Genomic DNA, 144,179 nt, shown 5'->3' on the forward strand with positions numbered 1-144,179 from the left:
GGATATTCCAGGAGTGGTATATGTGGTAGAGTGAGGGACATTCCAGGAGTGGTGTATGTGGTAGAGTGGGGGTTATTCCAGGAGTGGTATATGTGGTAGAGTGGGGGATATTCCAGGAGTGGTATATGTGGTAGAGTGAGGGATGTTCCAGGAGTGGTATATGTGGTAGAGTGGGGGATATTCCAGGAGTGGTATACATGTTAGAGTGAGGGATGTTCCAGGAGTGGTATATGTGGTAGAGTGGGGGATATTCCAGGAGTGGTATATGTGGTAGAGTGAGGGTTATTCCAGGAGTGGTATACGTGTTAGAGTGAGGGATGTTCCAGGAGTGGTATATGTGGTAGAGTAGGTGTTATTCCAGGGGTGGTATATGTGGTAGAGTGGTGGATATTCCAGGAGTGGTATGTGTGGTAGAGTGGGGGATATTCCAGGAGTGGTATATGAGGCAGAGTGGGGGACATTCCAGGAGTGGTATATGTGGTAGAGTGGGGGATATTCCAGGAGTGGTATATGTGGTAGAGTGGGGGTTATTCCAGGAGTGGTATATGTGGTAGAGTGGGGGATATTCCAGGAGTGGTATATGAGGCAGAGTGGGGGACATTCCAGGAGTGGTATATGTGGTAGAGTGGGGAACATTCCAGGAGTGGTATATGTGGTAGAGTGGGGGTTATTCCAGGAGTGGTATATGTGGTAGAGTGGGGGATATTCCAGGAGTGGTATATGTGGTAGAGTGAGGGATATTCCAGGAGTGGTATATGTAGCAGAGTGGGAGTATTCCAGGAGTGGTATATGATGCAAAGTGGGGGACATTCCAGGAGTGGTATATGTGGTAGAGTGAGGGATATTCCAGGAGTGGTATATGTGGTAGAGTGGGGGTTATTCCAGGAGTGGTATATGAGGCAGAGTGGGGTACATTCCAGGAGTGGTATATGTGGTAGAGTGGGGGTTATTCCAGGAGTGGTATATGTGGTAGAGTGGGGGATATTCCAGGAGTGGTATATGTGGTAGAGTGAGGGATATTCCAGGAGTGGTATATGAGGCAGAGTGGGGGACATTCCAGGAGTGGTATATGTGGTAGAGTGGGGGATATTCCAGGAGTGGTATATGTGGTAGAGTGGGCGACATTCCAGGAGTGGTATATGTGGTAGTGTGAGGGTTATTCCAGGAATGGTATATGTGGTAGAGTGGGGGTTATTTCTGGAGTGGTATATGTGGTAGAGTGTGGGATATTCCAGGAGTGGTGTATGTGGTAGTGTGAGGGTTATTCCAGGAATGGTATATGTGGTAGAGTGGGTGTTATTCCAGGAGTGGTATATGTGGTAGAGTGGGGGTTATTCCAGGAGTGGTATACGTGGTAGAGCGGGGGCTATTCCAGGAGTGGTATACGTGGTAGAGTGAGGGATATTCCAGGAGTGGTATATGTGGTAGAGTGGGGGTTATTCCAGGAGTGGTATACGTGGTAGAGCGGGGGCTATTCCAGGAGTGGTATACGTGGTAGAGTGAGGGATATTCCAGGAGTGGTATATGTGGTAGAGCGGGGGCTATTCCAGGAGTGGTATACGTGGTAGTGTGAGGGTTATTCCAGGAGTGGTATATGTGGTAGAATGGGGGTTATTCCAGGAGTGGTATACGTGGTAGAGTGGGAGTATTCCAGGAGTGGTATATGTGGTAGAATGGGGGTTATTCCAGGAGTGGTATATGTGGTAGAGTGAGGGATATTCAAGGAGTGGTATATGAGGCAGAGTGGGGGACATTCCAGGAGTGGTATATGAGGCAGAGTGAGGCATATTCCAGGAGTGGTATATGTGGTAGAGTGGGGGCTATTCCAGGAGTGGTATATGTGGTAGAGTGGGGGCTATTCCAGGAGTGGTACATGTGGTAGAATGGGGGATATTCCAGGACGGGTATATGAGGTAGAATGGGGGATATTATAGGCCATGAGCAGTTTCACTCGTAACATTCAAAATGGAACCAGAAAACTACTGGAAAAAGACAAATAAAGCCCAGAGCTGTGTGGAATTGGGATCGGCACAAGGGTGATGGGCAAAATGATCACCTGTGCTATAAAGCTCCGTGATTCTATCAAGTGCACTAGGCTTCCAATTCTAACTGCATTCCTGAAAAATAACCAACCAGACTGTCTCCCCGCACACAAACACACACATTAAAGTTCTCTCAGGGAGTTCAGCATTTAGACTCCCTCACGCACAACCCAATTGCAAGCTGACCGGGTGAGTGAGAATTGACACACCCCACAGTATCTCCTTAAAGAACGCATTCCGCCCCATTCTCCTGCAGGAACCCAGAAAAGCTCTCCAAAGCACTTCAGCATTGGTAGCAGTTTTGACATCCCTGCCCTGTAGTTCAGAGTGCTGCTGCTATAAGCTCCTGCGAGAGTAGTCACTCGGCTATACGGACATACGGATTAGTACCAGGAGGAGGCCACTCGGCCCCTCGATCCGGCTTCGCCATTCAATAAGGTCACCCCACATTCCTGCCGACCCCGTGATAACCTTTCACCCCCTTTGTTAATCAAGAATCTGCCGAACTCTGCCTTAAAAATATTCTGGACTCTGCCTAAACCAGCTTTTGAAGAAGAGAATTCCAAAGTCTCACGACCCTCTGAGAGAAAAAAAGTTTCCACCTTAAATGGGCGACCGCTTATTTTTCAACAGTGACCCCCTGGGTCTAGATTCTCCCACAAGAGGAAACATCCTCTCCACATCCACCCTGTCAATACCCCAATCTTATATGCTTCCATCAAGTTGCCTCTTACTCTTCTAAACTCCAGTCAATACAAACTTAGCCTGTCCAATCTTTCTTCATAAGATAACCCGCCCAATCCAGGTATGAGCCTGGTGAACCTTCTCAACGCATTTACATCCTTCCTTAACTAAGGAGACCAATACTGTGCACAATACTCGAGACGTGGTCACACCAGTGCACTGTACAACTGAAGCATAACCTCCCTACTTTTATAATTCATTCCCCTCACAATAAACAATAACATAATAACATTCTATTACCTTTCCTGATTACTTGCTGCACTAACTAACATTTTGCAATTCATGTACAAGGACACCCAGATCCCTCTGCATCTCCAAGCTCTGCAACCTCTCACCATTTAAATAATACAAGTGTGAGATCCAATTCCTGTGGAACCTGTATCCAATGAGAGTCAATGCCTGAGGAACCTGTATCCAATGAGAGTCAATATCTGAGGAACCTGTATCCAATGAGAGTCAATGTCTGAGGAACCTGTATCCAATGAGAGTCATTGCCTGAGGAACCTGTATCAAATGAGAGTCAATGTCTGAGGAACCTGTATCCAATGAGAGTCAATGCCGGAGGAACCTGTATCCAATGAGAGTCAATGCCTGAGGAACCTGTATCCAATGAGAGTCAATGCCTGAGGAACCTGTATCCAATGAGAGTCAATGTCTGAGGAACCTGTATCCAATGAGAGTCAATGCCTGAGGAACCTGTATCCAATGAGAGTCACTGTCCGAGGAACCTGTATCCAATGAGAGTCAATACCTGAGGAACCTGTATCCAATGAGAGTCAATAATTGAGGAACTTGTAACCAATGAGAGTCACTGTCTGAGGAACCTGTATCCAATGAGAGTCAATGGCTGAGGAACCTGTATCCAATGAGAGTCAATATCTGAGGAACCGGTATCCAATGAGAGTCAATGCCTGATGAATCTGTATCCAATGAGAGTCAATGCCTGAGGAACCTGGATCCAATGAGAGTCAATAACTGAGGAACCTGTATCCAATGAGAGTCAATGCCTGAGGAACTTGTATCCAATGAGAGTCAATGCCTGAGGAACTTGTATCCAATGAGAGTCAATACCTGAGGAACCTGTATCCAATGAGAGTCAATACCTGAGGAACCTGTATCCAATGAGAGTCAATACCTGAGGAACCTGTATCCAATGAGAGTCAATACCTGAGGAACCTGTATCCAATGAGAGTCAATACCTGAGGAACCTGTATCCAATGAGAGTCAATAATTGAGGAACTTGTAACCAATGAGAGTCAAGGCCTGAGGAACCTGTATCCAATGAGAGTCAACGCCTGAGGAACCTGTATCCAATGAGAATCGAGGCCTGAGGAACATGTATCCAATGAGAGTCAATACCTGAGGAACCTGTATCCAATGAGAGTCAATGTCTGAGGAACCTGTATCCAATGAGATCCAACGTCTGAGGAAACTATATCCAATGAGAGTCGATGCCTGAGGAACCTGTATCCAATAAAAGTCAATATCTGAGGAACCTGTAACCAATGAGAGTCAATGCCTGAGGAACCTGTATCCAATGACAGTCAACGTCTGAGGAACCTGTATCCAATGAGATACAATGTCTGAGGAACCTATATCCAATGAGAGTCAATGTCTGAGGAACCTGTATCCAATGAGAGTCACTGTCTGAGGATCCTGTATCCAATGAGAGTCAATGCCTGAGGATCCTGTATCCAATGAGAGTCAATGCCTGTGGAACCTGTATCCAATGAGAGTCAATGTCTGAGGAACCTGTATCCAATGAGAGTCAAAGGGGCATCATAGTTGCACAGTGGTTAGCACAGTTGCTTCACAGTTCTAGGGTCCTAGTATCATGTGAGAGTACCTTTAAGAAATTGATGGTTAAGCAATGTACCTTTAAGAAATGGAGCTGATCATATTACTGAAGTGATGTCAGAGGGTGCGGGGGGAGCTGAGCTCACTTCTGCTTTTTGAGTTTCAGTTTGAGAAGGCAGCTGGGAGTGTCTGTGTGTTTTGCTGTGAGCTGCATGAAGAAACACAGAGCTGGTCTGTTGATTTCTGCAATCCAAAGACTATAAAAATATTGAATGTAACCTAATGTGCTACTATTTTTTAAGGTTTGAAGTCTTTTGGATGTTTAAAGGAGCAGTTTGAAGGATTATTTAGTGTTGTAGTCTTTTGGGGTTATCTTTGAAGTAATGGGTGTTAAGATATTCAATGTTTGTTTTAAAAAGGTTAACTTGAGTTCATAGAATAAACATTGTTTTGTTTTAAAAACCACTTGTCCATTTCTGCTGTATCACACCTGGACAGTACGCTGTGTGCTTCCCACACCACAATCTATTAAAAGTTGAGGGTCGGTTGAACTCCATGAAACACTATGGGGTTCTGTAAACCCGGACCCATAACATTAGGTTCAATTCCTGGCTTGGGTCACTGTCTGTGCGGAGTCTGCACATTCTCCCCTTGTAGATGGTTTGGAGTTGGGGACCAAGTGCAATATGTCCAAGTTTGCAAACGACATTAAGGTGAGTGGTAAAGCAAAAAGTGCAGAGGATACCGGAAGTCTGCAGAGGGATTTGGATAGGTTAAGTGAATGGGCTAGGGTCTGGCAGATGGAATACAATGTTGACAAATGTGAGGTTATCCATTTTGGTAGGAATAATAGCAAAAGGGATTATTATTTAAGTGATAAAATATTAAAACATGCCGCTGTGCAGAGAGACCTGGGTGTGCTAGTGCATGAGTCGCAAAAGGTTGGTTTACAGGTGCAACAGGTGATTAAGAAGGCAAATGGAGTTTTGTCCTTCATTGCTAGAGGGATGGAGTTTAAGACTAGGGAGGTTATGCTGCAATTGTATAAGGTGTTAGTGAGGCCACACCTGGAGTATTGTGTTCAGTTTTGGTCTCCTTACCTGAGAAAGGACGTACTGGCGCTGGAGGGTGTGCAGAGGAGATTCACTAGGTTAATCCCAGAGCTAAAGGGGTTGGATTATGAGGAGAGGTTGAGTAGACTGGGACTGTCCTCGTTGGAATTTAGAAGGATGTGGGGGGGGGGGGATCTTATAGAAACATATAAAATTATGAAGGGAATAGATAGGATAGATGTGGGCAGGTTGTTTCCACTGGTGGGTGAAAGCAGGACTAGGGGGCATAGCCTCAAAATAAGGGGAAGTAGATTTAGGACTGAGCTTAGGAGGAACTCTTTCACCCAAAGAGTTGTGAATCTATGGAATTCCTTGCCCAGTGAAGTAGTTGAGGCTCCTTCATCAAATGTTTTTAAGATAAAGATAGATAGTTTTTTGAAGAAGAAAGGGATTAAGGGTTATGGTGTTCAGGCCAGAAAGTGGAGCTGAGTCCAAAAAAGATCAGCCATGATCTCATTGAATGGCGGAGCAGGCTCGAGGGGCCAGATGGCCTACTCCTGTTCCTAGATCTTATGTTCTTATGTCTGCGTGGGTTTCCTCTGGGTGCTCCAGTTTCCTCCCACAGTCCAAAGATGTGCGGGTTAGGTGGATTGGCCATGCCAAATTGCCCTTAGTGTCCAAAAAAGGTTAAGTGGGGTTACTGGGTTACGGGGATAGGGTGGAGACGTGGGCTTGAGTAGGGTGCTCTTTCCAAGGGCTGGTGCAGACTCGATGGGCCAAGTGGTCTCCTGCTGCACTGTAAATTCTATGATTCTATGTCTGAGAAACCTGTATGCAGTGAGAGTCAATGTCTGAGAAACCTGTATGCAATGAGAGTCAATGTCTGAGAAACCTGTATCCAATGAGAGTCAATGTCTGAGGAACCTGTATCCAATGAGAGTCAATGTCTGAGAAACCTGTATCCAATGAGAGTCAATGTCTGAGGAACCTGTATCCAATGAGAGTCAATGTCTGAGGAACTTGTATCCAATGAGAGTCAATGTCTGAGGAACTTGTATCCAATGAGAGTCAACGTCTGAGGAACCTGTACCAATGAGAGTCAATGTCTGAGGATCCTGTATCCAATGACAGTCAATGCCTGAGGAACTTGTATCCAATGAGAGTCAACGTCTGAGAAACCTCTATAAAATGAGAGTCAATGTCTGAGAAACCTGTATCCAATGAGAGTCAACGTCTAAGAAACCTTTATCCAATGTGAGTCCATGTCTGTGGAAACCATACTCCAGTGAAACACAATAAACCATGGAACTCATAACATAATGAGAGCCAACAACCAGAGAGAGAAAACTGGCAGATAGCTGAAATCTAAACAGGAAATACTGGAAATATTCAGCAGGACAGGCAGCATCTACGAAGAGAGAAACGAGAGATTAACATTTCAGGATAGTGTTGCTTTGTATGTTTGACATCAATGTCTGTTCCCAGCCGCAGCAACACCTTCCAGCCCGTTTGGAGAAATGAAGCCAATCTAAATCATTACAAAAATTCGGACTCTTGCTGTGCATCCCAGAATCAGCAGAAAATACGATCCGAGTGCAGATGGTGATTTAAGCAGAATATAATGACACCTTTGCATATTTCATTCAGCAACAAACACCAGTTTATTGGAATGAGTGTGGGTATGTTTGGCAGGGAGTTTGAGGTTAATGATTAAGTGGTAAGTGAGACAGTTCTTCAGCTCTGATAGATTATTAATTTGCTGCAAAGGGGTGTGCAGGTCTGGCCGCACACAGGTATTCAACTCTGTCTCGAGCACCACAGGACCTGAACTATGGCCGGGGCAAATGTTCTCTTTATTCATACACAGCATTGGCATTGATGGCAAGGCCAGCGTTTACTGCCCATATCTAATTGTCCTTGACAAGGTATTGATGAGCCACCTTTGCGAAGAGAGAGAAGAGTGGATTGCTCGGTCAGTTCAGAGTCAGCCATGTTGTTGTGAGTCTGGAGTCATAGTTAGGCCACACTTGGAGTATCGTGTTCAATTCTGGTCGCCACACTACCAGAAGGATGTGGAGGCTTTAGAGAGGGTGCAGAAGAGATTTACCAGGATGTTGCCTGGTATGGAGGGCATTAGCTATGAGGAGCGGTTGAATAAACTCGGTTTGTCCTCACTGGAACGAAGGAGGTTGAGGGGCGACCTGATAGAGGTCTACAAAATTATGAGGGGCATAGACAGAGTGGATAGTCAGAGGCTTTTCCCTGGGGTAGAGGGGTCAATTACTAGGGGGCATAGGTTTAAGGTGAGATGGGCAAGGTTTAGAGTAGATGTACGAGGCAAGTTTTTTACGCAGAGGGTAGTGGGTGCCTGGAACTCGCTACCGGAGGAGGTGGTGGAAGCAGGGACGATAGTGACATTTAAGGGGCATCTTGACAAATACATGAATAGGATGGGAATAGAGGGATACGGACCCAGGAAGTGTAGAAGATTGTAGTTTAGTCGGGCAACATGGTCGGCATGGGCTTGGAGGGCCGAAGGGCCTGTTCCTGTGCTGTACATTTCTTTGTTCTTTGTTCTTTGTTGTTATATGTAGGCCAGACCGGGTTAAGATATCTTCTCTGAAGGACGTTGATGAACCAGCTTGCCCTTTCCAACGATCTGGAAGTTTCATCATGACTAATACTGGCTTTATAATTCCAAATGTATTTACTGAATTGAATTTCCATCTGCAGATGCCATGGTGAGATTTGATCTCGTGCCCATCATTAGTCCAGGCCTCTGGATTACTCCAGAGGCCCAGGTTGATGCTCTGTTGGGTCCCGGCTTCAAATCCCACCACGGCAGCTGGTGGAATTTAAATAGCTCCTGGTTAGCACTGCTGCCTATGGCACTGAGGACCCGGGGTCGATCCCGGCCCCGGGTCACTAACCGTGTGGAGTTTGCACATTCTCCTCATGTTTGTGTGGGTTTCACCCCCACAACCCAAAGATGTGCAGGGTAGGTGGATTGGCCGCACTAAATTGCCCCTTACTTAAAAATAATTGGGTACTCTAAATTTGAAAAAGAAAGAAAAAGAAAGGAAATGAATTTAAATAGCTCCATTCTCTCCAAAAACATGCCGCCCGACCTGCTGTGATTGTCCAGCATTTTATGTTGTTGTTGTAATAAAATCTGGAATTGGAAACTAGTCTCAGGAATGGCGGCCATGGCAACTATCGTCGATTGTTGTAAAAACCCATCTGGTTCACTGATGTCCTTTAAGGAAGGAAATCTGCCGTCCTTACCCGGTCTGGCCTACATGTGACTCCAGGCCCACAGCAATGTGGTTGTCTCTTAACTGCCCCTCTGAAAACTGCAAAGTAAACATTACTCATCGTTAATAAATACTTCCTGTTGAGATACCTAAACCTGTGAATACTTTAATAAGACCTAGCAAACTATACCCAACACCTTCCAACAAAAAGGTCATGTGTGTGATCTCCCCGGGCTGAGGTACTGAAGGAGATTAATCTCCCGTCTCTCGCAACACTGGGAGATGCCAAATGTTCATCTTCCCCTTGGCTGTGTCCCTGGCTGTAGTCCACTGCCCAGACTTGACACCATTTAAATCACAGAATTCCATTCGGCCAATCTGCACTGACCCTTCGAATAAACACTCTACCCATATCCGCTCCCTTGACCACTCTGCCCTATCACCCTAACCTAACGGGCACATCTTTGGACACTAAGGGGAAATTTAGCATGGTCAATCCACCTAACCTGCACATCTTTGGACACTAAGGGGCAATTTAGCATGGCCAATCCACCTAACCTGCACATCTTTGGACTGTGGGAGGAAACGGGAGCAGCTGGAGGTAACCCACGCAGACATGCGGAGAACGTGCAAACTCCACACAGTCGCCCAAGACCGAAATCGAGCCAGGGTCCTTGGTGCTGTGAGGCAGCAGTGCTAACCACTGTGCCACCTTAAACTGGGGGGCATCAGGACCGGCGGCTGTGGCTGTGGCCAGACTCAGTGCAGACATTGCCAAGGAGAAATCAGGAACTTGTAAAACAATATATATAATTCCAGTTTGCTGCTAGACCCGCTCAATTACGTGATTGATCGCTCCTCAGTCGATTTTATTGCGGAAACAGCCTTGTTTTGGGAACAGGGAGGAAGCCATTGTTTCCAGAGGTGCAGGTGGGTCCCAGTAGATTGTGAATGAGCAGGTGTGTCGCTAAACCAGAGGTGCACATGTGTCGTTTTACACCAGGGATGCAAGGGATGCACAGGTGCCTCTTTATTGCAATGGATGCGGGGCTGGCCTGTTACACAATGAATGCGCAGCTGCCTCATTATACCAGGGAGGCACTGGTGTCCCTTATTTCGCTGTATGGCTCAAACTATCTAACATGTTCCATTTGTTGAGTATATGTGGGTGCTACAGGCACTTCAGCCCATTGCATCTGCTTGGGCAAAAACAGCCACCTAAGTATTCTATTCCCATTTTCCAGCACTTGGCCTATAGCTTTGTACGCCATGGCAACGCAGGTGCACTGTGAAGACTGATGCCTGAGGGAGGGGCGGGGGAGTGGGGGGGGGGGGGCTTCACACAATGATTCAAACTCAGAATGATTGCGGTGGGGGAACAAAACGAAGGCAAAAAGCACTGGGAGTTTGAAGCGATGGTTGGATTTTGTGATGGGGGGGATTGCACAACCCTGTCAAAGGACAAGGTAGATGGGCCAAATGTTCTCTTCTCACCTGAGCTTACCTTTGTGACCCTGATTGTAAAGGCAACGGAATATTCACCTGAGGTTAAAAAAAAAACACTAAGGGGGTTACGCCACCCCACCCGAGGTGTGATGTGCAGTGGCGGAAGCAGCCCACCATTGGTCGAAGTGGGATCTTCCAGTCTGCTGTCGCCAATGGATATTCCCGTTGTTCGGACACTCTGCCGCTGGGGGGCACGGGGGGGAAGGCGAGGATGGGGGTCCCTGTTAGTGGAACCAGAAGATCCCGTTGGCTGGTATGGCTGGAAAATCGTGGCCTAAATACTAATCACATTTTAGGATACCATCAAAGGCAGGGAAGGAAATGAGGCCCAATTTGGTCAAACATTTACATCCTATAGACCATACTTAGAACATGTTACCGGGGGATTGTGGCCTCTTTGTTGCTGCAGTTTGGAAGTACATCAATGATGCTCTCTCACTGTAGTTTACCTGTTGGTAAAGAATGTGATTGTTCTCCTGTCCTGGACTATGCACCACTGACTGTTTACGCTGGAGGGCATTGGCCATATTTCAAATTCTGCTCTGAGTTGACAGGTGGCTATTGTTCCTCCATGTTGGGGATTGTTTTATTTGGTCGTCACCAGGCTGTATTTCAGCCTGTGCCCCTGCGGTGACAGGCGGCCATTGTTCCCCGGTGCACCAGTGCCAAGGATTGTGATCACCAGCCTACCCCCACCCTTTGTGATCGAGCCCAATCCTATTGCTTTCTCCCTCGTTCATTCACCGAGCCTTCCTTTGAAGGCATCCACGCTGTTCACCTCGAGTTCCATATTCTCATCACTCCCCACAGGAACATTCTCACTGGCTGGGCTGGTAATCAGAAACAGATGGGAGGATGAGTAATGAAAGATTCTTTGCGCTGTTTATTGCCTTGGAGATCAAGGCACAGTACCTTTCATACAACGCAGAGAATTGAAAATGGAATGTTTTACCACACATGGCTATTGAGGAAGGAACGGCATGTGGTTAAAGAAAGATTTGGATAAGGATCTGAAGAATGTATACAGTGAGCAGGCAGGATAGAGTAGACAGCCTCAGTCGAAGAGCTAGCAGCAACTTGGATTCGATGGGCTGATTGGCCTTTCTTTGCGCTGTTCTTTCTACCATCCCATCAGTCGTCCCAGACAGAGGAAGTAAATTGGGAAGTTTTTTCCTTAACTGTTGTAGGCAATGGAATAAGATGCAGGAATGGGGTCACAAACCCTTCCTCTTCCATAGCACAGCAACGCTCCTCAGGCTATTCAACTGGGGCAGACAGCGCCTGGTCAATGTGGCTTCAGTTTTCCAACAAGATATGGGCCTAATGTCATTAACCGATTGATCAGGGCCAGTGGTGAGGTAATGGTATTGTCGGTAAATGGGTAATCCAGAGACCCAGTATAAAGCTCTGGGGGACCCAGGTTCGAATCCCACCATGGCAGATGGAGAAATTTGAATTCAATAAAAATCTGAAGTTGATGATTGTCGTAAAAACCTAATGCCCAAGGGAAGGAAATCTGCCATTGTCGTCTGGTCTGGCCCACACATGGATAACTTAAATGGTCAAGGGCAGTGAGGGATGGGCATTAAATGTTGGCCCAGTCAATGATGTGAATTAAGTTGTAAAAAATAACAATAGGCTGACAATTTGCCCCTGTAAGAAGGGCATTGTTTTGAACTTTTAGTGAGATCAAGGAACTACCATATCAACAGAGATGGCACAGGTACAGAATTCATGTAGAAGGACACTCCAGGTATCATGAATGCTCAGCTCAGTGAACCTTGCTTGCGGACTGTGGTGATATGCCTGTAGACAATATTATACATAGTTGGCAGTGCGACCTCCAACCAGCAGGTGGCAATACAGATTTACCATGTGGTCTTGAGACATCAGTCAGGTGACATCCGGCCACCACCGGAAGGTTGTAAGGCATACATGAGGACAGTCGCACACAAGGGTGTTTCCAGGAGAGTCTAATGTAACTCTATGATAACTTGGTCTGTATTGATTCTGATCGCTACCTTACCAATAAAACATCGATCTGGCTAAGTCACCAGCAGTTCTGTAGATTCATAGCAAGACAAAATCACAGAACATAACACGGACAATCTGTGGTCAGACGATTTGGTCCTTCTCTTAATGCTTTAGACTTCCAAACTTTGCTCAAGATTCAATTCGGTTCAAAAGGAGTCCCCCAGCAACTCTGTCAGACCTTCATCCAAGCTTTTGTAATCTCCAGTGTCATGTGAGCGTACCTTTAAGAAATGGGTGTTTGTAAAATAGCTGTAGTGGATGTACCTTTAAGAAATGGGTGTTTATCAGTGATGTCAGAGTGTGGGTGGAGCTGGGCGGTCTGTCTGCTTTTACTTTCCCTTTGGGTCGTTTGCGACGGGGTGTGTTTGGTTTTGTTTTAGATTTGGAGAAGCTGCACTCACAGCAAGATGTGTATGAATCTCTGCAAGCTAAAGAATGTTAATTTAGGGATTTCAAAGTGGTAACTGTTCTCAGTAGAGAAGTTAAACCTTATGTTTTTCTGTAAAAAGGGTTCTTTTTTGCCTTATGGGTGTTGCAAGGAAAGATTAAGAGTTACTTATAGAGTACTGTATTCTTTGGGGGAATATATTGGTGTTGATAGTTGTTAAGATGTTGATAAAGTGTTAACTGGTTTCATAAATAAACATTGTTTTAATTTAAAAGTACTTTAACTCTCTGTTGCACCACATCTGTAAGGTAGGCCCGTGTGCTCCCCACACCACAATCTATTAAAAGTTGTGGGTCAGGTGAACTCCATAATACACTTTGGGGTTCTCTAAACCCTGGCCCATAACACCAGATTCAGCTGCTCCAATCCTCTCTTACCCAGCTTCCTACTTGCTGCCTTGCAATAAATTTGAGCTAATCCAAGAATCTGTTGTCTAACTCTAGCTCGCATCGAGCTCCGCTGACAAAGTAGCCCCGTGCTCGCCGTTCCACACTGGCTCCCGGCTCACTGACACCTTAATTTTAAAATCCTCAACCTTGTTTTTCTTCACCCCACTCCATTTCTTCTGTAATCCTCACCTCACTAACCTTTTGCACTCCTCCAATCCCCGTGGCCCGTGCGTAGCACGATAGCACAGTGGTTGGCACAGTTGCCTCACCGCTCCAGGGTCCCAGGTTCGATTCCTGGCTTGGGGCACTGTCCATGCGGATTCTGCACGTTCTCCCCGTGTCTGCGTGGGTTTCCTCCGGGTGCTCCGGTTTCCTCCCACAGTCCAAAGACGTGCAGGTTAGGTGGATTGGCCATGATAAATTGCTCTTCGTGTCCAAAAAATGTTGTGTGGGGTTACTGGGATAAGGTGGAGGTGTGGGCGTAGGTGGGGTGCTCTTCCCAAGGGCCGGTGCTGATTCAATGGGCCAAATGGCCTCCTTCTGTACTGTAAATTCTATGTTTCTATGAATCCTTCCCCAAAGCAATTGGATAGAACCTGGGTTAGGTCACACCGAAGACCATAAGACCATAGGAGAGAGGAGGAGAATTAGGCCATCGGCCCATCGAATCTTCTCCACCATTCGATCATGGCTGATTGGTTCGTCACCCCATTCTCGTGCCTTCTCCCCATAACCCCTGACCCCCTTGTTAATCAAGAAATGCCCTTATTAATCAAGGACACCAGGAGTGGAATTTAATGGGAAGATTTCTAAGTTCATTAGTGGTGGTTTTTTCAGGGAGTTTTCCTTTCCCGCCGGCTCTGTCGGTGAGTTCTCCACTCCTATCATACGACACTTAGTCACTTTTTGGGCCCTGGGGTGTTTCTCACAGTCCACCCTGGGACCCTTGCCCTGCCACCTGGAGTACTGTGTGCAGTTTGGGTCCCTTTACCTCAGAAAGGATAGTATTGCCACAGAGGGAGTGCAACAGATTTGTTCCCGGGATGGTGGAACTGCCCGAAGAGGGATTGGGGAAACAGTATTCTCCAGAGCTTCGAAGAATGAGAGGCGATCTCACTGAAAGCATTAAAATTCTTAAAGGGATAGGCATGATGGATGCAGGTAAGATGTTTCCCCTGGTTGCGGAGTCTAGAAAACAGGAAATGCAATTTCAGAATAAGAGGGAAGCAATAAGATCATAAGGTATAGGAGCAGAATTTGACCATTCGGCCCATCGAGTCTGCTCTGCCATTCAATCATGGCATATATGTTTCTCATCTCCATTCTCCTGACTTCTCCCTGTAACACCAATCCAATCATTAATCAAGAACCTATCTATCTCTGTCTTAAAGACACTCAGTGATTTGGCCTCCACAGCCTTCTGCGGCAAAGAGTTCCACAGATTCACCACCCTCTGGCTGAAGAAATTCCTCTTTATCTCAGTTTTAAAGGATCGTCTCTTCAATCTGAGGCTGTGCCCTCGGGTGCTAGTCTCTCCTACAAGTGGAAACATCCTCTGCTCGCCCACTCTACCCAGGCCTCTCAATATTCTGTAAGTTTCAGTAAGATCCCCCCTCGTTCTTCCAAATTCCAATGAGTACAGACCTAAAGTCATCAACCGCTTCTCATATGACAAGCTCTTCATTCCAGGGATCATTCTTGTGAACCTCCTCTGGCGTCTCTCCAAGGCCAGCACATCCTTCCTTAGATACAGGGCCCAAAACTGCTCACAATACTCCAAATGGGGTCTGACCAGAGCCTTATACAGCCTCTGAGGTACATCTTCGCTCTTGTATTTTAGCCCTCTCGACATGTTAATATTGTATTTGCCTTCCTAACTGCTGACTGAACCTGCATGTTAACCTTAAGAGAATCCTGAACTCGGACTCCTAAGTCCCTTTTTGCTTCAGATTCCAGAAGCCTTTTTCCATTTAGAAAATAGTCTATGCCGCTATTCTTCCTACCAAAGTGCATAACCTCATTGTGTTCCATCTGCCACTTCTTTGCCCACATCCCGAGCCTGTCCAGGTCCTTCTGCAGCCCTCCTGCTTCCTCAACACTACCCGTAGCTAAACGATTGGCTGGGAGGTTCGATAATATTCTGTTTCCCACCCCCTACCCCCACTCCAACTTATCCTGAAACTTTCAGTCCCATTCCAAAGGCAATGCTCAATCCGTTTGTCTGACGGTGGTACAGAAGTCAGAAGGCCCTGAAATTGGTTACACGCCAGGGTGAACTTACAGCGGGATCTTCCGCTGGTGCCCCCTGTGGCGGCTGAGAAAAACACATGCTGAGGCCGGCGTGGAACTGATTCACAGCCTGTTCATGGGATGCAGATGAAAGCCCGCAACCCCTTGCCCCCTCCAGTCCACGCCGGATTCTCCGCAGTGGGAAAACACGCCGGCGCGATACATGTTCGGAACAACGCACCTGAACAATGCCTGAGGTGTTCAGGATGGAGGTCACTCACAACCCTGGACCCTGGAACACTACAGCCATGGGTCAGCGGGAAGGTGGGCCTTCCAGATTCGGTGTCCTGGAGGAGGTCCCGCTACCAGACTCGGAACGTTCCTGGAGATCCGTCTTCGTTTTCAGGCCGTCCACCTTCTTCCTTCAAGAGTGGGTCAGTGACGTTGGACGCCTGTTCAATATGACGCCCGGAAAATACAGTGGAAAACGCACCATCGGGCCTGTCCCGCAACGGAATACGGCACAAAACACCCGGCGGATAATTAACGAGGTCAGGGCCGGAAGATTTGGTGTGTTTTCCCGACGGCCTCCGGAGCGGGAAACACTCCATGTTCCCATCCCCGCCATGGGACTTTTAGTCTCGAAATGGGAGGATTTGGCCCGACATTCCTTACCCGTGCTGCGATCGGGGAATCCACAGCCGAGGGGGTTGACTTCGGCAGGAGAATTCTGCCCCTATGAGTTATTTTAAAAGGAAGGAATTGTTTGAAAAAGAGGGCTATTAAAAGGTGCAGAATATTTGAGGGTGAGGAGGACAGTGATTGGGTGGTGCTAAAGGGTATGGGGAGTGAGCGGGATTAGATTGGGTGGGATATTAAGGTTACTGTTATAACCCACATGAGGACCACAAGGAAACCCATTGCTGATCTCTCCGTAAGACTGGTGGAGTACGAGCTTCCCAGATTAGCAGCGGAGGTCGCCCAGCTGGAGCCCGTTACAAACAAACATAAACACCGGCCCAAAGCAGGGCCTGGTGTGGTTAGTTTCCCCAGCAAGGACTGTACTGGGAGCGAGTTGCTGCCTTGAGCAGAATATTGTATGTAGTTAAATAAACCTCTGACCTCCTACCGCTGGCTTCCTCAAGTTACTAAAGTTATAGGGCAGCACGGTGGTGCAGTGGCTAGCACTGCTGCCTCACTGCACCGAGGACCCTAGTTTGATCCCTGTCCCGGGTCACTGTCCGTGTGGAGTTTGCGCATTCTCCCCGTGTCTGTGGGTCTCACCCCCGCAACCCAAAGATGTGTAGAGTAGGGGGATTGGCCACGCTAAATTGCCCCTTAGTTTAAACAAAAAGTGACTAAAGTTACCCATGCTCACATCGTGTTCGAGATCCTAACCCTGGCTGACATACGGAGCTGGATATTCCGCCCCGCCACATTTCACCCCGCCGGCGGGATTCTCCGTTACGCTGGCCGGTCAATGGGATTTCCCATTGTGCGGCAGCCCCATGCCGTCAGGAAACCCCCCCGGGCCCGCGGCAAAACTGAGCATCCCGCCGGCGGAGAATCCCGCCCAGGGTTCTGGACATTAGAATTTAGACCCTTGCCAATGTGGCTCTAGACCCACACTAAAATAAGGTGCGAGACTCTGAGCCACAAACAGCCACGGTGTTCTCAATCGGAATCCTAACCAACGTCACTGGCGTTGCAGATCCTAAGATACAATAAAACCAGGTCCCAGATCCTCGACTACACTGAAATAGGATTATAAACGCTAACCCACCGATCAGAGCTCCGACCCAGTCTGGTTTCGATTCCGTGCACTGCTGTTTCCCCACACAGGTTGCGTGAGTATCTGGGATTATTCTGCAATTGTTTGCTAATGTTGTGGTTTGTGTTTGTGAACGAGCTACATCCTGGAGGTGTATCTATCTGACTGCTGTGTTCACATTTTCTTGGAAAGTTCTGACACCTGTATCCCTTCTGTTATAAACCCACTAAATCGTTTTACATTCAATGCTTTATTTTGCTCTCGTGATCTTTGGTTAACCTGCTCAAAGTATTTTTATGTTGGTCGAAACACCTCGATTCTGATCGGCACCTCAACTCCGTTAAGCGGTCTTTGCTTCACATCCTGTAGTGGCGGGGGTGATGGTGGCGTCACTAGACTAGTAATCCAGAGATTCTGGGGAACGTGGGTTTGAATCCCACCACGGCAGCTCGTGAAATTTAAATTCAATGAATAATATTCTGGACTTGAAAGCACGTCTCAGTAATGGCCACCATGGCAACCATCATCAATTGGCATAGAAACCCATCTGGTTCACTAATGCCCTTACCTGGTCTGGTCTACATGGGACTCCACCATTCAACGAGACCATGTCCGACCTGATCCTCATCTCCACTTTCCCGCCTGATCCTTATAACCCTCGATTCCCTCACTGATTAAGAATCTGTCTCAGCCTGGAACACACTTAACGACCCAGCCTCTACAGCTCTTTGCGGTAAAGAATTCCACAGATTCGCTCCCCTCTGAGAGAAGAAATTCCTCCTCATCTCTGTCTGAAATGGGCCACCCCTCACTCTGAGATTCTGCCCTCTGGTCCTAGACTCTCCCACAAGGGGAAACAACCTCTCAGCACCGACCCTGTCAAACCCCCTGAGAATCCGATACGTCTCAATAAGGTCGCCTCTCATTCGTCTAAACTCCAGTGAGCACAGGCCCAACCTACTCAACCCCTCCTCATCAGAAAATCCCTCCCGACCCGGGATCAACTGAGTGAACCTTCTCTGGAGTGTCTCCAATGCCAGTAAATCTTTCCTTGGGGGAACTGGCTGGACAGCTGGTTCGTGACACAGAATGAGGCCAGTAGAGCGGGTTCAATTCCAATTCCCGTACCAGTTGAGGTTATTCATGAAGGCCCGGCTTTCGCAACCCCTCGCCTGAGGTGTGGTGACCCTTGTGTTAAGTCGCCGCCAGTCAGCGCTCCCCCTCCTCGGTGGACTTCACTCCCTTTTGGGAATAAGGAAAATTGAAGTGGGATGTGATCATCGCTGGTAATGTACTGCCCTTCAGAAGGTGGTGGCAAGCCACATCCGTGACCATAACTGGTCGCTTGTTGAAGTCAACTCAGGGGTCAGTTAAGACTCAAGCAAACATAAGAAATAGGAGCAGGAGTTGGCCATTCGGCCCGTCGAGCCTGCTCCGCCATTCAACACGAACATGGCTCTTCTTTGGTTTCAACTCCATTTCCCCGCCCTCTCCCCAGATCCCACGATTCCCTGAGAGACCAGGAATCTGTGCATCCCACAGCCTTAAATACATTCAATGATGGAGCACCTCTGGAGTAGAAAATTCCAAAGATTCATCCCCAGCCAGGGTGGTAACAACCTCTCAGAGTCTATCCAGTTGAGCCCCTTCGGAATCTTGTACATCTCAATGAAATTACCCCTCATTTTCCCAGTCTGGTCAATCGCTCTGCTGTGGGCCTGGTGTCACCCATAGGCTGGCATGCCAGGTCACCTCCGCTAAAGGCCATCAGTGAGCCAAATGGATTTCGATCATAATCCAGCAGTTTCTTGATCACCATTACCGGTGTTAGCTTTTTAATTCTAGATTTACAGAACAAATTGAGCTTAAATTCCCCAATAGCCCACCAACTCGCCAATCCATGCCTCCAAAATGTGTGAGCCACTAATCGATCCTGTCAGGGCGGAGGATTCTGGCTGAATGGGTTTCTTCAGAGGCAGCGACGCAGGGGGTTGAGTCAAAGAGCTTGGCAATGCAAATTCTCCCGCGGACTTTGACCATGGCTGAAGCAGAGTCCCACAGGTCAAGCAGATGAGAGGAAAGTCAGCAATTGAGGGTGTAGAAAGTAAAAGGTGAGGCTGTATCGCCCTGTTAAAGTGGACGTTCAGGTTGGCAAGTAAACGTTGCTAAGGGAGTTAGCTCACCGTACTTCGGTTATGGCCCATTACACTTAACCAGCATAGATTGTTCAGCAGGAGTCAGCTGACTTACGGGAGTGTTATGGGGGGAGCAAAAGAGCTAGATATGGATCTAGCGGGGGCGGGGGGGGCGGGGTATAGGGTTGCTGCTGCATTGGCCAATGGGGAACTGGAAATAGGAGAGGTGGTCGGGGCGGGGGTCCGCCGTCTGGGGGACTGGAGAGTGCGGGAGGCGCGGGCACGTGACTGACCTAGAAAAGGAGATGGCTAGTCGGCAGGGGTGGGAAGCCCCCCAATCCGGCTGATAACTTGGAATGTGAGGGGCCTGAATGGGCCGGTTAAGAGGGCCCGAGTGTTTGCGCACTTAAAGGGACTGAAGGCAGACGTGGTCGTGCTTCAGGAGACACATCTGAAGGTGGCAGACCAGGTCAGGTTGAGAAAGGGATGGGTAGGACAGGTATTCCATTCGGGGCTGGATGCGAAGAACAGAGGGGTTGCAATACTGGTGGGGAAGCGGGTGTCGTTTGAGGCCAAGAATATTGTAGTGGATAATGGAGGTCGATACGTGATGGCGAGCGGTAGGTTGCAGGGGGTGTGGGTGCCACTGGTAAACGTATACGCCCCGAACTGGGATGATGCCGGATTTATGAAGCGCATGCTGGGTCGGATTCCGGACCTGGAGGCAGGAAGCTTGATAATGGGGGGGGGGGGTGGATTTCAACACGGTGCTGGATCCAGCATTAGATCGCTCCAGATCCAAGACGGGGAAGAGGCCGGCTGTGGCCAAGGTGCTCAGGGGGTTTATGGACCAGATGGGGGGAGTGGATCCGTGGAGGTTTGCCAGGCCCCTGGCCAGGGAATTCTCATTCTTTTCCCATGTACATAGAGCCTACTCCCGGATAGATTTTGTTGTTTTGAGTAGGGCGAGTTAGGAGAGGAGGGGGACCAGCGCCCGCTGTGGCGTCTTGATGTGGGATTATTGGCGGATGAGGAGGTGTGCGGGAGGGTGCGGGGGTGCATCGAGAGATATTTGGAGGCCAATGACAACGGAGAGGTGCAGGTGGGGGTAGTCTGGGAGGCGTTGAAGGCGGTGGTCAGGGGAGAGTTAATCTCCATTAGGGCCCATAGGGAGAAGGGAGAGGGGAGGGAGAGGGAGAGGTTGGTGGAGGAGGTCTTAAGGGTGGACAGGAGATATGCAGAGGCCCCCGAGGAGGGGCTACTTAGGGAGCGGCGAAGTCTCCAGACGGAGTTTGACCTGTTGACCACAGGGAAAGCAGAGGCACAGTGGAGGAAAGCACAGGGGGCGACGTACGAGTATGGGGAGAAGGCGAGCCGGATGCTGGCACATCAGCTCCGTAAGAGGGTAGCAGCGAGGGAGATAGGTGGAGTTAAGGATAGCAGGGGGAATACGGTGCGGAGTGCGGTGAGGGTAAATGAGGTATATAAGGACTTCTATGAGGAGCTGTACAGATCTGAGCTCCCAGCGGGGGAAGAGGGGATGCGACGATTTTTGGATCAACTGAGGTTCCCGAGGGTGGAGGAGCAGGAGGTGGCTGGTTTAGGGGCACCAATTGGGTTGGAGGAGCTGGTTAAAGGATTGGGGAACATGAAGGCCAGGAAGGCCCCGGGGCCAGATGGGTTCCCGGTCGGGTTTTATAGGAAATATGTGGACCTGCTAGGCCCGTTGTTAGTGAGGACTTTCAATGAGGCAAGGGAGAGGGGGACCCTGCCCCCGACAATGTCCGGGGCGCTGATCTCGCTGATTCTGAAGGGGGAGAAGGACCCACTGCAATGTGGGTCGTATAGACCGATCTCGCTCCTTAATGTGGATGCTAAGTTCTGGCAAAAGTGCTGGCTACGGGAATTGAGGACTGTGTCCCTGGGGTGATTCATGAGGACCAGACGGGATTTGTAAAGGACAGGCAGCTAAACACTAATGTGCGGAGGCTCCTAAACGTGATTGTGATGCCATCGGTGGAGGGAGAAGCGGAGGTAGTGGCAGCTATGGACGCGGAGAAGGCCTTCGACGGGGTGGAGTGGGAGTATCTGTGGGAAGTGTTGCGGAGGTTTGGGTTCGGGGAGGGGTTCATCAGTTGGGTCAGGCTCCTATATAGAGCCCCGGTGGCGAGTGTGGTTACGAATCGGCGAAGGTCGGAGTACTTTCGGCTGTACCGAGGGACGAGGCAGGGGTGCCCCCTGTCCCCCTTGTTGTTTGCATTGGCAATTGAGCCTTTGGCCATGGCACTAAGGGAGTCCAGGAAATGGAGGGGGTTGGTCTGAGGGGGAGAGGAACATCGGGTGTCGCTGTAAGCGGACGACTTGTTGCTGTATGTGTCAGATCCAGTGGAGGGGATGGTGGAAGTCAATCAGATCCTAAGGGAGTTTGGGGACTTCTCGGGCTATAAGCTCAACGTAGGGAAAAGTGAGCTCTTTGTGGTGCATCCAGGGGACCAGGGAAGGGGGATAGACGACCTACCGTTGAAGAGGGCGGAAAGGAACTTTCGGTACTTGGGGATCCAGGTGGCTGGGAGCTGGGGGGCCCTGCACAAGCTCAATTTGACGCGGTTGGTGGAGCAGATGGAGGAGGATTTCAAAAGATGGAATGTGCTGCCACTCTCGCTAGCGGGCAGGGTGCAGTCGGTCAAAATGTTGGTCCTCCCGAGGTTTCTCTTTGTGTTCCAGTGCCTTCCCATTATGATTCCCAAGGCCTTTTTCAAACGGGTAGGTAGGAGTATCATGGGTTTCGTATGGGCAAATAAGACCCCGAGGGTGAAGAGGGTGTTTCTGGAGCGTAGTAGGGACAGGGGAGGTCTGGCGCTGCCGAATCTGTGCGGCTGCTATTGGGCAGCCAACGTGGCGATGATCCGTAAGTGGGTAATAGAGGGAGAGGGAACGGCGTGGAAGAGGTTGGAGATGGCGTCCTGCAGGGGCACGAGCCTGAGGGCGCTGGTGACGGCACTGCTGCCGCTCTCGCCGACACGGTACACCACGAGTCCGGTGGTGGCGGCAACGTTGAAGATCTGGGGGCAGTGGAGACGGCACAGGGGCGAGATGGGAGCCTCGGTTTGGTCCCCGATTCGGGAGAATCATCGGTTCGTCCCGGGAGCGATGGATGGGTGGTTTCGGAGCTGGCATCGGGCAGGGATCAGAAGAATGGGGGACCTGTTTATAGATGGGACGTTTGCGAGCCTAGGGGCGCTGGAGGAGAAGTTTGGGCTACCCCCAGGGAATGCGTTCAGGTATATGCAAGTGAGGGCGTTTGTGAGGCGGCAGGTGAGGGGATTCCCGTTGCTCCTGGCACAGAGGATTCAGGACAGGGTGATTTCGGGTGTATGGGTCGGAGAAGGCAAGGTTTCGGCGATCTATCAAGAGATGAAAGATGAGGAGGAGATTTCGGTGGAGGAGCTGAAGAGCAAGTGGGAGGAGGAGCTTGGGGAGGAGATTGATGAGGGTCTGTGGGCTGACGCCCTGAGTAGGGTTAACTCCTCTTCCTCTTGCGCCAGGCTCAGCCTAATACAATTTAAGGTTACTCACAGAGTGCATATGACAGGGGCGAGGTTGAGTAGGTTCTTTGGGATGGAGGACAGGTGTGGGAGGTGCTCGGGAAGCCCGACGAATCACGTCCACATGTTCTGGTCGTGCCCGGCACTGGATAGGTTCTGGAGGGGTTTCGCGAGGACTATGTCCAAGGTGGTGAATGTCCAGGTCAAGCCGAGCTGGGGGTTGGCATTATTTGGGGTAACGGACGAACTGGGAGTGCAGGAGGCGGAAGAGGCCGGTATTCTGGCCTTTGCGTCCCTGGTAGACCGGCGGAGGATCTTGCTATTATGGAAAGACGCGAAGTGTGGAAACTTGGATAAATGACATGGCAGGGTTCATCAAGCTGGAGAGGATAAAGTTTGCCTTGAGAGGGTCTGTGCAGGGGTTCTCCAGGCGGTGGCAACCGTTCCTGGACTATCTCGCGGAGCGCTAGGAGGAGGTCAGCAGCAGCAGCAACCCGGGGGGGGGGGGGGGGTCTATTTCGGGGGGTATTTGGGTGGGTGGGGCGGGGGGTTCCCCAAGGGTACTTTTGAATGTCATTTGGGGGTGTTAATATATGTGGGAGAAACCCAATGTATAAGGAGTTTATTATTTTTGATTGTGGTGTTTGTGTTCTTCTTTTTGTTATGGGAAAATTTTTGTTGGAAAAATTTGAATATGCATATTTTTTTTTTTTTAAACCCAAAAAAACCAGCATAGATTGTGAAGGGATAACTAATTGTACAGTACCGTCTTTTAGATGGTAAAATGTGCAGTGGTGTCCAGGCAAGAATAGGATGAATTTGTTACCTGCCTGTTCTGGTCAGGTTATTGAAATTTTCCCATCACTGTTCTGAAGTTTGATCCTGGAGTGAGAGAGTTGGCTCTCGGTGTTGATCCTGGAGTGAGAGAGTTGGCTCTCGGTGTTGATCCTGGAGTGAGACAGTTGGCTCTCAGTGTTGATCCTGGAGTGAGAGAGTTGGCTCTCAGTGTTGATCCTGGAGTGAGAGAGTTGGTTCTCAGTATTGATCCTGGAGTGAGAGAGTTGGCTCTCAGTATTGATCCTGGAGTGAGAGAGTTGGGTCTCGGTTTTGATCCTGGAGTGAGAGAGTTGGCTCTCAGTGTTGATCCTGGAGTGAGAGAGTTGGCTCTCGGTGTTGATCTTGGAGTGAGAGAGTTGGCTCTCAGTGTTGATCCTGGAGTGAGAGAGTTGGCTCTCGGTGTTGATCCTGGAGTGAGAGAGTTGGGTCTCAGTGTTGATCCTGGAGTGAGAGAGTTGGCTCTCGGTGTTGATCCTGGAGTGAGAGAGTTGGGTCTCAGTATCGATCCTGGAGTGAGAGAGTTGGCTCTCAGTGTCGATCCTGGAGTGAGAAAGTTGGGTCTCAGTGTTGATCCTGGAGTGAGAGAGTTGGCTCTCGGTGTTGATCCTGGAGTGAGAGAGTTGGGTCTCGGTGTTGATCCTGGAGTGAGAGAGTTGGCTCTCAGTGTTGATCCTGGAGTGAGAGAGGTGGTTCTCAGTATTGATCCTGGAGTGAGAGAGTTGGCTCTCAGTGTTGATCCTGGAGTGAGAGAGTTGGCTCTCGGTGTTGATCCTGGAGTGAGAGAGTTGGGTCTCAGTGTTGATCCTGGAGTGAGAGAGTTGGCTCTCGGTGTTGATCCTGGAGTGAGAGAGTTGGGTCTCAGTATTGATCCTGGAGTGAGAGAGTTGGCTCTCAGTGTCGATTCTGGAGTGAGAGAGTTGTGTCTCAGTGTTGATCCTGGAGTGAGAGAGTTGGCTCTCGGTGTTGATCCTGGAGTGAGAGAGTTGGGTCTCGGTGTTGATCCTGGAGTGAGAGAGTTGGCTCTCAGTGTTGATCCTGGAGTGAGAGAGTTGGCTCTCGGTGTTGATCCTGGAGTGAGAGAGTTGGGTCTCAGTGTTGATCCTGGAGTGAGAGAGTTGGCTCTCGGTGTTGATCCTGGAGTGAGAGAGTTGGGTCTCAGTATTGATCCTGGAGTGAGAGAGTTGGCTCTCAGTGTCGATCCTGGAGTGAGAAAGTTGGGTCTCAGTGTTGATCCTGGAGTGAGAGAGTTGGCTCTCGGTGTTGATCCTGGAGTGAGAGAGTTGGGTCTCGGTGTTGATCCTGGAGTGAGAGAGTTGGCTCTCAGTGTTGATCCTGGAGTGAGAGAGTTGGGTCTCGGTGTTGATCCTGGAACGGGAGAGTTGGCTCACGGTGTTGATCCTGGAGTGAGAGAGTTGGCTCTCAGTGTTGATCCTGGAGTGAGAGAGTTGGGTCTCAGTGTTGATCCTGGAGTGAGAGAGTTGGCTCTCAGTGTTGATCCTGGAGTGAGAGAGTTGGCTCTCAGTATTGGTCCTGGAGTGAGAGAGTTGGCTCTCAGATTGATCCTGGAGTGAGAGAGTTGGCTCTCGGTGTTGATCCTAGAGTGAGAGAGTTGGCTCTCGGTGTTGATCCTGGAGTGAGAGAGTTGGGTCTCGGTGTTGATCCTGGAGTGAGAGAGTTGGGTCTCAGTGTTGATCCTGGAACGGGAGAGTTGGCTCACGGTGTTGATCCTGGAGTGAAAGAGTTGGCTCTCGGTGTTGATCCTGGAGTGAGAGAGTTGGGTCTCAGTGTTGATCCTGGAGTGAGAGAGTTGGCTCTCAGTGTTGATCCTGGAGTGAGAAAGTTGGCTCTCGGTGTTGATCCTGGAGTGAGAGAGATGGGTCTCGGTGTTGATCCTGGAGTGAGAGAGTTGGGTCTCGGTGTTGATCCTGGAGTGAGAGAGTTGGCTCTCAGTGTTGATCCTGGAGTGAGAGAGTTGGCTCTCAGTGTTGATCCTGGAGTGAGAGAGTTGGGTCTCGGTGTTGATCTTGGAACGGGAGAGTTGGCTCACGGTGTTGATCCTGGAGTGAGAGAGTTGGCTCTCAGATTGATCCTGGAGTGAGAGAGGTGGTTCTCAGTATTGATCCTGGAGTGAGAGAGTTGGCTCTCAGTGTTGATCCTGGAGTGAGAGAGTTGGCTCTCGGTGTTGATCCTGGAGTGAGAGAGTTGGGTCTCAGTGTTGATCCTGGAGTGAGATAGTTGGCTCTCGGGGTTGATCCTGGAGTGAGAGAGTTGGCTCTCGGTGTTGGTCCTGGAGTGAGAGAGTTGGGTCTCGGTGTTGATCCTGAAGTGAGAGCGTTGGCTCTCAGTGTTGATCCTGGAGTGAGAAAGGTGGTTCTCAGTATTGATCCTGGAGTGAGAGAGTTGGCTCTCAATGTTGATCCTGGAACGGGAGAGTTGGCTCACGGTGTTGATCCTGGAGTGAGAGCGTTGGCTCTCAGATTGATCCTGGAGTGAGAGAGTTGGCTCTCAGTGTTGATCCTGGAACGGGAGAGTTGGCTCACGGTGTTGATCCTGGAGTGAGAGAGTTGGCTCTCAGTGTTGATCCTGGAGTGAGAGAGTTGGGTCTCGGTATTGATCCTGGAGTGAGAGAGTTGGCTCTCGGTGTTGATCCTGGAATGAGAGAGTTGGCTCTCGGTGTTGATCCTGGAGTGAGAGAGTTGGGTCTCGGTGTTGATCCTGGAGTGAGAGAGTTGACTCTCGGTGTTGATCCTGGAGTGAGAGAGTTGGGTCTCGGTGTTGATCCTGGAACGGGAGAGTTGGCTCTCAGATTGATCCTGGAGTGAGAAAGGTGGTTCTCAGTATTGATCCTGGAGTGAGAGAGTTGGCTCTCAGTGTTGATCCTGGAGTGAGAGAGTTGGCTCTCAGTGTTGATCCTGGAGTGAGAGAGTTGGGTCTTGGTGTTGATCCTGGAACGGGAGAGTTGGCTGACGGTGTTGATCCTGGAGTGAGAGAGTTTAGTCTCAGTGTTGATCCTGGAGTGAGAGAGTTGGGTCTCAGTATTGATCGTGGAGTGAGAGAGTTGGCTCTCAGTGTTGATCCTGGAGTGAGAGAGTTGGGTCTCAGTGTTGATCCTGGAGTGAGAGAGTTGGCTCTCGGTGTTGATCCTGGAGTGAGAGAGTTGGGTCTCAGTGTTGATCCTGGAGTGAGAGAGTTGGGTCTCAGTGTTGATCCTGGAGTGAGAGAGTTGGCTCTCGGTGTTGATCCTGGAGTGAGAGAGTTGGGTCTCAGTGTTGATCCTGGAGTGAGAGAGTTGGGTCTCGGTATTGATCCTGGAGTGAGAGAGTTGACTCTGAGTGTTGATCCTGGAGTGAGAGAGTTGGGTCTCAGTGTTGATCCTGGAGTGAGAGAGTTGGCTCTCAGTGTTGATCCTGGAGTGAGAGAGTTGGCTCTCAGTGTTGATCCTGGAGTGAGAGAGTTGGGTCTCAGTGTTGATCCTGGAGTGAGAGAGATGGCTCTCGGTGTTGATCCTGGAGTGAGAGAGTTGGGTCTCGGTGTTGATCCTGGAGTGAGAGAGCTGGGTCTCAGTGTTGATCCTGGAGTGAGAGAGTTGGCTCTCGGTGTTGATCCTGGAGTGAGAGAGTTGGCTCTCGGTGTTGATCCGGGAGTGAGAGAGTTGGGTCTCGGTGTTGATCGTGGAGTGAGAGAGTTGGCTCTCGGTGTTGATCCTGGAGTGAGAGAGTTGGCTCTCGGTGTTGATCCTGGAGTGAGTGAGTTGGGTCTCGGTATTGATCCTGGAGTGAGAGAGTTGGCTCTCGGTGTTGATCCTGGAGTGAGAGAGTTGGGTCTCGGTGTTGATCCTGGAGTGAGAGAGTTGGCTCTCAGTGTTGATCCTGGAGTGAGAGAGTTGGGTCTCGGTGTTGATCCTGGAACGGGAGAGTTGGCTCACGGTGTTGATCCTGGAGTGAGAGCGTTGGCTCTCAGATTGATCCTGGAGTGAGAAAGGTGGTTCTCAGTATTGATCCTGGAGTGAGAGTGTTGGCTCTCAGTGTTGATCCTGGAGTGAGAGAGTTGGCTCCCGGTGTTGATCCTGGAGTGAGAGAGTTGGGTCTCGGTGTTGATCCTGGAATGGGAGAGTTGGGTCTCGGCGTTGATCGTGGAGTGAGAGAGTTGGCTCTCAGTGTTGATCCTGGAGTGAGAAAGGTGGTTCACAGTATTGATCCTGGAGTGAGAGAGTTGGCTCTCAGTGTTGATCCTGGAGTGAGAGCGTTGGCTCTCAGTGTTGATCCTGGAGTGAGAGAGTTGGGTCTCGGTGTTGATCCTGGAACGGGAGAGTTGGCTCACGGTGTTGATCCTGGAGTGAGAGCGTTGGCTCTCAGATTGATCCTGGAGTGAGAAAGGTGGTTCTCAGTATTGATCCTGGAGTGAGAGAGTTGGCTCTCAGTGTTGATCCTGGAGTGAGAGAGTTGGGTCTGAGTGTTGATCCTGGAGTGAGAGAGTTGGGTCTCAGTGTTGATCCTGGAGTGAGAGAGTTGGCTCTCAGTGTTGATCCTGGAGTGAGAGAGTTGGCTCTCAGTGTTGATCCTGGAGTGAGAGAGTTGGGTCTCAGTGTTGATCCTGGAGTGAGAGAGTTGGCTCTCGGTGTTGATCCTGGAGTGAGAGAGTTGGGTCTCGGTGTTGATCCTGGAGTGAGAGAGCTGGGTCTCAGTGTTGATCCTGGAGTGAGAGAGTTGGCTCTCGGTGTTGATCCTGGAGTGAGAGAGTTGGCTCTCGGTGTTGATCCTGGAGTGAGAGAGTTGGGTCTCGGTGTTGATCGTGGAGTGAGAGAGTTGGCTCTCAGTGTTGATCCTGGAGTGAGAGAGTTGCGTCTCGGTATTGATCCTGCAGTGAGAGAGTTGGCTCTCGGTGTTGATCCTGGAGTGAGAGAGTTGGCTCTCGGTGTTGATCCTGGAGTGAGTGAGTTGGGTCTCGGTATTGATCCTGGAGTGAGAGAGTTGGCTCTCGGTGTTGATCCTGGAGTGAGAGAGTTGGGTCTCGGTGTTGATCCTGGAGTGAGAGAGTTGGCTCTCAGTGTTGATCCTGGAGTGAGAGAGTTGGGTCTCGGTGTTGATCCTGGAACGGGAGAGTTGGCTCACGGTGTTGATCCTGGAGTGAGAGCGTTGGCTCTCAGATTGATCCTGGAGTGAGAAAGGTGGTTCTCAGTATTGATCCTGGAGTGAGAGTGTTGGCTCTCAGTGTTGATCCTGGAGTGAGAGAGTTGGCTCCCGGTGTTGATCCTGGAGTGAGAGAGTTGGGTCTCGGTGTTGATCCTGGAATGGGAGAGTTGGGTCTCGGTGTTGATCGTGGAGTGAGAGAGTTGGCTCTCAGTGTTGATCCTGGAGTGAGAAAGGTGGTTCTCAGTATTGATCCTGGAGTGAGAGAGTTGGCTCTCAGTGTTGATCCTGGAGTGAGAGCGTTGGCTCTCAGTGTTGATCCTGGAGTGAGAGAGTTGGGTCTCGGTGTTGATCCTGGAACGGGAGAGTTGGCTCACGGTGTTGATCCTGGAGTGAGAGCGTTGGCTCTCAGATTGATCCTGGAGTGAGAAAGGTGGTTCTCAGTATTGATCCTGGAGTGAGAGAGTTGGCTCTCAGTGTTGATCCTGGAGTGAGAGAGTTGGGTCTGAGTGTTGATCCTGGAGTGAGAGAGTTGGGTCTCAGTGTTGATCCTGGAGTGAGAGAGTTGGCTCTCAGTGTTGATCCTGGAGTGAGAGAGTTGGGTCTCAGTGTTGATCCTGGAGTGAGAGAGTTGGGTCTCAGTGTTGATCCTGGAGTGAGAGAGTTGGCTCTCGGTGTTGATCCTGGAGTGAGAGAGTTGGGTCTCGGTGTTGATCCTGGAGTGAGAGAGCTGGGTCTCAGTGTTGATCCTGGAGTGAGAGAGTTGGCTCTCGGTGTTGATCCTGGAGTGAGAGAGTTGGCTCTCGGTGTTGATCCTGGAGTGAGAGAGTTGGGTCTCGGTGTTGATCGTGGAGTGAGAGAGTTGGCTCTCAGTGTTGATCCTGGAGTGAGAGAGTTGCGTCTCGGTATTGATCCTGGAGTGAGAGAGTTGGCTCTCGGTGTTGATCCTGGAGTGAGAGAGTTGGCTCTCGGTGTTGATCCTGGAGTGAGTGAGTTGGGTCTCGGTATTGATCCTGGAGTGAGAGAGTTGGCTCTCGGTGTTGATCCTGGAGTGAGAGAGTTGGGTCTCGGTGTTGATCCTGGAGTGAGAGAGTTGGCTCTCAGTGTTGATCCTGGAGTGAGAGAGTTGGGTCTCGGTGTTGATCCTGGAACGGGAGAGTTGGCTCACGGTGTTGATCCTGGAGTGAGAGCGTTGGCTCTCAGATTGATCCTGGAGTGAGAAAGGTGGTTCTCAGTATTGATCCTGGAGTGAGAGTGTTGGCTCTCAGTGTTGATCCTGGAGTGAGAGAGTTGGCTCTCGGTGTTGATCCTGGAGTGAGAGAGTTGGGTCTCGGTGTTGATCCTGGAACGGGAGAGTTGGGTCTCAGTGTTGATCCTGGAGTGAGATAGTTGGCTCTCGGTGTTGATCCTGGAGTGAGAGAGTTGGGTTTCGGTGTTGATCCTGGAGTGAGAGAGTTGGGTCTCGGTGTTGATCCTGGAGTGAGAGAGTTGGCTCTCGGTGTTGATCCTGGAGTGAGACAGTTGGGTCTCAGTGTTGATCCTGGAGTGAGAGAGTTGGCTCTCGATATTGGTCCTGGAGTGAGAGAGTTGGCTCTTAGTGTTGATCCTGGAGTCAGAGAGTTGGCTCTCGGTGTTGATCCTGGAGTGAGAGAGTTGGCTCTCAGTGTTGATCCTGGAGTGAGAGAGTTGGCTCTCGATATTGGTCCTGGAGTGAGAGAGTTGGCTCTCAGTGTTGATCCTGAAGTGAGAGAGTTGGCTCTCGGTGTTGATCCTGGAGTGAGAGAGTTGGCTCTCAGTGTTGATCCTGGAGTGAGAGAGTTGGCTCTCGGTGTTGATCCTGGAGTGAGAGAGTTGGCTGTCAGTGTTGATCCTGGAGTGAGAGAGTTGGCTCTCGATATTGGTCCTGGATTGAGAGAGTTGGCACTCAGTGTTGATCCTGGAGTGGGGGAGTTGGCTCTCGATATTGATCCTGGAGTGAGAGAGTTGGCTCTCAGTGTTGATCCTGGAGTGAGAGAGTTGGCTCTCAGCATTGATCCTGGAGTGAGAGAGTTGGCTCTCAGTGTTGATCCTGGAGTGAGAGAGTTGGGTCTCAGTGTTGATCCTGGAGTGAGAGAGTTGGATCTCAGTGTTGATCCTGGAGTGAGAGAGTTGGCTCTCAGTGTTGATCCTGGAGTGAGAGAGTTGGGTCTCAGTGTTGATCCTGGAGTGAGAGAGTTGGCTCTCAGTGTTGATCCTGGAGTGAGAGAGTTGGCTCTCAGTGTTGATCCTGGAGTGAGAGAGTTGGCTCTCGATATTGGTCCTGGAGTGAGCGAGTTGGCTCTCAGTGTTGATCCTGGAGTGAGAGAGTTGGCTCTCAGTGTTGATCCTGGAGTGAGAGAGTTGGGTCTCAGTGTTGATCCTGGAGTGAGAGAGTTGGCTCTCGATATTGGTCCTGGAGTGAGAGAGTTGGGTCTCAGTGTTGATCCTGGAGTGAGAGAGTTGGCTCTCAGTGTTGATCCTGGAGTGAGAGAGTTGGCTCTCAGTGTTGATCCTGGAGTGAGAGAGTTGGCTCTCGGTGTTGATCCTGGAGTGAGAGAGTTGGCTCTCAGTGTTGATCCTGGAGTGAGAGAGTTGGCTCTCGGTGTTGATCCTGGAGTGAGAGAGTTGGGTCTCAGTGTTGATCCTGGAGTGAGAGAGTTGGCTGTCAGTATTGATCCTGGAGTGAGAGAGTTGGGTCTCAGTGTTGATCCTGGAGTGAGAGAGTTGGGTCTCAGTGCTGATCCTGGACTGAGAGAGTTGGTTCTCGGTGATGAACTCGGTTGACAAATAGTTTGGGACTTGCTGCCTGAAAGGGAGGTGGAGGCTGAGACCCTCATAACATTTAAGAAATATTTAGATGTGCGATTGCGATCCCAGGGCAGACAAGGCTATGGGTCAAGTACTGGGGAATGGGATTGAAATAGTTAGTCGGTTGTTTTTGTCCGGCGCAGACTTGATGGGCCGACGGGCATTTTTTGTGCGAGTAGTCTCGATGATGACCCTGGAGTGAGCGAAGATGCTCTCAGTGTCAGTGGTAAGGGTGAACAAACTCCCTCTACATGGCCCCTGTGTTTGACGTGTTTTCCATCTCTCTGTCGCTCCTGCTTTATCCACAGGGATTTATAGGGCAGACTCTGAAATTGTGCTGGGTTCAGTACTGCCTGGCACCATTCGCTGGTGAATTCTTCAACTGCTCCTGTGGCGGATATTCTTATAAAATTGGCACAAAACGAGTCGTGAGACACCCAAACAGACCAGTGAATAATTAACTGGCAGAGCCGAGCCAGCCCCCCCCCGTGAACAGATATGTGTGATTTAGTCAATAGGTCAGCACACTTTATACATGGTTCTGTGTAGTTTCATGAATACGTCTGTGTACTTTTTCAAATAAATTTAGAGCACCCAATTATTTTATTTTTCTCCCAATTAAGGGGCAATTTAGCGCGGCCAATCTACCTAATCTGCACATCTTTGGGTTGTGGGGGTGAAACCCACGCAGACACGGGGAGAATGTGCAAACTCCACACGGAGAGTGACCCAGGGTCGGTATCGAACCCGGGTCCTCAGTGCCGTAGTCCCAGTGCTAACCACTGCGCCACATGCCGTGTTAACCACTGCGCCACATGTCAACATCTGTACACTTTAACAAATGGGCTTGGATACATTGATAAATGGGTCTGTGTAATTTAGCGAATGGGTCTCTGTACATTAATACATTTTTTAATATCGGGTGATGTACTTTAATGAATGGGTCTGTGTACTTTAGTATGTGGGTCTATGTATTTTAATGAATGGGCCAGTGTACTTTAGTGTAATGGTCTGTGTATTTTAGTGAATGGGCCTGCATACTTTAATATATGGGTCTGTGTATTTTTAATGAATGGGTCTGCATACTTAAGTGATTGGGTCTGTGCATTTTCGTGAATGGGCCTGCAAACCTAAGTGATTGAGTCTATGTATTTTAGTGAATGAGTCTGCGTATTGAGTTGGTGCGTGTGTTACTGATGGATCCATGTGTCTAATGAATGGGTTTGTGTATCGATGAATGGGTTTTTGTGTGTTTTAGTGAATGGATTTTTTGTCTCCAAGAGGTTCTTGTTTGCTCTCACTTTCCCAACAGGAAGTTTTAGTTAATGATTGATGGACTGTGAGGTGCAGTAACAGGTGTGGGCCAAGGGCACACAGTGATACCGAGATAAGGCCGAGTGAGGCATTTGCACAGAAATTCATTCTGTGATAACCAATAGCCAGGAGATAGTCAGCGTCTTGCTACCTGTTGGATCTCTGCCAGCAAGCACACAATCAAATGTATCATTGCTACCAGGGGGTCAGGAACCCCAATCATTCTGCTAAAATACCACCTCAGATCCCTCAAAACAGCAAGAACAAAGAGAGAAAGACTGTGAGAGCCAAACGTACTGGGAGAAACTGCAGGGAAACAAGGCCGGAGATGAAATTCCTTTCTGTGAATGACCTCACACTGTAACACAATGGAGAAGTGTCAAAGGTACTTAAATGCAATCTTCTTATTGTTCACGGACTCGGTTATTCCAGAAACTTTGCATTGAGTACAAATATCCGGTTCTTAATCCTGGAACTGTCAAACTAAACAAACAGAACTGAAGGCTTCAGATTCCTGTATGAAAATGAGGGCTTGCCTCAGGAGGGAGTGTCGTGATGTGTCCGACAGGAATGAATCACTCAACAACACATTACAATGGGTTACGTTCATCCAGGGGTTCAGGCACATCCTGAAACATTAGCGCCAAATTTTCGTGTGGGCACAAACTCCACACGCAGAGCATGGGTCAGGAGGAGCTTGTACACATGACCACACACAACGACACGGACCTCACACCCAATCACACACAAGGAGACTGCTCACACACTATCACACACAGGGAGACTGTGCTCACACACTATCACACACAGACACTGTGCTCACACACTATCACACACAGGGACACTGTGCTCACACACTATCACACACAGGGACACTGTGCTCACACACTATCACACACACACAGACACTGTGCTCACACACTATCACACACACAGACACTGTGCTCACACACTATCACACACACACACAGTCACTGTGCTCACACACTATCACACACACAGACACTGTGCTCACACACTATCACACACAGACACTGTGCTCACACACTATCACACACACACAGACACTGTGCTCACACACTATCACACACACAGACACTGTGCTCACACACTATCACACACAGACACTGTGCTCACACACTATCACACACAGGGACACTGTGCTCACACACTATCACACACAGGGACACTGTGCTCACACACTATCACACACACACAGGCACTGTGCTCACACACTATCACACACACAGACACTGTGCTCACACACTATCACACACACACACAGTCACTGTGCTCACACACTATCACACACACACGAACACTGTGCTCACACATTATCACTCACAGGGACACTGTGCTCACACACTAGCACACACACGGACACTGTGCTCACACACTATCACACACAGACACTGTGCTCACACACTATCACACACAGGGACACTGTGCTCACACACTATCACACACAGGGACACTGTGCTCACACACTATCACACACACACGAACACTGTGCTCACACACTATCACAAACACAGACACTGTGCTCACACTATCATACACACAGGGGCACTGTTCTCACACACTATCACTCACGGGGACACTGTGCTCACACACTACCACACACACACAGACACTGTGCTCACACGCTATCACACACACACAGACACTGTGCTCACACACTATCACACACACAGACACTGTGCTAACACACTATAACACACAAAGGGACACTGTGCTCACACACTATCCCACACAGGGACACTGTGCTCACACACTATCACACACACACAGACACTGTGCTCACACACTATCACACACACAGACACTGTGCTCACACACTATCACACACACAGGGGCACTGTTCTCACACACTATCACTCACAGGGACACTGTGCTCACACACTATCACACACAGGGACACTGTGCTCACACACTATCACACACACACAGACACTGTGCTCACACACTATCACACACACACGAACACTGTGCTCACACACTATCACACACAGGGACACTGTGCTCACACACTATCACACACAGGGACACTGTGCTCACACACTATCACACACACACAGACACTGTGCTCACACACTATCACACACACACGAACACTGTGCTCACACACTATCACAAACACAGACACTGTGCTCACACTATCATACACACAGGGGCACTGTTCTCACACACTATCACTCACAGGGACACTGTGCTCACACACTATCACACACACACAGACACTGTGCTCACACGCTATCACACACACACAGACACTGTGCTCACACACTATCACACACACAGACACTGTGCTAACACACTATAACACACAAAGGGACACTGTGCTCACACACTATCACACACAGGGACACTGTGCTCACACACTATCACACACACACAGACACTGTGCTCACACACTATCACACACACAGACACTGTGCTCACACACTATCACACACACAGGGGCACTGTTCTCACACACTATCACTCACAGGGACACTGTGCTCACACACTATCACACACACAGACACTGTGCTCACACACTATAACACACCGGATTGCAAACCCGTCGCCACAAGGAGCAGACGGTACAGCGCCCAGGACCGAGCATTTATCCGGTCCGAAGTCCAGAGGCTGCTGAAGGAAGGCATCATCCAGGCTAGCAACAGTCCCTGGAGAGCCCAGGTGGTAGTTGTTAAGACCGGGGAGAAACAGAGGATGGTCATCGACTGTAGTCAGACCATCAACAGGTACACGCAGCTAGATGCGTACCCTCTCCCCCGCATATCCGACATGGTCAATCGGATTGCACAGTACAAGGTCCTTTCCACCGTGGACCTCACGTCCGCCTACCACCAGCTCCCCATCCGTCCCGGTGACCGCAACTATACTGCCTTCGAAGCAGACGGGCGGTTATACGACTTTTTAAGGGTTCCATTCGGCGTCACGAACGGAGTCTCGGTCTTCTAACGAGAGATGGACCGAATGGTTGACCAGCACGGTTTACGGGCCATGTTCCCGTATCTCGACAACGTCACCATCTGCGACCACGACCAGCAGGACCACGACGCCAACCTCCAAAAATTCCTCCAGACCGCTCACGCCCTGAACCTCACTTACAACAAAGAAAAATGCGTGTTCCGCACCGATCGTCTAGCCATCCTGGGCTACGTAGTGCGTAATGGAGTGATAGGCCCCGACCCCGAACGCATGCGCCCCCTCATGGAGTTCCCTCTCCCCCACTGTGCCAAAGCCCTGAAACGTTGCCTGGGCTTCTTTTCTTATTACGCCCAGTGGGTTCCACAATACGCCGACAAGGCCCGTGCACTAATCCAGTCCACTACTATTCCCCTGACGACAGAGGCATGCCAGGCCTTTAGCCGCATCAAAACGGATATCGCAAAGGCCACGATGCGCGCCATTGACGAGTCCCTCCCCTTCCAGGTCGAGAGCGACGCATCGGATGTAGCTCTGGCGGCCACCCTCAACCAAGCAGGCAGACCCGTGGCCTTCTTCTCCCGAACCCTCCACGCTTCAGAAATCCGCCACTCCTCAGTGGAAAAGGAGGCACAAGCAATAGTGGAAGCTGTGCGACACTGGAGGCATTACCTGGCCGGTAGGAGATTCACTCTCCTCACTGACCAACGGTCGATTGCCTTCATGTTCGATAATGCACAGCGGGGCAAGATCAAGAACGACAAGATCTTGCGGTGGAGGATCGAACTCTCCACCTTCAACTATGAGATCTTGTATCGTCCCGGAAAGCTGAACAAGCCATCCGATGCCCTATCTCGTGGCACATGTGCCAATGTACAAGTGGACTGTCTACAAGCCCTCCACGAGGACCTTTGCCACCCGGGGGTCACTCGTTTCTACCACTTCCTTAAGGCCCGCAACCTCCCTTACTCCATCGAGGACGTCCGAACAGTCACCAGAAACTGCAATATCTGCGCTGAGTGCAAACCGCACTTTTTCAGGCCAGATAGAGCGCACCTGGTTAAGGCCTCTCGACCCTTTGAACGCCTCAGTTTGGATTTCAAAGGCCCCCTCCCCTCCATCGATCGCAACGCGTACTTCCTGAACGTCGTTGACGAATACTCCCGTTTCCCTTTCGCCATCACCTGCCCCGACATGACAGCGTCCACGGTCATTAAAGCCCTCGGTACCATTTTTACACTGTTCGGTTTCCCCGACTATATCCATAGCGACAGGGGGTCCTCCTTTATGAGTGACGAACTGCGTCAATTCCTGCTCAGCAAGGGCATAGCCTCGAGCAGGAAGACCAGTTACAGCCCCCGGGGGAGGTAGAAAGGGAGAATGGAACGGTCTGGAAGGCCGTCCTGCTGGCCCTCCGGTCTAGGAGTCTCCCAATTTCCCGCTGGCAGGAAGTCCTCCTGGATGCCCTTTACTCGATCCGGTCCCTGCTGTGCACCACCATGAATCAACGCCTCACGAGCGCCTCCATCTCTTTCCTAGGAAGTCCTCCTCTGGAACGCCACTTCCGACCTGGCTAGCAGCTCGGGGACCCATTCTGCTCCGGAAACATGTGCGGGCGCACAAGTCAGATCCGTTGGTGGAACGGGTGCATCTCCTTCACGCCAACCCGCAATACGCCTATGTGGAGTACCCCGATGGCCGACAGGACACGGTCTCCCTGCGAGATCTGGCTCCCGCCGGAGCTACCCACACCCCCCCAACGCCAATCACCACCTCCTCACTGCCGCCGGCTCATCCTGCAGCCACCCCGTTCCCGGGGGGTTCGGTTCTCCTCCCAGACCCGCCCAGGAGAAAGGACACAGGGGACAGCGCTACGCTCCCAGAGTCGACGGGACTCGAGCCAGCGCCATCACCACCACGCCCGAGACAATCGGAAAGGACGACCAGGGCGCCCATCCGGCTCATTGAATCACTTTAATTCTCAACGTTTTCAGTTATTGTGTCTGGTTATAGTTATGGCATCATGCCGACCCTGTTTGGCCCGTTCGCCCAGTTGAAGCGATAATTTTGTGTTTTGTTCAAAGTTACGGCACAGTACCGACTCTGTAAACGCCTACCACCATGCGAACCACCATCCCGCCGGGCTCTTTTTCAACAAGGGGTGAAGGTGGTGGAATGTATTAGGGGTAATACGATACACCACGTGCCGACAGGTGGAGGGATGCCAGGTCCTGATAGGATCTGCCACCTACTGGACTCCACCCAGAAATGGCGGTATAAGAACCCAGCTTTTCCCTCCATTTCCCTCAGCAGCTGCCTTCTGTAACCACGCTGCTGGGGATAAAGTTCTGCTTAATAAAGCCTTCAATTGACATTACCTCAACCTGCCTTGCCTCATATTGACGGTACTACACACACTATCACACACACAGGGACACTGTGCTCACACATTATCACACACACACAGACACTGTGCTCACACACTATCACACACAAGGACACTGATCACACACTATCACACAAACAGACACTGTGCTCACACACTATCACACACGCACAGACACTGTGCTCACACACGATCACACACACAGACACTGTGCTCACACACGATCACACACACAGGGACACTGCTCACACACTATCACACAAACAGACACTGCTCACACACTATCACACACACACAGACACTGTGCTCACACAGTATCACACACACAGACACTGCTCACAAACTATCACACGCAGGGACACTGTGCTCACACACTGTCACACACACAGACACTGTGCTCACACACTATCACATACGCACAGACACTGTGCTCACACACTATCACACACACAGACACTGTGCACACACACTATCACACACAGACACTGTGCTCACACACTATCACACACACAGACATTGTGCACACACACTATCACACACAGACACTGTGCTCACACACTATCACACACACAGACACTGTGCTCTCACAGTCACACACTAAAGGACACTGTGCTCACACACTATCACACGCACAGGGACACTGTGCTCACACACTATCACTCACAGGGACACTGTGCTCACACACTATCACACACACAGGCACTGTGCTCACACACTATCACACACACAGACACTGTGCTCACACACTATCACTCACAGGGACACAGTGCTCACACACTATCACACACAGGGACACTGTGCTCACACACTATCACACACACAGACACTGTGCTCACACACTATCACACACACAGGCACTGTGCTCACACACTATCATACCCACAGGGACTCTGTTCTCAGACACTTTCACACACACATACACTGTGATCACACGCTATCACACACACAGACACTGTGCTCACAAACTATCACACACACAGAAACTGTGCTCACACACTATCACTCACACAGACACTGTGCTCACACACTATCACACACACAGACACTGTGCTCACACTCTATCACACACACAGGAACACTGTGCTCACTCCCTATGACACAAGGGACATTGTGCTCACACACTATCACACACAGGGACACTGTGCTCACACACTATCACACACACACAGACACTGTGCTCACACACTATCACACACACAGACACTGTGCTCACACACTATCACACAGACAGGCACTGTGCTCACACACTATCACACACACAGACACTGTGCTCACACACTATGACACACACAGGAACACTGTGCTCACACACTATCAGACACAGGGACACTATGCTCACAGACTATCACACACACAGACACTGTGCTCACACACTATCACACACAGGGACACTGTGCTCACACACTATCACACACAGGGAAACTGCTCACACGCTATCACACACACACAGACACTGTGTTCACACACTATCACACACACACCGACATTGTGCTCACACACTATCACACACACAGGGACACTGTGCTCACACACTATCACATAGAGGGACACTGTGCTTACACACTATCACACACACAGACACTGCTCACACACTATCACACACACAGACACTGCTAACACACTATCGCACAGACAGAGACACTGTGCTCACACACGATTACAAAGGGACACTGTGCTCACACACTTTCACACACACTGACACTGTGCTCACACACTATCATACATGGACACTGTGCTCACACACTATTACACAGACAGGCACTGTGCACACACACTATCACACACACAGACACTGTGCTCACACACTATGACACACACAGGAACATTGTGCTCACACACTATCAGACACAGGGACACTATGATCACAGACTATCACACACAGGGACACTGTGCTCACACAGTATCACACACACACACAGACACTATCACACACAGGGACACTGTGCTCACACACTATCACACACAGGGACACTGTGCTCACACACTATCACACACACACAGACACTGTGCTCACACACTATCACACACACACCGACACTGTGCTCACACACTATCACACACACAGGGACACTGTGCTCACACACTATCACACACAGGGACACTGTGCCCACACACTATCACACACACAGCTACTGTGCTCATCACTGTCACACACAGGGACACCGTGCTCACACACTATCACACAAACAGACACTGTGCTCACACAGACACACACACAAGGACACTGCTCACACACTATCACACACACAGACTCTGTGCTCACACACTATCGTACACACAGACACTGTGCTCACACACTATCACACACACAGGGACACTGTGCTCACACACTATCACTCACGGGGACACTGTGCTTTCACACACTATCACACACACAGGGACACTGAGCTCACACACTATCATAACCACAGGACTCTGTGCTCACACACTATCACACTCACAGACACTGTGCTCACACACTGTCACTCACGGGGACACTGTGCTCACACACTATCACACACACATGGACACTGTGCTCACACACTATCACTAACTCAGACACTGTGCTAACAGACTATCACACACACAGGGACACTGTGATCACACACTCACACACACACTGTGCTAACACCCTATCACACACACACAGGGACATTGTGCTCACACACTATCACACACACAGACACTGTGCTCACACACTATCACACACACAGACACTGTGCTCACACACTATCACACACACAGGGACACTGTGCTCACACACTATCACACACATACAGGGACACTGTGCTCACACACACAGACACTGTTCTCACACACTATCACACACACAGACACTGTGCTCACACACTATCACACACATAGACACTGCTCACACACTATTACACACACAGATTCTGTGCTCACACACTATCACACACACAAGCACACTGCTCACACACTATCACACAAACAGACACTGTGCTCACACACTATCACACACGCACAGACACTGTGCTCACACACGATCACACACAGGGACACTGTGCTCACACACTATCACACACACACAGGGCACTGTGCTCACACACACAGACACTGTGCTCACACACTATCACACACAAAGACACTGCTCACACACTATCACACACAGGGACACTGTGCTCACACACTATCACACACACACAGACACTGTGCTCACATACTATCACACACACAGACACTGTGCTCACACACTATCACACACACAGACACTGTGCTCACACACTATCACACACACAGACATTGTGCTCACACACTATCACACACAGGGACACTGTGCTCACACACTATCACACACACACAGACACTGTGCTCACACACTATCACAAACACAGACACTGTGCTCAAACACTATCACACACACAGACACTGTGCTCACACACTATCACACACACAGACATTGTGCTCACACACTATCACACACAGGGACACTGTGCTCACACACTATCACACACACAGCCACTGTGCTCATCACTGTCACACACAGGGACACTGTGCTCACACACTATCACACAAACAGACACTGTGCTCACACAGACACACACACAAGGACACTGCTCACACACTATCACACACACAGACTCTGTGCTCACACACTATCGTACACACAGACACTGTGCTCACACACTATCACACACACAGGGACACTGTGCTCACAAACTATCACTCACGGGGACACTCTGCTCACACACTATCACACACACAGGGACACTGTGCTCACACACTATCACAGACACAGACACTGAGCTCACACACTATCACTCTTGGGGACACTGTGCTCACACACTATCACACACACAGGGACACTGTGCTCACACACTATCATACCCACAAGGACTCTGTGCTCACACACTATCACACACACACCGACACTGTGCTCACACACTATCACACACACAGGGACACTGTGCTCACACACTATCACACACAGGGACACTGTGCCCACACACTATCACACACACAGCTACTGTGCTCATCACTGTCACACACAGGGACACCGAGCTCACACACTATCACACAAACAGACACTGTGCTCACACAGACACACACACAAGGACACTGCTCACACACTATCACACACACAGACTCTGTGCTCACACACTATCGTACACACAGACACTGTGCTCACACACTATCACACACACAGGGACACTGTGCTCACACACTATCACACACACACACACTGTGCTCACACACTATCACTCACGGGGACACTGTGCTCACACACTATCACACACACAGGGACACTGAGCTCACACACTATCATAACCACAGGGACTCTGTGCTCACACACTATCACACTCACAGACACTGTGCTCACACACTGTCACTCACGGGGACACTGTGCTCACACACTATCACACACACATGGACACTGTGCTCACACACTATCACTAACTCAGACACTGTGCTAACAGACTATCACACACACAGGGACACTGTGATCACACACTCACACACACACTGTGCTAACACCCTATCACACACACACAGGGACATTGTGCTCACACACTATCACACACACAGACACTGTGCTCACACACTATCACACACACAGACACTGTGCTCACACACTATCACACACACAGGGACACTGTGCTCACACACTATCACACACATACAGGGACACTGTGCTCACACACACAGACACTGTTCTCACACACTATCACACACACAGACACTGTGCTCACACACTATCACACACATAGACACTGCTCACACACTATTACACACACAGATTCTGTGCTCACACACTATCACACACACAAGCACACTGCTCACACACTATCACACAAACAGACACTGTGCTCACACACTATCACACACGCACAGACACTGTGCTCACACACGATCACACACAGGGACACTGTGCTCACACACTATCACACACACACAGGGCACTGTGCTCACACACACAGACACTGTGCTCACACACTATCACACACACAGACACTGCTCACACACTATCACACACAGGGACACTGTGCTCACACACTATCACACACACACAGACACTGTGCTCACATACTATCACACACACAGACACTGTGCTCACACACTATCACACACACAGACACTGTGCTCACACACTATCACACACACAGTCATTGTGCTCACACACTATCACACACAGGGACACTGTGCTCACACACTATCACACACACACAGACACTGTGCTCACACACTATCACAAACACAGACACTGTGCTCAAACACTATCACACACACAGACACTGTGCTCACACACTATCACACACACAGACATTGTGCTCACACACTATCACACACAGGGACACTGTGCTCACACACTATCACACACACAGCCACTGTGCTCATCACTGTCACACACAGGGACACTGTGCTCACACACTATCACACAAACAGACACTGTGCTCACACAGACACACACACAAGGACACTGCTCACACACTATCACACACACAGACTCTGTGCTCACACACTATCGTACACACAGACACTGTGCTCACACACTATCACACACACAGGGACACTGTGCTCACAAACTATCACTCACGGGGACACTCTGCTCACACACTATCACACACACAGGGACACTGTGCTCACACACTATCACAGACACAGACACTGAGCTCACACACTATCACTCTTGGGGACACTGTGCTCACACACTATCACACACACAGGGACACTGTGCTCACACACTATCATACCCACAAGGACTCTGTGCTCACACACTATCACACACACAGACACTGTGCTCACACACTATCACTCACGGGGACACTGTGCTCACACACTATCACACACACAGGGACACTGTGCTCACACACACAGATGCTGTGCTCACACACTATCACACACACAGACACTGTGCTCTCACACTATCACACACACAGACACTGCTCACACACTATTACACACACAGACTCTGTGCTCACACACTATCACACACACAGACACTGCTCACACACTATCACACACAGGGATACTGTGCTCACACACTATCACACACACACAGACACTGTGCTCACACACTATAACACACACAAGGACACTGCTCACACTCTATCACACAAACAGACACTTTGCTCACACACTATCACACACGCACAGACACTGTGCTCACACACGATCACACACAGGGACACTGTGCTCACACACTATCACACACACACAGGGCACTGTGCTCACACACACAGACACTGTGCTCACACACTATCACACACACAGACACTGCTCACACACTATCACACACAGGGACACTGTACTCACACACTATCACACACACACAGACACTGTGCTGACACACTATCACACACACAGACACTGTGCTGACACACTATCACACACACAGACATTGTGCTCGCACACTATCACACACAGGGACACTGTGCTCACACGCTATCACACACACAGACACTGTGATCACACACTATCACACACACAGACACTGTGCTCATCACAGTCACACACAGGGACTCTGTGCTCACACACTATCACACACGCACAGACACTGTGCTCACACACTATCACACACACAGACACTGTGCACACACACTATCACACACACAGACACTGCTCACCCACTATCACACACAGGGACACTGTGCTCACACACTATCACTCACGGGGACACTGTGCTCACACACTATCACACACACAGGGACACTGTGCTCACACACTATCACACACACAGACACTGTGCTCACACACTATCACTCACGGGGACACTGTGCTCACACACTATCACACACACAGGGACACTGTGCACACACACTATCATACCCACAGGGACTCTGTGCTCACACACTATCACACACATAGACACTGTGCTCACACACTATCACTCACGGGGACAGTGTGCTCACACACTATCACACACACAGGGACACTGTGCTCACACACTATCACTAACTCAGACACTGTGCTAACAGACTATCACACACACAGGGACACTGTGATCACACACTCACACACACAGGGACACTGTGCGCACAAACTATCACTCACGGGGACACTCTGCTCACACACTATCACACACACAGGGACACTGTGCTCACACACTATCACAGACACAGACACTGAGCTCACACACTATCACTCATGGGGACACTGTGCTCACACACTATCACACACACAGGGACACTGTGCTCACACACTATCATACCCACAGGGACTCTGTGCTCACACACTATCACACACACAGACACTGTGCTCACACACTATCACTCACGGGGACATTGTGCTCACACACTATCACACACACAGGGACACTGTGCTCACACACTATCACTAACTCAGACACTGCGCTAACAGACTATCACACGCACAGGGACACTGAGATCACACACTCACACACACACTGTGCTAACACCCTATCACACACACACAGGGACACTGTGCTCACACGCTATCACACACACAGACATTGTGCTCACACACTATCACACACACAGACACTGTGCTCACACACTATCACACACACAGGGACACTGTGCTCACACACTATCCCACACACACAGGGACACTGTGCTCACACACACAGATGCTGTGCTCACACACTATCACACACACAGACACTGTGCTCTCACACTATCACACACACAGACACTGCTCACACACTATTACACACACAGACTCTGTGCTCACACACTATCACACACACAGACACTGCTCACACACTATCACACACAGGGACACTGTGCTCACACACTATCACACACACACAGACACTGTGCTCACACACTATAACACACACAAGGACACTGCTCACACTCTATCACACAAACAGACACTTTGCTCACACACTATCACACACACACAGACACTGTGCTCACACACTATCACACACACAGACACTGCTCACACACTATCACACACAGGGACACTGTACTCACACACTATCACACACACACAGACACTGTGCTGACACACTATCACACACACAGACACTGTGCTGACACACTATCACACACACAGACATTGTGCTCGCACACTATCACACACAGGGACACTGTGCTCACACAGTATCACACACACAGACACTGTGATCACACACTATCACACACACAGACACTGTGCTCATCACAGTCACACACAGGGACTCTGTGCTCACACACTATCACACACGCACAGACACTGTGCTCACACACTATCACACACACAGACACTGTGCACACACACTATCACACACACAGACACTGCTCACGCACTATCACACACAGGGACACTGTGCTCACACACTATCACTCACGGGGACACTGTGCTCACACACTATCACACACACAGGGGCACTGTGCTCACACACTATCACACACTCAGACACTGTGCTCACACACTATCACTCACGGGGACACTGTGCTCACACACTATCACACACACAGGGACACTGTGCTCACACACTATCATACCCACAGGGACTCTGTGCTCACACACTATCACACACACAGAGACTGTGCTCACACACTATCACTCACGGGGACAGTGTGCTCACACACTATCACACACACAGGGACACTGTGCTCACACACTATCACTAACTCAGACACTGTGCTAACAGACTATCACACACACAGGGACACTGTGATCACACACTCACACACACACTTTGCTAACACCCTATCACACACACACAGGGGCACTGTGCTCACACACTATCACACACACAGACACTGTGCTCACACACTATCACACACACAGACACTGTGCTCACACACTATCACACACACAGGGACACTGTGCTCACACACTATCACACACATACAGGGACACTGTGCTCACACACACAGACACTGTGCTCACACACTATCACACACACAGACACTGTGCTCTCACACTATCACACACATAGACACTGCTCACACACTATTACACAGACAGACCCTGTGCTCACACACTATCACACACACAGACACTGCTCACACACTATCACACACAGGGACACTGTGCTCACACACTATCACACACACACAGACACTGTGCTCACACACACAAGCACACTGCTCACACACTATCACACAAACAGACACTGTGCTCACACACTATCACACACACACAGGGCACTGTGCTCACACACACAGACACTGTGCTCACACACTATCACACACACAGACACTGCTCACACAGTATCACACATAGGGACACTGTGCTCACACACTATCACACACACACAGACACTGTGCTCACACACTATCACACACACAGACACTGTGCTCACACACTATCACACACACAGACACTGTGCTCACACACTATCACACACACAGACATTGTGCTCACACACTATCACACACACAGCCACTGTGCTCATCACTGTCACACACAGGGACACTGTCCTCACACACTATCACACAAACAGACACTGTGCTCACACAGACCCACACACAAGGACACTGCTCACACACTATCACACACACAGACTCTGTGCTCACACACTATCGTACACACAGACACTGTGCTCACACACTATCACACACACAGGGACACTGTGGTCACACACTATCACTCACGGGGACACTGTGCTCACACACTATCACACACACAGGGACACTGTGCTCACACACTATCACACACACAGACACTGTGCTCACACACTATCACTCACGGGAACACTGTGCTCACACACTATCACACACACAGGGACACTGTGCTCACACACTATCACACACACAGACACTGTGCTCACACACTATCACTCACGGGGACACTGTGCTCACACACTATCACACACACAGGGACACTGTGCTCACACACTATCACTAACTCAGACACTGTGCTAACAGACTATCATACACACAGGGACACTGTGATCACACACTCACACACACACTGTGCTAACACCCTATCACACACACAGGGACACTGTGCTCACACACTATCACACACACAGACACTGTGCTCACACACTATCACACACACAGACACTGTGCTCACACACTATCACACACACAGGGACACTGTGCTCACACATTATCACACACATACAGGGACACTGTGCTCACACACACAGACACAGTGCTCACACACTATCACACACACAGACACTGTGCTCTCACACTATCACACACACAGACACTGCTCACATACTATTACACACACAGACTATGTGCTCACACACTATCACACACACAGACACTGCCCACACACTATCACACACAGGGACACTGTGCTCACACACTATCACACACACACAGACACTGTGCTCACACACTATTACACACACAAGGACACTGCTCACACACTATCACACAAACAGACACTGTGCTCACACACTATCACACATGCACAGGCACTGTGCTCACACACGATCACACACAGGGACACTGTGCTCACACACTATCACACACACACAGGGCACTGTGCTCACACACACAGACACTGTGCTCACACACTATCACACACACAGACACTGCTCACACACTATCACACACAGGAACACTGTGCTCACACACTATCACACACACAGGGACACTGTGCTCACACACTATCACTAACTCAGACACTGTGCTAACAGACTATCATACACACAGGGACACTGTGATCACACACTCACACACACACTGTGCTAACACCCTATCACACACACAGGGACACTGTGCTCACACACTATCACACACACAGACACTGTGCTCACACACTATCACACACACAGACACTGTGCTCACACACTATCACACACACAGGGACACTGTGCTCACACACTATCACACACATACAGGGACACTGTGCTCACACACACAGACACTGTGCTCACACACTATCACACACACAGACACTGTGCTCTCACACTATCACACACACAGACCCTGCTCACATACTATTACACACACAGACACTGCCCACACACTATCACACACAGGGACACTGTGCTCACACACTATCACACACACACAGACACTGTGCTCACACACTATAACACACACAAGGACACTGCTCACACTCTATCACACAAACAGACACTGTGCTCACACACGATCACACACAGGGACACTGTGCTCACACACTATCACACACACACAGGGCACTGTGCTCACACACACAGACACTGTGCTCACACACTATCACACACACAGACACTGCTCACACACTATCACACACAGGGACACTGTACTCACACACTATCACACACACACAGACACTGTGCTGACACACTATCACACACACAGACACTGTGCTGACACACTATCACACACACAGACATTGTGCTCGCACACTATCACACACAGGGACACTGTGCTCACACACTATCACACACACAGACACTGTGATCACACACTATCACACACACAGACACTGTGCTTATCACAGTCACACACAGGGACTCTGTGCTCACACACTATCACACACGCACAGACACTGTGCTCACACACTATCACACACACAGACACTGTGCACACACACTATCACACACACAGACACTGCTCACCCACTATCACACACAGGGACACTGTGCTCACACACTATCACTCACGGGGACACTGTGCTCACACACTATCACACACACAGGGACACTGTGCTCACACACTATCACACACACAGACACTGTGCTCACACACTATCACTCACGGGGACACTGTGGTCACACACTATCACACACACAGGGACACTGTGCTCACACACTATCATACCCACAGGGACTCTGTGCTCACACACTATCACACACACAGACACTGTGCTCACACACTATCACTCACGGGGACAGTGTGCTCACACACTATCACACACACAGGGACACTGTGCTCACACACTATCACTAACTCAGACACTGTGCTAACAGACTATCACACACACAGGGACACTGTGATCACACACTCACACACACACTTTGCTAACACCCTATCACACACACACAGGGGCACTGTGCTCACACACTATCACACACACAGACACTGTGCTCACACACTATCACACACACAGACACTGTGCTCACACACTATCACACACACAGGGACACTGTGTTCACACACTATCACACACATACAGGGACACTGTGCTCACACACACAGACACTGTGCTCACACACTATCACACACACAGACACTGTGCTCTCACACTATCACACACATAGACACTGCTCACACACTATCACACACACAGACACTGTGCTCACACACTATCACTCACGGGGACACTGTGGTCACACACTATCACACACACAGGGACACTGTGCTCACACACTATCATACCCACAGGGACTCTGTGCTCACACACTATCACACACACAGACTCTGTGCTCACACACTATCACTCACGGGGACAGTGTGCTCACACACTATCACACACACAGGGACACTGTGCTCACACACTATCACTAACTCAGACACTGTGCTAACAGACTATCACACACACAGGGACACTGTGATCACACACTCACACACACACTTTGCTAACACCCTATCACACACACACAGGGACACTGTGCTCACACACTATCACACACACAGACACTGTGCTCACACACTATCACACACACAGACACTGTGCTCACACACTATCACACACACAGGGACACTGTGCTCACACACTATCACACACATACAGGGACACTGTGCTCACACACACAGACACTGTGCTCACACACTATCACACACACAGACACTGTGCTCTCACACTATCACACACATAGACACTGCTCACACACTATTACACAGACAGACTCTGTGCTCACACACTATCACACACACAGACACTGCTCACACACTATCACATACAGGGACACTGTGCTCACACACTATCACACACACACAGACACTGTGCTCACACACACAAGCACACTGCTCACACACTATCACACAAACAGACACTGTGCTCACACACTATCACACACGCACAGACACTGTGCTCACACACGATCACACACAGGGACACTGTGCTCACACACTATCACACACACACAGGGCACTGTGCTCACACACACAGACACTGTGCTCACACACTATCACACACACAGACACTGCTCACACAGTATCACACATAGGGACACTGTGCTCACACACTATCACACACACACAGACACTGTGCTCACACACTATCACACACACAGACACTGTGCTCACACACTATCACACACACAGACATTGTGCTCACACACTATCACACACACAGACACTGTGCTCACACACTATCACTCACGGGGACACTGTGCTCACACACTATCACACACACAGGGACACTGTGCTCACACACTATCACTAACTCAGACACTGTGCTAACAGACTATCATACACACAGGGACACTGTGATCACACACTCACACACACACTGTGCTAACACCCTATCACACACACAGGGACACTGTGGTCACACACTATCACACACACAGACACTGTGCTCACACACTATCACACACACAGACACTGTGCTCACACACTATCACACACACAGGGACACTGTGCTCACACACTATCACACACATACAGGGACACTGTGCTCACACACACAGACACTGCCCACACACTATCACACACAGGGACACTGTGCTCACACACTATCACACACACAGACACTATGCTCACACACTATTACACACACAAGGACACTGCTCACACACTATCACACAAACAGACACTGTGGTCACACACTATCACACATGCACAGACACTGTGCACACACACGATCACTCACAGGGACACTGTGCTCACACACTATCACACACACACAGGGCACTGTGCTCACACACACAGACACTGTGCTCACACACTATCACACACACAGACACTGCTCACACACTATCACACACAGGGACACTGTGCTCACACACTATCACACACACGGGGACACTGTGCTCACAAGCTATCACTAACTCAGACACTGTGCTAACACACTATCACACACACAGACACTGTGCTCTCACACTATCACACACACAGACACTGCTCACATACTATTACACACACAGACTCTGTGCTCACACACTATCACACACACAGACACTGCCCACACACTATCACACACAGGGACACTGTGCTCACACACTATCACACACACACAGACACTGTGCTCACACACTATAACACACACAAGGACACTGCTCACACTCTATCACACAAACAGACACTTTGCTCACACACTATCACACACGCACAGACACTGTGCTCACACACGATCACACACAGGGACACTGTGCTCACACACTATCACACACACACAGGGCACTGTGCTCACACACACAGACACTGTGCTCACACACTATCACACACACAGACACTGCTCACACACTATCACACACAGGGACACTGTACTCACACACTATCACACACACACAGACACTGTGCTGACACACTATCACACACACAGACACTGTGCTGACACACTAACACACACACAGACATTGTGCTCGCACACTATCACACACAGCGACACTGTGCTCACACACTATCACACACACAGACACTGTGCTCACACACTATCACTCACAGAGACACTGTGCTCACACACTATCACACACACAGGGACACTGTGCTCACACACTATCACACACATACAGGGACACTGTGCTCACACACACAGACACTGTCCTCACACACTATCACACACACAGACACTGTGCTCTCACACTATCACACACACAGACACTGCTCACATACTATTACACACACAGACTCTGTGCTCACACACTATCACACACACAGACACTGCCCACACACTATCACACACAGGGACACTGTGCTCACACACTATCACACACACACAGACACTGTGCTCACACACTATAACACACACAAGGACACTGCTCACACTCTATCACACAAACAGACACTTTGCTCACACACTATCACACACGCACAGACACTGTGCTCACACACGATCACACACAGGGACACTGTGCTCACACACTATCACACACACAGGGCACTGTGCTCACACACACAGACACTGTGCTCACACACTATCACACACACAGACACTGCTCACACACTATCACACACAGGGACACTGTACTCACACACTATCACACACACACAGACACTGTGCTGACACACTATCACACACACAGACACTGTGCTCACACACTATCACACACACAGACATTGTGCTCGCACACTATCACACACAGGGACACTGTGCTCACACACTATCACACACACAGACACTGTGATCACACACTATCACACACACAGACACTGTGCTCATCACAGTCACACACAGGGACTCTGTGCTCACACACTATCACACACGCACAGACACTGTGCTCACACACTATCACACACACAGACACTGTGCACACACACTATCACACACACTGACACTGCTCACCCACTATCACACACAGGGACACTGTGCTCACACACTATCACTCACGGGGACACTGTGCTCACACACTATCACACACACAGGGACACTGTGCTCACACACTATCACACACACACACACTGTGCTCACACACTATCACTCACGGGGACACTGTGCTCACACACTATCACACACACAGGGACACTGTGCTCACACACTATCATACCCACAGGGACTCTGTGCTCACACACTATCACACACACAGACACTGTGCTCACACACTATCACTCACGGGGACAGTGTGCTCACACACTATCACACACACAGGGACACTGTGCTCACACACTATCACTAACTCAGACACTGTGCTAACAGACTATCACACACACAGGGACACTCTGATCACACCCTCACACACACACTTTGCTAACACCCTATCACACACACACAGGGACACTGTGCTCACACACTATCACACACACAGACACTGTGCTCACACACTATCACACACACAGACACTGTGCTCACACACTATCACACACACAGGGACACTGTGCTCACACACTATCACACACATACAGGGACACTGTGCTCACACACACAGACACTGTGCTCACACACTATCACACACACAGACACAGTGCTCTCACACTATCACACACATAGACACTGCTCACACACTATTACACAGACAGACTCTGTGCTCACACACTATCACACACACAGACACTGCTCACACACTATCACACACAGGGACACTGTGCTCACACACTATCACACACACACAGACACTGTGCTCACACACACAAGCACACTGCTCACACACTATCACACAAACAGACACTGTGCTCACACACTATCACACACGCACAGACACTGTGCTCACACACGATCACACACAGGGACACTGTGCTCACACACTATCACACACACACAGGGCACTGTGCTCACACACACAGACACTGTGCTCACACACTATCACACACACAGACACTGCTCACACAGTATCACACATAGGGACACTGTGCTCACACACTATCACACACACACAGACACTGTGCTCACACACTATCACACACACAGACACTGTGCTCACACACTATCACACACACAGACACTGTGCTCACACACTATCACACACACAGACATTGTGCTCACACACTATCACACACACAGCCACTGTGCTCATCACTGTCACACACAGGGACACTGTCCTCACACACTATCACACAAACAGACACTGTGCTCACACAGACCCACACACAAGGACACTGCTCACACACTATCACACACACAGACTCTGTGCTCACACACTATCGTACACACAGACACTGTGCTCACACACTATCACACACACAGGGACACTGTGCTCACACACTATCACTCACGGGGACACTGTGCTCACACACTATCACACACACAGGGACACTGTGCTCACACACTATCACACACACAGACACTGTGCTCACACACTATCACTCACGGGGACACTGTGCTCACACACTATCACACACACAGGGACACTGTGCTCACACACTATCATACCCACAGGGACTCTGTGCTCACACACTATCACACACACAGACACTGTGCTCACACACTATCACTCACGGGGACACTGTTCTCACACACTATCACACACACAGGGACACTGTGCTCACACACTATCACTAACTCAGACACTGTGCTAACAGACTATCATACACACAGGGACACTGTGATCACACACTCACACACACACTGTGCTAACACCCTATCACACACACAGGGACACTGTGCTCACACACTATCACACACACAGACACTGTGCTCACACACTATCACACACACAGACACTGTGCTCACACACTATCACACACAAAGGGACACTGTGCTCACACACTATCACACACATACAGGGACACTGTGCTCACACACACAGACACTGTGCTCACACACTATCACACACACAGACACTGTGCTCTCACACTATCACACACACAGACACTGCTCACATACTATTACACGCACAGACTCTGTGCTCACACACTATCACACACACAGACACTGCCCACACACTATCACACACAGGGACACTGTGCTCACACACTATCACACACACAGGGACACTGTGCTCACACACTATCACTAACTCAGACACTGTGCTAACAGACTATCATACACACAGGGACACTGTGATCACACACTCACACACACACTGTGCTAACACCCTATCACACACACAGGGACACTGTGCTCACACACTATCACACACACAGACACTGTGCTCACACACTATCACACACACAGACACTGTGCTCACACACTATCACACACACAGGGACACTGTGCTCACACACTATCACACACATACAGGGACACTGTGCTCACACACACAGACACTGTGCTCACACACTATCACACACACAGACACTGTGCTCTCACACTATCACACACACAGACACTGCTCACATACTATTACACACACAGACTCTGTGCTCACACACTATCACACACGCACAGACACTGTGCTCACACACGATCACACACAGGGACACTGTGCTCACACACTATCACACACACACAGGGCACTGTGCTCACACACACAGACACTGTGCTCACACACTATCACACACACAGACACTGCTCACACAGTATCACACATAGGGACACTGTGCTCACACACTATCACACACACACAGACACTGTGCTCACACACTATCACACACACAGACACTGTGCTCACACACTATCACACACACAGACATTGTGCTCACACACTATCACACACACAGACACTGTGCTCACACACTATCACTCACGGGGACACTGTGCTCACACACTATCACACACACAGGGACACTGTGCTCACACACTATCACTAACTCAGACACTGTGCTAACAGACTATCATACACACAGGGACACTGTGATCACACACTCACACACACACTGTGCTAACACCCTATCACACACACAGGGACACTGTGGTCACACACTATCACACACACAGACACTGTGCTCACACACTATCACACACACAGACACTGTGCTCACACACTATCACACACACAGGGACACTGTGCTCACACACTATCACACACATACAGGGACACTGTGCTCACACACACAGACACTGCCCACACACTATCACACACAGGGACACTGTGCTCACACACTATCACACACACAGACACTGTGCTCACACACTATTACACACACAAGGACACTGCTCACACACTATCACACAAACAGACACTGTGGTCACACACTATCACACATGCACAGACACTGTGCACACACACGATCACTCACAGGGACACTGTGCTCACACACTATCACACGCACACAGGGCACTGTGCTCACACACACAGACACTGTGCTCACACACTATCACACACACAGACACTGCTCACACACTATCACACACAGGGACACTGTGCTCACACACTATCACACACACGGGGACACTGTGCTCACAAGCTATCACTAACTCAGACACTGTGCTAACACACTATCACACACACAGACACTGTGCTCTCACACTATCACACACACAGACACTGCTCACATACTATTACACACACAGACTCTGTGCTCACACACTATCACACACACAGACACTGCCCACACACTATCACACACAGGGACACTGTGCTCACACACTATCACACACACACAGACACTGTGCTCACACACTATAACACACACAAGGACACTGCTCACACTCTATCACACAAACAGACACTTTGCTCACACACTATCACACACGCACAGACACTGTGCTCACACACGATCACACACAGGGACACTGTGCTCACACACTATCACACACACACAGGGCACTGTGCTCACACACACAGACACTGTGCTCACACACTATCACACACACAGACACTGCTCACACACTATCACACACAGGGACACTGTACTCACACACTATCACACACACAGACACTGTGCTGACACACTATCACACACACAGACACTGTGCTGACACACTAACACACACACAGACATTGTGCTCGCACACTATCACACACAGCGACACTGTGCTCACACACTATCACACACACAGACACTGTGCTCACACACTATCACTCACAGAGACACTGTGCTCACACACTATCACACACACAGGGACACTGTGCTCTCACACTATCACACACATACAGGGACACTGTGCTCACACACACAGACACTGTCCTCACACACTATCACACACACAGACACTGTGCTCTCACACTATCACACACACAGACACTGCTCACATACTATTACACACACAGACTCTGTGCTCACACACTATCACACACACAGACACTGCCCACACACTATCACACACAGGGACACTGTGCTCACACACTATCACACACACACAGACACTGTGCTCACACACTATAACACACACAAGGACACTGCTCACACTCTATCACACAAACAGACACTTTGCTCACACACTATCACACACGCACAGACACTGTGCTCACACACGATCACACACAGGGACACTGTGCTCACACACTATCACACACACACAGGGCACTGTGCTCACACACACAGACACTGTGCTCACACACTATCACACACACAGACACTGCTCACACACTATCACACACAGGGACACTGTACTCACACACTATCACACACACACAGACACTGTGCTGACACACTATCACACACACAGACACTGTGCTCACACACTATCACACACACAGACATTGTGCTCGCACACTATCACACACAGGGACACTGTGCTCACACACTATCACACACACAGACACTGTGATCACACACTATCACACACACAGACACTGTGCTCATCACAGTCACACACAGGGACTCTGTGCTCACACACTATCACACACGCACAGACACTGTGCTCACACACTATCACACACACAGACACTGTGCACACACACTATCACACACACAGACACTGCTCACCCACTATCACACACAGGGACACTGTGCTCACACACTATCACTCACGGGGACACTGTGCTCACACACTATCACACACACAGGGACACTGTGCTCACACACTATCACACACACACACACTGTGCTCACACACTATCACTCACGGGGACACTGTGCTCACACACTATCACACACACAGGGACACTGTGCTCACACACTATCATACCCACAGGGACTCTGTGCTCACACACTATCACACACACAGACACTGTGCTCACACACTATCACTCACGGGGACAGTGTGCTCACACACTATCACACACACAGGGACACTGTGCTCACACACTATCACTAACTCAGACACTGTGCTAACAGACTATCACACACACAGGGACACTCTGATCACACCCTCACACACACACTTTGCTAACACCCTATCACACACACACAGGGACACTGTGCTCACACACTATCACACACACAGACACTGTGCTCACACACTATCACACACACAGACACTGTGCTCACACACTATCACACACACAGGGACACTGTGCTCACACACTATCACACACATACAGGGACACTGTGCTCACACACACAGACACTGTGCTCACACACTATCACACACACAGACACAGTGCTCTCACACTATCACACACATAGACACTGCTCACACACTATTACACAGACAGACTCTGTGCTCACACACTATCACACACACAGACACTGCTCACACACTATCACACACAGGGACACTGTGCTCACACACTATCACACACACACAGACACTGTGCTCACACACACAAGCACACTGCTCACACACTATCACACAAACAGACACTGTGCTCACACACTATCACACACGCACAGACACTGTGCTCACACACGATCACACACAGGGACACTGTGCTCACACACTATCACACACACACAGGGCACTGTGCTCACACACACAGACACTGTGCTCACACACTATCACACACACAGACACTGCTCACACAGTATCACACATAGGGACACTGTGCTCACACACTATCACACACACACAGACACTGTGCTCACACACTATCACACACACAGACACTGTGCTCACACACTATCACACACACAGACACTGTGCTCACACACTATCACACACACAGACATTGTGCTCACACACTATCACACACACAGCCACTGTGCTCATCACTGTCACACACAGGGACACTGTCCTCACACACTATCACACAAACAGACACTGTGCTCACACAGACCCACACACAAGGACACTGCTCACACACTATCACACACACAGACTCTGTGCTCACACACTATCGTACACACAGACACTGTGCTCACACACTATCACACACACAGGGACACTGTGCTCACACACTATCACTCACGGGGACACTGTGCTCACACACTATCACACACACAGGGACACTGTGCTCACACACTATCACACACACAGACACTGTGCTCACACACTATCACTCACGGGGACACTGTGCTCACACACTATCACACACACAGGGACACTGTGCTCACACACTATCATACCCACAGGGACTCTGTGCTCACACACTATCACACACACAGACACTGTGCTCACACACTATCACTCACGGGGACACTGTTCTCACACACTATCACACACACAGGGACACTGTGCTCACACACTATCACTAACTCAGACACTGTGCTAACAGACTATCATACACACAGGGACACTGTGATCACACACTCACACACACACTGTGCTAACACCCTATCACACACACAGGGACACTGTGCTCACACACTATCACACACACAGACACTGTGCTCACACACTATCACACACACAGACACTGTGCTCACACACTATCACACACAAAGGGACACTGTGCTCACACACTATCACACACATACAGGGACACTGTGCTCACACACACAGACACTGTGCTCACACACTATCACACACACAGACACTGTGCTCTCACACTATCACACACACAGACACTGCTCACATACTATTACACGCACAGACTCTGTGCTCACACACTATCACACACACAGACACTGCCCACACACTATCACACACAGGGACACTGTGCTCACACACTATCACACACACAGGGACACTGTGCTCACACACTATCACTAACTCAGACACTGTGCTAACAGACTATCATACACACAGGGACACTGTGATCACACACTCACACACACACTGTGCTAACACCCTATCACACACACAGGGACACTGTGCTCACACACTATCACACACACAGACACTGTGCTCACACACTATCACACACACAGACACTGTGCTCACACACTATCACACACACAGGGACACTGTGCTCACACACTATCACACACATACAGGGACACTGTGCTCACACACACAGACACTGTGCTCACACACTATCACACACACAGACACTGTGCTCTCACACTATCACACACACAGACACTGCTCACATACTATTACACACACAGACTCTGTGCTCACACACTATCACACACGCACAGACACTGTGCTCACACACGATCACACACAGGGACACTGTGCTCACACACTATCACACACACACAGGGCACTGTGCTCACACACACAGACACTGTGCTCACACACTATCACACACACAGACACTGCTCACACAGTATCACACATAGGGACACTGTGCTCACACACTATCACACACACACAGACACTGTGCTCACACACTATCACACACACAGACACTGTGCTCACACACTATCACACACACAGACATTGTGCTCACACACTATCACACACACAGACACTGTGCTCACACACTATCACTCACGGGGACACTGTGCTCACACACTATCACACACACAGGGACACTGTGCTCACACACTATCACTAACTCAGACACTGTGCTAACAGACTATCATACACACAGGGACACTGTGATCACACACTCACACACACACTGTGCTAACACCCTATCACACACACAGGGACACTGTGGTCACACACTATCACACACACAGACACTGTGCTCACACACTATCACACACACAGACACTGTGCTCACACACTATCACACACACAGGGACACTGTGCTCACACACTATCACACACATACAGGGACACTGTGCTCACACACACAGACACTGCCCACACACTATCACACACAGGGACACTGTGCTCACACACTATCACACACACAGACACTGTGCTCACACACTATTACACACACAAGGACACTGCTCACACACTATCACACAAACAGACACTGTGGTCACACACTATCACACATGCACAGACACTGTGCACACACACGATCACTCACAGGGACACTGTGCTCACACACTATCACACGCACACAGGGCACTGTGCTCACACACACAGACACTGTGCTCACACACTATCACACACACAGACACTGCTCACACACTATCACACACAGGGACACTGTGCTCACACACTATCACACACACGGGGACACTGTGCTCACAAGCTATCACTAACTCAGACACTGTGCTAACACACTATCACACACACAGACACTGTGCTCTCACACTATCACACACACAGACACTGCTCACATACTATTACACACACAGACTCTGTGCTCACACACTATCACACACACAGACACTGCCCACACACTATCACACACAGGGACACTGTGCTCACACACTATCACACACACACAGACACTGTGCTCACACACTATAACACACACAAGGACACTGCTCACACTCTATCACACAAACAGACACTTTGCTCACACACTATCACACACGCACAGACACTGTGCTCACACACGATCACACACAGGGACACTGTGCTCACACACTATCACACACACACAGGGCACTGTGCTCACACACACAGACACTGTGCTCACACACTATCACACACACAGACACTGCTCACACACTATCACACACAGGGACACTGTACTCACACACTATCACACACACACAGACACTGTGCTGACACACTATCACACACACAGACACTGTGCTGACACACTAACACACACACAGACATTGTGCTCGCACACTATCACACACAGCGACACTGTGCTCACACACTATCACACACACAGACACTGTGCTCACACACTATCACTCACAGAGACACTGTGCTCACACACTATCACACACACAGGGACACTGTGCTCTCACACTATCACACACATACAGGGACACTGTGCTCACACACACAGACACTGTCCTCACACACTATCACACACACAGACACTGTGCTCTCACACTATCACACACACAGACACTGCTCACATACTATTACACACACAGACTCTGTGCTCACACACTATCACACACACAGACACTGCCCACACACTATCACACACAGGGACACTGTGCTCACACACTATCACACACACACAGACACTGTGCTCACACACTATAACACACACAAGGACACTGCTCACACTCTATCACACAAACAGACACTTTGCTCACACACTATCACACACGCACAGACACTGTGCTCACACACGATCACACACAGGGACACTGTGCTCACACACTATCACACACACACAGGGCACTGTGCTCACACACACAGACACTGTGCTCACACACTATCACACACACAGACACTGCTCACACACTATCACACACAGGGACACTGTACTCACACACTATCACACACACACAGACACTGTGCTGCCACACTATCACACACACAGACACTGTGCTCACACACTATCACACACACAGACATTGTGCTCGCACACTATCACACACAGGGACACTGTGCTCACACACTATCACACACACAGACACTGTGATCACACACTATCACACACACAGACACTGTGCTCATCACAGTCACACACAGGGACTCTGTGCTCACACACTATCACACACGCACAGACACTGTGCTCACACACTATCACACACACAGACACTGTGCACACACACTATCACACACACAGACACTGCTCACCCACTATCACACACAGGGACACTGTGCTCACACACTATCACTCACGGGGACACTGTGCTCACACACTATCACACACACAGGGACACTGTGCTCACACACTATCACACACACACACACTGTGCTCACACACTATCACTCACGGGGACACTGTGCTCACACACTATCACACACACAGGGACACTGTGCTCACACACTATCATACCCACAGGGACTCTGTGCTCACACACTATCACACACACAGACACTGTGCTCACACACTATCACTCACGGGGACAGTGTGCTCACACACTATCACACACACAGGGACACTGTGCTCACACACTATCACTAACTCAGACACTGTGCTAACAGACTATCACACACACAGGGACACTCTGATCACACCCTCACACACACACTTTGCTAACACCCTATCACACACACACAGGGACACTGTGCTCACACACTATCACACACACAGACACTGTGCTCACACACTATCACACACACAGACACTGTGCTCACACACTATCACACACACAGGGACACTGTGCTCACACACTATCACACACATACAGGGACACTGTGCTCACACACACAGACACTGTGCTCACACACTATCACACACACAGACACAGTGCTCTCACACTATCACACACATAGACACTGCTCACACACTATTACACAGACAGACTCTGTGCTCACACACTATCACACACACAGACACTGCTCACACACTATCACACACAGGGACACTGTGCTCACACACTATCACACACACACAGACACTGTGCTCACACACACAAGCACACTGCTCACACACTATCACACAAACAGACACTGTGCTCACACACTATCACACACGCACAGACACTGTGCTCACACACGATCACACACAGGGACACTGTGCTCACACACTATCACACACACACAGGGCACTGTGCTCACACACACAGACACTGTGCTCACACACTATCACACACACAGACACTGCTCACACAGTATCACACATAGGGACACTGTGCTCACACACTATCACACACACACAGACACTGTGCTCACACACTATCACACACACAGACACTGTGCTCACACACTATCACACACACAGACACTGTGCTCACACACTATCACACACACAGACATTGTGCTCACACACTATCACACACACAGCCACTGTGCTCATCACTGTCACACACAGGGACACTGTCCTCACACACTATCACACAAACAGACACTGTGCTCACACAGACCCACACACAAGGACACTGCTCACACACTATCACACACACAGACTCTGTGCTCACACACTATCGTACACACAGACACTGTGCTCACACACTATCACACACACAGGGACACTGTGCTCACACACTATCACTCACGGGGACACTGTGCTCACACACTATCACACACACAGGGACACTGTGCTCACACACTATCACACACACAGACACTGTGCTCACACACTATCACTCACGGGGACACTGTGCTCACACACTATCACACACACAGGGACACTGTGCTCACACACTATCATACCCACAGGGACTCTGTGCTCACACACTATCACACACACAGACACTGTGCTCACACACTATCACTCACGGGGACACTGTTCTCACACACTATCACACACACAGGGACACTGTGCTCACACACTATCACTAACTCAGACACTGTGCTAACAGACTATCATACACACAGGGACACTGTGATCACACACTCACACACACACTGTGCTAACACCCTATCACACACACAGGGACACTGTGCTCACACACTATCACACACACAGACACTGTGCTCACACACTATCACACACACAGACACTGTGCTCACACACTATCACACACAAAGGGACACTGTGCTCACACACTATCACACACATACAGGGACACTGTGCTCACACACACAGACACTGTGCTCACACACTATCACACACACAGACACTGTGCTCTCACACTATCACACACACAGACACTGCTCACATACTATTACACGCACAGACTCTGTGCTCACACACTATCACACACACAGACACTGCCCACACACTATCACACACAGGGACACTGTGCTCACACACTATCACACACACAGGGACACTGTGCTCACACACTATCACTAACTCAGACACTGTGCTAACAGACTATCAGACACACAGGGACACTGTGATCACACACTCACACACACACTGTGCTAACACCCTATCACACACACAGGGACACTGTGCTCACACACTATCACACACACAGACACTGTGCTCACACACTATCACACACACAGACACTGTGCTCACACACTATCACACACACAGGGACACTGTGCTCACACACTATCACACACATACAGGGACACTGTGCTCACACACACAGACACTGTGCTCACACACTATCACACACACAGACACTGTGCTCTCACACTATCACACACACAGACACTGCTCACATACTATTACACACACAGACTCTGTGCTCACACACTATCACACACATAGACACTGCCCACACACTATCACACACACGGACACTGTGCTCACACACTATCACACACACACAGACACTGTGCTCACACACTATAACACACACAAGGACACTGCTCACACTCTATCACACAAACAGACACTGTGCTCACACACGATCACACAGGGACACTGTGCTCACACACTATCACACACACAGGGCACTGTGCTCACACACACAGACACTGTGCTCACACACTATCACACACACAGACACTGCTCACACACTATCACACACAGGGACACTGTACTCACACACTATCACACACACACAGACACTGTGCTGACACACTATCACACACACAGACACTGTGCTGACACACTATCACACACACAGACACTGTGATCACACACTATCACACACACAGACACTGTGATCACACACTATCACACACACAGACACTGTGCTCATCACAGTCACACACAGGGACTCTGTGCTCACACACTATCACACACGCACAGACACTGTGCTCACACACTATCACACACACAGACACTGTGCACACACACTATCACACACACAGACACTGCTCACCCACTATCACACACAGGGACACTGTGCTCACACACTATCACTCACGGGGACACTGTGCTCACACACTATCACACACACAGGGACACTGTGCTCACACACTATCACACACACAGACACTGTGCTCACACACTATCACTCACGGGGACACTGTGGTCACACACTATCACACACACAGGGACACTGTGCTCACACACTATCATACCCACAGGGACTCTGTGCTCACACACTATCACACACACAGACACTGTGCTCACACACTATCACTCACGGGGACAGTGTGCTCACACACTATCACACACACAGGGACACTGTGCTCACACACTATCACTAACTCAGACACTGTGCTAACAGACTATCACACACACAGGGACACTGTGATCACACACTCACACACACACTTTGCTAACACCCTATCACACACACACAGGGACACTGTGCTCACACACTATCACACACACAGACACTGTGCTCACACACTATCACACACACAGACACTGTGCTCACACACTATCACACACACAGGGACACTGTGCTCACACACTATCACACACATACAGGGACACTGTGCTCACACACACAGACACTGTGCTCACACACTATCACACACACAGACACTGTGCTCTCACATTATCACACACATAGACACTGCTCACACACTATCACACACACAGACACTGTGCTCACACACTATCACTCACGGGGACACTGTGGTCACACACTATCACACACACAGGGACACTGTGCTCACACACTATCATACCCACAGGGACTCTGTGCTCACACACTATCACACACACAGACACTGTGCTCACACACTATCACTCACGGGGCAGTGTGCTCACACGCTATCACACACACAGGGACACTGTGCTCACACACTATCACTAACTCAGACACTGTGCTAACAGACTATCACACACAGAGGGACACTGTGATCACACACTCACACACACACTTTGCTAACACCCTATCACACACACACAGGGACACTGTGCTCACACACTATCACACACACAGACACTGTGCTCACACACTATCACACACACAGACACTGTGCTCACACACTATCACACACACAGGGACACTGTGCTCACACACTATCACACACATACAGGGACACTGTGCTCACACACACAGACACTGTGCTCACACACTATCACACACACAGACACTGTGCTCTCACACTATCACACACATAGACACTGCTCACACACTATTACACAGACAGACTCTGTGCTCACACACTATCACACACACAGACACTGCTCACACACTATCACATACAGGGACACTGTGATCACACACTATCTCACACACACAGACACTGTGCTCACACACACAAGCACTCTGCTCACACACTATCACACAAACAGACACTGTGCTCACACACTATCACACACGCACAGACACTGTGCTCACACACTATCACACACACAGACACTGTGCTCATCACAGTCACACACAGGGACTCTGTGCTCACACACTATCACACACGCACAGACACTGTGCTCACACACTATCACACACACAGACACTGTGCACACACACTATCACACACACAGACACTGCTCACCCACTATCACACACAGGGACACTGTGCTCACACACTATCACTCACGGGGACACTGTGCTCACACACTATCACACACACAGGGACACTGTGCTCACACACTATCACACACACAGACACTGTGCTCACACACTATCACTCACGGGGACACTGTGGTCACACACTATCACACACACAGGGACACTGTGCTCACACACTATCATACCCACAGGGACTCTGTGCTCACACACTATCACACACACAGACACTGTGCTCACACACTATCACTCACGGGGACAGTGTGCTCACACACTATCACACACACAGGGACACTGTGCTCACACACTATCACTAACTCAGACACTGTGCTAACAGACTATCACACACACAGGGACACTGTGATCACACACTCACACACACACTTTGCTAACACCCTATCACACACACACAGGGACACTGTGCTCACACACTATCACACACACAGACACTGTGCTCACGCACTATCACACACACAGACACTGTGCTCACACACTATCACACACACAGGGACACTGTGCTCACACACTATCACACACATACAGGGACACTGTGCTCACACACACAGACACTGTGCTCACACACTATCACACACACAGACACTGTGCTCTCACATTATCACACACATAGACACTGCTCACACACTATCACACACACAGACACTGTGCTCACACACTATCACTCACGGGGACACTGTGGTCACACACTATCACACACACAGGGACACTGTGCTCACACACTATCATACCCACAGGGACTCTGTGCTCACACACTATCACACACACAGACACTGTGCTCACACACTATCACTCACGGGGACAGTGTGCTCACACGCTATCACACACACAGGGACACTGTGCTCACACACTATCACTAACTCAGACACTGTGCTAACAGACTATCACACACACAGGGACACTGTGATCACACACTCACACACACACTTTGCTAACACCCTATCACACACACACAGAGACACTGTGCTCACACACTATCACACACACAGACACTGTGCTCACACACTATCACACACACAGACACTGTGGTCACACACTATCACACACACAGGGACACTGTGCTCACACACTATCACACACATACAGGGACACTGTGCTCACACACACAGACACTGTGCTCACACACTATCACACACACAGACACTGTGCTCTCACACTATCACACACATAGACACTGCTCACACACTATTACACAGACAGACTCTGTGCTCACACACTATCACACACACAGACACTGCTCACACACTATCACATACAGGGACACTGTGCTCACACACTATCTCACACACACAGACACTGTGCTCACACACACAAGCACACTGCTCACACACTATCACACAAACAGACACTGTGCTCACACACTATCACACACGCACAGACACTGTGCTCACACACGATCACACACAGGGACACTGTGCTCACACACTATCACACACACACAGGGCACTGTGCTCACACACACAGACACTGTGCTCACACACTATCACACACACAGACACTGCTCACACAGTATCACACATAGGGACACTGTGCTCACACACTATCACACACACACAGACACTGTGCTCACACACTATCACACACACAGACACTGTGCTCACACACTATCACACACACACAGACATTGTGCTCACACACTATCACACACACAGACACTGTGCTCACACACTATCACTCACGGGGACACTGTGCTCACACACTATCACACACACAGGGACACTGTGCTCACACACTATCACTAACTCAGACACTGTGCTAACAGACTATCATACACATAGGGACACTGTGATCACACACTCACACACACACTGTGCTAACACCCTATCACACACACAGGGACACTGTGGTCACACACTATCACACACACAGACACTGTGCTCACACACTATCACACACACAGACACTGTGCTCACACACTATCACACACACAGGGACACTGTGCTCACACACTATCACACACATACAGGGACACTGTGCTCACACACACAGACACTGTGCTCACACACTATCACACACACAGACACTGCCCACACACTATCACACACAGGGACACTGTGCTCACACACTATCACACACAGACACTGTGCTCACACACTATTACACACACAAGGACACTGCTCACACACTATCACACAAACAGACACTGTGGTCACACACTATCACACATGCACAGACACTGTGCACACACACGATCACTCACAGGGACACTGTGCTCACACACTATCACACACACACAGGGCACTGTGCTCACACACACAGACACTGTGCTCACACACTATCACACACACAGACACTGCTCACACACTATCACACACAGGGACACTGTGCTCACACACTATCACACACACGGGGACACTGTGCTCACAAACTATCACTAACTCAGACACTGTGCTAACAGACTATCATACACACAGGGACACTGTGATCACACACTCACACACACACTGTGCTAACACCCTATCACACACACAGGGACACTGTGCTCACACACTATCACACACACAGACACTGTGCTCACACACTATCACACACACAGACACTGTGCTCACACACTATCACACACACAGGGACACTGTGCTCACACACTATCACACACATACAGGGACACTGTGCTCACACACACAGACACTGTCCTCACACACTATCACACACACAGACACTGTGCTCTCACACTATCACACACACAGACACTGCTCACATACTATTACACACACAGACTCTGTGCTCACACACTATCACACACACAGACACTGCCCACACACTATCACACACAGGGACACTGTGCTCACACACTATCACACACACACAGACACTGTGCTCACACACTATAACACACACAAGGACACTGCTCACACTCTATCACACAAACAGACACTTTGCTCACACACTACCACACACGCACAGACACTGTGCTCACACACGATCACACACAGGGACACTGTGCTCACACACTATCACACACACACAGGGCACTGTGCTCACACACACAGACACTGTGCTCACACACTATCACACACACAGACACTGCTCACACACTATCACACACAGGGACACTGTACTCACACACTATCACACACACACAGACACTGTGCTGACACACTATCACACACACAGACACTGTGCTGACACACTAACTCACACACAGACATTGTGCTCGCACACTATCACACACAGGGACACTGTGCTCACACACTATCACACACACAGACACTGTGCTCACACACTATCACTCACACAGACACTGTGCTCACACACTATCACACACACAGGGACACTGTGCTCACACACTATCACACACATACAGGGACACTGTGCTCACACACACAGACACTGTTCTCACACACTATCACACACACAGACACTGTGCTCTCACACTATCACACACACAGACACTGCTCACATACTATTACACACACAGACTCTGTGCTCACACACTATCACACACACAGACACTGCCCACACACTATCACACACAGGGACACTGTGCTCACACACTATCACACACACACAGACACTGTGCTCACACACTATAACACACACAAGGACACTGCTCACACTCTATCACACAAACAGACACTTTGCTCACACACTATCACACACGCACAGACACTGTGCTCACACACGATCACACACAGGGACACTGTGCTCACACACTATCACACACACACAGGGCAATGTGCTCACACACACAGACACTGTGGTCACACACTATCACACACACAGACACTGCTCACACACTATCACACACAGGGACACTGTGCTCACACACTATCACACACACAGACACTGTGCTCACACACTATCACTCACACAGACACTGTGCTCACACACTATCACACACACAGGGACACTGTGCTCACACACTATCACACACATACAGGGACACTGTGCTCACACACACAGACACTGTTCTCACACACTATCACACACACAGACACTGTGCTCTCACACTATCACACACACAGACACTGCTCACATACTATTACACACACAGACTCTGTGCTCACACACTATCACACACACAGACACTGCCCACACACTATCACACACAGGGACACTGTGCTCACACACTATCACACACACACAGACACTGTGCTCACACACTATAACACACACAAGGACACTGCTCACACTCTATCACACAAACAGACACTTTGCTCACACACTATCACACACGCACAGACACTGTGCTCACACACGATCACACACAGGGACACTGTGCTCACACACTATCACACACACACAGGGCAATGTGCTCACACACACAGACACTGTGGTCACACACTATCACACACACAGACACTGCTCACACACTATCACACACAGGGACACTGTACTCACACACTATGACACACACACAGACACTGTGCTGACACACTATCACACACACAGACACTGTGCTGACACACTATCACACACAGAGACATTGTGCTCGCACACTATCACACACAGGGACACTGTGCTCACACACTATCACACACACAGACATTGTGATCACACACTATCACACACACAGACACTGTGCTCATCACAGTCACACACAGGGACTCTGTGCTCACACACTATCACACACGCACAGACACTGTGCTCACACACTATCACACACACAGACACTGTGCACACACACTATCACACACACAGACACTGCTCACCCACTATCACACACAGGGACACTGTGCTCACACACTATCACTCACGGGGACACTGTGCTCACACACTATCACACACACAGGGACACTGTGCTCACACACTATCACACACACACACACTGTGCTCACACACTATCACTCACGGGGACACTGTGCTCATACACTATCACACACACAGGGACACTGTGCTCACACACTATCATACCCACAGGGACTCTGTGCTCACACACTATCACACACACAGACACTGTGCCCATACACTATCACTCACGGGGACAGTGTGCTCACACACTATCACACACACAGGGACACTGTGCTCACACACTATCACTAACTCAGACACTGTGCTAACAGACTATCACACACACAGGGACACTCTGATCACACACTCACACACACACTTTGCTAACACCCTATCACACACACACAGGGACACTGTGCTCACACACTATCACACACACAGACACTGTGCTCACACACTATCACACACACAGACACTGTGCTCACACACTATCACACACACAGGGACACTGTGCTCACACACTATCACACACATACAGGGACACTGTGCTCACACACACAGACACTGTTCTCACACACTATCACACACACAGACACAGTGCTCTCACACTATCACACACATAGACACTGCTCACACACTATTACACAGACAGACTCTGTGCTCACACACTATCACACACACAGACACTGCTCACACACTATCACACACAGGGACACTGTGCTCACACACTATCACACACACACAGACACTGTGCTCACACGCACAAGCACACTGCTCACACACTATCACACAAACAGACACTGTGCTCACACACTATCACACACGCACAGACACTGTGCTCACACACGATCACACACAGGGACACTGTGCTCACACACTATCACACACACACAGGGCACTGTGCTCACACACACAGACACTGTGCTCACACACTATCACACACACAGACACTGCTCACACAGTATCACACATAGGGACACTGTGCTCACACACTATCACACACACACAGACACTGTGCTCACACGCACAAGCACACTGCTCACACACTATCACACACACAGACACTGTGCTCACACACTATCACACACACAGACACTGTGCTCACACACTATCACACACACAGACACTGTGCTCACACACTATCACACACACAGACATTGTGCTCACACACTATCACACACACAGCCACTGTGCTCATCACTGTCACACACAGGGACACTGTCCTCACACACTATCACACAAACAGACACTGTGCTCACACAGACCCACACACAAGGACACTGCTCACACACTATCACACACACAGACTCTGTGCTCACACACTATCGTACACACAGACACTGTGCTCACACACTATCACACACACAGGGACACTGTGTTCACACACTATCACTCACGGGGACACTGTGCTCACACACTATCACACACACAGGGACACTGTGCTCACACACTATCACACACACAGACACTGTGCTCACACACTATCACTCACGGGGACACTGTGCTCACACACTATCACACACACAGGGACACTGTGCTCACACACTATCATACCCACAGGGACTCTGTGCTCACACACTATCACACACACAGACACTGTGCTCACACACTATCACTCACGGGGACACTGTTCTCACACACTATCACACACACAGGGACACTGTGCTCACACACTATCACTAACTCAGACACTGTGCTAACAGACTATCATACACACAGGGACACTGTGATCACACACTCACACACACACTGTGCTAACACCCTATCACACACACAGGGACACTGTGCTCACACACTATCACACACACAGACACTGTGCTCACACACTATCACACACACAGACACTGTGCTCACACACTATCACACACAAAGGGACACTGTGCTCACACACTATCACACACATACAGGGACACTGTGCTCACACACACAGACACTGTGCTCACACACTATCACACACACAGACACTGTGCTCTCACACTATCACACACACAGACACTGCTCACATACTATTACACACACAGACTCTGTGCTCACACACTATCACACACACAGACACTGCCCACACACTATCACACACAGGGTCACTGTGCTCACACACTATCACACACACACAGACACTGTGCTCACACACTATTACACACACAAGCACACTGCTCACACACTATCACACAAACAGACACTGTGCTCACACACTATCACACATGCACAGACACTGTGCTCACACACGATCACACACAGGGACACTGTGCTCAAACACTATCACACACACACAGGGCACTGTGCTCACACACACAGACACTGTGCTCACACACTATCACACACACAGACACTGCTCACACATTATCACACACAGGGACACTGTACTCACACACTATCACACAAACAAAGACACTGTGCTGACACACTATCACACACACAGACACTGTGCTGACACACTATCACACACACACAGGGCACTGTGCTCACACACACAGACACTGTGCTCACACACTATCACACACACAGACACTGCTCACACACTATCACACACAGGGACACTGTACTCACACACTATCACACACACACAGACACTGTGCTGACACACTATCACACACACAGACACTGTGCTGACACACTAACTCACACACAGACATTGTGCTCGCACACTATCACACACAGGGACACTGTGCTCACACACTATCACACACACAGACACTGTGCTCACACACTATCACTCACACAGACACTGTGCTCACACACTATCACACACACAGGGACACTGTGCTCACACACTATCACACACATACAGGGACACTGTGCTCACACACACAGACACTGTTCTCACACACTATCACACACACAGACACTGTGCTCTCACACTATCACACACACAGACACTGCTCACATACTATTACACACACAGACTCTGTGCTCACACACTATCACACACACAGACACTGCCCACACACTATCACACACAGGGACACTGTGCTCACACACTATCACACACACACAGACACTGTGCTCACACACTATAACACACACAAGGACACTGCTCACACTCTATCACACAAACAGACACTTTGCTCACACACTATCACACACGCACAGACACTGTGCTCACACACGATCACACACAGGGACACTGTGCTCACACACTATCACACACACACAGGGCAATGTGCTCACACACACAGACACTGTGGTCACACACTATCACACACACAGACACTGCTCACACACTATCACACACAGGGACACTGTGCTCACACACTATCACACACACAGACACTGTGCTCACACACTATCACTCACACAGACACTGTGCTCACACACTATCACACACACAGGGACACTGTGCTCACACACTATCACACACATACAGGGACACTGTGCTCACACACACAGACACTGTTCTCACACACTATCACACTCACAGACACTGTGCTCTCACACTATCACACACACAGACACTGCTCACATACTATTACACACACAGACTCTGTGCTCACACACTATCACACACACAGACACTGCCCACACACTATCACACACAGGGACACTGTGCTCACACACTATCACACACACACAGACACTGTGCTCACACACTATAACACACACAAGGACACTGCTCACACTCTATCACACAAACAGACACTTTGCTCACACACTATCACACACGCACAGACACTGTGCTCACACACGATCACACACAGGGACACTGTGCTCACACACTATCACACACACACAGGGCAATGTGCTCACACACACAGACACTGTGGTCACACACTATCACACACACAGACACTGCTCACACACTATCACACACAGGGACACTGTACTCACACACTATGACACACACACAGACACTGTGCTGACACACTATCACACACACAGACACTGTGCTGACACACTATCACACACAGAGACATTGTGCTCGCACACTATCACACACAGGGACACTGTGCTCACACACTATCACACACACAGACATTGTGATCACACACTATCACACACACAGACACTGTGCTCATCACAGTCACACACAGGGACTCTGTGCTCACACACTATCACACACGCACAGACACTGTGCTCACACACTATCACACACACAGACACTGTGCACACACACTATCACACACACAGACACTGCTCACCCACTATCACACACAGGGACACTGTGCTCACACACTATCACTCACGGGGACACTGTGCTCACACACTATCACACACACAGGGACACTGTGCTCACACACTATCACACACACACACACTGTGCTCACACACTATCACTCACGGGGACACTGTGCTCATACACTATCACACACACAGGGACACTGTGCTCACACACTATCATACCCACAGGGACTCTGTGCTCACACACTATCACACACACAGACACTGTGCCCATACACTATCACTCACGGGGACAGTGTGCTCACACACTATCACACACACAGGGACACTGTGCTCACACACTATCACTAACTCAGACACTGTGCTAACAGACTATCACACACACAGGGACACTCTGATCACACACTCACACACACACTTTGCTAACACCCTATCACACACACACAGGGACACTGTGCTCACACACTATCACACACACAGACACTGTGCTCACACACTATCACACACACAGACACTGTGCTCACACACTATCACACACACAGGGACACTGTGCTCACACACTATCACACACATACAGGGACACTGTGCTCACACACACAGACACTGTTCTCACACACTATCACACACACAGACACAGTGCTCTCACACTATCACACACATAGACACTGCTCACACACTATTACACAGACAGACTCTGTGCTCACACACTATCACACACACAGACACTGCTCACACACTATCACACACAGGGACACTGTGCTCACACACTATCACACACACACAGACACTGTGCTCACACGCACAAGCACACTGCTCACACACTATCACACAAACAGACACTGTGCTCACACACTATCACACACGCACAGACACTGTGCTCACACACGATCACACACAGGGACACTGTGCTCACACACTATCACACACACACAGGGCACTGTGCTCACACACACAGACACTGTGCTCACACACTATCACACACACAGACACTGCTCACACAGTATCACACATAGGGACACTGTGCTCACACACTATCACACACACACAGACACTGTGCTCACACGCACAAGCACACTGCTCACACACTATCACACACACAGACACTGTGCTCACACACTATCACACACACAGACACTGTGCTCACACACTATCACACACACAGACACTGTGCTCACACACTATCACACACACAGACATTGTGCTCACACACTATCACACACACAGCCACTGTGCTCATCACTGTCACACACAGGGACACTGTCCTCACACACTATCACACAAACAGACACTGTGCTCACACAGACCCACACACAAGGACACTGCTCACACACTATCACACACGCAGACTCTGTGCTCACACACTATCGTACACACAGACACTGTGCTCACACACTATCACACACACAGGGACACTGTGTTCACACACTATCACTCACGGGGACACTGTGCTCACACACTATCACACACACAGGGACACTGTGCTCACACACTATCACACACACAGACACTGTGCTCACACACTATCACTCACGGGGACACTGTGCTCACACACTATCACACACACAGGGACACTGTGCTCACACACTATCATACCCACAGGGACTCTGTGCTCACACACTATCACACACACAGACACTGTGCTCACACACTATCACTCACGGGGACACTGTTCTCACACACTATCACACACACAGGGACACTGTGCTCACACACTATCACTAACTCAGACACTGTGCTAACAGACTATCATACACACAGGGACACTGTGATCACACACTCACACACACACTGTGCTAACACCCTATCACACACACAGGGACACTGTGCTCACACACTATCACACACACAGACACTGTGCTCACACACTATCACACACACAGACACTGTGCTCACACACTATCACACACAAAGGGACACTGTGCTCACACACTATCACACACATACAGGGACACTGTGCTCACACACACAGACACTGTGCTCACACACTATCACACACACAGACACTGTGCTCTCACACTATCACACACACAGACACTGCTCACATACTATTACACACACAGACTCTGTGCTCACACACTATCACACACACAGACACTGCCCACACACTATCACACACAGGGTCACTGTGCTCACACACTATCACACACACACAGACACTGTGCTCACACACTATTACACACACAAGCACACTGCTCACACACTATCACACAAACAGACACTGTGCTCACACACTATCACACATGCACAGACACTGTGCTCACACACGATCACACACAGGGACACTGTGCTCAAACACTATCACACACACACAGGGCACTGTGCTCACACACACAGACACTGTGCTCACACACTATCACACACACAGACACTGCTCACACACTATCACACACAGGGACACTGTGCTCACACACTATCACACACACAGACACTGCCCACACACTATCACACACAGGGACACTGTGCTCACACACTATCACACACACACAGACACTGTGCTCACACACTATAACACACACAAGGACACTGCTCACACTCTATCACACAAACAGACACTTTGCTCACACACTATCACACACGCACAGACACTGTGCTCACACACGATCACACACAGGGACACTGTGCTCTCACACTATCACACACACACAGGGCACTGTGCTCACACGCACAGACACTGTGCTCACACACTATCACACACACAGACACTGCTCACACACTATCACACACAGGGACACTGTACTCACACACTATCACACACACACAGACACTGTGCTGACACACTATCACACACACAGACACTGTGCTGACACACTATCACACACACAGACATTGTGCTCGCACACTATCACACACAGGGACACTGTGCTCACACACTATCACACACACAGACACTGTGATCACACACTATCACACACACAGACACTGTGCTCATCACAGTCACACACAGGGACTCTGTGCTCACACACTATCACACACGCACAGACACTGTGCTCACACACTAACACACACACAGACACTGTGCTCACACACTATCACTCACGGGGACACTGTGCTCACACACTATCACACACACAGGGACACTGTGCTCACACACTATCTCACACACAGACACTGTGCTCACACACTATCACACACACAGACACTGTGCTCACACACTATCACACACACAGGGACACTGTGCTCACACACTATCACACACATACAGGGACACTGTGCTCACACACACAGACACTGTGCTCACACACTATCACACACACAGACACTGTGCTCTCACACTATCACACACATAGACACTGCTCACACACTATCACACACACAGACACTGTGCTCACACACTATCACTCACGGGGACACTGTGGTCACACACTATCACACACACAGGGACACTGTGCTCACACACTATCATACCCACAGGGACTCTGTGCTCACACACTATCACACACACAGTCACTGTGCTCACACACTATCACTCACGGGGACAGTGTGCTCACACACTATCACACACACAGGGACACTGTGCTCACACACTATCACTAACTCAGACACTGTGCTAACAGACTATCACACACACAGGGACACTGTGATCACACACTCACACACACACTTTGCTAACACCCTATCACACACGCACAGGGACACTGTGCTCACACACTATCACACACACAGACACTGTGCTCACACACTATCACACACACAGACACTGTGCTCACACACTATCACACACACAGGGACACTGTGCTCACACACTATCACACACATACAGGGACACTGTGCTCACACACACAGACACTGTGCTCACACACTATCACACACACAGACACTGTGCTCTCACACTATCACACACATAGACACTGCTCACACACTATTACACAGACAGACTCTGTGCTCACACACTATCACACACACAGACACTGCTCACACACTATCACATACAGGGACACTGTGCTCACACACTATCACACACACACAGACACTGTGCTCACACACACAAGCACACTGCTCACACACTATCACACAAACAGACACTGTGCTCACACACTATCACACACGCACAGACACTGTGCTCACACACGATCACACACAGGGACACTGTGCTCACACACTATCACACACACACAGGGCACTGTGCTCACACACACAGACACTGTGCTCACACACTATCACACACACAGACACTGCTCACACAGTATCCCACATAGGGACACTGTGCTCACACACTATCACACACACACAGACACTGTGCTCACACACTATCACACACACAGACACTGTGCTCACACACTATCACACACACAGACATTGTGCTCACACACTATCACACAAACAGACACTGTGCTCACACACTATCACTCACGGGGACACTGTGCTCACACACTATCACACACACAGGGACACTGTGCTCACACACTATCACTAACTCAGACACTGTGCTAACAGACTATCATACACACAGGGACACTGTGATCACACACTCACACACACACCGTGCTAACACCCTATCACACACACAGGGACACTGTGGTCACACACTATCACACACACAGACACTGTGCTCACACACTATCACACACACAGACACTGTGCTCACACACTATCACACACACAGGGACACTGTGCTCACACACTATCACACACATACAGGGACACTGTGCTCACACACACAGACACTGTGCTCACACACTATCACACACACAGACACTGCCCACACACTATCACACACAGGGACACTGTGCTCACACACTATCACACACACACAGACACTGTGCTCACACACTATTACACACACAAGGACACTGCTCACACACTATCACACAAACAGACACTGTGGTCACACACTATCACACATGCACAGACACTGTGCACACACACGATCACTCACAGGGACACTGTGCTCACACACTATCACACACACACAGGGCACTGTGCTCACACACACAGACACTGTGCTCACACACTATCACACACACAGACACTGCTCACACACTATCACACACAGGGACACTGTGCTCACACACTATCTCACACACGGGGACACTGTGCTCACAAACTATCACTAACTCAGACACTGTGCTAACAGACTATCATACACACAGGGACACTGTGATCACACACTCACACACACTGTGCTAACACCCTATCACACACACAGGGACACTGTGCTCACACACTATCACACACACAGACACTGTGCTCACACACTATCACACACACAGACACTGTGCTCACACACTATCACACACACAGGGACACTGTGCTCACACACTATCACACACATACAGGGACACTGTGCTCACACACACAGACACTGTCCTCACACACTATCACACACACAGACACTGTGCTCTCACACTATCACACACACAGACACTGCTCACATACTATTACACACACAGACTCTGTGCTCACACACTATCACACACACAGACACTTCCCACACACTATCACACACAGGGACACTGTGCTCACACACTATCACACACACACAGACACTGTGCGCACACACTATAACACACACAAGGACACTGCTCACACTCTATCACACAAACAGACACTTTGCTCACACACTATCACACACGCACAGACACTGTGCTCACACACGATCACACACAGGGACACTGTGCTCACACACTATCACACACACACAGGGCACTGTGCTCACACACACAGACACTGTGCTCACACACTATCACACACACAGACACTGCTCACACACTATCACACACAGGGACACTGTACTCACACACTATCACACACACACAGACACTGTGCTGACACACTATCACACACACAGACACTGTGCTGACACACTAACACACACACAGACATTGTGCTCGCACACTATCACACACAGGGACACTGTGCTCACACACTATCACACACACAGACACTGTGCTCACACACTATCACTCACACAGACACTGTGCTCACACACTATCACACACACAGGGACACTGTGCTCACACACTATCACACACATACAGGGACACTGTGCTCACACACACAGACACTGTCCTCACACACTATCACACACACAGACACTGTGCTCTCACACTATCACACACACAGACACTGCTCACATACTATTACACACACAGACTCTGTGCTCACACACTATCACACACACAGACACTGCCCACACACTATCACACACAGGGACACTGTGCTCACACACTATCACACACACACAGACACTGTGCTCACACACTATAACACACACAAGGACACTGCTCACACTCTATCACACAAACAGACACTTTGCTCACACACTATCACACACGCACAGACACTGTGCTCACACACGATCACACACAGGGACACTGTGCTCACACACTATCACACACACACAGGGCACTGTGCTCACACACACAGACACTGTGGTCACACACTATCACACACACAGACACTGCTCACACACTATCACACACAGGGACACTGTACTCACACACTATCACACACACACAGACACTATGCTGACACACTATCACACACACAGACACTGTGCTGACACACTATCACACACACAGACATTGTGCTCGCACACTATCACACACAGGGACACTGTGCTCACACACTATCACACACACAGACACTGTGATCACACACTATCACACACACAGACACTGTGCTCATCACAGTCACACACAGGGACTCTGTGCTCACACACTATCACACACGCACAGACACTGTGCTCACACACTATCACACACACAGACACTGTGCACACACACTATCACACACACAGACACTGCTCACCCACTATCACACACAGGGACACTGTGCTCACACACTATCACTCACGGGGACACTGTGCTCACACACTATCACACACACAGACACTGCTCACACAGTATCACACATAGGGACACTGTGCTCACACACTATCACACACACACAGACACTGTGCTCACACACTATCACACACACAGACACTGTGCTCACACACTATCACACACACAGACACTGTGCTCACACACTATCACACACACAGACATTGTGCTCAAACACACAGCCACTGTGCTCATCACTGTCACACACAGGGACACTGTCCTCACACACTATCACACAAACAGACACTGTGCTCACACAGACCCACACACAAGGACACTGCTCACACACTATCACACACACAGACTCTGTGCTCACACACTATCGTACACACAGACACTGTGCTCACACACTATCACACTCACAGGGACACTGTGCTCACACACTATCACTCACGGGGACACTGTGCTCACACACTATCACACACACAGGGACACTGTGCTCACACACTATCACACACACAGACACTGTGCTCACACACTATCACTCACGGGGACACTGTGCTCACACACTATCACACACACAGGGACACTGTGCTCACACACTATAATACCCACAGGGACTCTGTGCTCACACACTATCACACACACAGACACTGTGCTCACACACTATCACTCACGGGGACACTGTTCTCACACACTATCACACACACAGGGACACTGTGCTCACACACTATCACTAACTCAGACACTGTGCTAACAGACTATCATACACACAGGGACACTGTGATCACACACTCACACACACACTGTGCTAACACCCTATCACACACACAGGGACACTGTGCTCACACACTATCACACACACAGACACTGTGCTCACACACTATCACACACACAGACACTGTGCTCACACACTATCACACACAAAGGGACACTGTGCTCACACACTATCACACACATACAGGGACACTGTGCTCACACACACAGACACTGTGCTCACACACTATCACACACACAGACACTGTGCTCTCACACTATCACACACACAGACACTGCTCACATACTATTACACACACAGACTCTGTGCTCACACACTATCACACACACAGACACTGCCCACACACTATCACACACAGGGACACTGTGCTCACACACTATCATACACACACAGACACTGTGCTCACACACTATTACACACACAAGGACACTGCTCACACACTATCACACAAACAGACACTGTGCTCACACACTATCACACATGCACAGACACTGTGCTCACACACGATAACACACAGGGACATTGTGCTCAAACACTATCACACACACACAGGGCACTGTGCTCACACACACAGACACTGTGCTCACACACTATCACACACACAGACACTGCTCACACACTATCACACACAGGGACACTGTGCTCACACACTATCACACACACAGACACTGCCCACACACTATCACACACAGGGACACTGTGCTCACACACTATCACACACACACAGACACTGTGCTCACACACTATAACACACACAAGGACACTGCTCACACTCTATCACACAAACAGACACTTTGCTCACACACTATCACACACGCACAGACACTGTGCTCACACACGATCACACACAGGGCACTGTGCTCACACACACAGACACTGTGCTCACACACTATCACACACACAGACACTGCTCACACACTATCACACACAGGGACACTGTACTCACACACTATCACACACACACAGACACTGTGCTGACACACTATCACACACACAGACACTGTGCTGACACACTATCACACACACAGACATTGTGCTCGCACACTATCACACACAGGGACACTGTGCTCACACACTATCACACACACAGACACTGTGATCACACACTATCACACACACAGACACTGTGCTCATCACAGTCACACACAGGGACTCTGTGCTCACACACTATCACACACGCACAGACACTGTGCTCACACACTATCACACACACAGACACTGTGCTCACACACTATCACTCACGGGGACACTGTGCTCACACACTATCACACACACAGGGACACTGTGCTCACACACTATCTCACACACAGACACTGTGCTCATCACTGTCACACACAGTGACACTGTGCTCACATACTATCACACACGCACAGACACTGTGCTCACACACTATCACACACACAGACACTGCTCCCTCACTATCACACACACAGACACTGTGCTCACACACTATCATACCCACAGGGACTCTGTGCTCACACTCTATCACACACACAGACACTGTGCTCACACACTATCACTCACGGGGACACTGTGCTCACACACTATCACACACCGGGACACTGTGCTCACACACTATCACACACACAGCCACTGTGCTCATCACTGTCACACACAGGGACAACGTGCTCACACACTATCACACAAACAGACACTGTGCTCACACAGACACACACACAAGGACACTGCTCACACACTATCACACACACAGACTCTGTGCTCACACACTATCGTACACACAGACACTGTGCTCACACACTATCACACACACAGGGACACTGTGCTCACACACTATCACTCACGGGGAAACTGTGCTCACACACTATCACACACACAGGGACACTGTGCTCACACACTATCACACACACACACAGTGCTCACACACTATCACTCACGGGGACACTGTGCTCACACACTATCACACACACAGGGACACTGTGCTCACACACTATCATAACCACAGGGACTCTGTGCTCACACACTATCACACTCACAGACACTGTGCTCACACACTGTCACTCACGGGGACACTGTGCTCACACACTATCACACACACATGGACACTGTGCTCACACACTATCACTAACTCAGACACTGTGCTAGCTGACTATCACACACACAGGGACACTGTGATCACACACTCACACACACACTGTGCTAACACCCTATCACACACACACAGGGAAATTGTGCTCACACACTATCACACACACAGACACTGTGCTCACACACTATCACACACACAGACACTGTGCTCACACACTATCACACACACAGGGACACTGTGCTCACACACTATCACACACATACAGGGACACTGTGCTAACACACACAGACACTGTTCTCACACACTATCACACACACAGACACTGTGCTCACACACTATCACACACATAGACACTGCTCACACACTATTACACACACAGACTCTGTGCTCACACACTATCACACACACAAGCACACTGCTCACACACTATCACACAAACAGACACTGTGCTCACACACTATCACACACACACAGACACTGTGCTCACACACGATCACACACAGGGACACTGTGCTCACACATTATCACACACACACAGGGCACTGTGCTCACACACACAGACACTGTGCTCACACACTATCACACACACAGACAGTGCTCACACACTATCACTAACTCAGACACTGTGCTAAAACCCTATCACACACACACAGGGACACTGTGCTCACACACTATCACACACACAGACACTGTGCTCACACACTATCACACACACAGACACTGTGCTCACACAATATCACACACACAGGGACACTGTGCTCTCACACTATCATACACATACAGGGACACTGTGCTCACACACACAGACACTGTGCTCACACACTATCACACACACAGACACTGTGCTCTCACACTATCACACACATAGACACTGCTCACACACTATTACACACACAGATTCTGTGCTCACACACTATCACACACAAGCACACTGCTCACACACTATCACACAAACAGACACTGTGCTCACACACTATCACACACGCACAGACACTGTGCTCACACACGATCACACACACAGACACTGTGCTCACACACTATCACACACACAGACACTGTGCTCACACACTATCACACACACAGACATTGTGCTCACACACTATCACACACAGGGATACTGTGCTCACACACTATCACACACACACAGACACTGTGCTCACACACACAGACACTGTGCTCACACACTATCACACACACAGACACTGCTCACACACTATCACACACAGGGACACTGTGCTCACACACTATCACACACACACAGACACTGTGCTCACATACTATCACACACACAGATACTGTGCTCACACACTATCACACACACAGACACTGTGCTCACACACTATCACACACACAGACATTGTGCTCACACACTATCACACACAGGGATACTGTGCTCACACACTATCACACACACACAGACACTGTGCTCACACAGTATCACAAACACAGTCACTGTGCTCAAACACTATCACACACACAGACACTGTGCTCACACACTATCACACACACAGACATTGTGCTGACACACTGACACACACAGGGACACTGTGCTCACACACTATCACACACACAGCCACTGTGCTCATCACTGTCACACACAGGGACACTGTGCTCACACACTATCACACAAACAGACACTGTGCTCACAGAGACACACACACAAGGACACTGCTCACACACTATCACACACACAGACTCTGTGCTCACACACTATCGTACACACAGACACTGTGCTCACACACTATCACACACACAGGGACACTGTGCTCACAAACTATCACTCACGGGGACACTCTGCTCACACACTATCACTCACACAGGGACACTGTGCTCACACACTATCACAGACACAGACACTGAGCTCACACACTATCACTCATGGGGACACTGTGCTCACACACTATCACACACACAGGGACACTGTGCTCACACACTATCATACCCACAGGGACTCTGTGCTCACACACTATCACACACACAGACACTGTGCTCACACACTATCACTCACGGGGACACTGTGCTCACACACTATCACACACACAGGGACACTGTGCTCACACACTATCACTAACTCAGACACTGCGCTAACAGACTATCACACGCACAGGGACACTGAGATCACACACACACTGTGCTAACACCCTATCACACACACACAGGGACACTGTGCTCACACACTATCACACACACAGACACTGTGCTCACACACTATCACACACACAGACACTGTGCTCACACACTATCACACACACAGGGACACTGTGCTCACACACTATCCCACACACACAGGGACACTGTGCTCACACACACAGACGCTGTGCTCACACACTATCACACACACAGACACTGCTCACACACTATCACACACAGGGACACTGTGCTCACACACTATCACACACACACAGACACTGTGCTCACACACTATCACACACATAGGGACACTGTGCTCACACACTATCACTAACTCAGACACTGCGCTAACAGACTATCACACGCACAGGGACACTGAGATCACACACTCACACACACACTGTGCTAACACCCTATCACACACACACAGGGACACTGTGCTCACACACTATCACACACACAGACACTGTGCTCACACACTATCACACACACAGACACTGTGCTCACACACTATCACACACACAGGGACACTGTGCTCACACACTATCCCACACACACAGGGACACTGTGCTCACACACACAGATGCTGTGCTCACACACTATCACACACACTGACACTGCTCACACACTATCACACACAGGGACACTGTGCTCACACACTATCACACACACACAGACACTGTGCTCACACACTATCACACACACAAGGACACTGCTCACACTCTATCACACAAACAGACACTTTGCTCACACACTATCACAGACGTACAGACACTGTGCTCACACACAATCACGCACAGGGACACTGTGCTCACACACTATCACACACACACAGGGCACTGTGCTCACATACACAGACACTGTGCTCACACACTATCACACACACAGACACTGCTCACACACTATCACACACAGGGACACTGTACTCACACACTATCACACACACACAGACACTGTGCTGACACACTATCACACACACAGACACTGTGCTGACACACTATCACACATACAGACATTGTGCTCACACACTATCACACACAGGGACACTGTGCTCACACACTATCACACACACAGACACTGTGATCACACACTATCACACACACAGACACTGTGCTCATCACAGTCACACACAGGGACTCTGTGCTCACACACTATCACACACGCACAGACACTGTGCTCACACACTATCACACACACAGACACTGTGCACACACACGATCACACACACAGACACTGCTCACCCACTATCACACACAGGGACACTGTGCTCACACACTATCACTCACGGGGACACTGTGCTCACACACTATCACACACACAGGGACACTGTGCTCACACACTATCACACACACAGACACTGTGCTCACACACTATCACTCACGGGGACACTGTGCTCACACACTATCACACACAGAGACACTGTGCTCACACACTATCACTCACAGGGACAGTGTGCTCACACACTATCACACACACAGGGACACTGTGCTCACACACTATCACTAACTCAGACACTGTGCTAACAGACTATCACACACACAGGGACACTGTGATCACACACTCACACACGCACTTTGCTAACACCCTATCACACACACACAGGGACACTGTGCTCACACACTATCACACACACAGGCACTGTGCTCACACACTATCACACACACAGACACTGTGCTCACACACTATCACACACACAGGGACACTGTGCTCACACACTATCACACACATACAGGGGCACTGTGCTCACACACACAGACACTGTGCTCACACACTATCACACACACAGACACTGTGCTCTCACACTATCACACACATAGACACTGCTCACACACTATTACACAGACAGACTCTGTGCTCACACACTATCACACACACAGACACTGCTCACACACTATCACACACAGGGACACTGTGCTCACACACTATCACACACACACAGACACTGTGCTCACACACACAAGCACACTGCTCACACACTATCACACAAACAGACACTTTTCTCACACACTATCACACACGCACAGACACTGTGCTCACACACGATCACACACAGGGACACTGTGCTCACACACTATCACACACACACAGGGCACTGTGCTCACACACACAGACACTGTGCTCACACACTATCACACACACAGACACTGCTCACACAATATCACACATAGGGACACTGTGCTCACACACTATCACACACAGAGACACTGTGCTCACACACTATCACACACACAGACATTGTGCTCACACACTATCACACACACAGCCACTGTGCTCATCACTGTCACACACAGGGATACTGTGCTCACACACTATCACACAAACAGACACTGTGCTCACACAGACCCACACACAAGGACACTGCTCACACACTATCACACACACAGACTCTGTGCTCACACACTATCGTACACACGGACACTGTGCTCACACACTATCACACACACAGGGACACTGTGCTCACACACTATCACTAACTCAGACACTGCGCTAACAGACTATCACATACACAGGGACACTGAGATCACACACTCACACACACACTGTGCTAACACCCTATCACACACACACAGGGACACTGTGCTCACACACTATCACACACACAGACACTGTGCTCACACACTATCACACACACAGACACTGTGCTCACACACTATCACACACACAGGGACACTGTGCTCACACACTATCCAACACACACAGGGACACTGTGCTCATACACACAGACGCTGTGCTCTCACACTATCACACACACAGACACTGCTCACACACTATCACACACAGGGACACTGTGCTCACACACTATCACACACACACAGACACTGTGCTCACACACTATCACACACACAAGGACACTGCTCACACTCTATCACACAAACAGACACTTTGCTCACACACTATCACACACGCACAGACACTGTGCTCACACACGATCACACACAGGGACACTGTGCTCACACACTATCACACACACACAGGGCACTGTGCTCACACACACAGACACTGTGCTCACACACTATCACACACACAGACACTGCTCACACACTATCACACACAGGGACACTGTACTCACACACTATCACACAAACACAGACACTGTGCTGACACACTATCACACACACAGACACTGTGCTGACACACTATCACACATACAGACATTGTGCTCACACACTATCACACACAGGGACACTGTGCTCACACACTATCACACACACAGACACTGTGATCACACACTATCACACACACAGACACTGTGCTCATCACAGTCACACACAGGGACTCTGTGCTCACACACTATCACACACAGGGACACTGTGCTCACACACTATCACACACACAGACACTGTGCACACACACTATCACACACACAGACACTGCTCACCCACTATCACACACAGGGACACTGTGCTCACACACTATCACTCACGGGGACACTGTGCTCACACACTATCACACACACAGGGACACTGTGCTCACCCACTATCACACACACAGACACTGTGCTCACACACTATCACTCACGGGGACACTGTGCTCACACACTATCACACACACAGACATTGTGCTCACACACTATCACACACACAGCCACTGTGCTCATCACTGTCACACACAGGGATACTGTGCTCACACACTATCACACAAACAGACACTGTGCTCACACAGACCCACACACAAGGACACTGCTCACACACTATCACACACACAGACTCTGTGCTCACACACTATCGTACACACGGACACTGTGCTCACACACTATCACACACACAGGGACACTGTGCTCACACAATATCACTAACTCAGACACTGCGCTAACAGACTATCACATACACAGGGACACTGAGATCACACACTCACACACACACTGTGCTAACACCCTATCACACACACACAGGGACACTGTGCTCACACACTATCACACACACAGACACTGTGCTCACACACTATCACACACACAGACACTGTGCTCACACACTATCACACACACAGGGACACTGTGCTCACACACTATCCAACACACACAGGGACACTGTGCTCATACACACAGACGCTGTGCTCTCACACTATCACACACACAGACACTGCTCACACACTATCACACACAGGGACACTGTGCTCACACACTATCACACACACACAGACACTGTGCTCACACACTATCACACACACAAGGACACTGCTCACACTCTATCACACAAACAGACACTTTGCTCACACACTATCACACACGCACAGACACTGTGCTCACACACGATCACACACAGGGACACTGTGCTCACACACTATCACACACACACAGGGCACTGTGCTCACACACACAGACACTGTGCTCACACACTATCACACACACAGACACTGCTCACACATTATCACACACAGGGACACTGTACTCACACACTATCACACAAACAAAGACACTGTGCTGACACACTATCACACACACAGACACTGTGCTGACACACTATCACACATACAGACATTGTGCTCACACACTATCACACACAGGGACACTGTGCTCACACACTATCACACACACAGACACTGTGATCACACACTATCACACACACAGACACTGTGCTCATCACAGTCACACACAGGGACTCTGTGCTCACACACTATCACACACAGGGACACTGTGCTCACACACTATCACACACACAGACACTGTGCACACACACTATCACACCCACAGACACTGCTCACCCACTATCACACACAGGGACACTGTGCTCACACACTATCACTCACGGGGACACTGTGCTCACACACTATCACACACACAGGGACACTGTGCTCACACACTATCACACACACAGACACTGTGCTCACACACTATCACTCACGGGGACACTGTGCTCACACACTATCACACACACAGGGACACTGTGCTCACACACTATCATACCCACAGGGACTCTGTGCTCACACACTATCACACACACAGACACTGTGCTCACACACTATCACTCACAGGGACAGTGTGCTCACACACTATCACACACACAGGGACACTGTGCTCACACACTATCACTAACTCAGACACTGTGCTAACAGACTATCACACACACAGGGACACTGTGATCACACACTCACACACACACTTTGCTAACACCCTATCACACACACACAGGGACACTGTGCTCACACACTATCACACACACAGACACTGTGCTCACACACTATCACACACACAGACAATGTGCTCACACACTATCACACGCACAGGGACACTGTGCTCACACACTATCACACACATACAGGGGCACTGTGCTCACACACACAGACACTGTGCTCACTCACTATCACACACACAGACACTGTGCTCTCACACTATCACACACATAGACACTGCTCACACACTATTACACAGACAGATTCTGTGCTCACACACTATCACACACACAGACACTGCTCACACACTATCACACACAGGGACACTGTGCTCACACACTATCACACACACACAGACACTGTGCTCACACACACAAGCACACTGCTCACACACTATCACACAAACAGACACTGTGCTCACACACACAGACACTGTGCTCACACACTATCACACACACAGACACTGCTCACACAATATCACACATAGGGACACTGTGCTCACACACTATCACACACACAGACACTGTGCTCACACACTATCACACACACAGACATTGTGCTCACACACTATCACACACACAGCCACTGTGCTCATCACTGTCACACACAGGGACACTGTGCTCAGACACTATCACACAAACAGACACTGTGCTCACACAGACCCACACACAAGGACACTGCTCACACACTATCACACACACAGACTCTGTGCTCACACACTATCGTACACACAGACACTGTGCTCACACACTATCACACACACAGGGACACTGTGCTCACACACTATCACTAACTCAGACACTGCGCTAACAGACTATCACACGCACAGGGACACTGAGATCACACACTCACACACACACTGTGCTAACACCCTATCACACACACAGGGACACTGTGCTCACACACTATCACACACACAGACACTGTGCTCACACACTATCACACACACAGACACTGTGCTCACACACTATCACACACACAGGGACACTGTGCTCACACACTATCCCACACACACAGGGACACTGTGCTCACACACACAGACGCTGTGCTCACACACTATCACACACACAGACACTGCTCACACACTATCACACACAGGGACACTGTGCTCACACACTATCACACACAAACAGACACTTTGCTCACACATTATCACACACGCACAGACACTGTGCTCACACATGATCACACACAGGGACACTGTGCTCACACACTATCACACACACACAGGGCACTGTGCTCACACACACAGACACTGTGCTGACACACTATCACACACACAGACACTGTGCTGACACACTATCACACATACAGACATTGTGCTCACACACTATCACACACAGGGACACTGTGCTCACACACTATCACACACACAGACACTGTGATCACACACTATCACACACACAGACACTGTGCTCATCACAGTCACACACAGGGACTCTGTGCTCACACACTATCACACACGCACAGACACTGTGCTCACACACTATCACACACACAGAGACTGTGCACACACACTATCACACACACAGACACTGCTCACCCACTATCACACACAGGGACACTGTGCTCACACACTATCACTCACGGGGACACTGTGCTCACACACTATCACACACACAGGGACACTGTGCTCACACACTATCACACACACAGACACTGTGCTCACACACTATCACTCACGGGGACACTGTGCTCACACACTATCACACACACAGGGACACTGTGCTCACACACTATCATACCCACAGGGACTCTGTGCTCACACACTATCACACACACAGACACTGTGCTCACACACTATCACTCACAGGGACAGTGTGTTCACACACTATCACACACACAGGGACACTGTGCTCACACACTATCACTAACTCAGACACTGTGCTAACAGACTATCACACACACAGGGACACTGTGATCACACACTATCACACACAGGGACACTGTGCTCACACACTATCACACACACAGACACTGTGCACACACACTATCACACCCACAGACACTGCTCACCCACTATCACACACAGGGACACTGTGCTCACACACTATCACTCACGGGGACACTGTGCTCACACACTATCACACACACAGGGACACTGTGCTCACACACTATCACACACACAGACACTGTGCTCACACACTATCACTCACGGGGACACTGTGCTCACACACTATCACACACACAGGGACACTGTGCTCACACACTATCATACCCACAGGGACTCTGTGCTCACACACTATCACACACACAGACACTGTGCTCACACACTATCACTCACAGGGACAGTGTGCTCACACACTATCACACACACAGGGACACTGTGCTCACACACTGTCACTAACTCAGACACTGTGCTAACAGACTATCACACACACAGGGACACTGTGATCACACACTCACACACACACTTTGCTAACACCCTATCACACACACACAGGGACACTGTGCTCACACACTATCACACACACAGACACTGTGCTCACACACTATCACACACACAGACAATGTGCTCACACACTATCACACGCACAGGGACACTGTGCTCACACACTATCACACACATACAGGGGCACTGTGCTCACACACACAGACACTGTGCTCACTCACTATCACACACACAGACACTGTGCTCTCACACTATCACACACATAGACACTGCTCGCACACTATTACACAGACAGATTCTGTGCTCACACACTATCACACACACAGACACTGCTCACACACTATCACACACAGGGACACTGTGCTCACACACTATCACACACACACAGACACTGTGCTCACACACACAAGCACACTGCTCACACACTATCACACAAACAGACACTGTGCTCACACACTATCACACACGCACAGACACTGTGCTCACACACGATCACACACAGGGACACTGTGCTCACACACTATCACACACACACAGGGCACTGTGCTCACACACACAGACACTGTGCTCACACACTATCACACACACAGACACTGCTCACACAATATCACACATAGGGACACTGTGCTCACACACTATCACACACACAGACACTGTGCTCACACACTATCACACACACAGACATTGTGCTCACACACTATCACACACACAGCCACTGTGCTCATCACTGTCACACACAGGGACACTGTGCTCACACACTATCACACAAACAGACACTGTGCTCACACAGACCCACACACAAGGACACTGCTCACACACTATCACACACACAGACTCTGTGCTCACACACTATCGTACACACAGACACTGTGCTCACACACTATCACACACACAGGGACACTGTGCTCACACACTATCACTAACTCAGACACTGCGCTAACAGACTATCACACGCACAGGGACACTGAGATCACACACTCACACACACACTGTGCTAACACCCTATCACACACACAGGGACACTGTGCTCACACACTATCACACACACAGACACTGTGCTCACACACTATCACACACACAGACACTGTGCTCACACACTATCACACACACAGGGACACTGTGCTCACACACTATCCCACACACACAGGGACACTGTGCTCACACACACAGACGCTGTGCTCACACACTATCACACACACAGACACTGCTCACACACTATCACACACAGGGACACTGTGCTCACACACTATCACACACAAACAGACACTTTGCTCACACATTATCACACACGCACAGACACTGTGCTCACACATGATCACACACAGGGACACTGTGCTCACACACTATCACACACACACAGGGCACTGTGCTCACACACACAGACACTGTGCTGACACACTATCACACACACAGACACTGTGCTGACACACGATCACACATACAGACATTGTGCTCACACACTATCACACACAGGGACACTGTGCTCACACACTATCACACACACAGACACTGTGATCACACACTATCACACACACAGACACTGTGCTCATCACAGTCACACACAGGGACTCTGTGCTCACACACTATCACACACGCACAGACACTGTGCTCACACACTATCACACACACAGAGACTGTGCACACACACTATCACACACACAGACACTGCTCACCCACTATCACACACAGGGACACTGTGCTCACACACTATCACTCACGGGGACACTGTGCTCACACACTATCACACACACAGGGACACTGTGCTCACACACTATCACACACACAGACACTGTGCTCACACACTATCACTCACGGGGACACTGTGCTCACACACTATCACACACACAGGGACACTGTGCTCACACACTATCATACCCACAGGGACTCTGTGCTCACACACTATCACACACACAGACACTGTGCTCACACACTATCACTCACAGGGACAGTGTGCTCACACACTATCACACACACAGGGACACTGTGCTCACACACTATCACTAACTCAGACACTGTGCTAACAGACTATCACACACACAGGGACACTGTGATCACACACTCACACACACACTTTGCTAACACCCTATCACACACACAGGGACACTGTACTCACACACTATCACACACACAGACACTGTGCTCACACACTATCACACACACAGACACTGTGCTCACACACTATCACACACACAGGGACACTGTGCTCACACACTATCACACACATACAGGGGCACTGTGCTCACACACACAGACACTGTGCTCACTCACTATCACACACACAGACACTGTGCTCTCACACTATCACACACATAGACACTGCTCACACACTATTACACAGACAGACTCTGTGCTCACACACTATCACACACACAGACACTGCTCACACACTATCACACACAGGGACACTGTGCTCACACACTATCACACACACACAGACACTGTGCTCACACACACAAGCACACTGCTCACACACTATCACACAAACAGACACTGTGCTCACACACTATCACACACGCACAGACACTGTGCTCACACACGATCACACACAGGGACACTGTGCTCACACACTATCACACACACACAGGGCACTGTGCTCACACACACAGACACTGTGCTCACACACTATCACACACACAGACACTGCTCACACAATATCACACATAGGGACACTGTGCTCACACACTATCACACACACAGACACTGTGCTCACACACTATCACACACACAGACATTGTGCTCACACACTATCACACACACAGCCACTGTGCTCATCACTGTCACACACAGGGACACTGTGCTCACACACTATCACACAAACAGACACTGTGCTCACACAGACCCACACACAAGGACACTGCTCACACACTATCACACACACAGACTCTGTGCTCACACACTATCGTACACACAGACACTGTGCTCACACACTATCACGCACACAGGGACACTGTGCTCACACACTATCACTAACTCAGACACTGCGCTAACAGACTATCACACGCACAGGGACACTGAGATCACACACTCACACACACACTGTGCTAACACCCTATCACACACACACAGGGACACTGTGCTCACACACTATCACACACACAGACACTGTGCTCACACACTATCACACACACAGACACTGTGCTCACACACTATCACACACACAGGGACACTGTGCTCACACACTATCCCACACACACAGGGACACTGTGCTCACACACACAGACGCTGTGCTCACACACTATCACACACACAGACACTGCTCACACACTATCACACACAGGGACACTGTGCTCACACACTATCACACACACACAGACACTGTGCTCACACACTATCACACACACAAGGACACTGCTCACACTCTATCACACAAACAGACACTTTGCTCACACATTATCACACACGCACAGACACTGTGCTCACACACGATCACACACAGGGACACTGTGCTCACACACTATCACACACACACAGGGCACTGTGCTCACACACACAGACACTGTGCTCACACACTATCACACACACAGACACTGCTCACACACTATCACACACAGGGACACTGTACTCACACACTATCACACACACACAGACACTGTGCTCACACACTATCACACACACAAGGACACTGCTCACACTCTATCACACAAACAGACACTTTGCTCACACACTATCACACACGCACAGACACTGTGCTCACACACGATCACACACAGGGACACTGTGCTCACACACTATCACACACACACAGGGCACTGTGCTCACACACACAGACACTGTGCTCACACACTATCACACACACAGACACTGCTCACACACTATCACACACAGGGACACTGTACTCACACACTATCACACAAACACAGACACTGTGCTGACACACTATCACACACACAGACACTGTGCTGACACACTATCACACATACAGACATTGTGCTCACACACTATCACACACAGGGACACTGTGCTCACACACTATCACACACACAGACACTGTGATCACACACTATCACACACACAGACACTGTGATCACACACTATCACACACACAGACACTGTGCTCATCACAGTCACACACAGGGACTCTGTGCTCACACACTATCACACACGCACAGACACTGTGCTCACACACTATCACACACACAGACACTGTGCACACACACTATCACACACACAGACACTGCTCACCCACTATCACACACAGGGACACTTGCTCACACACTATCACTCACGGGGACACTGTGCTCACACACTATCACACACACAGGGACAGTGTGCTCACACACTATCAAACACACAGACACTGTGCTCACACACTATCACTCACGGGGACACTGTGCTCACACACTATCACACACACAGGGACACTGTGCTCACACACTATCATACCCACAGGGACTCTGTGCTCACACACTATCACACACACAGACACTGTGCTCACACACTATCACTCACAGGGACAGTGTGCTCACACACTATCACACACACAGGGGCACTGTGCTCACACACTATCACTAACTCAGACACTGTGCTAACAGACTATCACACACACAGGGACACTGTGATCACACACTCACACACACACTTTGCTAACACCCTATCACACACACACAGGGACACTGTGCTCACACACTATCACACACACAGACACTGTGCTCACACACTATCACACACACAGACACTGTGCTCACACACTATCACACACACAGGGACACTGTGCTCACACACTATCACACACATACAGGGGCACTGTGCTCACACACACAGACACTGTGCTCACACACTATCACACACACAGACACTGTGCTCTCACACTATCACACACATAGACACTGCTCACACACTATTACACAGACAGACTCTGTGCTCACACACTATCACACACACAGACACTGCTCACACACTATCACACACAGGGACACTGTGCTCACACACTATCACACACACACAGACACTGTGCTCACACACACAAGCACACTGCTCACACACTATCACACAAACAGACACTTTGCTCACACACTATCACACACGCACAGACACTGTGCTCACACACAATCACACACAGGGACACTGTGCTCACACACTATCACACACACACAGGGCACTGTGCTCACACACACAGACACTGTGCTCACACACTATCACACACACAGACACTGCTCACACACTATCACACACAGGGACACTGTACTCACACACTATCACACAAACACAGACACTGTGCTGACACACTATCACACACACAGACACTGTGCTGACACACTATCACACAGACAGACATTGTGCTCACACACTATCACACACAGGGACACTGTGCTCACACACTATCACACACACAGACACTGTGATCACACACTATCACACACACAGACACTGTGCTCATCACAGTCACACACAGGGACTCTGTGCTCACACACTATCACACACAGGGACACTGTGCTCACACACTATCACACACACAGACACTGTGCACACACACTATCACACACACAGACACTGCTCACCCACTATCACACACAGGGACACTGTGCTCACACACTATCACTCACGGGGACACTGTGCTCACACACTATCACACACACAGGGACACTGTGCTCACACACTATCACACACACAGGGACACTGTGCTCACACACTATCATACCCACAGGGACACTGTGCTCACACACTATCACTAACTCAGACACTGTGCTAACAGACTATCACACACACAGGGACACTGTGATCACACACTCACACACACACTTTGCTAACACCCTATCACACACACACAGGGACACTGTGCTCACACACTATCACACACACAGACACTGTGCTCACACACTATCACACACACAGACAATGTGCTCACACACTATCACACACACAGGGACACTGTGCTCACACACTATCACACACATACAGGGGCACTGTGCTCACACACACAGACACTGTGCTCACTCACTATCACACACACAGACACTGTGCTCTCACACTATCACACACATAGACACTGCTCACACACTATTACACAGACAGATTCTGTGCTCACACACTATCACACACACAGACACTGCTCACACACTATCACACACAGGGACACTGTGCTCACACGCTATCACACACACACAGACACTGTGCTCACACACACAAGCACACTGCTCACACACTATCACACAAACAGACACTGTGCTCACACACTATCACACACGCACAGACACTGTGCTCACACACGATCACACACAGGGACACTGTGCTCACACACTATCACACACACACAGGGCACTGTGCTCACACACACAGACACTGTGCTCACACACTATCACACACACAGACACTGCTCACACAATATCACACATAGGGACACTGTGCTCACACACTATCACACACACAGACACTGTGCTCACACACTATCACACACACAGACATTGTGCTCACACTCTATCACACACACAGCCACTGTGCTCATCACTGTCACACACAGGGACACTGTGCTCACACACTATCACACAAACAGACACTGTGCTCACACAGACCCACACACAAGGACACTGCTCACACACTATCACACACACAGACTCTGTGCTCACACACTATCGTACACACAGACACCGTGCTCACACACTATCACACACACAGGGACACTGTGCTCACACACTATCACTAACTCAGACACTGCGCTAACAGACTATCACACGCACAGGGACACTGAGATCACACACTCACACACACACTGTGCTAACACCCTATCACACACACAGGGACACTGTGCTCACACACTATCACACACACAGACACTGTGCTCACACACTATCACACACACAGACACTGTGCTCACACACTATCACACACACAGGGACACTGTGCTCACACACTATCCCACACACACAGGGACACTGTGCTCACACACACAGATGCTGTGCTCACACACTATCACACACAAAGACACTGCTCACACACTATCACACACAGGGACACTGTGCTCACACACTATCACACACAAACAGACACTTTGCTCACACATTATCACACACGCACAGACACTGTGCTCACACATGATCACACACAGGGACACTGTGCTCACACACTATCACACACACACAGGGCACTGTGCTCACACACACAGACACTGTGCTGACACACTATCACACACACAGACACTGTGCTGACACACTATCACACATACAGACATTGTGCTCACACACTATCACACAGGGACACTGTGCTCACACACTATCACACACACAGACACTGTGATCACACACTATCACACACACAGACACTGTGCTCATCACAGTCACACACAGGGACTCTGTGCTCACACACTATCACACACGCACAGACACTGTGCTCACACACTATCACACACACAGAGACTGTGCACACACACTATCACACACACAGACACTGCTCACCCACTATCACACACAGGGACACTGTGCTCACACACTATCACTCACGGGGACACTGTGCTCACACACTATCACACACACAGGGACACTGTGCTCACACACTATCACACACACAGACACTGTGCTCACACACTATCACTCACGGGGACACTGTGCTCACACACTATCACACACACAGGGACACTGTGCTCACACACTATCATACCCACAGGGACTCTGTGCTCACACACTATCACACACACAGACACTGTGCTCACACACTATCACTCACAGGGACAGTGTGCTCACACACTATCACACACACAGGGACACTGTGCTCACACACTATCACTAACTCAGACACTGTGCTAACAGACTATTACACACACAGGGACACTGTGATCACACACTCACACACACACTTTGCTAACACCCTATCACACACACAGGGACACTGTACTCACACACTATCACACACACAGACACTGTGCTCACACACTATCACACACACAGACACTGTGCTCACACACTATCACACACACAGGGACACTGTGCTCACACACTATCACACACATACAGGGGCACTGTGCTCACACACACAGACACTGTGCTCACTCACTATCACACACACAGACACTGTGCTCTCACACTATCACACACACAGACACTGCTCACACACTATCACACACAGGGACACTGTGCTCACACACTATCACACACACACAGACACTGTGCTCACACACACAAGCACACTGCTCACACACTATCACACAAACAGACACTGTGCTCACACACTATCACACACGCACAGACACTGTGCTCACACACGATCACACACAGGGACACTGTGCTCACACACTATCACACACACACAGGGCACTGTGCTCACACACACAGACACTGTGCTCACACACTATCACACACACAGACACTGCTCACACAATATCACACATAGGGACACTGTGCTCACACACTATCACACACACAGACACTGTGCTCACACACTATCACACACACAGACATTGTGCTCACACACTATCACACACACAGCCACTGTGCTCATCACTGTCACACACAGGGACACTGTGCTCACACACTATCACACAAACAGACACTGTGCTCACACAGACCCACACACAAGGACACTGCTCACACACTATCACACACACAGACTCTGTGCTCACACACTATCGTACACACAGACACTGTGCTCACACACTATCACGCACACAGGGACACTGTGCTCACACACTATCACTAACTCAGACACTGCGCTAACAGACTATCACACGCACAGGGACACTGAGATCACACACTCACACACACACTGTGCTAACACCCTATCACACACACACAGTTACACTGTGCTCACACACTATCACACACACAGACACTGTGCTCACACACTATCACACACACAGACACTGTGCTCACACACTATCACACACACAGGGACACTGTGCTCACACACTATCCCACACACACAGGGACACTGTGCTCACACACACAGACGCTGTGCTCACACACTATCACACACACAGACACTGCTCACACACTATCACACACAGGGACACTGTGCTCACACACTATCACACACACACAGACACTGTGCTCACACACTATCACACACACAAGGACACTGCTCACACTCTATCACACAAACAGACACTTTGCTCACACATTATCACACACGCACAGACACTGTGCTCACACACGATCACACACAGGGACACTGTGCTCACACACTATCACACACACACAGGGCACTGTGCTCACACACACAGACACTGTGCTCACACACTATCACACACACAGACACTGCTCACACACTATCACACACAGGGACACTGTACTCACACACTATCACACACACACAGACACTGTGCTCACACACTATCACACACACAAGGACACTGCTCACACTCTATCACACAAACAGACACTTTGCTCACACACTATCACACACGCACAGACACTGTGCTCACACACGATCACACACAGGGACACTGTGCTCACACACTATCACACACACACAGGGCACTGTGCTCACACACACAGACACTGTGCTCACACACTATCACACACACAGACACTGCTCACACACTATCACACACAGGGACACTGTACTCACACACTATCACACAAACACAGACACTGTGCTGACACACTATCACACACACAGACACTGTGCTGACACACTATCACACATACAGACATTGTGCTCACACACTATCACACACAGGGACACTGTGCTCACACACTATCACACACACAGACACTGTGATCACACACTATCACACACACAGACACTGTGATCACACACTATCACACACACAGACACTGTGCTCATCACAGTCACACACAGGGACTCTGTGCTCACACACTATCACACACGCACAGACACTGTGCTCACACACTATCACACACACAGACACTGTGCACACACACTATCACACACACAGACACTGCACACCCACTATCACACACAGGGACACTTGCTCACACACTATCACTCACGGGGACACTGTGCTCACACACTATCACACACACAGGGACACTGTGCTCACACACTATCACACACACAGACATTGTGCTCACACACTATCACTCACGGGGACACTGTGCTCACACACTATCACACACACAGGGACACTGTGCTCACACACTATCATACCCACAGGGACTCTGTGCTCACACACTATCACACACACAGACACTGTGCTCACACACTATCACTCACAGGGACAGTGTGCTCACACACTATCACACACACAGGGGCACTGTGCTCACACACTATCACTAACTCAGACACTGTGCTAACAGACTATCACACACACAGGGACACTGTGATCACACACTCACACACACACTTTGCTAACACCCTATCACACACACACAGGGACACTGTGCTCACACACTATCACACACACAGACACTGTGCTCACACACTATCACACACACAGACACTGTGCTCACACACTATCACACACACAGGGACACTGTGCTCACACACTATCACACACATACAGGGGCACTGTGCTCACACACACAGACACTGTGCTCACACACTATCACACACACAGACACTGTGCTCTCACACTATCACACACATAGACACTGCTCACACACTATTACACAGACAGACTCTGTGCTCACACACTATCACACACACAGACACTGCTCACACACTATCACACACAGGGACACTGTGCTCACACACTATCACACACACACAGACACTGTGCTCACACACACAAGCACACTGCTCACACACTATCACACAAACAGACACTGTGCTCACACACTATCACACACGCACAGACACTGTGCTCACACACGATCACACACAGGGACACTGTGCTCACACACTATCACACACACACAGGGCACTGTGCTCACACACACAGACACTGTGCTCACACACTATCACACACACAGACACTGCTCACACAATATCACACATAGGGACACTGTGCTCACACACTATCACACACACAGACATTGTGCTCACACACTATCACACACACAGACATTGTGCTCACACACTATCACACACACAGCCACTGTGCTCATCACTGTCACACACAGGGACACTGTGCTCACACACTATCACACAAACAGACACTGTGCTCACACAGACCCACACACAAGGACACTGCTCACACACTATCACACACACAGACTCTGTGCTCACACACTATCGTACACACAGACACTGTGCTCACACACTATCACGCACACAGGGACACTGTGCTCACACACTATCACTAACTCAGACACTGCGCTAACAGACTATCACACGCACAGGGACACTGAGATCACACACTCACACACACACTGTGCTAACACCCTATCACACACACACAGGGACACTGTGCTCACACACTATCACACACACAGACACTGTGCTCACACACTATCACACACACAGACACTGTGCTCACACACTATCACACACACAGGGACACTGTGCTCACACACTATCCCACACACACAGGACACTGTGCTCACACACACAGACGCTGTGCTCACACACTATCACACACACAGACACTGCTCACACACTATCACACACAGGGACACTGTGCTCACACACTATCACACACACACAGACACTGTGCTCACACACTATCACACACACAAGGACACTGCTCACACTCTATCACACAAACAGACACTTTGCTCACACATTATCACACACGCACAGACACTGTGCTCACACACGATCACACACAGGGACACTGTGCTCACACACTATCACACACACACAGGGCACTGTGCTCACACACACAGACACTGTGCTCACACACTATCACACACACAGACACTGCTCACACACTATCACACACAGGGACACTGTACTCACACACTATCACACACACACAGACACTGTGCTCACACACTATCACACACACAGACACTGTGCTGACACGCTATCACACATACAGACATTGTGCTCACACACTATCACACACAGGGACACTGTGCTCACACACTATCACACACACAGACACTGTGATCACACACACAGACACTGTGCTCATCACAGTCACACACAGGGACTCTGTGCTCACACACTATCACACACGCACAGACACTGTGCTCACACACTATCACACACACAGACACTGTGCACACACACTATCACACACACAGACACTGCTCACCCACTATCACACACAGGGACACTGTGCTCACACACTATCACTCACGGGGACACTGTGCTCACACACTATCACACACACAGGGACACTGTGCTCACACACTATCACACACACAGACACTGTGCTCACACACTATCACTCACGGGGACACTGTGCTCACACACTATCACACACACAGGGACACTGTGCTCACACACTATCATACCCACAGGGACTCTGTGCTCACACACTATCACACACACAGACACTGTGCTCACACACTATCACTCACAGGGACAGTGTGCTCACACACTATCACACACACAGGGACACTGTGCTCACACACTATCACTAACTCAGACACTGTGCTAACAGACTATCACACACACAGGGACACTGTGATCACACACTCACACACACACTTTGCTAACACCCTATCACACACACACAGGGACACTGTGCTCACACACTATCACACACACAGACACTGTGCTCACACACTATCACACACACAGACACTGTGCTCACACACTATCACACACACAGGGACACTGTGCTCACACATTATCACACACATACAGGGGCACTGTGCTCACACACTATCACACACACAGACACTGTGCTCTCACACTATCACACACATAGACACTGCTCACACACTATTACACAGACAGACTCTGTGCTCACACACTATCACACACACAGACACTGCTCACACACTATCACACACAGGGACACTGTTCTCACACACTATCACACACACACAGACACTGTGCTCACACACACAAGCACACTGCTCACACACTATCACACAAACAGACACTGTGCTCACACACTATCACACATGCACAGACACTGTGCTCACACACGATCACACCCAGGGACACTGTGCTCACACACTATCACACACACACAGGGCACTGTGCTCACACACACAGACACTGTGCTCACACACTATCACACACACAGACACTGCTCACACAGTATCACACATAGGGACACTGTGCTCACACACTATCACACACACACAGACACTGTGCTCACACACTATCACACACACAGACACTGTGCTCACACACTATCACACACACAGACACTGTGCTCACACACTATCACACACACAGACATTGTGCTCACACACTATCACACACACAGCCACTGTGCTCATCACTGTCACACACAGGGACACTGTGCTCACACACTATCACACAAACAGACACTGTGCTCTCACAGACCCACACACAAGGACACTGCTCACACACTATCACACACACAGACTCTGTGCTCACACACTATCGTACACACAGACACTGTGCTCACACACTATCACACACACAGGGACACTGTGCTCACACACTATCACTCACGGGGACACTGTGCTCACACTCTATCACACACATGGGACACTGTGCTCACACACTATCACACACACAGACACTGTGCTGACACACTATCACTCACGGGGACACTGTGCTCACACACTATCACACACACAGGGACACTGTGCTCACACACTATCATACCCACAGGGACTCTGTGCTCACACACTATCACACACACAGACACTGTGCTCACACACTATCACTCACGGGGACACTGTGCTCACACACTATCACACACACAGGGACACTGTGCTCACACACTATCACTAACTCAGACACTGTGCTAACAGACTATCATACACACAGGGACACTGTGATCACACACTCACACACACACTGTGCTAACACCCTATCACACACACAGGGACACTGTGCTCACACACTATCACACACACAGACACTGTGCTCCCACACTATCACACACACAGACACTGTGCTCACACACTATCACACACACAGGGACACTGTGCTCACACACTATCACACACATACAGGGACACTGTGCTCACACACACAGACACTGTGCTCACACACTATCACACACACAGACACTGTGCTCTCACACTATCACACACACAGACACTGCTCACATACTATTACACACACAGACTCTGTGCTCACACACTATCACACACACAGACACTGCCCACACACTATCACACACAGGGACACTGTGCTCACACACTATCACACACACACAGACACTGTGCTCACACACTATTACACACACAAGGACACTGCTCACACACTATCACACAAACAGACACTGTGCTCACACACTATCACACATGCACAAACACTGTGCTCACACACGATCACACACAGGGACACTGTGCTCACACACTATCACACACACACAGGGCACTGTGCTCACACACACAGACACTGTGCTCACACACTATCACACACACAGACACTGCTCACACACTATCACACACAGGGACACTGTGCTCACACACTATCACACACACACAGACACTGTGCTCACACACTATCACACACACAGACACTGTGCTCACACACTATCACACACAAAAACATTGTGCTCACACACTATCACACACAGGGACACTGTACTCACACACTATCACACACGCAGACACTGTGCTCACACACTATCACACACACAGACACTGTGCTCATCACTGTCACACACAGGGACACTGTGCTCACATACTATCACACACGCACAGACACTGTGCTCACACACTATCACACACACAGACACTGTGAACGCACACTATCACACACAGACACTGTGCTCACACACTATCACACACACAGACACTGTGCTCCCACACTATCACACACACAGACACTGTGCTCACACACTATCATACCCACAGGGACTCTGTTCTTAGACACTTTCACACACACAGACACTGTGAACGCACACTATCACACACAGACACTGTGATCACACACTATCACACACACAGACACTGTGCTCATCACAGTCACACACAGGGACTCTGTGCTCACACACTATCACACACGCACAGACACTGTGCTCACACACTATCACACACACAGACACTGTGCACACACACTATCACACACACAGACACTGCTCACCCACTATCACACACAGGGACACTGTGCTCACACACTATCACTCACGGGGACACTGTGCTCACACACTATCACACACACAGGGACACTGTGCTCACACACTATCACACACACAGACACTGTGCTCACACACTATCACTCACGGGGACACTGTGCTCACACACTATCACACACACAGGGACACTGTGCTCACACACTATCATACCCACAGGGACTCTGTGCTCACACACTATCACACACACAGACACTGTGCTCACACACTATCACTCACAGGGACAGTGTGCTCACACACTATCACACACACAGGGGCACTGTGCTCACACACTATCACTAACTCAGACACTGTGCTAACAGACTATCACACACACAGGGACACTGTGATCACACACTCACACACACACTTTGCTAACACCCTATCACACACACACAGGGACACTGTGCTCACACACTATCACACACACAGACACTGTGCTCACACACTATCACACACACAGACACTGTGCTCACACACTATCACACACACAGGGACACTGTGCTCACACACTATCACACACATACAGGGGCACTGTGCTCACACACACAGACACTGTGCTCACACACTATCACACACACAGACACTGTGCTCTCACACTATCACACACATAGACACTGCTCACACACTATTACACAGACAGACTCTGTGCTCACACACTATCACACACACAGACACTGCTCACACACTATCACACACAGGGACACTGTGCTCACACACTATCACACACACACAGACACTGTGCTCACACACACAAGCACACTGCTCACACACTATCACACAAACAGACACTGTGCTCACACACTATCACACACGCACAGACACTGTGCTCACACACGATCACACACAGGGACACTGTGCTCACACACTATCACACACACACAGGGCACTGTGCTCACACACACAGACACTGTGCTCACACACTATCACACACACAGACACTGCTCACACAATATCACACATAGGGACACTGTGCTCACACACTATCACACACACAGACATTGTGCTCACACACTATCACACACACAGACATTGTGCTCACACACTATCACACACACAGCCACTGTGCTCATCACTGTCACACACAGGGACACTGTGCTCACACACTATCACACAAACAGACACTGTGCTCACACAGACCCACACACAAGGACACTGCTCACACACTATCACACACACAGACTCTGTGCTCACACACTATCGTACACACAGACACTGTGCTCACACACTATCACGCACACAGGGACACTGTGCTCACACACTATCACTAACTCAGACACTGCGCTAACAGACTATCACACGCACAGGGACACTGAGATCACACACTCACACACACACTGTGCTAACACCCTATCACACACACACAGGGACACTGTGCTCACACACTATCACACACACAGACACTGTGCTCACACACTATCACACACACAGACACTGTGCTCACACACTATCACACACACAGGGACACTGTGCTCACACACTATCCCACACACACAGGGACACTGTGCTCACACACACAGACGCTGTGCTCACACACTATCACACACACAGACACTGCTCACACACTATCACACACAGGGACACTGTGCTCACACACTATCACACACACACAGACACTGTGCTCACACACTATCACACACACAAGGACACTGCTCACACTCTATCACACAAACAGACACTTTGCTCACACATTATCACACACGCACAGACACTGTGCTCACACACGATCACACACAGGGACACTGTGCTCACACACTATCACACACACACAGGGCACTGTGCTCACACACACAGACACTGTGCTCACACACTATCACACACACAGACACTGCTCACACACTATCACACACAGGGACACTGTACTCACACACTATCACACACACACAGACACTGTGCTGACACACTATCACACACACAGACACTGTGCTGACACACTATCACACATACAGACATTGTGCTCACACACTATCACACACAGGGACACTGTGCTCACACACTATCACACACACAGACACTGTGATCACACACACAGACACTGTGCTCATCACAGTCACACACAGGGACTCTGTGCTCACACACTATCACACACGCACAGACACTGTGCTCACACACTATCACACACACAGACACTGTGCACACACACTATCACACACACAGACACTGCTCACCCACTATCACACACAGGGACACTGTGCTCACACACTATCACTCACGGGGACACTGTGCTCACACACTATCACACACACAGGGACACTGTGCTCACACACTATCACACACACAGACACTGTGCTCACACACTATCACTCACGGGGACACTGTGCTCACACACTATCACACACACAGGGACACTGTGCTCACACACTATCATACCCACAGGGACTCTGTGCTCACACACTATCACACACACAGACACTGTGCTCACACACTATCACTCACAGGGACAGTGTGCTCACACACTATCACACACACAGGGACACTGTGCTCACACACTATCACTAACTCAGACACTGTGCTAACAGACTATCACACACACAGGGACACTGTGATCACACACTCACACACACACTTTGCTTATACCCTATCACACACACACAGGGACACTGTGCTCACACACTATCACACACACAGACACTGTGCTCACACACTATCACACACACAGACACTGTGCTCACACACTATCACACACACAGGGACACTGTGCTCACACACTATCACACACATACAGGGGCACTGTGCTCACACACTATCACACACACAGACACTGTGCTCTCACACTATCACACACATAGACACTGCTCACACACTATTACACAGACAGACTCTGTGCTCACACACTATCACACACACAGACACTGCTCACACACTATCACACACAGGGACACTGTTCTCACACACTATCACACACACACAGACACTGTGCTCACACACACAAGCACACTGCTCACACACTATCACACAAACAGACACTGTGCTCACACACTATCACACATGCACAGACACTGTGCTCACACACGATCACACCCAGGGACACTGTGCTCACACACTATCACACACACACAGGGCACTGTGCTCACACACACAGACACTGTGCTCACACACTATCACACACACAGACACTGCTCACACAGTATCACACATAGGGACACTGTGCTCACACACTATCACCCACACACAGACACTGGGCTCACACACTATCACACACACAGACACTGTGCTCACACACTATCACACACACAGACACTGTGCTCACACACTATCACACACACAGACATTGTGCTCACACACTATCACACACACAGCCACTGTGCTCATCACTGTCACACACAGGGACACTGTGCTCACACACTATCACACAAACAGACACTGTGCTCTCACAGACCCACACACAAGGACACTGCTCACACACTATCACACACACAGACTCTGTGCTCACACACTATCGTACACACAGACACTGTGCTCACACACTATCACACACACAGGGACACTGTGCTCACACACTATCACTCACGGGGACACTGTGCTCACACACTATCACACACATGGGACACTGTGCTCACACACTATCACACACACAGACACTGTGCTCACACACTATCACTCACGGGGACACTGTGCTCACACACTATCATACCCACAGGGACTCTGTGCTCACACACTATCACACACACAGACACTGTGCTCACACACGATCACACACAGGGACACTGTGCTCACACACTATCACACACACACAGGGCACTGTGCTCACACACACAGACACTGTGCTCACACACTATCACACACACAGACACTGCTCACACACTATCACACACAGGGACACTGTACTCACACACTATCACACACACACAGACACTGTGCTGACACACTATCACACACACAGACACTGTGCTGACACACTATCACACATACAGACATTGTGCTCACACACTATCACACACAGGGACACTGTGCTCACACACTATCACACACACAGACACTGTGATCACACACACAGACACTGTGCTCATCACAGTCACACACAGGGACTCTGTGCTCACACACTATCACACACGCACAGACACTGTGCTCACACACTATCACACACACAGACACTGTGCACACACACTATCACACACACAGACACTGCTCACCCACTATCACACACAGGGACACTGTGCTCACACACTATCACTCACGGGGACACTGTGCTCACACACTATCACACACACAGGGACACTGTGCTCACACACTATCACACACACAGACACTGTGCTCACACACTATCACTCACGGGGACACTGTGCTCACACACTATCACACACACAGGGACACTGTGCTCACACACTATCATACCCACAGGGACTCTGTGCTCACACACTATCACACACACAGACACTGTGCTCACACACTATCACTCACAGGGACAGTGTGCTCACACACTATCACACACACAGGGACACTGTGCTCACACACTATCACTAACTCAGACACTGTGCTAACAGACTATCACACACACAGGGACACTGTGATCACACACTCACACACACACTTTGCTTATACCCTATCACACACACACAGGGACACTGTGCTCACACACTATCACACACACAGACACTGTGCTCACACACTATCACACACACAGACACTGTGCTCACACACTATCACACACACAGGGACACTGTGCTCACACACTATCACACACATACAGGGGCACTGTGCTCACACACTATCACACACACAGACACTGTGCTCTCACACTATCACACACATAGACACTGCTCACACACTATTACACAGACAGACTCTGTGCTCACACACTATCACACACACAGACACTGCTCACACACTATCACACACAGGGACACTGTTCTCACACACTATCACACACACACAGACACTGTGCTCACACACACAAGCACACTGCTCACACACTATCACACAAACAGACACTGTGCTCACACACTATCACACATGCACAGACACTGTGCTCACACACGATCACACCCAGGGACACTGTGCTCACACACTATCACACACACACAGGGCACTGTGCTCACACACACAGACACTGTGCTCACACACTATCACACACACAGACACTGCTCACACAGTATCACACATAGGGACACTGTGCTCACACACTATCACCCACACACAGACACTGGGCTCACACACTATCACACACACAGACACTGTGCTCACACACTATCACACACACAGACACTGTGCTCACACACTATCACACACACAGACATTGTGCTCACACACTATCACACACACAGCCACTGTGCTCATCACTGTCACACACAGGGACACTGTGCTCACACACTATCACACAAACAGACACTGTGCTCTCACAGACCCACACACAAGGACACTGCTCACACACTATCACACACACAGACTCTGTGCTCACACACTATCGTACACACAGACACTGTGCTCACACACTATCACACACACAGGGACACTGTGCTCACACACTATCACTCACGGGGACACTGTGCTCACACACTATCACACACATGGGACACTGTGCTCACACACTATCACACACACAGACACTGTGCTCACACACTATCACTCACGGGGACACTGTGCTCACACACTATCATACCCACAGGGACTCTGTGCTCACACACTATCACACACACAGACACTGTGCTCACACACTATCACTCACGGGGACACTGTGCTCACCCACTATCACACACACAGGGACACTGTGCTCACACTCTATCACTAACTCAGACACTGTGCTAACAGACTATCATACACACAGGGACACTGTGATCACACACTCACACACACACTGTGCTAACACCCTATCACACACACAGGGACACTGTGCTCACACACTACCACACACACAGACACTGTGCTCACACACTATCACACACACAGACACTGTGCTCACACACTATCACACACACAGGGACACTGTGCTCACACACTATCACACACATACAGGGACACTGTGCTCACACACACAGACACTGTGCTCACACACTATCACACACACAGACACTGTGCTCACACACTATCACACACAAAAACATTGTGCTCACACACTATCACACACAGGGACACTGTACTCACACACTATCACACACGCAGACACTGTGCTCACACACTATCACACACACAGACACTGTGCTCATCACTGTCACACACAGGGACACTGTGCTCACATACTATCACACACGCACAGACACTGTGCTCACACACTATCACACACACAGACACTGTGAACGCACACTATCACACACAGACACTGTGCTCACACACTATCACACACACAGACACTGTGCTCCCACACTATCACACACACAGACACTGTGCTCACACACTATCATACCCACAGGGACTCTGTTCTTAGACACTTTCACACACACAGACACTGTGAACGCACACTATCACACACAGACACTGTGATCACACACTATCACACACACAGACACTGTGCTCATCAGAGTCACACACAGGGACTCTGTGCTCACACACTATCACACACGCACAGACACTGTGCTCACACACTATCACACACACAGACACTGTGCACACACACTATCACACACACAGACACTGCTCACCCACTATCACACACAGGGACACTGTGCTCACACACTATCACTCACGGGGACACTGTGCTCACACACTATCACACACACAGGGACACTGTGCTCACACACTATCACACACACAGACACTGTGCTCACACACTATCACTCACGGGGACACTGTGCTCACACACTATCACACACACAGGGACACTGTGCTCACACACTATCATACCCACAGGGACTCTGTGCTCACACACTATCACACACACAGACACTGTGCTCACACACTATCACTCACAGGGACAGTGTGCTCACACACTATCACACACACAGGGGCACTGTGCTCACACACTATCACTAACTCAGACACTGTGCTAACAGACTATCACACACACAGGGACACTGTGATCACACACTCACACACACACTTTGCTAACACCCTATCACACACACACAGGGACACTGTGCTCACACACTATCACACACACAGACACTGTGCTCACACACTATCACACACACAGACACTGTGCTCACACACTATCACACACACAGGGACACTGTGCTCACACACTATCACACACATACAGGGGCACTGTGCTCACACACACAGACACTGTGCTCACACACTATCACACACACAGACACTGTGCTCTCACACTATCACACACATAGACACTGCTCACACACTATTACACAGACAGACTCTGTGCTCACACACTATCACACACACAGACACTGCTCACACAATATCACACATAGGGACACTGTGCTCACACACATTCACACACACAGACATTGTGCTCACACACTATCACACACACAGACATTGTGCTCACACACTATCACACACACAGCCACTGTGCTCATCACTGTCACACACAGGGACACTGTGCTCACACACTATCACACAAACAGACACTGTGCTCACACAGACCCACACACAAGGACACTGCTCACACACTATCACACACACAGACTCTGTGCTCACACACTATCGTACACACAGACACTGTGCTCACACACTATCACGCACACAGGGACACTGTGCTCACACACTATCACTAACTCAGACACTGCGCTAACAGACTATCACACGCACAGGGACACTGAGATCACACACTCACACACACACTGTGCTAACACCCTATCACACACACACAGGGACACTGTGCTCACACACTATCACACACACAGACACTGTGCTCACACACTATCACACACACAGACACTGTGCTCACACACTATCACACACACAGGGACACTGTGCTCACACACTATCCCACACACACAGGGACACTGTGCTCACACACACAGACGCTGTGCTCACACACTATCACACACACAGACACTGCTCACACACTATCACACACAGGGACACTGTGCTCACACACTATCACACACACACAGACACTGTGCTCACACACTATCACACACACAAGGACACTGCTCACACTCTATCACACAAACAGACACTTTGCTCACACATTATCACACACGCACAGACACTGTGCTCACACACGATCACACACAGGGACACTGTGCTCACACACTATCACACACACACAGGGCACTGTGCTCACACACACAGACACTGTGCTCACACACTATCACACACACAGACACTGCTCACACACTATCACACACAGGGACACTGTACTCACACACTATCACACACACACAGACACTGTGCTGACACACTATCACACACACAGACACTGTGCTGACACACTATCACACATACAGACATTGTGCTCACACACTATCACACACAGGGACACTGTGCTCACACACTATCACACACACAGACACTGTGATCACACACACAGACACTGTGCTCATCACAGTCACACACAGGGACTCTGTGCTCACACACTATCACACACGCACAGACACTGTGCTCACACACTATCACACACACAGACACTGTGCACACACACTATCACACACACAGACACTGCTCACCCACTATCACACACAGGGACACTGTGCTCACACACTATCACTCACGGGGACACTGTGCTCACACACTATCACACACACAGGGACACTGTGCTCACACACTATCACACACACAGACACTGTGCTCACACACTATCACTCACGGGGACACTGTGCTCACACACTATCACACACACAGGGACACTGTGCTCACACACTATCATACCCACAGGGACTCTGTGCTCACACACTATCACACACACAGACACTGTGCTCACACACTATCACTCACAGGGACAGTGTGCTCACACACTATCACACACACAGGGACACTGTGCTCACACACTATCACTAACTCAGACACTGTGCTAACAGACTATCACACACACAGGGACACTGTGATCACACACTCACACACACACTTTGCTTATACCCTATCACACACACACAGGGACACTGTGCTCACACACTATCACACACACAGACACTGTGCTCACACACTATCACACACACAGACACTGTGCTCACACACTATCACACACACAGGGACACTGTGCTCACACACTATCACACACAAACAGGGGCACTGTCCTCACACACTATCACACACACAGACACTGTGCTCTCACACTATCACACACATAGACACTGCTCACACACTATTACACAGACAGACTCTGTGCTCACACACTATCACACACACAGACACTGCTCACACACTATCACACACAGGGACACTGTTCTCACACACTATCACACACACACAGACACTGTGCTCACACACACAAGCACACTGCTCACACACTATCACACAAACAGACACTGTGCTCACACACTATCACACATGCACAGACACTGTGCTCACACACGATCACACCCAGGGACACTGTGCTCACACACTATCACACACACACAGGGCACTGTGCTCACACACACAGACACTGTGCTCACACACTATCACACACACAGACACTGCTCACACAGTATCACACATAGGGACACTGTGCTCACACACTATCACCCACACACAGACACTGTGCTCACACACTATCACACACACAGACACTGTGCTCACACACTATCACACACACAGACACTGTGCTCACACACTATCACACACACAGACATTGTGCTCACACACTGTCACACACACAGCCACTGTGCTCATCACTGTCACACACAGGGACACTGTGCTCACACACTATCACACAAACAGACACTGTGCTCTCACAGACCCACACACAAGGACACTGCTCACACACTATCACACACACAGACTCTGTGCTCACACACTATCGTACACACAGACACTGTGCTCACACACTATCACACACACAGGGACACTGTGCTCACACACTATCACTCACGGGGACACTGTGCTCACACACTATCACACACATGGGACACTGTGCTCACACACTATCACACACACAGACACTGTGCTCACACACTATCACTCACGGGGACACTGTGCTCACACACTATCATACCCACAGGGACTCTGTGCTCACACACTATCACACACACAGACACTGTGCTCACACACTATCACTCACGGGGACACTGTGCTCACCCACTATCACACACACAGGGACACTGTGCTCACACTCTATCACTAACTCAGACACTGTGCTAACAGACTATCATACACACAGGGACACTGTGATCACACACTCACACACACACTGTGCTAACACCCTATCACACACACAGGGACACTGTGCTCACACACTACCACACACACAGACACTGTGCTCACACACTATCACACACACAGACACTGTGCTCACACACTATCACACACACAGGGACACTGTGCTCACACACTATCACACACATACAGGGACACTGTGCTCACACACACAGACACTGTGCTCACACACTATCACACACACAGACACTGTGCTCTCACACTATCACACACACAGACACTGCTCACATACTATTACACACACAGACTCTGTGCTCACACACTATCACACACACAGACACTGCCCACACACTATCACACACAGGGACACTGTGCTCACACACTATCACACACACAAACAGACACTGTGCTCACACACTATTACACACACAAGGACACTGCTCACACACTATCACACAAACAGACACTGTGCTCACACACTATCACACATGCACAGACACTGTGCTCACACACGATCACACACAGGGACACTGTTCTCACACACTATCACACACACACAGGGCACTGTGCTCACACACACAGACACTGTGCTCACACACTATCACACACACAGACACTGCTCACACACTATCACACACAGGGACACTGTGCTCACACACTATCACACACACACAGACACTGTGCTCACACACTATCACACACACAGACACTGTGCTCACACACTATCACACACAAAAACATTGTGCTCACACACTATCACACACAGGGACACTGTACTCACACACTATCACACACACAGACACTGTGCTCACACACTATCACACACACAGACACTGTGCTCATCACTGTCACACACAGGGACACTGTGCTCACACACTATCACACACACAGACACTGTGCTCCCACACTATCACACACACAGACACTGTGCTCACACACTATCATACCCACAGGGACTCTGTTCTTAGACACTTTCACACACACAGACACTGTGAACGCACACTATCACACACACACAGGGCACTGTGCTCACACACACAGACACTGTGCTCACACACTATCACACACACAGACACTGTGCTCACACACTATCATACCCACAGGGACTCTGTTCTTAGACACTTTCACACACACAGACACTGTGAACGCACACTATCACACACACACAGGGACACTGTGCTCACACACTATCACACACACACAGGGCACTGTGCTCACACACACAGACACTGTGCTCACACACTATCACACACACAGACACTGTGCTCACACACTATCACACACACAGACACTGTGCTCACACACTATCACACACACAGACATTGTGCTCACACACTATCACACACAGGGACACTGTGCTCACACACTATCACACACACAGACACTGTGCTCACACACAATCACACACACAGACCCTGTGCTCATCACTGTCACACACAGGGACACTGTGCTCACACACTATCACACACGCACAGACACTGTGCTCACACACTATCACACACACAGACACTGTGCACACACACTATCACACACAGACACTGTGCTCACACACTATCACACACACAGACACTGTGCTCCCTCACTATCACACACACAGACACTGTGCTCACACACTATCATACCCACAGGGACTCTGTGCTCACACTCTATCACACACACAGACACTGTGCTCACACACTATCACTCACGGGGACACTGTGCTCACACACTATCACACACAGGGACACTGTGCTCACACACTATCACACACACAGAAACTGTACTCACACACTATCATACCCACAGGGACTCTGTTCTCAGACACTTTCACACACACATACACCGTGATCAAACGCTATCACACACACACAGACACTGTGCTCACACACTATCACACACACAGGGACACTGTGCTCACACACTATCACACACACAGACACTTTTCTCACACACTATCACACACACAGACACTGTGCTCACACACTATCACACACACAGACACTGTGTTCACACACTATCACACACACAGACACTGTGCTCACACTCTATCACACACAGGGATACTGTGCTCACACACTATCACACACACACAGACACTGTGCTCACACAGTATCACACACACACAGACACTGTGCTCACACACTATCACACACACAGACACTGTGCTCACACACACAGGGACACTGTGCTCACACACTATCACACACACAGACACTGTGCTCACACAGTATCACACATACAGGGACACTGTGCTCACACACAGACACTGTGCTCACACGCTATCACACACACAGACACTGTGCTCTCACACTATCACACACACAGACACTGTGCTCACACACTATTACACACACAGGGACACTGTGCTCACACACTATCACACACACAGACACTGTGCTCTCACACTATCACACACACAGACACCGCTCACACACTATTACACACACAGGGACACTGTGCTCACAAACTATCACACACACAGACACTGTGCTCACACACTATCACACACACAGACACTGCTCACACACTATCATACCCACAGACACTGTGCTCTCACACTATCACACACACAGACACTGTGCTCACACACTATTACACACACAGGGACACTGTGCTCACACACTATCACACACACAGACACTGTGCTCTCACACTATCACACACACAGACACCGCTCACACACTATTACACACACAGGGACACTGTGCTCACAAACTATCACACACACAGACACTGTGCTCACACACTATCACACACACAGACACTGCTCACACACTATCATACCCACAGGGACTCTGTGCTCACACTCTATCACACACACAGACACTGTGCTCACACACTATCACTCACGGGGACACTGTGCTCACACACTATCACACACAGGGACACTGTGCTCACACACTATCACACACACAGAAACTGTACTCACACACTATCATACCCACAGGGACTCTGTTCTCAGACACTTTCACACACACATACACTGTGATCACACGCTATCACACACACAGACACTTTTCTCACACACTATCACACACACAGACACTGTGCTCACACACTATCACACACATAGACACTGTGCTCACACACTATCACACACACAGACACTGTGCTCACACACTATCACACACAGGGACACTGTGCTCACACACTATCACACACACACAGACACTGTGCTCACACAGTATCACACACACACAGACACTGTGCTCACACACTATCACACACACAGACACTGTGCTCACACACTATCACACACACAGGGACACTGTGCTCACACACTAGCACACACACAGGCACTGTGCTCACACACTATCACACACATACAGGGACACTGTGCTCACACACACAGGGACACTGTGCTCACACACTATCACACACACAGACACTGTGCTCTCACACTATCACACACACAGACACTGTGCTCACACACTATTACACACACAGGGACACTGTGCTCACAAGCTATCACACACACAGACACTGTGCTCACACACTATCACACACACAGACACTGTGCTCACACACTATCACACACATACAGGGACACTGTGTTCACACACTATCACACACACAGACACTGTCCTCTCACACTATCACACACACAGATACTGCTCACACACTATTACACACACAGGGACACTGTGCTCACAAACTATCACACACACAGACACTGTGCTCACACACTATCACACACACAGAGACTGTGCTCTCACACTATCACACACACAGACACTGCTCACACACTATTACACACACAGGGACACTGTGCTCACACACTATCACACACACAGACACTGTGCTCACACACTATTACACACACAGGGACACTGTGCTCACATACTATCACACACACAGAGACTGTGCTCTCACACTATCACACACACAGACACTGCTCACACACTATTACACACACAGGGACACTGTGCTCACACACTATCACACACACAGACACTATGCTCACACACTATTACACACACAGGGACACTGTGCTCACACACTATCACACACACAGACACTGTGCTCACACACTATTACACACACAGGGACACTGCTCACACACTATCACACACACAGACACTGTGCTCACACACTATTACACACACAGGGACACTGTGCTCACACACTATCACACACACAGACACTGTGCTCACACACTATTACACACACAGGGACACTGTGCTCACACACTGGGACACTGTGCTCACACACTTTCCCACCCACGGGGACACTGTAATATCTAGCGGTTCATCAGACTTGAAGGACTTTGCCGTGTTTGTGAAGGGGTTACGCAGGGCCGTGATTGCACACAAGCTGTGTCCAATGGGTTAAACCGACCACGCTGAGCACCGTGGGAGAAGGGAGAGTGAAGTTTTAGCAGCTTTCTGGCTGATTCAAAAGCCACCCGTGCGTGGAGCCGTGCTGGTGTACAGATAGAAGCTGTGTGAGTGAGTGTGCGCAGCTCACCCTGCTGTGTGTCCCTCACTGAGAATCCCAGACAGCTCATTGCAGTGAACAAATAGAGATGATCAAAAATAGTCTGCTTGTGTGCGTGTGGAACGGAGCAGGGTTTGAAGTAAAAACAAGAGAAAATGTTTCATTACACTGACTAAATTCATCTTGGGCCAGTCAGACTTCCTCCTCGATCTAAATAATCACACACTGCACTGTGCCCCTCAACTTTGGTCAATATAGCTATTCATAAGACTTCCTGTCGGAGTCCCAGCCTCCCGGCCCCAGTGAGTACACTCAGTACAGAACTATCTACAGAAACACTCAATTATTTATTTTATCAAAGCTTGTGCGGACAGGTCGCCAGAATGAACCTCGTTTCTGATTACAGATCAGCGGAAAACGCAGCGAGTACAGGGCGGGCCATTTCAAAGTAAGGGAAAAAAGACAGGTTAATAGTTCAGGTGGTGATACCCTGTCCTCGCAGCACTGGTCAAACCCAACCCCTGACGTCTGGAGCCATGGGCAGTTGGTGGCGTAGCGGTAATATCACTGGACCACACTGAATCATAGAGCCCCTACAGCGCAGAAGGAGGCCATTAAGCCCATCGGATTGGCACCGGGTCCACGGAAGACTACCCTAGCCAGGCCCAATCCCCTGCCCTACCCCGTAACCCCGCGCATCGATCACAGCCAATCCACCTTTAAGATTAAAAAAATATGGGCAGCACGGTGGCGCAGTGGTTAGCACTGCTGCCTCACGGCGCCGAGGTCCCAGGTTCAATCCCGGCTCTGGGTCACTGTCCGTCTGGAGTTTGCACATTCTCCCCGTGTCTGCGTGGTTTTCGCCCCCACAACCCAAAGATGTGCAGGGTAGGTGGATTGGCCACGCTAAGTTGCCCCTTAATTGGAAAAATGAATTGGGTACTCTAAATTGAAAAAAATATTTTTTTTTTTTCTTCAAAAATCAAAGTTCAAAACATCTCTTCTCCGAACTTCAAACATCCCAAACATTCATTTTCAGCGGGGGGGGGGCACCCGTTGTGCGCTGCATCTGTGCTGGATTCAGGCCTCGCCTCAGGCCACGCTCCTCCCCCCGCTGCTTGCTTCAGGCTCAATGCCCCTGCTCCTCCGGTTACGGGGGGCCACACCAGCTCCAAACCTGCCCGGCCCGGCGCTCAGGCCCCAACGGCCGAGGAAATCGCGACTGCGAAGCCACGGGGAAACCCCTGGAAAACACCGAAATGCCGCTGACCGGCGGAAGCCTCTCTCCAGTGCCAATCACGGCCAATCCACCTAACCTACACATCTTTGGACACTAAGGGTCAATTTATCATGGCCAATCCACCTAACCTGCACATCTTTGGACACTAAGGGTCAATTTATCATGGCCAATCCACCTAACCTGCACATCTTTGGACACTAAGGGTCAATTTATCATGGCCAATCCACCTAACCTGCACATCTTTGGACACTAAGGGACAATTTAGCATGGCCAATCCACCTAACCTGCACATCTTTGGACACTAAGGGTCAATTTAGCATGGCCAAAATACCTAACATGCCTATCTTTGGACACTAAGGGACAATTTAGCATGGCCAATCCACCGAACCTGCACATCTTTGGACACTAAGGGTCAATTTATCATCGCCAATCCACCTAACCTGCCTATCTTTGGACACTAAGGGTCAATTTAGCATGGCCAATCCACCTAACCTACACATCTTTGGACACTAAGGGGAAATTTAACATGGCCAATCCACCTAACCTGCCTATCTTTGGACACTAAGGGTCAATTTATCATGGCTAATCCACCTAACCTGCATATCTTTGGACACTAAGGGTCAATTTATCATGGCCAATCCACCTAACCTGCCTATCTTTGGACACTAACTGTCAATTTATCATGGACAATCCACCTAACCTGCATATCTTTGGACACCAAGGGTCAATTTATCATGACCAATCCACCTAACCTACATATCTTTGGACACTAAGGGTCAATTTAGCATGGCCAATCCACCTAACCTACACATCTTTGGACACTAAGGGGAAATTTAACATGGCCAATCCACCTAACCTGCCTATCTTTGGACACTAAGGGTCAATTTATCATGGCTAATCCACCTAACCTGCATATCTTTGGACACTAAGGGTCAATTTATCATGGCCAATCCACCTAACCTGCCTATCTTTGGACACTACCTGTCAATTTATCATGGCCAATCCAGCTAACCTGCATATCTTTGGACACTAAGGGTCAATTTATCATGGCCAATCCACCTAACCTGCCTATCTTTGGACACTAAGGGTCAATTTATCATGGCCAATCCACCTAACCTGCCTATCTTTGGACACTAACTGTCAATTTATCATGGCCAATCCAGCTAACCTGCATTTCTTTGGACATTAAGGGTCAATTTATCATGGCCAATCCACCTAACCTGCATATCTTTGGACACTAAGGGTCAATTTATCATGGCCAATCCACCTAACCTGCATATCTTTGGACACTAAGTGTCAATTTATCATGGCCAATCCACCTAACCTACACGTCTTTGGACACTAAGGGTCAATTTATCATGGCCAATCCACCTAACCAGCATATCTTTGGACACTAAGGGTCAATTTATCATGGCCAATCCACCTAACCTGCATATCTTTGGACACTAAGGGTCAATTTATCATGGCCAATCCACCTAACCTGCATATCTTTGGACACTAAGGGTCAATTTATCATGGCCAATCCACCTAACCTGCCTATCTTTGGACACTAAGTGTCAATTTATCATGGCCAATCCACCTAACCTGCATGTCTTTGGACATTAAGGGTCAATTTATCATGGCCAAAATACCTAACCTGCCTATCTTTGGACACTAAGGTCAATTTATCATGGCCAATCCACCTAACCTGCCTATCTTCGGACATTAAGGGTCAATTTAGCATGGCCAAAATACCTAACCTGCCTATCTTTGGACACTAAGGGTCAATTTATCATGGCCAATCCACCTAACCTGCATATCTTTGGACATTAAGGGTCAATTTATCATGGCCAAAATACCTAACCTGCCTATCTTTGGACACTAAGGGTCAATTTATCATGGCCAATCCACCTAACCTGCCTATCTTTGGACACTAAGGGTCAATTTAGCATGGCCAATCCACCTAACCTACACATCTTTGGACACTAAGGGTGAATTTAGCATGGCCAATCCACCTAACCTGCCTATCTTTGGACACTAAGTGTCAATTTATCATGGCCAATCCACCTAACCTGTACATCTTTGGACACTAAGGGTCAATTTATCATGGCCAAAATAACTAACCTGCCTATCTTTGGACACTAAGGGTCAATTTATCATGGCCAATCCACCTAACCTGCATATCTTTGGACACTAAGTGTCAATTTATCATGGCCAATCCACCTAACCTACACATCTTTGGACACTAAGGGTCAATTTATCATTGTCAATCTACCTAACATGCCTATCTTTGGACACTAAGGGTGAATTTAGCATGGCCAATCCACCTAACCTACACATCTTTGGACACTAACGGTGAATTTAGCATGGCCAATCCACCTAACCTACACATCTTTGGACACTAAGGGTCAATTTATCACGGCCAATTCACCTAACCTGCATATCTTTGGACACTAAGGGTCAATTTATCATGGCCAATCCACCTAACCTGCATATCTTTGGTCACTAAGGGTCAATTTAGCACGGCCAATCCACCTAAACTGCACATCTTTGGACACTTAGAGACAATTTAGCATGGCCAATCCACCTAACCTGCATATCTTTGGACACTAAGGGTCAATTTAGCACGGCCAATCCACCTAACCTGCCTATCTTTGGACACTAAGGGTCAATTTAGCATGGCCAATCCACCTAACCTGCATATCTTTGGACACTAAGGGTCAATTTAGCACGGCCAATCCACCTAACCTGCCTATCTTTGGACACTAAGGGTCAATTTAGCACGGCCAATCCACCTAACCTGCATATCTTTGGACTGTGGGAGGAAACCGGGGCACCTCAGAGGAAACCCACGCAGACACGGGGAGATCGGGCAAACTGCACACAGTCACGCGAGGCCGGAATCGAACCCAGGTTCCTGGCGCTGTGAGGCAGCAGCGCTAACCACTGTGCCGCCGTGCCACACTTAGTGATGCTGGCTAAAGTTATAGGGACATGGGTTCAAATGCCACTAAGGCAACTTAATGAATTATAAAACCTGAATGTTGCTGTGTTTGCCGCCTTCGGGAGAATACAGCTTGCACCAGTATTATGTTTTCCCGTTTTTGCCTTCTGGTTTCATTTGAAAAAGAAACGAGCCCCGCCTGGCTCACTCTGTATGGGCTGAGCGAGCCACTCGGTTCAAAGTCAGCTCCTGCCAGCCCAGCACTGCCCACAACCCCGTGAAAGAAATAAAAAATTGCTATGCAATTGATGCCAGCTTTATCTTTCCTGTTTCTCCCTATCGGATAATTTGAGGACTGAACAAGATGACTGTGCGCCTACGACCCCTCCCACCCCCGGGATCTTGCCATGTGAAGTAAATGGAAATTTAAATGTCCCGCTGGCAGAGGAGGGGGGGGGGGGGGGGGAAATGAGCTGTCCTGGTCCAGCTGTTAGTCAGGTGTGCAGGGAATCTTACACATGGAGTGTGTCAGGCGGGATGTCACTCACTGGTCAACGGGGCATGGGAATCTTACGCGGGGATTTGTCACGCTCGTGAGCACAGAGAAAAGGTATCACAGAGCCAGTGTGTCAAAGGGAGTGTGTTACAGGGAGTGTGTGCCACAGGGAGTGTGTGTGTCACAGAGAGTGTGTCACAATGACTGTGTGTCACAGGGAGTGTGTTACAAGGAGTGTCTCACAGGGAGTGTGTCACAGGGAGTGAGTCACAGAGAGTGTCACAATGAGTGTGTCACAAGAAGTGTGCCACAGGGAATATGTCACATAGAGTGTGTCACAAGGAGTGTGTCACAGGGAGTATGTTACATCGAGTGTGTCACAAGGAGTGTAGCACAGGGAAAGCGCCACAGGGGGTATGTCACAAGGAGTATGTCACAGGGTGTGTCGCACAGTGTCACAGAGAGTGTGTCACATAGTGTCACGAGTGAGTCACAAGGAGTGTGTCACAAGGAGTGTGTCACAGGGAGTGTGTCACTGGGAGCATGTCACAGGGAGTGTGCCACACAGTGTCACAGAGTGTGTCACAGTGTCAAGAGTGTGTCACAAGGAGTGTGTCACAATGTGTGTCACAGGATGTGTCACAGTGAGTGTGTCACAGGGCGTGTGTCAGTGTCATGAGTGTGTCACAAGAGTGGGGCACACAGTGTCACAAAGAGTGTGTCACAGTGTCAGGAGTGTGTCACAGGGAGTGTGTCACAAGGAGTGAGTAACAGGAAGTGTGTCACAAGGAGTGTGTTACAAGGAGTGTCTCACAGGGAGTGTGTCACAGGGAGTGAGTCACAGACAGTGTCACAATGAGTGTGTCACAAGAAGTGTGTCACATGGACTGTGTGTCACAGGGACTGTGTGTCACACGGAGTGTGCCACAGGCAGTGTGTCACAGGGTGTGCGTCACAAGAAGTGTGCCACAAGGAATATGTCACATCGAGTGTGTCACAAGGAGTGTGTCACAGGGAGTATATTCCATTGAGTGTGTCACAAGGAGTGTAGCACAGGGAATGTGTCACAGGGAGAGCGCCACAGGGAGTATGTCACAAGGAGCGTGTCACACACTGGCTCAGAAAGTGTGTCACATAATGTCATGTGTGTCACAAGGAGTATGTCACAGGGTGTGTCACACAGTGTCACAGAGAGTATGTCACATAGTGTCACGAGTGAGTCACAAGGAGTGTGTCACAAGGCGTGTGTCACAGGATGTGTCACAGGGAGTGAGTCACAGGGAGAGTGTCACAGAGTGTGTCACAGGGAGTGTGTCACTGGGAGCATGTCACGGGGAGTGTGTCACACAGTGTCACAGAGTGTGTCAGTGTCACAAGTGTGTCACAAGGAGTGTCACAATGAGTGTGTCACAGGATGTGTCACAGTGAGTGTGTCACAGGGTGTGTGTCAGTGTCATGAGTGTGTCACAAGAGTGGGGCACACAGTGTCACAAAGAGTGTGTCACAGTGTCAGGAGTGTGTCACAGGAAGTGTGTCACAAGGAGTAACAGGAAGTGTGTCACAAGGAGTGTGTCACAGGGAGTGAGTCACAAGGAGTGTGTCACAAGGAGTTTGTCACAGACACTGTGTCACAAGGAGTGTGTCACAAGGAGTGAGTCACAGGGAGTGTGTCACAGGGAGTGCGTCACAGGGAGTGTGTGACAGTGAGTGAGTCACAAGAAGTGTGTCACAGAGAGTGAGTCACAGAGAGTGTGTCACAGGGAGTGCGTCACAGAGAGTGCGTCACAGGGAGTGTGTCACAGGGAGTGAGTCACAGGGAGCGTGTCACAAGGAGTGTGTCACAGGGAGTGCGTCACAAGGAGTGCGTCACAGGGAGTGTGTCACAGGGAGTGTGTCACAGGGAGTGCGTCACAGGGAGTGCGTCACAGGGAGTGCATCACAGGGAGTGTGTCACAGAGTGTGTCACAAGGAGTGTGTCACAGTGAGTGTGTCACAGTGAGTGAGTCACAAGGAGTGTGTCACAAGGAGTGTGTCACAGGGAGTGCGTCACAGAGAGTGTGTCACAAGGAGTGAGTCACAAGGAGTGAGTCACAGGGAGTGTGTCACAAGGAGTGTGTTACAGGGAGTGCATCACAGGGAGTGTGTCACAAGGAGTGTGTCACAGGGAGTGTGTCACAGGGAGTGTGTCACAAGGAGTGTGTCACAGTGAGTGAGTCACAAGGAGTGTGTCACAGGGAGTGTGTCACAGTGAGTGAGTCACAAGGAGTGTGTCACAGGGCATGTGCCACAGAGTGTGTCACAGAGTGTGTCACAGAGAGTGTGTCACAGAGAGTGAGTCACAAGGAGTGTGTCACAGGGAGTGTGTCACAGGGAGTGTATCACAAGGAGTGTGTCACAGGGAGTGTGTCACAGTGAGTGAGTCACAAGGAGTGTGTCACAGGGCGTGTGTCACAGAGTGTGTCACAGAGAGTGCGTCACAGAGAGTGAGTCACAAGGAATGTGTCACAGGGAGTGTGTCATAGAGTGTGTCACAGAGAGTGCGTCACAGAGAGTGAGTCACAAGGAGTGTGTCACAGAGAGTGCGTCACAGAGAGTGAGTCACAAGGAGTGTGTCATAGAGAGTGCGTCACAGAGAGTGAGTCACAAGGAGTGTGTCACAGAGAGTGCGTCACAGAGAGTGAGTAACAAGGAGTGTGTCACAGGGAGTGTGTCACAGTGAGTGAGTCACAAGGAGTGTGTCACAGGGAGTGTGTCACAAGGAGTGTGTCACAGGGAGTGAGTCACAAGGAGTGTGTCACAGTGAGTGAGCCACAAGGAGTGTGTCACAGTGAGGGAGTCACAAGGAGTGTGTCACAGGGAGTGTGTCACAAGGAGTGTGTCACAGTGAGTGAGTCACAAGGAGTGTGTCACACGGAGTGTGTCACAGTGAGTGAGTCACAAGGAGTGTGTCACAGGGCATGTGCCACAGAGTGTGTCACAGAGAGTGTGTCACGGAGAGTGAGTCACAAGGAGTGTGTCACAGGGAGTGTGTCACAGGGAGTGTATCACAAGGAGTGTGTCACAGGGAGTGTGTCACAGTGAGTGTGTCACAGGGCGTGTGTCACAGAGTGTGTCACAGAGAGTGCGTCACAGAGAGTGCGTCACAGAGAGTGAGTCACAGAGAGTGCGTCACAGAGAGTGCGTCACAGAGAGTGTGTCACAGGGAGTGTATCACAAGGAGTGTGTCACAGGGAGTGTGTCACAGTGAGTGAGTCACAAGGAGTGTGTCACAGGGAGTGTGTCACAAGGAGTGTGTCACAGAGAGTGAGCCACAAGGAATGTGTCACAGGGAGTGTGTCACACAGTGTGTCACAGAGAGTGCGTCACAGAGAGTGAGTCACAAGGAGTGTGTCACAGAGAGTGCGTCACAGAGAGTGAGTCACAAGGAGTGTGTCACAGGGAGTGTGTCACAGTGAGTGAGTCACAAGGAGTGTGTCACAGAGAGTGTGTCACAGTGAGTGAGTCACAAGGAGTGTGTCACAGAGAGTGAGTCACAAGGAGTGTGTCACAGTGAGTGAGTCACAAGGAGTGTGTCACAGTGAGGGAGTCACAAGGAGTGTGTCACAGAGAGTGAGTCACAAGGAGTGTGTCACAGAGAGTGAGTCACAAGGAGTGTGTCACAGAGAGTGAGTCACAAGGAGTGTGTCACAGAGAGTGAGTCACAAGGAGTGTGTCACAGAGAGTGAGTCACAGTGAGGGAGTCACAAGGAGTGTGTCACAGTGAGTGAGTCACAAGGAGTGTGTCACAGTGAGTGAGTCACAAGGAGTGTGTCACAGAGAGTGAGTCACAAGGAGTGTGTCACAGAGAGTGAGTCACAAGGAGTGTGTCACAGAGAGTGAGTCAGTGAGTGAGTCACAAGGAGTGTGTCACAGAGAGTGAGTCACAAGGAGTGTGTCACAGAGAGTGAGTCACAGTGAGTGAGTCACAAGGAGTGTGTCACAGTGAGTGAGTCACAAGGAGTGTGTCACAGTGAGTGAGTCACAAGGAGTGTGTCACAGAGAGTGAGTCACAAGGAGTGTGTCACAGAGAGTGAGTCACAAGGAGTGTGTCACAGAGAGTGAGTCACAGAGAGTGAGTCACAAGGAGTGTGTCACAGAGAGTGAGTCACAGTGAGTGAGTCACAAGGAGTGTGTCACAGTGAGTGAGTCACAAGGAGTGTGTCACAGTGAGTGAGTCACAAAGGAGTGTGTCACAGTGAGTGAGTCACAAGGAGTATGTCACAGAGAGTGAGTCACAAGGAGTGTGTCACAGAGAGTGAGTCACAAGGAGTGTGTCACAAGGAGTGTGTCACAGAGAGTGAGTCACAAGGAGTGTGTCACAGGGAGTGTGTCACAGAGTGTGTCACAGAGAGTGCGTCACAAGGAGTGTGTCACAGGGAGTGTGTCACAAGGAGTGTGTCACAGTGAGTGAGTCACAAGGAGTGTGTCACAGAGAGTGAGTCACAAGGAGTGTGTCACAGGGAGTGTGTCACAAGGAGTGTGTCACAGTGAGTGAGTCACAAGGAGTGTGTCACAGAGAGTGAGTCACAAGGAGTGTGTCACAGAGAGTGAGTCACAAGGAGTGTGTCACAGGGAGTGTGTCACAAGGAGTGTGTCACAGTGAGTGTGTCACAAGGAGTGTGTCACAGAGAGTGAGTCACAAGGAGTGTGTCACAGAGAGTGTGTCACAAGGAGTGTGTCACAGGGAGTGTGTCACAAGGAGTGTGTCACAGTGAGTGAGTCACAAGGAGTGTGTCACAGAGAGTGTGTCACAGAGAGTGTGTCACAAGGAGTGTGTCACAGGGAGTGTGTCACAGAGAGTGAGTCACAAGAAGTGTGTCACAGGGAGTGTGTCACAAGGAGTTTGTCACAGTGAGTGAGTCACAAGGAGTGTGTCACAGAGAGTGTGTCACAGAGAGTGTGTCACAAGGGGTGTGTCACAAGGAGTGTGTCACAGAGAGTGAGTCACAAGGAGTGTGTCACAGGGAGTGTGTCACAAGGAGTGTGTCACAGTGAGTGAGTCACAAGGAGTGTGTCACAGAGAGTGTGTCACAGAGTGTGTCACAAGGAGTGTGTCACATAGGCAGACCCCTAACACAGTGACCAGCTTCGCAATAGTGTTACACCCCGTGAGGGCGTAGGGCCTGTTACACCCCGTGAGGGCGTAGGGCCTGTTACACACCGGCCAGGAATGCAGGGAGTGTTTGACACTGGGCAGGAATGCACTCAGTATTAGACACTGGGTGGGAATGTATGTCACCTTACTAACTCTGGGTAAGGCAGCTAGTAATCGAAAACTGGGTGGGAATACAGTCCACTTCCTCGGGATGTTTCCCTGTCTGTCCCGAGGTCCCTCACTTCCCTTGGGCAAATGGTCAATCCTCTTGTGAGAGGGGAGTCCAATCTCATCCACAGCAAGGCTGGACAGGTTCAAATAAGAGAGTGTGCCCTATTCGGACCATTGCCTGGTGTTAAACATTAGCCATGTGTGCGACCTGGAAGAATTCCCGGGGCAACGGATACCATATTCAGGGGGCATGTCCAACTAGTTATGATCTTTCACAGACAGTATGAGATCCTGCTGTTCTCTTTGTGCTGTGTGGTGCGACAGTGACACCTGCTGGTCCAACAGTAGCAGCAGTCGCCACGTCTCTGCTCTCAAATAATGATAGAGTGACCCCTGGTGTCACAGTCGAACTGCCAACTTAATTGAGCCAAATGCTGCAACTCGTGGGGTAATTTATAGCTGCAATCAGTGTGAATACAAATTGGGAGAGTTATAAAGTAGGCTATCACACCCGGGTCAAAATTACCCCCAGTAAATATTGTTAAATCTCTCATGCATTCAGACTCCTGCGCCAAGTTATTGCTAAGTGGTTAATTCTTTAGCAACATGAGACCAAACTGTGTTCACTACAGGAATCTTCTTACCAGAGACACTGTCGAATATCATAAAAGCATGAGAAATGGGAACAGGAGGAGGCCATTCGGCCCCTCGAGCCTGCTCTGCCATTCAATGCAATCATGGCTGATCCCGGGCTTCAACTCCTTTTTCCCGCCCTTTCCCATATCCCTTCATACCCTGAAACCAAAAAGCCGTCTATTCCAGCCTTAAATACATTCAACGATGAAGCACCCACAGCCCTCTGGGATAGAGAATTCCTAAGATTCACAACCCTTTGAGTGAAGAAATGTCTCCTCAATCCCAGTCCTAAATGATCGGCCCCCTTTTCCCGAGACTGTCTCTCCCCCCCCCCCGCGCCGTGTCCTACAGATTCCCCGCCCACCCAGGGGGAAACAATCTCTCGGTATCTACCCCGTCGAGCCCTTTCAGAATCATGCATATTTCAATGAGATGACAGCTCACTCTGCTCAACACCAGAATGTTGGCTCAATTTACTCAACCTTTCACTGGAGGACCCCACTCTGATCCCAGGGGCTAATCCAGGGAGCCTTCACTTCACTGATTCCAATTCGAGTCCTGCCCTCCTTATATATGGCGGCCAAAAATATTCTTAAATCTCCTGCAGGGACTGACCATAGATTATCATAGCATTTACAGTGCAGAAGGAGGCCATTCGGCCCATCGAGTCTGCACCGGCTCTTGGAAAGAGCACCCTACCCAAGGTCAACATCGCCACTCTATCCCCATAACCCAGTAACCCCACCCAACACTAAGGGCAATTTTGGACACTAAGGGCAATTTACCATGGCCAATCCACCTAACCTGCTTGACGCGTTAGGGGGGGGGTTGTGGGTGCGGAGTAATGTCTCCCTCACTTCTGTGGGGCCTGTAGCACCAGCTTCATCAGGAAATACGGGAAAGGAAGGGACTGCAGAATTTGTGATACACCCCTCTCGACTAGCCAGAGTGTAACCTTTGTTGCACAATTCTTCCTGTGCAACCTTGTTAAATACAGGGATATGTTGCTGGCTAGGATGGCATCCATTGCCTGTCCCTAATTGCCCCTTGAGAATGTGGTGATGAGCCGCATTCTTGAACCGCTGCAGCTCATGTGGTGTAGATACACCCACAGTGCTGTTAGGGAGGGAGTTCCAGGGTTTTGTCCCAGTGACAGTGAAGGAACGGCCGATAGATTTCCAAGTCAGGGTGGTGAGTGACTTGGAGGGGAACCTCCAGGTGGCGGTGTTCCCATGTGTCGACTGCACTTGTCTTTCTAAATGGTAGTGGCCATGTGTTTGCATCACGCCTTCACACTCAATGCTCTTGTCCTCACTCTCCACTCACTGCCTCTGGTGTACACCGCTCCCTCATTCCAGTCCCCACTCTCTCACCCGTGCACTTGCTCTTTCACTTAACGCTCTCTCCCTCACACTCTCATCCCCCCCCTCACTCACCTGTGCACTGCTCCATCACACTCAATGCTTTCCCTCACGCCAGTCCCTCTCTCAACTGTGCACATTGGTCCCTCTCAATCAATGCTCTCTCTCATGCTCCAGACCCCCCTTAGCTGTGCACTCTGCTCCCTCACACTCAATGCTCTTTCCCTCACTGTAGTCCTCCTCCCTGTCGCCTGTGCACTTTGCTCCCTCACACTCAATGCTCTCCTTCACACGCCAATCCCCCTCTCTTCCGTGCACACCACTTCCTCACACTCAATGCTCTCTCCCTCACATTCCATTCCCTTCCCTCTCTCCTGTGCACACCACTCCCTCAGTCAAAATTCTCTCCCTCACACTCCAGTCCCCCCCCCCCCCTTCTCTCCCTTACCTGTATACCTGTGCACACCACTCCCTCACACTCTGTGCTCTCCCTCCCACCTCCTCTGTTCACCTTGCTGCTTCTCTGGTGCTTGTCCGTTCATTGGTCCAGATTGTGAACTCCGAGCGCAGCTATCGCACGTGCACGAGCAAAAACAAAATACTGCAGCGACTGGACATGTGGGCTAAACACAGATAAAGCTGAAATATTCAGCAGGTCCAGGCAGTATCTGTGGAGAGAGAGAGACCGGCAAATGCTCGGATTTTTCTCAAGTAAAAATCTTTATTGTCATCTATGCATCTATAATAAAAACATTTACAGATTTGGTGTTCTATGAACTGTGGGTGGAAGAATTACACCGCTGTGCAGAAAGAAAGATTCAAATAATCGGCTGGGAAAATTCCTCTTAAATTAGTTGTCATCGTCCTCCTCCTCCTCTTCCTCCTCCTCCTCTTCCTCCGCCTCCTCCGCCGCCGCCAGTCGCTCCTCCATCGCGGCCCGCAGTGCCTGCTCCTCTTCCACCGTCGGGTCATCCACCTCGGTGGTATCGGGACCGCTGGCAAACTCCGGCTGGACTGGCGGGGCTGTGGGGGGGCTGTAGTTATCCGGGCTGTACTTGTGGCCCCAGCCAAAATAGATGTTGTCAAATTTTCTGTCGAACAGAGAAACATTTCAGTCAAAGCTCGGTTGCAGCCCAGTGGAACAACCCCAAGTGATTGGGTGGGCCAGTGTAGTTTAAAGAGATAAATGTTCATGTCTCAGCCTTGTAACTGTGGGGCGGTGCCAACGGAAACAGCAGTCACTTCCCGAAAACAAGGAAGAGCTGTACCTAGCCAGTCCCAACCCATCCCTCGCTAAAAGTGGAAGGTAAATATTTGACCTATATGCCGCTATTAATACCTGCCCTGGTCTTTATTACCATTAACACTCCCTTTGTCTTGTGTCTGTGAGATCTCTCCTCTGCTTCCATCTATTCCTGACCCTCCATTCCACTCATCCTGCGTTGTGCCCCTCTCTTCAGCAATGTAAAACCCGCCACATTTCTACCTCTCCAACTCGGAAGAGTCATACAGGCTCGAAACGTTAATTTTGTTTCTCTCGCCACAGATGCTACCAGGCCTGCTGAGACCTGCCAGTCTGAAGATGTGCAAGGTGGGTGGGTTGGCCACGCTAAAGTTGTTCCTTAGTGACCAAAGGTTGGGTGGGTGTGGGTACGGTGCTCTTTCGGAGGGTCGGTGCAGACCCGATGGGCTGAATGGCCTCCTTCTGCACTGTAGAGATTCCATGAACTACGTTTTTCCAGAACTTTCTGGTTTTGTTTCAGATTCCCAGCATCAGCAGTATTTTGATTTTAAACACTGAGCCACCAGGCCAACGAAACCCCCCCCCCTCCCTTACACTCCCCCCTTACACCCTCCCCCCACACACACACCCTTACCCCCCCCACCCCCCTTACCCCCCTCCCCCTTACCACCCCCCCTTACCCCCCTCCCCCCTTACCACCCCCCCTCACCACCCCCTCTTACCCCCCTCCCCCCTTACCACCCCCCTCACCACCCCCCTCCTTACCCCCCCATTACCCGCCCCACCAACCCCCCCCTTACCCCCCCCCCCCACCCCCCACCCCACCCCCCCTACCCCCCCCTACCCACCCCCGGCCAAAATAATGGGATACTCACTTTCCAACTGCAAAGGTGTATGCGCCTGGCCAGAGATTGGACCGGACCACAGCAATGGCGTACTGGGGGATCAGGTGGGTCGAAGCCTTGACTACCCAGGGGGGGATATGGTTGACCTCTGAAACAATGAAAGATGAGAAGGGAGGCATGAGAAACATTTCAGTTACTGACCTCATCATCACAGGAAGGAACACGAGAGAAATGTTCTTCCTACTTCTCGCTTAGGCGGGAGACGTTAAGAGTCACAGAGTCGGGCAGCTCGGCGGCGCAGTGGGTTAGCCCTGCTGCCTCACGGCGCCAAGGTCCCAGGTTCGATCCCGGCCCTGGATCACTGTCCGTGTGGAGTTTGCACATTCTCCCCGTGTCTGCGTGGGTTTCGCCCCCACAACCCAAAGATGTGCAGGGTAGGTGGATTGGCCGCGCTGAATTGCCCCTTCATTGGAAAAAATGAATTGGGTACTCAAAATTTTTAAAACAAGTCATAGAGTCATTTAGCCACACAGGACAGAGAAACAGGCCTTTTGGCCCACCATATCTATGCTGACCATCATATACCAATCTAAACTGATCCCATTTACCAGCACTTGGCCCACAGACTGTATGCTGTGGCCATTTAGGTTCCTGGGAATGAAGGGGTTATCTTAAGAGGAAAAGGTTGGGTTTTTCTCGTTTGGAGTTCAGAAAAATGATACGTGATCTTATTCAAACATACAAGATCCTGAGGGGACTTGACAGGGTGGATTCTGAAAAGATGTTTCCCCGTGTGGGAAAGAGTAGAACTAGGGGGGGCACAGTTTAAAAATAAGGGGCCCCATTTCTCCCCGGGTCTGCGTGGGTTTCCTCCGGTTTCCTCCCACAAGTCCCGAAAGATGTGCTGTCAGGTAATTTGGACATTCTGAATTCTCCCTCAGCGGACACGAACAGGGGCCGGGGTGGGGGGATTTTCACAGTAACCTCATTGCAGTGTTAATGCAAGCCTACTTGTGACACTAATAAAGATTATTATTAAGATGGAGATTAGGTGATATTTCTTCTCTGAAAGGCTCATGATTGTTTAGAGCTCCCTTCCCCAGAAAGCAGTGGAGGCAACAAATAGTGATACGTTTTTGACTAACAAGGGAATCAAAGAATATCCAGGGTAGGCAGGATCGTGGCATTGAGCCTAAATCATGATCTTATTGGATGGAATAGAATCGAGGGGCTGAATAGCCTGCTCCTGCTCCTAATTTGTATGTTTGTGCGGCAGCTGTGCGAGTAGGTCGGTACACGGAATGTGGAGAGATAATGGGCAAGTGGGGTTAGGGGTTCTAGGGAAAAGGTGGGACGGTGGATTCAGGGGGGGTAGCCAAAAGTTGGGTAGGTGAAGCTGACCGATGTGTGAAGTAGGTGGGTGGGATTTTTTTAAAAACTCAGGGGCTGTGGACATCACTGGCTAGGTCAACATCTTTGTTGCCCATCCCTAATTGCCCTTGAGAAGGTGGTGGTGTGCCGCCTTCTTGAATCACTGCAGTCCTTGTGGCTGTAGGTACACCCACAGTGCTGTTAGGGAGGGAGTTTCCAAGTCATGATGGTGAGTGGCTTGGAGGGGAACCTCCAGGTTCTGACGTTCCCATGTATCTGCCGCTCTTGTCCTTCTGAATGGTAAATGGTTTGGGAGGTGCTGCCGAAGGAGCCTCGGGGGGTTCCTGCAGTGCATCTTGTAGATGGTGCACACGGCTGCCACTGTTCGTCGGTGGTGGAGGGTTTGAATGCCAATCAAGCATGGCTGCCTTATCCGGGATGGTGATGAGCTTCTCGAGTGTTGTTGGAGCTGCACTCATCCAGGGAAGTGGAGAGTATTATGTCATATGCCTAACTTGTGCCTTGTAGATGGTGGACAGGCTTTGGGGAGTCAAGATTCCCAGCCTCTGGCCTGCTGTTGTGGACTCAGTATTTAAACGGCTGGTCCAGTTCAGTTTCTGGTCAATGGTATCGCCCAGAATGTTATTGAGGGACATGAGGAGAAGGTGGGTAGGGAATCGATCTGTGGAAATGAGATTGGTTTGATGGGCCTGGTGACCTTCTCCTAAAATTCCTCAGTTGTTGGAGCCTTCAGGAGAGAGTGAATGGAAATGTTGCAACAAAAGAAACATTGTACAAAAAACAAATTGAAATACTGTAAGGGTCTTATTCCAATGATGTCTGTACTACCTGCATCCTCAGACAGGGGAGTGAGGAGGGGTGGCCCCACCTCTGGTTCAGGTTCGTCTGGTGCCTCTTTCTCCTCTTCTTCCTCCTCCTCCTCAAAATCCTCCTCCTTGTTCTGAACAGGATTAAACCAAACACAGCGGCCCTGCATCAGACCAAACAATTTCATTACAGAAGCCAAACCTCTGGAATAGGATTCAACGTACTTTGACTCATGTGATGGCTTTTAAAAATTAATTGCCAGTACCAATGTGACACTGAGCTACATAAGGAGATCTTGGGACAGGTGATCAAAATCTTGGCCAAAGCGGTGGGTTTGAGAGAATACCTTAGCAGAGGGAAGAGTCCGAGATTTAGGGAGAGAATTCCAGAGTTTAGAGCTCGAGGCAGCTGAAGACTGAACCACCAGAAGTGTGTGGAACTGGAAATCAGGGATAATAATAAAAATAATCTTTATTGTCACAAGTTGGCTTACAATGAAGTTACTGTGAAAATCCCCTAGTCGCCACACTCCGGTAACTGTTCGGGTACACAGAGGGAGAACTCAGAATGCCCAATTCACCTAACAGCACGCCTTTCGGGACTTGTGGGAGGAAACCGGAGCACCCGGAGGAAACCCACGCAGACACGAGGAGAACGCGCAGACTCTGCACAGACAGTGACCCAAGCTGGGAATCTAACCTGGGACCCTGGCGCTGTGGAGCAACAGTGCTAACCACCGTGCTACCCAAAATTGGAGGAGCACAGAGATCACGGAAGGCTGTCGGGCTTAAGAGGCTTACAGACCAAGGAGGGGTGAGGCAATGCAGAATTGTGTCATCATCTAAGCATCCAATGGGTCCCCCATGTCTCAAGGTTCCACCCTAATCTGTGCCCCTGTTGAATACACCTGGGGATACTGAGAATGGAGAATAGCGATGGGAGCTGCAAGCCAATGTGTTTGCACGCAGGGTCCTCGATTAGACATGGCGGACAACTGGCGCAATATTGCTGAAATATTTCCCCAGAACAATTTGCAGACAGAGGGTGTGCCACTGCCTCCTAGCTTGGTCAATGATGATTACTGGCAACGACATGGTCAACGATGATTAATGGCAACGGCATGGTCAATGGTGATTAAGGGCAATGGCATGGTCAACGGTGATTCATGGCAAACGCATGGTCAACGGTGATTAATGGCAACGGCATGGTCAATGGTGATTAATGGCAACGGCATGGTCAACGGTGATTAATGGCAACGGCATGGTCAACGGTGATTAATGGCAACGGCATGGTCAATGGTGATTAATGGCAACTGCATGGTCAACGGTGATTAATGGCAACGGCATGGTCAACGGTGATTCATGGCAACGGCATGGTCAATGGTGATTAATGGCAACGGCATGGTCAACGGTGATTCATGGCAACGACATGGTCAATGGTGATTAATGGCAACTGCATGGTCAACGGTGATTCATGGCAACGGCATGGTCAATGGTGATTAATGGCAACGGCATGGTCAACGGTGATTCATGGCAACGGCATGGTCAACGGTGATTAATGGCAACGGCATGGTCAACGGTGATTCATGGCAACGACATGGTCAATGGTGATTAATGGCAATGGCATGGTCAATGGTGATTAATGGCAACGACATGGTCAATGGTGATTAATGGCAACGGCATGGTTAATGGTGATTAATGGCAATGGCATGGTCAACGGTGATTAATGGCAACGGCATGGTCAACGGTGATTAATGGCAACGGCATGGTCAACGGTGATTAATGGCAACGGCATGGTCAACGGTGATTCATGGCAACGGCATGGTCAACGGTGATTAATGGCAACGACATGGTCAATGATGATTAATGGCAACGGCATGGTCAATGGGGATTAATGGCAACGGCATGGTCAATGATGATTAATGGCAACGGCATGGTCAATGGTGATTAATGGCAATGGCATGGTCAACGGTGAATAATGGCAACGGCATGGTCAATGTTGATTAATGGCAATGGCATGGTCAACGGTGATTAATGGCAATGGCATGGTCAACGGTGAATAATGGCAACGGCATGGTCAACGGTGATTAATGGCAACGACATGGTCAATGATGATTAATGGCAACGGCATGGTCAATGGTGATTAATGGCAATGGCATGGTCAACGGTGAATAATGGCAACGGCATGGTCAATGTTGATTAATGGCAATGGCATGGTCAATGTTGATTAATGGCAATGGCATGGTCAACGGTGATTAATGGCAACGGCATGGTCAACGGTGAATAATGGCAACGGCATGGTCAATGTTGATTAATGGCAATGGCATGGTCAA

General features: G+C 49.7%; 1 protein-coding gene across 1 annotated transcript in view; it reads right to left on the minus strand.

Moving 5' to 3' along the window:
• Positions 1–138,261: 138,261 nt before the first annotated feature.
• rsph4a (radial spoke head component 4A) overlaps positions 138,262–144,179 on the minus strand; it is a 14,646-nt gene continuing 8,728 nt past the window's right edge. Inside the window, exons 4-6 of the mRNA XM_072490149.1 lie at positions 141,869–142,010; positions 139,679–139,796; positions 138,262–138,651 (exon numbers count right to left, since the gene is read on the minus strand). Coding sequence (XP_072346250.1) covers positions 138,411–138,651; positions 139,679–139,796; positions 141,869–142,010 — 501 coding nt within the window. The 3' untranslated portion in view covers positions 138,262–138,410. The remainder of the gene's footprint in view (positions 138,652–139,678; positions 139,797–141,868; positions 142,011–144,179) is intronic.

This window comes from Scyliorhinus torazame, chromosome 25 (assembly GCF_047496885.1).
Source record: "Scyliorhinus torazame isolate Kashiwa2021f chromosome 25, sScyTor2.1, whole genome shotgun sequence".
Lineage (NCBI taxonomy): Eukaryota > Metazoa > Chordata > Chondrichthyes > Carcharhiniformes > Scyliorhinidae > Scyliorhinus > Scyliorhinus torazame.